The following is a 125204-nucleotide window of genomic DNA, read 5'->3' as shown; positions in this document are numbered from 1 at the left end:
TTTGCTTAGCCCTCCCACTCCCAAACCAAAAAATTGTATTTTGGTTAAATTCCCTGCAATTAATGACAAAGCGTAAATAAATAAGAAATTAATATTTTTTTTTAGAATATTGTTTTTGTAATTTTGTGATAAAATAAATTTGTCCTTAACTCCCCAATTCCCAAATCGAAGGTTTTGCTTAGTTTGTATATGCACTTTTGATGGCACAATTTAAATAAATACAATAATAAAATCGAAAGTTGTAATTTTTTTTTGTTTTTTAATTTTGTTATAAAATAAATTTATGCTTAGGTCTGCAATTCCCAAGTCAAAAGTTTTTTATTTCAGTGGAATTCTTTATATATACATAATATATATGCATATTTGGTAGCAAAATTGAAATAAGTAAGAAATTTAAAAAGTGTTCTAAAAATACTTTTTTTACGAATTTTTTTTTTTTTTAAATAAATCCATGCCTACCTTTTCAAAGCTACACGTTTTCTTACTTCAATTAAATAAATTTTATATATGCATTTGATGGCAAAAATAATATAAATAAAAATTTTTTAAGAATAAAAAAAAATTTGATATTTTTTTATAAAACAAATTTATGCTTGACTCTGCAATTCCAAAGCGAAAAGTTCTTTAATTAATAAAATTAATTAAATAAAAATAATATATATTAAGTTAAAAATTTTTAAGAATTAAAAAACTTTTTTTTTTAATTTTTTCTAAAATAAGTTTATGCTTAACTCTGCAATTCTGAAGCCAAAAGTTTTTAATTCAGTTGAATTTCTTGTATATGTGCATTAAATGGCAAAAATGCAATAAATAAAAAAAATGTCCCTTTGGCAAGAAAACCAAATCCGCCCAAAGTCGAAGTATTCAGATGTGGTCGAAAGGAAAGTCAAGCATACGCCGACTAAGTTTTAGCGTACTACAAATGAGCCGCATTTAATTGACGAATGGCTGTCTAAGTAAATGTTTACCTCCCTGGGAGTAGTTATACAAGCAGGAAATATGTAATCAACTATTTACTTACCTACGGTCACCTCCGCTTGAAGAACACTACAGTGTGCCCTCTAAATTGTCAAACTTTGCATACTATTTACTTTGTTGTTGTTCAGAGAATTCAAGCAACAACAAAATACATTTCAAATTTGGCATTATAGAGAATTCTAGCAAAAACAAAACGTCAATGAAAATCCTTAGCCGGATATAAATCCGAGTCATTCCGGTAACGTAAGACGATCTGTCATGGAAACGCTTGTCGGTTACGCTTCTACAGGTATGCCGATCTGTCTTGTTATCAGCCACTTTTATTAATACAAAACATGCTTTTCATTAAAGACATTTTTATCCAAGGTAATTTTTTCGAAATTTTTTGTTGAAACTTTTTTATAATCTTTATAATAAATTTTTATTTACACGTAATAAATATTTTGTAAATTATAATAAAAAAACAAGCATTGCCTTCCTTCGTCTTTAGTGAAAATTCTTTTTGAAAGAATTTTTGGCATAATATTCCTTGATTGAAATTAGAAGGTAAGATTAATGGATACCCCTGTATTTAAAAAATGCATACAAGGAAGGAACATACAAGGAATAGTCAACGCTCCCATTAGTCTAGAACCCTCGAGGATGAAATAATAATACAATAATTTTTAAGTTCTGGGAACTGATGGCTTAAATACTATTCACTCTTGATTTTTGTATGATCTGGCAATGTTAAAACGCCAATCAAGGCTTACCACTTATCATATTGAAGGAGTAACCTTTGGAATTCAATCAGAATGCTTACGAAATTAGTAGCCGGTTTTCGCAAATAATAATAATATATAATAATATATTATTATATTATTATTATTTCTTCTAATAATATATTATTATATTATTATTAATCACCTTACTAGCCATACTGTGCGTGCTATGGTGGATAAATCTGGGTCAACATATTCACTGTTGAATGACGCTGTGCCAGAGAGTTAACGCATTGATCGATATGCCGGTGATTCAATTAAAAATTGGCAAAATCAGTCGATTCCACACCATTCACCTGGGTCGCTGTACGTATTTGTATACAACTCGAAAAGTTATGAGAAGCCTGGGGATTATGGGACTATGAGACTTGCAGGGATTACTGAGAACAGTATCAGCTGTTAATGAAAAAAGTATGAAAAAAACAACAAAAGAAAAATTGTTCCCAAAAATTTTTGAAAAAAATATTTTTTTTTTTTGAAAAAACTGAAACTTTTTTTTTAAACTTTTTTTTTGAAACTCTTTTTCAAACCTTGCTTTTTTTAAGCTTATTTTTTATATTTTTATAAAAAAACATTTTTTGGTTTTTAAAAGTATATTTTATTCTATATTAAGATGTTAAGAAATTATTTTGAAAAATTTAAAAAAGAACCGAAGCTATTTTACTTTAAAAACTCTATACAAAAATTTACAACATTGGTTGGATACATTTCGAAATTAAAAAAGTCATATGAATCCCATTTTGCTGTTTCCACTATGCCCACCTTCGGCTTCGGTGCTTGAGATGGTTGTCTTTTTGTAAAATCAAAGGTTGGTTAGTTCTTCAAAACATCTTCATAACTGACGGTATACCATCTCACATACAATTTCATAATTCTCTGCTCTATTATCAGTGGATCATAATTAATGCATATTGGTATCGAAAACAAAATTCGTCTGAAAATTAAACAAGGAGCCTAAAATACATACTAGAAACATTTCTTAGATAGGAGATCTGCGCTGGGGTGGATTTTTTCTCTTTTTTTACGACATATGTACCTGTTTTCAAAATAATAATATATGATCGCGACGGGTTACCAAGTTTTAATTTTTTTGATTGAATTTTTTTAATGTTTTTATAAAAGTATTATTATTGTAATTAATATTATGAGAGGACTCAGCACTGTGAGTATAGTATTTCTCTGACCCCATCTTCCCCAATAAATTTTAGTATTTGACCTATTTCATTGAGCTTTGCTTCTTCCTCTGGCAAAATATGTTTACCCAGGTGTTTGTGGCGATTTGTTGGCACGATGGCATGACAGGCTTGGCGGTTTAATCTTCCTCCCTACTAGAATAGAAGATCCAATGCGGTTTTGACCGTCTTCCAACTTAGATTTTCTAAAAATTCTGAATAAAAAGTTGGGAATTTCATAAATCTTTTTTTTTTTAATTTGTTATTAGGTGCGCAACTAAGTTCCCGCTGTTTGTCAATAGATGCCGCCAGCAGTGTGTGCTAGTCGATTCTAATATAACATAACCTAAACGTCACAAACCAAGCTTAGACATATGGTAAACAAACTGCTTCGACATATTAGTGATTTTTTTTTGGTATCATATACTTTTGGTTTTGTGAAAATGTGTGATTTTTTGCGGGGAGTGTTGATTTTCCTCTTTTATCCGTAAAAACGGCGGCTCAAGCGCATCGAGAGCTACAAAAAGTTTATGGAGATGCTGCTTTCAGTGAAACAACGTGCCGAGATTGGTTCCATTGCTTCAAAGACGGTGATTTTAATGTTGACGACAGTCGGCGTGAAGTAAGGCCAAATACCTTCGAAGACGCTGAATTGGAGGCATTGCTCAATGAGGATCCGTGTCAAACGCAAGAAGAGCTTGCTTCAGTATTAGGACTTACCCGTCAATCCATTTCCAAGGGATTGCATGCTTTGGGAATGATTCAGAAACAGAGGACTTGGGTTCCTTATAAGTTAAAACCAAGGGATGTTGAACGTCGTTTTTTCGCATGTGAACAACTGCTCTAGCGGCAAAAAAGGAAGGGGTTTCTTCATCGCATCATGACGGGTGGTGAAAAATGGATTCATTACAGCAATCTAAAGAAAAGAAAGTCATGGTGACTGCACGGTCATGTTTCTACGTCATCGCCTCGGTCGAATACTCACGCTGCGAAGGTTATGCTATGTATCATTTTGGTGAGACCAAGTTGGTGTTATTTATTATGAACTGTTAAAGCCAAGCGATACGATTGAGCCGAGTACAGCGCGAGAAGCTACCGCAATTCGCGGAGAGGCATGAAAAAGTGGTTCTACAGCATGACAACGCTCGGCCTCACGTTTCCAAACCCGTTAATCCTGCCTGGAAACACTGAAATGGAAAATAATACTCCACCCGCCATATTCTCCAGATATTGCGCCGTCCGATTATCACCTGTTCCGATCGATGGCACATGGTCTAGCTGACCAGCAGTTCCATTCATATGAAGACATCAAAAAATGCCATTTGGCTTGATCCGTGGATAGCCTCAAAAGATGAACAGTTCTACCGCGACCATATCCGAGATCTACCATAAAGATGGGAAAAAGTAGTAGCCAGCGATGGGCAATACTTTCAATGATTCACTTGTAACCATTTTTTCAGAATAAAGTTGTATTTTCATCAAAAAAACAGCGAGAACTTAGTTGCGCGCCTAATAAATTTTTGTGAATTTTTCGGGTTATTTGTATTTAATTTTTTTAATATTTTTTTGAGTTTTAAACCCAAATAAATAAAGAATAAAGTTAGAACTTGGCAATTCGACGCGCTTCTATTATTTCGAACACAGGTGTATGCATGCGCAGTATAAAGCCTTCGCATAATTTCAATAATAACCCAAACCATATAATTAGACTAATAATTTTGTTGAGATTTATTTATTTTTTTATTGTAAAATTCACACTTATTTAATGCCTCTCAACTCAGTTTGCCTTCCCTTTCGCATACAATTCCGTCGATTTTGGTATGTCTTCAACGAAGAAATTAGCCGGTATTAAATGGAAGATCTTTTGCAATATATCCAATAAAGTAGTCTCCACAGTTTCTGTTATTAGCGGTCGCAACGCTTCAAAGAATTCTCGCCAATTTTCATTGAAAAACAGATTTGTGCTGCGCTCCACCTCTTTGCTATTGCCATTGAAAATATTCTCGAAATTCGTTTTCACACCACCTGGAGTCAGATCCATGCGTATCTTGGTGACATTGTAGAAAGTGAAATCGCCTTTTTCGTAGAGACGAGTTTTGGTGCGCATGAGAATGTTCAGTTTTTCTAAGGATGAGAAATTTGAAATTGGTATTGAAAAAAGTAGGTACTGAAGGATAAACAGAGGAGAAAATTTAATTTGCTCCCAGCTCATACCTATTTCGATAAACATATGCCCGGCTCCGTTTAGTGGTATTAGCAGTATTTTTCCTGCCATTTTATACTGGCCTTCCAAACGCAGCTTTGGTATGTAAATTTTCGTCTCCCAGCTATAGTCCTTTTTGCTCACTCTTAATTGGGTTAAAAGAAGAACAGAAGTCCATGTATTTTCATGTATTTTTTCCATGTACAGATGTACAATTTTACACCACAGAACAATGCGTTAAAATCCCACTTACTTGCTTTCCTTTATGACTAATTTTGATAGCCCAATAGCCACCATTTCGGTTAAGTTGGCGTGCAATGTCACTGCGCCTTGATTATCCTGTGCAAATTGTATTTCCTTAACTTTCAATGGATCAAATGGGCCGATTACTGCATTGACCTCAGGAATGCCTTAAAAATTATCAATTTTTATAAGAACTAGAATTAGTTTAAAGCTTATTTAAAAAAATGTACCTTTGCCTAACTGATCCATTAACTTTTGTATACTGGTAGTCGAGCACTTGACGAATTCCGGATCATTTATGCGGCATGTCTGCATATAAGAAGCTGGGAATATTAAGAAAAAATGTATGCAGATTAATGAATATGTTTAAATTTAAGTTTTTCACTTATTAACATTTTTTTTATTTATTTATTTATTGAAGTAAAATTAGTCAATTAAAACAATTGTCTTAACAAATAATAATCCGTAAGGAAAAAATTTAACAAAACATAAAAGATAAATTAATAATTGGCGCGTATACTTTTGTGAGGTGTTTCGGGGGTTCGCCATTATCTGCCAAGGAGCGACCGGTAGTAAAAAAACTTTTTCTATTATTTGATGTTCGTACACGGAGACGCACTCCAGAATGGCAGTCACTCACCAACCCTTTCGGTTACGGCGATCGCAAAAAAAAAATGATAACTCAAATTATTTATAGCCATAATTAAAGAGTGTTTGGAAAAAACAAAGTCAAAAACAAAAGATTTCTAAATAGTATTGAATGCGATCAGAGCTTTCATGACGGGTACATTTCCTTGCATACAGACTTCTTATAAAGGCAATATTGAAAACATCTAAATTACGAAGCACTCTAGATGGGTTATTGATATAGATTCGCTCCGGAAGGGAAGGGCGATTCACAACCCCTTGAATAATATCAAGCACGAAGATAAATACTAAATAGATCGGCGAGATTGCAGTGAAAAAACAATAGGAGATTCGTGAGCAGCAGATTTGAAAATAACTCCACAAAGTCAGTACATATTTCATAAATAAAATTAATTTTTAAAAATATGTTTCCTTTCAAAAAATTCATTCAGAGGTTAGTAGAGTTTAAGATAAAAAAGCCAGCAAACATTTTTTTTGTAATTGCATCAACCCTTTGGTAAATCTTCCCGTGGCAGCCAGCTGCTTTGCAAAATATTGTCGCACGACTGAAACTTAAGCGTGCTATGCCCAATCCTCAAGAAGGATGTTCCTACAAATTGCGCAAGTAATCGTGGGATTAGTCTTAGTAACGTCGCGTACAAGGTCATATCCAGCGTATTATGTATGAGACTGAAGCCTATCGTCTCAGAAGAACTGATTGGACCTCATCAGTTCGGCTTCAGACCTGGTAGCTCTACTATTGACCAGATCTTCATGATACGCCAAATCCCGGAGAAAATCCACAAATGACAAAAACTACACACATCACCTTTTTGGTGATTTCAAAGCTGCTTTCGATAACACAAACAGAGACTGCCCCTATGCCGCTACGTCTGACTTTGGTATCCTCGCAAAACGGATGCGTTCTATAGCAAGCGAGGTTTCAGACAAGGCGATTCCTTTCGTGTCACTTCTTTACTCTCCTATTGGAAAAAATAATCAGGTGAACTGCGTTGGCAGTATCTACCACACAAGTGTCATGCAAATACTAACGTATGCTGACTATATTGATATTGTCGGCCTGAACAACCGCGCCTTATGCTTAGCGTACTCCATCTGGAGAAGAAACCAAACGAGAGTAAAACAAATTTCGTGCTGCCAACATACAAAGAGTGTGTGTGTTTTGGACAACAGGGCACTGTTGGCAACCGCGAATTTGAAGTGGTGAAGGACTTTGTTTATCTAGGAGCCAGTGCTACCATCCAGAACGACGTCAGCCTAGAGATTAAACGAAAGCTAGCTCTTGTCAACAGGTGTTACTTTGGCATCAGTAGGCAATTGAGAAGTAGAGCCTTCTCTTGATAAACGAAAACAACGCTGTACAAAAGCCTAATCATCCTCGTCCGTAAAAACTTGGCCGATAGCGACAACTGATTAGAGAGCACTGGGAGCGTTCGAGAGTTCCTGTAGAAGCCATACCGAGATGTGGACATAGTGCAGCTATTAAAATACAGTGGTTGCGCTGGCTTCTCCATGTCTCGAGGATGCATGAAAGTGCTCTGGTACCGCAGTTCTTCGAGAGGAAATACACTAATGGACGGCGAGGAAGAAGAAGCCCAGTCTACGTTGGGTGGACCAAGTGAGGCATAACTTGGCAGCACTCGGTGTCACGAACTAACGTCAGCAAGCAGCGAACCAAGGTATAGGTATAACGGAATGTCTTAGATTAGGCCCAAACCAACATAGGGTTGAAGTGCCATATAAGGAAGTAAGTAGTATTTCAGGCAAAAAAAAAAGTTATTTTCATGTAAATCCGTTGGCGTTTAAAGGCGGAAGAAACATGTGGGTCACAAAACTTTTAGAACAATACCAGAACGCGCATCATAAATTGGAAGATAGGCTCGACCAAAATGCCTAACGTAGAAGTGGGATGATATATTTAGTTTCATTACCATTATTGTGGAATATCCCTTCCTGCCTCTGCCTATCGTTACACTTAAAATTTGCTTGCTTACTAAATAATTTTTTTTCTTATATTAGAAAGTTAAGTTAAAGCTCGCGCCCAATACTTTTTTTGCTGACAGCATGACACCGAGTTGGATATCTGGTTGTAATCCTGGGAGACGGAGTAGTACACTCTCATATAAAAGACCACACGAAAGATATTTCTCGTTAAATGGAGGCCGCCTTAACCTCTTTACCATCAAAATGTTACAGTTTGGCGCAGTTATACCCATCGGCATGTAAAGGGTGATCAGACTGAAGATACTTTGTCCAATAGTGATTTTTTTTTTGATAGATCACGCGTGACTACAGTCAAACTAAATACATAATTTTCTCAGTATTCATTGACATTTCATCGTAGAAAGTGTTATGCCTCAACAAGGCTGACAAATCGTACAACTGTATCGCGCGCTCAGGCCAACTTATGGGAGCCGGATTTTGTTCAGCGATGAGGCCCATTTTTGGCTTTATGCCTACATCAATTAGTAAAATTGCCGTATTTGGGCTGAGGGGTAACCCGAAGCCATTCAAGCCAATATATAAATTGACAACAACCGTTTGGTGCGGTCCATGGGCTGCAGGGATCATCTTCCCGTATTTCTTCATAGACGAGGCTGTCGTCAATGTAACAGTGAATGGCGAACGCTATAGCGTCTTGATAAGCGATTTTTTGATGCCGGAAATTAAAGCCCGTGATCTCCAAAACATTGGTTCCAACAAGATGGCGCCACTTGACATACATCCCGTGAAATAATGGATTTATTGCGTCACTTACTGTCGTGTCGGGGGGCAATTTATCACTCGTCTCGGACCAGTGGATTGACCACCAAGAATGTGTAGTATCATACCTTTGGACTTTTATTTGTGAGGGTATGTAAAGTCTAAATGCTTTGTAAATAAACCCGCTACGATTGAGGAATTGGAAGCCAACATTACTAAAGTTATTCACGAAATACCGACCGAAGTCCTCCAGCTAATCATTCAAAATTGGTATTTACGGATGACCGTATCTTTAAAAAATAAATACCAAGAATGGTTCTACACAAAAATGATAGAAATTATTTCAATTTAAAATCCGATACCTCCAAATTAATCATCTTTTATTATTTTAAAGTCAATGTTGGAGGTACCACACGCGTCAATTACTAGTGCTAACGAGCTATTATCATAGATATTGTGATGCTCATTGACCGGTTAATATGTATAATTCGGCGTGATACGCCACACAGCTCGACCAACCAATTGCGTGACTTGTATTTGACTTGGCTTGGATTTGGGGAGTAATTTAAACTCCAAGATATAAACTAACAATTCAAGCACTTCAGATCAATTTAAAGCAAATTTTTTTATATGCGGAAAAATTCAAGAATGAAGGCGAAAAGCAGCATCTAAATGAAAAGAAGTTTTTTATAAGAAATGTTTGTTGCTTAATTTTGTGTCTTCACGTCGGCAGTGAGTTTTAAGCACTGAATCATCCGATGCTTAGTAAAACAGCAGCAAAATACAGAAAATAAATATTTAGCATACAACTATGTGACAACAGACTACTTGCAGTCTTAAAATAATCTACCTTTATATGTGTGTGTAAGTGCAATATTTAGGTTCTTTTGACATATTTAGCTTCGTCTTTATTTAAACAAAAGTAAATATGCACATAGTTTCCGGTCATTTGGCGCCATACCCATAATTTGAGGTGAGTTTTATGAAACAAGTTTACATTTTAAAGTTGAGTAACGGCATTAATCAATAAACATACCATCAATAGTAAATATGTACTTAATTGCAATTGAGTTTGATTACTATTGACCACCTATTGACGGGCAAGGCAATGACTAAGGCAGGTATGTGCATATGTAATAACAATTTTTGCTGCCTGTCTCTGCATTTGAAAAGTAAATTTGGTGTCAAATGCTAAATTCTGTGATCAAGCGGCATTTGTAATTACATCTGTATAAATGTATCTATATCCGGGTACGTATGTATATATATATTTAATGGGCGTTTACAACCTTCGTTGTTGGGCGCTTGACCCAGATCTCTTCCTATTTTTCCACAAATGGATCTACCTCCTATATTTCCACACTCTTATGCCATCTTCGAACGGCTGATGGCGTTTTATGAGGAATTTCTTCATGACAGAAATGCATTCAGACGTTTGCCATTGCCTGCCGCGAGGCGACCGCTATTAGAAAGACCTTTTCTATCATTAAATGTTTCAATGTTTGTTTCGAAACCGGACTACATCGGGTGTTAGTCACGCACAAGCCGGCCGCTAATTAATATAATTGTAAAACCTCAAAAGTAAATGTAACTAAATACTTTGATTCTTAATTTGAGATGGAAATAAAACCTGTTTAATAACTGTAAAATAGTAATTTCGATTTGTAGTAGAAAGTGTGTTTGGGTTACTTGCCTTCAACTTGCCAGCGGATAAAACATCCGTTTGATTAACTTAAGGTGCAATTAGTGGTGCCGTAGCAAAAACACCATAGCCGTAACTATAATTGTATCCATAAAATTACCGCATTTGTCGATTGGTCATGTCATAGCCGTAAACAGCGGACGTTCAAGTAGAATTAATGACACCATTTGATTTTGTCATAAAAACACGGACAATTTTCCACCAAATCAATTAATTTTTCGTCGTTTATTTCTAAAAATCAATTTCAATATTCCTCAGCGAAGCACACGGAATCATGATTTTTTTTGTTTAGGGATGGTAAGAACTATTTACGCGTACAATGCTCATATTTCAAGAGCTTTGGGAGAATTTAATTCGCTTCAAATCATACTGACCTAGATTTTTCTTCAGCAAAGAAATACTTCTTTCTCTGTAAGTTATAAGAAATGTTATTTGTTTCTTTCATTCATTTCAATTGAAACTAAAGGGTGATTTTTTAAGAGCTATAGGAAAGTTTTTCAAACAAACACACGTAAAATTCAGAAAAATGCATGACATTTTTATTTAAATCGATAGTAGAGTCCATATAATTTAATGTTTGAAGATTATTTCATGCAAATGTTGACCGCGACTGCGCTTCAAATGGTCCATCCGCTTGGTGCAATTTTGGCATACTCTTTCCAATGTTTCGGCCGGTATCTCACATATAAATGCTTTAATGTTGTCTTCCAATGCGTTAATTCAAGCAGGCTTGTCTGAATAGACATGTCACACGATCTGGATGGCCAATTGACAGGTCTCGAACGTGAAATAAAATGTTCACCGAACTCGCCTCTCAACAATGTCACACATGTCATGCAAGTCAAGCTCTTGCATTTTGGGCAAAAAAAAGTTGAATATCATTTCACGGTAGCGCTCACCATTCACAGTTACGTTAGGATTCGCAGCATCTTGGAAGAAGTACGGTCCAATGATACCTCCAGCCCATAAACCGCACCAAGCTGTGACCTTTTATGGATACATTGGTAGCTCTTGCAATTCTTCTGGCTGATCTTCACCCCAAAATCGACAATTCTGCTTATTTACGTAAGCATTGATCCAAAATGAGCTTCGTCGCTGAACACAATTTTTCGATAAAAAAGTGGATTTTCGGCCAACTTTCCAAGAGCCAATTCACCAAAAATTCTGCGTTTCGGTAGGTCGTTCGGCTTCAATTCTTGCACCAGCTATATTTTGAAAGGCTTCACACCTAAATCCTTTCGCAAAATTTTCCACGTTGTTGAGTAACAGCGGCCCAATTGTTGCGAACGGCGACGAATCGATATTTGATGATCGTCATTAACACTGGCCGATGCAGCTGCGATATTTTCTTCAGTTCGCACTCTACGTAAGCGTGTTAGTGGTTTGATGTCCAATAATGTAAATTTGGTTCTAAATTTAGTCACAATAGCTCGAATAGTCGCTTTAGTGGGCCGATTAAACTGACCATAAAATGGAAGAAGTGCGCGATAAACTTTCTTAACAGATCACACATTTTTATAATAAAATTCAATGATTTGCAAGCGTTGTTCGTTTGTAAGACAATTCATGGTTAAGTTATAGAGCAAACTGAAGATGTTTGACAGTTAAACAAAATACGAAACGTGCGTCAGCTGTTTAAACCAACTGTTTAAAAAGATAATAGCTAAAAAATTTGTCGTAGGTTGTGATTCAGAAGAAGAAACTAATGAAGAAATAAGTGAGCCCACAACATCGTACGATAACTTGTTGCCCATTTGAAACAATTAGCAAAAAGTAACTTTGTAGCTTTTCAACATATAACAATATTAATAATATTAATATTCATTAATTCGTAAGCATAGTAAATAAGTAACAATTTCTGGTATTTTTTTCACCCCTCATAAGCGGAAATCTTTTTTAACCAAACAAAACTACTGCGTTGATGAGTGGAAAATTTCACTGAGGAATTTTTGCTCGAATTATCGCGGCAAAAACGGACAGACGTGACTAAATCGACTTCCCTCATTATTCTTAGCAGCTTGCTATATATTATATATACAGTCATGTGAAAAATAATAAGAAGACTTGCTTTGGATATTTCAAAACCTAACTCTGCTTGAATTCTCATTTACTTTTCTAACTTAACTACTATATTTAATTTCTGGCTGGTATGCCATTGAAACAAAAAATTGCTATCAAAGGACTTTGGCGAAAAATAAATCCATTAATTTTGCCCAAATTTCAAAGCTTTCTTTAAAATGTTTCGGATTGTCCTATTTGAGTCAAATATGCCCCGTTATGTTGCATAATTTGTTGCCATTTTAAAGATAGCTACATAATACCTCTCTCGTAGAAGTCATGGTTTTAATTGGCGAAAAACTCTGGTAATTGATTTTCACACCTTCTCGTGATACCAATTTCTTATCACTCGGGAGGTTTTGTAATGAGAGTGAAAGGTGGTAATCGCTTGGTGCCGGGTCCGGACTATATAGTGAATGCATTAAAACTTTGACCACGATCGTTTTCGCACAGTATTGCCGTATGTGTCCCATTTCTCATCCCCAGTCACCATACGTTTAAGAAATGGGTCGATTTCATTCCGCTTGGCCAAGGCTTCGCAGATGGAAATTCGATCCATCATTGTCCTTGGTGTCAATTGGTGAGGCCACCAAACATCGAGCTTTTTTTGAATCCAGCCATGCGCAAATGGTTTAAAACTATTTTAGGGTCAATTTTTAGCTTCTGAGCGATGCTACATCTACTAATAAGCCGGTAAATTTCGAAGTTTATTTTATCGATATTATCGACATTTTTCTGTAATATTAAAAATGCCAATGAGGTCTACTCATCGAAGGCATTGGTCTGAGTTGGACTTCTGCAGAGTGGCCAAGTGCTTTGCGAAAGAACCAAATAGCGAATTAGCGATCTTTCTCTAAAAAACTTAATAAGAAGAACCTGAGAGTACTGGTGGGTGTAATGACAGGGCACAATGCCTGTGGTCAGCAAATGGCTACCATTGGAATCATTGACTACCCAATATGCCTATCCTGTCTTGAGAATGAGGTTACTGCAGAGCAATTTCTCTGTAGCTGTCAGGCTCTCTCTAGAATCAGACTTAGACTGTTGTGTTGCGTTGAAGGGTTCATACTCTTCCTCTTCCGAATCCGAAAAATTGGCGGAAGAGTGACCTCAAAACAATTTTTTCCGTCTTATCATAGATATAATGTCGATCCTGTCAATATAGAGTCTTGTCGCCTTTGCTTATTGTTGACCTAAAACAACACAACGCGCCGTGTCACAAGTCAATCGAAATAATGGCGAAACTACATGCATTGAACTTCGAGTTGCTCCTACATCCACTTCATTCGCAAGATTTGGCTCCCAGCGACTGGCTGTTCGCCGACCTAAAAAAAACGGTCGTCAGTAAGACTTTTGTTGGAATGAAGAGGTTACCGCTGAAAAAGATAAATCGTTCTACAAAAGTGGCACTGGAATGTTAGAGCGGCACTGGAATGCTTACGTTGTTCTTGATGGAAATTACGTTGATGAATAAAGCTAATTTTGAACAAAACAAAAAAACGTGCTTTTTTCATTAGGCCTCGGACTTTTAAGCCTAGGTGTTAAATGCCTAACCCACCACACTCGCCCGACATTGCGCCATCGGATTTCCATTTGTTCCGTTCACTATAACACTCGGTAACAAACAAAAAATTCCAAAATTTGGTTGACATGAGAAAAGGCCATGTCGAGGTATTTTACTGCAAAACCAATTGATTTTTCGCGATTCGGCATTGACAATTTGCCCGCTATATGACAAAAGGTTGTTGTTGTCAACGAGGCTTATTAAAAAGCATTGATTAAAAAGAAAAACTTGTAAGAAATTTATTTATTCGAATTTACTATAAAAACGACAGTATCTTCTCGTCTCCCGAATACCTTAATAATTTATTTTAATTGACATATTAATAATTAATTTTTATAAGTGCCAACAATTTTTTCCTAGACTGACTTTTGATTTTACTTTGAATAAAATTTGAATATTTTTTGTAATATGACTTATTTCTTTTTTTTGTTTTTGTTTCTTTTTTGCATAAAGCGTGAAAATTTTCTGTTATTTCTTTTAGTTTGTAACATTAGCCAATTTCAAAATAAAACACCACTCTGAAGTAAATTTCACTTTTTTGTATGTTCTTATGAAATATTGCTATGCGTACCTATTACTTTTCACGCAATGTCTATTTCGTTATTTGAAACAAAAAAAAAAAAATTGCGCCAGTATAAAAATGGAAAACAGATATACATAATAAAAAAATATTTCAAAGTATTTCATTGAGAAAAATGCATTAAGATTTCCAGGCAGAAGAGTGTCGACTAACTATAAAATAAACTGATGCCAAATATTATCAAAACGAATACTCCTAATACTACACCGAAAGAGGTGAATGTTCTAATTCCGATGTTTTTATTCCCAGAGCTCTTGTGACCTTCACAAGCATGTACTTTGAGTCACGTTTCACTTTCTGTCTAATTTTTTTTGTGAGAATAGATAAAAAAAGCCTGTAGATGAAAATTCTAAAGGTCGTTTTTTGCCTACTCAGATACTTAAATGCTTGGCGAGATTGGCGCGTTTGTTTATTTTGCACGGGTTGGTGACCCAAAAAAAAAAGCGTATCTCAAAGTGGTAGGAAAAATTACGTAATACAACAAATTAACTTTGGCTTAGCGGCGCGAGAAAACAGGCAGGATTTTTGCTACTGCATTATGAATTATTTCTACACTTCACACTTTGAAACATAGTAAATGAATTAGTACTCATATCGAACTAAATTTTCAATTAAATTGAATTCAAATGTCTTGCCAAGTTTTAGATTTTGCACCGAAAATTCACAAAGTCGCTTGACGATTATTGTTTTTAGGCTTCACTCTGCTACTTTAGAATTTTGTTTTCAGTTTAAATTTCACGTTTTAATATTGAAAATATCATTGTTACATACGATTTGCCCATGTTTGCATCCATTTGTGGAACAACAGCAGGGCGCACACCTCAAACAGGAGGAGGAGCTCAGCCAAACACCTAGCAGAAGTGTGCGCCCCAATTATTTATTATTTTATTTTAACTTATGCCTGTTTGTATGCATGTATGTATGTGTTAACTATTCCTTTTTATTTTCCAATCCTTTAACATTTCTTATCCTGCTTCGTACATTCCCACTTACGTTTCTCTGTGTAGTAGTCTAAGCATTGAGCGCCACTCACACACGCAAGAACAACTAAAAGTCCTTTCAGCACAGCTGCTGAACGCGTAAAGCCATTGTTAAACATTGCTGTTAAGTTTTAAATTCCGAGCACCAAAAAAAATAAAACAAAAAAACAACAAATTCGAAACAATCGAAATGCTTTTGCCCTTATCAACTAAATATTAGAATAGTAAGTAAGGCGAAATCTAGCAGCGTTTGAGTAGTAACGAGATATCAGACGCGACTGTGGTAAATCTCGAAACGCTGAGGCTTTTTTATAAACTTAATAATAACGATGAATCTATTTAACTGCCATGCTATTACTCGGACTTATAATATGTGGGTACTTAGTCACTTGCATACTTGTCAAGCTGCTTATTTTAGATAGCCGGCCGGCTGTGCGGGGTTGTGCGCGCGCAAAGGTTAAAAGCAAGTTTTTTTTGTTTTGCAAATGTAGAATTGTATTTTTTAAAGACACATAAATAAATATTTATGTATGTAAGCATGCGCTATTCTATTCTATACCTTAAACATGATTTTTGCTTTTTATTGTAGACTTGTTGCAAGTTGTTAAGTCTATTCTCACTTTAATTTCATTTTCTAATGCTAAATCAATTCTAATAAATTTAATTGATATGAAGTAACTGCTGTTTCAACAAATGCTGTGGAAATGCAATACGTGCATGTGGTGCCATATGCGGTTTGCTTAAATGCGCAAAGTTATAGCCAACGTGATGAGACTAAACATTTCGTAGCGGAAACTTTTAGGAAGGCTAATTATGTAAATTTGTCAAACGTCCCCGGTATTTTGCTGTTTTTTATTTACTTTCTGTGAGTAAGTGGTTTTCGGCTGTTATGGCAGCGAACCTGGAGTGCTTAATGTTTCAATATGCATTTTTTACAGTAATGTTTAAATATGCAATTAATTACAAAAGGGTTTCCAATAGGTGTGCTCGAACTTTAGTAATGTATTACAGTCAACTTAGTAAAGCTGCTCAGTTTGACAGGAATGCTTATTATGAGGTACCGGTGGTCTAGAGCTCGAAAATTTAAGGTATTTTCAGGATTTTTTTTTACAATAAAAAAATGATATTTAAATATTTGCTATATATTGCTTCTTTTACATACAAAAACGATTTTTTTTTAATTTTAATAAATAAAAAAAATGGCGCTGACCCTCCCTAAAAATTGGACCTGGACGGTGTTGCCCATTTTGACTCTTCTATTTATCTGATATGCAAAAACAAAAAATTATTAATCAGTATGACTGTAGCTACGTCCCGTACTAGAATACAAAATTTTGACAAAATGGCGCGGTTTTGAATTTCACACTCTAAAAATCGGGTTTTTTTCAGTTTTTTAATAAAAAAAATAAGAAATAATTGAAATAATAATATGATTCTACAGGGTGGCTGATGAAAGCCGCTACCAAAAAAAAATTGAATAACTGTTTTTCTTTTTAAGTTATCTGTTCCATTTTTGTTTTAATTTGCAGATTGATCTTTAAAATTTATTAAAATGGATAACTGGGATACGCAAACAAGAATTTGGATAGTCCGCCGCTATCACGCACTGGAGTCCGTAGTTTTGGTACAGAGAGAGTACAGGCGGATGTTTGGCGGCGATCCCCCGAGCAGATGGACCATAATGAGACTGGTGAATAATTTTGCTGAGCAAGGAACAGTCGCAAGAAGGCCTTATCATCGAAACCCATCAGTTCGGACGGAGGAAACGATCGCTGCTGTAGCTGCAGCTATACAAAGCAATCCAAGGGTTTCAACAAGAAGCTTATCTGCTCAACTTGGTGTCAGCCGACAGTCTTTGCAAACAATAATGCACAAAGATTTAGACTTATTTCCCTACAAAATTCAAATGGTTAACAAACTGAATGCAGCAGACTTGCCGATTCGCTTGGAATTTTGCCAGAAGATCCTGCAAATGGTGGAAGAAGACCAAAACATGTTAAACTGCCTTTTCATGTCTGATGAGGCCCATTTCGATTTAAACGGCAATGTGAACAAACAAAATTGTCGAATATGGAGTACTTCTAACCCACAGATACTCCACGAGACGGAATTGCATCCTCTTCGCGTGACAGTGTGGTGTGCGGTTTCTTCACGCTGTATTGTCGGGCCTTATTTTTTTGAAGAAAATGGTCACACCGTTACGGTTACTGGAGACCGTTATTTGAAAATGCTGAAAGAATTTTTCTATCCAGAACTACACCGAAAGAGAATTCCTTTCAACTCTGTGTGGTTTCAACAAGATGGGGCAACGTCTCACATAGCCCAGACTGTTATGACAGAGTTGCGACGAAAATTTCCCAATAAACTCATTTCAAGAAACTCCGAATTTCGTTGGCCCCCCAGGTCGCCTGACCTTACTGCACCTGACTTTTTCTTGTGGGGTTTATGTAACCAAGAAGTTTATAAAACAAAGCCAACAAATTTGGATGAACTAAAACAATCCATTCGGGCAACAATTGCGGCTATTCCTGTCGCAACTCTCAAAGCAGCAATTTAATAAAATTTAATGACCTTCAACTTGAAAAAAAATAAATGAATTCCATACACTAAAAAAACAGTTATTTGAGTTTCTTAATGTAGCAAAATTCATCAGCCACCCTGTAGTACGGGCGATAGCCATTGATGTTGTGAACAACATATTAAAATTTCCGACGATTCCGTTGAATAGTTTTTTTGTGTTTTTTCACAACACCAGATCGAAAAAAGTCGTTTCGAGATAAATGAGTTTAAAGTTTGAGGTACAGGAGCGCGCGGACCGCTCTCGCATGAAAATTCCCCGGTATATTCATAAGATCCTATACTTTCGAAGCTCTAAGCTTCAAAACCTCCTTAATGCCTCTTTTCATATCAATTATACATATCTTGCTTCGTCCGCTGTGATAAAAGATTTTCTTCGATACAAAGCTTAATTTTATTATTTAAATTATGCCGTTTCCAATTCACTTGCTATGCTCGCTTTTGTTAGACGTCACCCATCGCACTTCACTGAGCCATATGCTCTTAAGGAATTATACTCTGCGTTTGTTCGGTGCTGCTTTTATTTGGAGACCTTATCATGCAGTCCATATATTATAAATCGAGTGGAGAGGGTTCAAAAAATTGTTATGCGACTACATTCACTCAATTTCTCAGATCAGAATCCATCATACGAATCCCGCTGTCCTATGATTAGTAGCTTTTCATTAAGTGACAGAGGTACTTTTCAGGCAGTATCATTTATCATTTAATCTCATTAATGGCAAAACTGACTGCCCGGTCCTTCTAGAAAGAATACAGTTTAATCTTCCTTGCAGAAATTTTCGCCGATGCAAAATTTTTCGCGTTGGCTTTGGTAGGACTTTTTATAGTGTCAATGCGCCACTCGTTAGATCGTTGCTGACTTTAATTGTCTCTCAACCTTTTTGGATTTGAACCTTTCTACAGACAAACAAGCATTTCAAAAGCCAATTGAAAATTTACTTTCTATGTAAGAAATCAAAATAATACTTTCTGAATATTTGTTATTTTAGTTCCATAACTATTAATTTCGTTAAAATTTAATTGCAACTTGTATATAGTTTTAGCAATTTAATGGTTTCTTATGTTCATAATGTAATTGTACTAGACTTTTTAATATTAAATATTGTAAATTTGTATTTTAGTTCTGAATTTATATCTGTCTGTTCTGAACTTTGTTCGAAATTAATGAATAAATAAATAAATAAACAAAAATCGAGAAAATAAAAAAATTAATTTTTTGCATTTTCTAGACCACCGGGTTCCCTTAAGTTTCGACATGTAAGACTGTAGGTAGGTATCTACAGCAAACCAGAGCTGTTGATGTAATGGAGAAGATTGATGACATTTAGGTGCGCCCTGCTCCGAGCTGCCGCCGAAGAATAGTGACCTTAATAGCTTGGCTGCCAAACCTGGACATTTACAGAGAATGCCCTAAACAGTCTCCTTCTGTGAAAGGCCTCGACAGCTTCTGCAATGAGAGTTAAATGGTAAATTTGGCTCTGCAAAAAGTTGGTCTTTAATGATGAGGTTATCGCTGAAATAGACGCGAATTTCGAGGGGTTCCTGAAAGCTTATTTTTTTTACAGGTGATACAAAGCATGGAAAAATGTTGGACTAACTGTAGGTCACTCCATTTGTAGAACAACATCAAGACGCACGTCGCAATTAGGAGGAGGAACTAAGCTAAACACCTAGCAGAAGTGTACGCGCCAATTAATTATTTATTTTATTTTCAAGTGAATTGAACTGAAAGAAGACAACGTTGAAAAGTAAAATGCATTTGGCACAAATACATTTTTCTCTCTCTTCAAGGTCAGACAGCTGAGAGAATTTAAATATTACGTTGGGGAATAAGTTCGTAGCGTTTTTACCGCAGACTTTTATTTAAATAAGAACCCATAATTATATTAATGAGTTAATCAATTACATATTCGCCGTTGCTGCTTACAACCTTTTCCCATCTCTCGACCAATTTTTTGCTGTCGTTTTGCCAAAAACCGTCTGGTCTGGTGTCAAAGAAGTTCGAAGTCCGTTTTTAAGGACCTCTTTGTTATCGAAGGTAGCGCCCTTCATATGGATTGACAAGAAGCGGATAAAATGGTAATCGGTTGGTGCAAGGTCTGGAGAATACGGCGGATGCTGAACAACCTCCCATTCGAGCTCTTGGAGTGCGGCTTTGACGACTTGTGCAACATGGGGACTGGCGTTGTCGTGAAGAAGTATGGTTTGACCATGTCGTTCAGGTCTTTTCAGTCGAATAGTCTTATTTACGCGCTGTAGCTGGGCAATCTAGAGCTCCTTGTTGCACCAATTGTACTCCAGTGCACCATGCCGTTCCAGTCCCACCAAACACATGCCATTATCTTCTTTGGATGGAGATCCGGCGTGACTCTCGGCTTTGGCGTATCTCCTGAAGCCACCCACTCCTTTTCTGTGCCTCGTATTGATGTATAGGCACCATTTCTCATCTCTCGTGACTGTTTACAACCGCGTGTTGCTCGACGGTGGGCGAGATTCTCAGAAGCAATTTGAGGGCGACTTTCTTTGTTTTTCTCTTTGAGCTCATTAGACACCCAGGCTATCAATTTTTCGGTTAACCCATTTGAATGAAGGTGATTGAGAATCGTTTTATGTTTGCAGTTTTTTCCGCCAATTCTCGACTGGCTTGGCGAACGTTTGAGACGTTCTTCATCGAAGTCAGAATGCCCTCCGCTGCGGGGCGTGTCATCGACATCAAAGTCGCTATTTTTGAACCATTTGCGTGCTGTAGACTCGCCTATGATACCGTCTCCATACACGTCGCAAATGTCAATAAGGGCTGCTCGGCAGCTTTTTGACCTCGATGAAAAGTAAAGAGGAGCAGGTGTCAAAAACGTTGATTTTTGCCGCCGGAGTATTCCATTTCTAAACCTCAAAACCAATAAAAAAAATAAATAGCTCAAAAATACAATTAACATAGTTTTGTAAAGCAGAAATGCTTCTATCGAATGAATACTTACCCTTTGTCAAACAGCAAACAAATCGTTGTAAAATAAAAGAAACTATAAACACGCTATGAACTTATTCCCCTACCAATACAAAATGTGAAGCTTTTTGTAGTAGAATATACACTGTTTTTATAAAAAAATTATTTGAATTAATTAAGAAAAGATAATTTATCAAACTTGCCAATAAGTCCCTTATTCCCCAACCTAATATAACCTATTTATTTTTTAATAAAAAAAATCGATATAAAATGTTTAATATTTCAAACAAATTTTTAGTAGAAAGTTGTTACTTCCTTACTTACTTACTTACTTTTTTTCTTACTTTTGACATTGAATGCGTATGAAAGTAATAATTTTGCTTAAACCTAATTTCTAAGTGGGATCACTCTTAATGCAAACCCCTATACAGAGTTTTGTTTTCCAATGTTGCAGGTTTTATAGATAACATCAGGGAAACTTGATTTTAAATACTTGTTTATAACCAAACAATTATATGATTAAAAAAACGGATTTGTGTAAATCGAGCTTAATTAATGTACTGAACACTCATAAATACAGATCAAAGTGAAGTCTTAGGGCAGATTTGTATGGTGGAGACCACGTGCTAGCGGGATGCACCACACTGGCAAACTCTATGTACCTGAAGCGACATAATGACATCGCGAAAATAATCCATCTAAAACTGACGCAGATGTACAACTTCAATCCAAGCAAAATGCCGTACTTCAGATACACCCCAGAACCTGTTCAAGAAGAGTCCAACTACCTTCTATATTATGACCGAACAATTTTAACAAATGCCACAAGAGATCACAATAGGGCAGATATTTTCCTTATTGATAAATCCCAAGCGACTGGTTATATAGTTGATATTGCTGTTCCTCTAAACAGAAACATGCAAAAAACATATGCAGAAAAAATATCCAAATATTCTGACTTAGGCATTGATGTCAATCGCCAGTGGAAGCTAAGGAAGGTGCACATACTACCAATTATCATTTCAGCCCACGGACTAGTGCATAAAAACTTAGTAGACAACGTGAAAACTCTTCAACTCCCGAATATTTAATTTTCGACAATGCAGAAAGCAGCTTTACTCAATTCTTGTCATACAGTCCGAAACTTTTTACAGTAAACGTTTTTTTGTTTGTAAAATTGTTAACTATTTTATATAATATTTATAGGCATTAATTTAATTGTAATCTTTGTACCTGTTATACATTATTGGCTAGCAGCAAAGCTGTCGCCAACAAATCACTCCTTTATTGGGATGCAATAAAAAAAATAAAATAAAATAAAATAAAATTATAATAATTAAAAATAAAATGAAATAAAATAAAAGTCATATTTTTTTTGCTTTATTTAACACTTTCGCTTGATAAACAATTTTAAAATTATTGCATTTAAGGCACGCGCGTTGAACAAACTTTGTTAGCATAGCCAAATAAGAAGCGATTCTTTACTCATTTCCCCTCATTCAATCCTGAAGCCAAGCTAAAAAAACAAAATCGAGTGAGTGCATAACATTTGAATGGAATTACTTTATGCATTTCGTTTATGTTTCGTTTATTGAAGAATCTTTAGAGAATATATTATAATTGCATGTTGGTACACTCATATCAGTGCACACAGCGCAGAGTGAATGAAGTCAGGGTAAGCATGTATGCACACACACATATGTATACTATATGCATGTATGTTTGAGTGATACAACATCAAATGGGATGGGACATTTATGCGACTACTTGTTATTGACAAGATTTATTCATAGAAGGTCAGGCAGTGCGCCATAAAAAAGTGGCTCTACCTGCGCGTGACGTCACGGGCCACAATACCCCATTCACTTTACAATTCCATTTAATGTTATTTGCTGTAGACTTTATTTGATCAATTTTGGGTTCAAAGAGCACTTACAGCGACCGTCGTCTACAGGGTCGAGTGGAGTGGCCACTAAAACAATCCCTCATTTTCTTCTAGGGAGACACCCTCCCCGGGACTACTTTCTGCATTGCCTCCGAAGGGCTTAGAGCGGCATCCTTACAGAACCAATTATTTTCATCTAAGTCTGGGTCCACGGTATTTGTAGTCAGCTTTCATGTTATAGGCTCGTATTCTTTTGTGTCTATCTGTACCGCTTTGCTTTGTTGCACTGTGCCGAGGCTTATCTTTTTTCTCCGTAGCACGTTCTCGATGTATATCTTTACCGCGTTCCAGCTGTCTTCGCTTTCGAGCATTTTGCTGATTATGTTGCTCTACGCGATGTCGCCAATCTACTTCCTCATAGCATATCTTTCCGTGAGCCATCTGTCACAACTAACAACGTGTGTTCAGCGTCATCGCTGTGCGGTTCGCAGTATATGCACTTGGGATCGCTTACCTTTCCCACGCGGTAGTATCCGGAAGTATCCGTGGTCCGAGTGGAACTGAGTTAAGAAGTAGTTCACTTCACCGAAGTTACTTTGTATCCATTTGCTATTGATAAAATAAATTTCGCCGTCCATCTGCCACTCGGTTCAGTGCCCCATCGGTTTTGCTACCGTGGCATGGTTTGGAATCCGTTCCGCGACGATAGAGATGACGTATTTCTGCTTGGAGTCCAACGCATCCATTCGTTTCCGGACCATGAGGTTGACGGGTATTTCCCGCTTATCACCAAGCCTCTGGCGCAGGCAGTGCGGTAGGCTGAGACAACTCTGAGTGCCGCTGTTCGTTGCATAGATTCCAGTGCTTGGCGCTTAGTTTTGCAGTTTAGCACATTTCCCCATACTTCGCTGCCGTACAACGCTACGAATTGAGTTTTTGGCAGCCATTATTAGTATTATTGGCAATTGGACAACTAGTAGTGAAGAAACACCAGAATTGCTAATGCAGGCTGTTTCTGCAACGAAGACAGTAGAACTCATCCTATAGCTCACAACGAGAGCTCTTCTGCCCCTTTTTTGGCATAAAAGTCTGCCTACTCGTTTCCTTCGTGTCCCTCATGATTATGAGTTACCTATTAGGACTTTTGACTTGAATGTGAAGCTATTCAAGGCTTTGAGAACCGATTGGCCGTCCGAAAGTATTTTAATTTTTACTCTCTCGAACCCTCTTTTGGATATGATTTCCACTGTTTCCATTATGGCGAAGAGCTCCGTATGGAAAATTGTAGTGTCTGTACTTAGTGTTAGAGATTAGGCCCCACTATTCCTGCTCCTACTCCTTGGAGCGTTTTGGACCCATCTATATACCATTTTTGTGAGTGATCATTTATCCATATTGGGTTTGTGTTCCACTTTTTCCTAGACGGGTAGATACCTTGTATCGCTTGGGTTATGCATACTGCATGTTGGACCCTGTTCAAAATATTGAGATGTCCAGTAAGATCTCCAGGTTTAAGTTTTTCTTTCATATGAAAAGAGAGTGCGTGCATAGTAGCTTCCTCTTGTATTGCTTAAAAGCGCTTCCATGCCAGCAGTTGCGGTAGTTCTCATGACCCCTGTTATACTTAGCCACGTCAGCCTTTGTAAGTTTACACAGTTTTGATATAGCTGTAGTTTGATTTGTTTTAACCCACCATACCAAAGCCTCATATAGTACAATAGGTCTTACCATTTGGGTGTAGATCCAGAAGGCTGGGCCCCAGGATTTACCCAAGAGTTGTTTTGTTTTCCAAAGGGTTTTCGTTCCCTTTTTTATTACTGAGTTGAGGCGGGCCTTCCAAGTGAGTTTTTTATCCAAGATAATTCCTAGATATTTTCTTCCTTTAGAGGTACGTCTATTCCATTTATTCTCAAGGTGGGTATAGGTTTAAAACTTTGTGGAAACATTTGTTATTTTTTTTTAATTCCATCAAAGCTTTCAACATTTTAACCAGAACTTTTACTATTTCTCTGAATATGCAGTTTTATAGCTCATTGAATTTTAGTAAATAAACAAGAAAAGTACAAAGGAATTGCTTAGTCTCTCAAGAGCCAATATCTCGAAGGTCGTGGCTTGTTTTAATCGGTCATTGGCTATTTGGCAGGAATTACTCGAGACTAGGAGTTTTCTCCCATGAATATTGCAGAAGTTGCAGGGATGAGGAAGAGGAAGAAACAGTTGAGCACTTCCTTTGCAATTGTCCAGCCCTAGCTAAAATCAGAGCAGGTTGTTTAGGTAAATACTTTTTTAATTCTCTTACAGAGCTATCTGGCGTGGGGTTGGGATCAATTCTACGTTTCATAAGAGCCAAAAAATGGCCTCGAAGGAAGGTAAATGGGGTTCCCGTAAAGCATAGTGGTATCCCAACGGACCTGTAAGGTCTAAGTGAGTTGGTCGTACAGACCGACTACCACCATAACCTAACCTAACCTACAATAGATACATATTTATTGAACTAATAATGCAGACTTATTAAATGTTAAGCCTTTTATTAAAAAAAATTAATACGCAAAACCCTTCCTTATTTATTATTTGCTTTATTTCCATATTAAATGTTCTAATTTTGTAGCAAAGCAATTGAGTTCCGCGCATTTGCATACCAATTGTATTATATATCTAAGCTGGATTATGCTAACAAATAACTATAAAATATGTACATGGAATTATAATTAATTAGACATTACTGGAATTGCATTATTTGAAAGCAAGACTACTATACTTGCACTTTTGTATTCCTACGCCAATAAATCGACGCTAATTAAGAACAATTTAGAGTTAATAAAAAAACTTGATTATGATCGCAGTTACGAAGCAAAACACACTTGCGCAGGTATCCGTGTCTCACTTCGATCTAACAGTTACTGTTGCGTTAATGACGCACAATGCACCACAGTGACGCGCAGTGCGCCGAAAGTGGACACAAATGCAAAAATCTAGTGTTTTTATAATAAAAAACTTTAATCTTGGGATAAAAACACCTTAAACCTTACAGATCAAATCACCATTTCATTTAGACGGTTGACATGTATGTATGTTATTACATTCTCACAATAAGAAAAAAAAAGATGGTTGACTAAGATGTCATATGACCATGGAGAATTAGCATCAGAAGAATTGAAAAAGCAAAACGAAGAAAAACTCTCTGAACGCTCTCAACGCGATGAGAGAGACCTATTTGGTACGGTCTCCAAATAACAGAGGCATACTCTAATCTCGATCTATCAAAAAGACAATACAATGTTTTGGGAGTTTGTGGGTTAGTAAATGCAGAACAATATCGGCTTACGAATGCTAGCATCGAATATGACCGGCTTATAACGTGGTTAATGAAGCCCAATTCTTTAACTTCTTCCACAGATTGCAGGGGTGAGCCAGCTATTCTATGCGAAGTATGCAAAGAATTGGTTGATTTAGCAAAATTTAGTCCCTGTTGGACAAATATTGGACTTGATCCATGACAAAAAATGCATTTGCTTTTTAAAATTTCGTGGCAGTACAATTTAGAAATTGTGCTCAAATTGGAATTCAGCAAAAATTTAAAAAATCAGCCTCTGCTTTTGCTTTTATAGAAGAATTCATAAACAATAGAAATATCCAAAACTCAAATAATAGAAAGATAATCACTCAACTATGTCAACTAACTATTTTTAAATTTCAATTGTTTTTTTATAAAACTAAAATTTACACTATAAAATTATAAAACTATAATTTATATAAACCTATAATTTATACTATACTTATAAGTTTCATACTTTGTACAAAGTTTATAAAAATTTGGCGAATTTTCATCTAAATTTCTAACTTTCGAATTCAGGAAAATTTTCGAGTATGCAATTTTATAGTCTATTGATTTTTGTTAGTGCAGACTCAGAATGTTTCAACTGGCTCAAAAAATACGTTGATTTTTGATATTTCTTTTTTCTGTTGACGGTGTTGGGTGTTTTTTTCAATATAACAAAATATTTCGAGAATAATGATGAAAAATCCCCGAATTTTTATAAATTGTGTAGGTATAAAGTTTGAAATTTTCCGTTATGAGCTTTTTGGTGTATATAAACTATAGTTTTATAAAAAATAATTGAAAATAAGAAATAAATAGTTGGCATGGCTGTTTAAGCCATGTTGCAATGTTGCTAGCAACATGTTGCGAGCTTCTTCACAGCGTTAACAGAACACAACTTTGTCGTGAAATTAGTGTTGAATTACGCGCATATTTCACAGACAATAATTTGAGATACATTTTGATAGCTCTTCTACGTGAAATGCGAATAGAATAGTTTTATCCTCAACAACGGATAATTGTAATTTTAGATTAAGATTTATGATGAGCCCAAAAATATTTGATTAAAAAAAAAAAATAAAAATTTTATATAAAACAAGAATTGCTGCAATCCTAAAATCCCTAGGATACCCTACCACTTTGAAGATATTTTATAAAAAATATCACGAAAGTTTTTGAGTATTTTAATATTTTATAAAAATTAAATCAACCCAATTGTTCCCGTGTGAAATAAAAGAAAACATAAAATATACACCATCTCATTCACAAATAAGAAAGGAAAAACCATAGAAAATCTGAAAATTCGCACAGAAAAAGTGTTGATACCCTTGCAATAAAGTATTTATGCATGAAAAGGTTTAATACAATTTGAGAAAAATGACATCGTAACCGAATAACGTCTTTTAGTTGGTCAGGCGTTGAGTAAATCAAGTTTTTTGTACAATCCAAATTTATATTTTGTCACTCGAGTTGGATCACGCTTTTAAGTTGATTTTTGAAAGTTATGTGATGTTTCCTTAATCGATTTTGCAAATTATAACATAAATGCTCTATAGTTTATATCTGGGCTCTGTGGAGGCGTTGATAACAAATGAGCAACTTTATGTGCGCGGTGTGTATGGGATCGTTGTATATACATATATATATATATGATGTATATAATTGGCGCTACACTCTTTTTTGGGTGTTTGGCCGAGCTCCTCCTCCTATTTTGTGGTGTGCGTCTTGATGTTGTTCCACAAATGAAGGGACCTACAGTGAGGAGCTTTTTCATGACAGAAATACACTCTGAAGTTTGCCATTGCCTGCCGAGGGGCGACCGCTATAAGAAAAATGTTTTTTCTTAATTTTTGATATTTCACCGAGATTCTCTCTGTGAATTCCAAATGGTAGTCACGCTCCAACCCATTCGGTTACGGCGGCCACCGTACTGGGTTCGTTGCACTGCTGGAAATAAAATACGCCAGACAATCCCATTTTTTCGGCGCTTTATAACAAGTTTTCTTGAAGGATTTTTAAAATTTACTTCTTTTGTCATTATTTCATCAATAAAAACAAGATTGCCATCACTTGATGTGGGCATGCAGCCCCAAACTATGACGCCTCCACCTCCATGCTTGACCGCTTTAATTGTATTTTTTGGATTTAATTCTTCATTTCGCTTCCTCCACACTTTAAGTCGCCCAACATATCCGAAAATATTACGTTTCAACTCGCCGGAGAAAATTTCTTTGCCCCCGAAGTCAATTTCTTTGAGTTGCGAAGTTTTGGCAAATTCCAGCCTTTTATTTCTGTTAGTATCACTGACAAGGTGTTTTTTCTAGCAATATACGCCTTATATCCATTTCTCTTGATTGACCTTCGCACTGTATCCGATGAAGCAATGGAGTTTAGAGATGTTTGCACTACAGTAGCTATATTCGGAGCACTTTTGAAAGGATTTTTTTCTATTGTTCTTTTGATAAGGCCTTCATCTCTCTCAGTTAACTTCCTAGGGCTGTCAAATCTCTGCTTATTCTCGATCCTTTTCTCCATTTTGAGTCTTTGTATTACCTTTTGCACTGTTGCCTTACTCCTGCTGATGATTTTCTCGATTTCTGAGTATAATTTTCCATATTTATGCATGCGTAGAAAGATTTTTCTGTCCTCTAATGTCAATTCTTTTCTAGACATGATTGGACACGTAAAAAAGTAAACACAGTTGCGAATAAATGAACTTCATCAGTTATACTAAAAATAGTCTGCCAACAAATATTATTTTGAAACATCGCAAATCAAAACTACTGTTATTTTGTGCATTGGCTACATCAAAGTGCGGGCGTATCAACATTTTTGCTGTACGAATTTCTTACCTACAGTTTAATTTTTGCTTGCCGTTGTTGATGCAGCAGATAAAGTTGATGCATTTTTTTTTGATTACGAATGAGTACAAAGTGTATTATGTATATATCAAATAAAGTTTTTCAGAATCAACAATAGTGTGTGGAATTTCTTAAAATTATACTTAGAAATAGTGGGGTATAATGAATTATGCTGTGCACTGTATATTGAGAAAAAACAACTTTCTGATATTAGGGTTTATGGTGATTTCGGTCCTCTTTTCAGAATATGTAATGTATTCTCCTCCTAGTTTTGCGTCGCGGAAATATTTCATTTTGAAAAAGTGTCTACTAGCGCTTTTCTCGTACTGAAAAAGCTCCCTTCTACGGCCATCAAAGCTGCAAGAACACGGGTTATTTCAACCCACAAACGAGCTTGACCGGCTGAGAGAGGCTGCAGATGAACAAAACTAATGTTACCTGTCATGTCCGACCGACTGTCGCAGTTCCTCCTGTCACTAAGCAGAAAGGACTGAGGGCGGCTGTATGGACTGATGACGGGCCACTTTCTATGGGCAAAGCACATGGAAAAGGTGGGCATCTCAGACAGTGCACTCAGTAGATAAATGGAGAGGAGGATGGGACGGCGGACCACTTTCTGTGCATCTGTCCAGCCTTCGCTCGAATCAGGTTTGAGGTCTTTGGCACTGATGTGTTAAGAAGCGACCACTTTGGCTCCTTGGCACCACAAGAGCTACTCAGATTTCCTCGGAGATTTTAAGAAAATTAGGAAGGGAACCCGAGTGCAGTACAATGGACTTAATTCTATCTGAGTGGTGTACAAAAAAAAACTTCACAAGCGTGAAATTTAGCCAACAACATGCATTTGGTCTATCGTGAAATGTTGCTACCAATATTGCTTGTCAAATGAGAAGAAACGTGAAATTTCTGACACAAAAAATATAAAGAAGATTTACTTATACTTTTTGCGAAGATGTTTCGCTCAAAAACGCCATAGTTTCGGCGTATTCGAAGTCACTCTTATTCCACTTGGGAAAATAGGGCTTCAACAAAACATTTATATTTTATTTAAATAAATGTTGGTTTCCCACATTTGGTTAACTGCTTCTGTTGGCTGTTGCTGTTGGCGAGAACCCACGTTTGGTTAACTGCTTCTAAATACTTCTTAGAATGCCTCCAGAGGCGTCTGGTTCCATTCATGTTCTGCATGTGCTTTACTTGTCCTTTCTTGTCCTGCCCCGATCCACCGCCATTTACGACTTCTTATCGGCTTTTGTTCTTGTTCGGTGATCTGCCCCAAGTCCGCATTTAGGATAGTCTTACGCCACGTTTCACTGCCATATAAAAGGGTGCCTTTCACACATGCGTTAAATATTCTTATTTTAGTTTTTTGTGAAATTTGTCTACTTTTCCAAATTGGCTGTAACCGTCCAAAAGCAGACCTAGCTTTGCGCAGACGATTTTTAGCGTCTTCTTCAGCTCCTCCATTAATCGATACTATGCTACCAAGATAGCAGACTCTTTCAACATACTGCACCGCTTCTCCCTCGATTACATTGTTGTTGGGATTTTTGAGTCGCATTGCTGCCGTTTTCTTGCTGTTTCGTGCAGCAATGACTAGAAGATCGAAGATTTTAAATAAGTGTGAAAAAATGTTGCTGGGATTTTGGGTGGTATTTTCACTGAGTGAACTGAGAACTATTGGGTCTGGCACTCGAAGTGTAACCAATTAAAAAGGCCATAAATTTAGTTTGGAAAATTACTTTTATTTAATTCAAAGTAAAAACGAAGAAAATAATACAAAATTAAGAATCAATTTACTTTTGCTCTTTTTGACCTCCTTTTGCCATGACTATGGCCTTGAGATGGCCCAGAAATGATTCCCAAGCTGCCCAAATGTGACTCGCAGGTATTTTAGCCCACTCGAGAACAATGGATTTTTTCAGCGCCTCGAGACTGGTGAATCTTTTAGTTCGGACCTTACTCTCCAAAATGGCCTAAAGAGAATAATCCATCGGATTCGCGTCTGGTGAATTTGAGAGATTTGTACTTTGCCGTATCTCACGTATACACTTGTCCAGGCAAAGTAGCTGTCAATTTCCAACTACCATCAAGATTATAAGATTTTTTCACCAATCAATTTTCCTATAATATAATTAAATAAAACATTGGCAGAAACAATTTGTTTTTGATGACCCGGAAAAGGAATCAGCCCCGAAAAAATTCAACTTTCATAAAATACAACCAATACTTTCCATTTTATTGCAAGTCAAAGTTAGTGTTCGTAATATTTTCTTAACGTTAGCCAATCGCTGGACAAATGCTATTTTTATACTATACATAAAAGTGCATACACTTAATTACATAACTAAACACTTAAATCATAAAAACAATGGTAAAAAATACACGTTTTATTATCTCAATTCCATTTCTATTTCTGCTCAGTGATTAAATGCTTAATTGTGCTATTAGTTGAGCCATACAATTGTGCCGAGGTGGGTATGTCCTCAACAAAGAAATTAGCAGGTATCAAAATGAACACCTTGTGCATGATGTCGTAAAGTATAGTCTCCACTGTTTCGATAATAATCGGTTTGAGTGCTTCATAGAAATCTCGCCAATTCTCATTGAAAAATTCATTTGTGCTACGCTCCACCTCTTTGCTGTGTCCATTGAAAATATTCTCGAAATTAGTGCGCACGCGCGTCATATTCAAGTCCACACGTACTGCAGTGACATTGTCGAAAGTGAAGCCAGCTTTCTCGAAGAGGCGGGTCTTCGTGTAGAGTATAATGTCGAGATTATCTGTGTGAGTAGAAAAATTAGAAATTAGAATTTGAAAAAGATTAAATTTTTAGAATGAACGAACATTGCTTTTGCGGTGAGGAGCCAAGGAGTATATGTAGTAGGTATGTATGTGTGTATGCATGTATATTTAATGGGTGTCTCACTAACGCAAATTACTTTGTATTTAGCGCCATTTTTTGTATCGATAGTTGTTTGCGGGTTCGATCTCAGAGTTATTTTCCAGAAATTTTTCGTATGTTAAAATACATAGAAATGCATAGCTCAAGTTGAAGGTATATTTTGGTTTAAATCGTTTAAGGTTTTATGGTATGTACTATTTGCTTAATAATTAAGCTTCCATGTTGGTTTTGATTCTTCTGCCTATTCGTACGTTTATTTAATAATTAAAAGCAATTGTTCGGTAGAATAAATTTCTAAATTCTTTCCACAAATCGAGGGACCTACAGTTTCAAGCCGACTGCGAACGGCAATGGTTCTTATGAGGAGCTTTTTCATGGCAGAAATTCACTCGAAGGCTTTGCCATTGCCTGCCGAGGGGCGACCGATATTAGCAAAAACTTGTTATGCATTTTGGTCTTTCACTGACCCACGCACCAACCCATTCGGCTACGGCGGTCGCCGTAGAAGTATTGCTAGATCTTATTTTGCTGAACTTGTGCCCATAAACTCCTTCACTATTTGTTTAAGTGATCTCTCTTCTGTGCTGCTGCTACCGTGGGCATAAATAAAATAAATAAATAATTGGCGCGTACACTTCTGTTAGGTGTTTGGCCGAGCTCCTCCTCCTATTTGTGGTGTGCGTCTTGGTGTTGTTCCACATATGGAGGGACCTACAGTTTCAAGCCGACTCCGAACGGCAGATATTTTTATGAGGAGCTTTTTCATGGCAGAAATAGTCTGGGAGGTTTGCCATTGCCTGCCGAGGGGCGACCGCTATTAGAAAAATGTTTTTATTAATTTTGCTTTCACCGAGATTCGAACCAACGACCTCTCAGTGAATTCCGAACGGTGATCACGCACCAACCCATTCGGCTACGGCGGCCGCCGGCATAAAACGTAGCCTCAAAAAATGGTGAATGGTGCGATGAGCAATTCAGAGAAACGATCGCACAAACAAGCATTGCTAGAGAAAAGATGATGTCACGTAACACAAGACAAAACGTGATGGAGTACCACCACCAAAAAAAATTTGCAAAAAAACGTGCCCAAAAGAACAAAGGAGAGTAACTTAAAAACAAATACAGCAAATAGAGATAAGTGGCCCCGGACCGCGAGAATGCTTTACTCTAAAATAAACCACCAAAGATCAGAGTACATACCTGGACTACAGTCATGTAGTGATGCGCAGGGTAACCTTATTTTAGAAGAAGAAAAAGTTCTCACAAGATGGTAAAGCTACTTTCAAGACTTCCTAAATGATAAAAACGATAACATTGAGAGCAACAGCATTTCGTCTGACGCAATTCAATCAGCAGAAATTTTGGTCGAACCACTCACAATTAATGAAATAGCAAAGCAAGTGGGGGATTTGCGATAATTGCCGTGCTCATCAAAAATGAATCAACGGTACTACTAAACGCCTTATTATGTCTTACAAAACATAAATGGGAATCTGAAATTCTACCAAAAGGAATGGCAGACTAGCATAATTGTACCAATCTATAAAAAAGGTGACGGACGCGACTGCAATAATTATCGCGGAATTTCATTGTGAAGTAAAGCGTATAAAATCTTTACGAATGCTCTACACCACAGATTGAATGAGTCCGCCGAACAAATATTAGGCGAGTACCAATGTGATTTTAGGAGTGGAAGGTCGGCGACCGATCAAAGCATTGTAGTTTGCCAGATATTTGAAAAGTTTCATGAGTATAAAATCAACCTCCATGACTCTTTATACATTTTCTGAATTTTTCGGTAGTATTGAAAGAGGCAAAATTGAATTTTTTATAAGAGCGTACAATTGCTGGCGTATGCCGATGATATTGACATCATCGGCCTTAACAACCGCGCTGTTAGTTCTGCCTTCTCCAAACTGGATAAAGAGGCAAAGCGAATGGGTTTGGTGGTGAACGAGGACAAAACGAAGTACCTCCTGTCTTCAAACAAACAGTCGGCGCACTCGCGTATCGGCACCCACGTCACTGTTGACAGTTATAATTTTGAGGTTGTAAAAGACTTCGTGTATTTAGGAACCATCATTAACACCGATAACAATGTCAGCCTTGAAATCCAACGTAGAATCTCTTTTGCCAACAAGTGCTACTTTGGACTAAGTAGGCAATTGAGCAGTAGAGTCCTCTCTCGACGAACAAAATTAACACTCTACAAGACTCTCATCATGCCCGTCCTAACGTATGGCGCAGAAGCTTGGACGATGACAACATCCGATGAAGCGACGCTTGGAGTGTTCGAGAGAAAGATTCTGCGTAAGATTTTTGGACCTTTGCATGTTGGCAACGGCGAATATCGCAGACGATGGAACGATGAGCTGTATGAGCTTTACGACGACATAGGCATAGCGCAGCGAATAAAGATCCAGCGGCTTCGTTGGCTGGGTCATGCCGTCCGAATGGATACAAACGCTCCGGCTTTGAAAGTATTCGATGCGGTACCAGCTGGTGGTAGCAGAGGAAGAGGAAGGCCTCCTCTGCGTTGGAAAGATCAGGTGGAGAAGGACTTGGCTTCACTTGGTGTGTCCAATTGGCGCCGGTTAGCACGAGAAAGAAACGACTGGCGCGCTTTGTTAATCTCGGCCAAAATCGCGTAAGCGGTTATCGCGCCAATTAAGAAGAAGAAGATTGAAAGAGGCAAAATTGAATACGTGCTACGCATGCAAATGGTCCAACCCTCGCCGAGACCTATTCCAAACTGCTTATACAATGCAAAGATGAAACAACGATTGCAGTGGTAACGTATGGATGTGAAGCGTGGACATTGAAAGCGGATGCAATTAAAGAATTAAAGATATTGGAAAGAAGAATACTGAGGTGAATGCTGGGTTCAATACGAGAAGAACATGGGCTCTATCGCATCAGATTTAACAGCGAGCTAGAGTAATTCCTGTAAGGGGAAAGCATTGTGCGGTTTGCCAAATTGCAGCGCATGCTTGGAGAAAAGCGAAAAGGACGGCTGCGAAAACGGTGGTTAGACGACGTTGAGGACAATTTAAGAAGCATAGGAGTGACCAACTATCGTAGTCTGGCTATGGAGCGAGATGCATGGAGAAGAATTGAAGGAAGCTAAGGTTCATAACGAACTGTAGTGCTACTAATGATGATGATGATCGCTCTACGTATGTTATCAATCAATTAGTTTTTTAATCAATTTATTAGTAAACTAAAAATGTAATTGCAATTAAATTTCTAATCGCATATTAACGCAAAATTAAATTATTTGGAATTAGAATTATTGCAATTAACCTTTTTTATTATTATTTTGTGAAAAAATTAATTCTATAAAAATAACCACCAAATTTTATTTATGAAGTTCAACTAAAGTATTACAACATTCAGAATTTTAGAAAATTCATCCTTCATAATGAATGGTTGTCTGCATATTTCTTTTAGACACTAAAACTATTCGGTCGATATTTTTATATCTGGATTCAGTATTTCCTGTTGAGAAAGGAGTGGTTAGACCTATACTTCACTGCTTCACTTTGGCATCATTGTCAGTCCGAATATATGGAGATCAAAATATTATTCCGGAGGACTTGAAAGGTACATTTTCCGACAAAATATAAAAATGTGTTTGAGAAACCTTCAGTTTAGCAAATTGTTACTAATAAGACTACCATCTATCGAAAAAATTGAAACTACAAAATATTAAAATGCAATGAAGTATTACAAAATGGGTACAACATGGAGATTATAATCCGAGATTCCGAAATCCCGGTGGTTTTCAAGTGCCGAAATTTTCGGGATTAGCTTGTACTAATCAGAGAATCCCGTGACTACTTTAAAAATATGCCGGAATGCCGCGATCAAAATTTTACGCTAACCTTGACTTCCGTAGTGTCAAACGAGGGCTTGAGATAGTTCTATCAGACAAATTTTTTTAAAGGTTTACATTCATTTAGAAAGCCAAAACTAAAAACATAAATTAAGGAAACAATTTTCAAAATAGTTATTAAACGAAATGTGCGTAAAATCACTTTTCTCCAGCAATTATTCAAAATGATTAAGGATTTTTGCCCTTGTCATCATTAAAAAAAAATAATAATTAAATGTTAATGGCAGCAATTGATGTAGTGGCAGGCTAGTCACCTACCCTGTCAGAAATCAAAGTGAACAAGGAAAAAAAAAATGACAGCAAGCCACAATTTATAATTGATTTGTTGCTAACTGCTACTATTACAATTAATAATCGATTAATTGTTTATCTTTAAGTGTCCTTACAATTAAAATCTGCCTAGTACCGGATGCTACAATAGACAGTTTAATTTTTATGTGCCCATAATTTTAGTGCAAATCAGCAGTTGATGGTTGTTACAAAGTCGATGAAGTCAAAGACCAAAGATTTGAATAATCCACATATTTTCTTGAGGACAAGAAATATCAAGTCTTTTTCCACAATTCGATCCCTTAGGTTAGATTAGGTAAGCCAGGTTGCTTGTCTAAGACAACACGGTCGATGGACCTAACGCCCAATGTGATACCTGCATTTGAAGTTGATCCCCTAATTAAGTTGCATAAATCACTTAGATCTTTTTAAAAAGGTAATTAGTCCCTCCAGTGAGAAATTTTTATAAATTTCCCAGGCCTTCAAAGGAATAATCGCCAAGATATTTGGCACGGCTTCTTTGAAATGTAGGACATTTACAGAGGAAGTGTTGTACAGACTCAATTTCTGTTTCATCTCCACAAATCTTGCAAAATTCACGGACATCCATTCTACTAGCTAGGTTGCCAATAGTACAGCCACCCGTTATAACACCTATGAGGACGCTGGTCGTTGATCTGTTGAATCCAAGTAGACATTTTGTTCTTTTAAGATTCAGTTATGGCCAGAGCGCTTTGGATACTCTGCGGTTAGTAGTCAGAGGCCTCCTTCTATTGGTTTCAGCAATTAAGCTCAAGTCAAGCGCAGTGTACAGTTCGTTTAGAGGAATGCTTATGTGCTTTACCACTCGCTGAAGTTCAAGGTCATAGCCTTTCCTTCCACACTCATCCACTCTTTAATTTCTTTCCACTCCAGAGTGGCCGGGGGCCTCACAAAGTGTGGTGTTGGGTTGTTGGATGAGCGAGAGCGACCTCTTGCATTCTTCAACTCATCTTGAATTGATGCGCGGGGGCCAATACTTTGATCGCTGTTTGACTATCAACAAAAATAAGTCCATTAGTCTTATCATTTTTGCTGTTTTGTCTGTAGCGTAGATCTCAGCATGGAAGACGCCACATCGTTTTGGGAGTCTAACGGAGTAGTGACATTGCCCATCTTTGAGCAGTCGGTGTAAATATGGTGGCCACTATCATCCGATTTGACCTGCCCGACCATTTACCAGGTGTATAAGCTTAAATCCGCTGTTTTTTAGTAAAAAAAACCCATTTTTTTTTATAGAAAGCAAAAAAATAATTTATTCAAAGTATTTGCCCTCGCTAGCTATACATTTTTCCCATCTCTCGGGCAATTTGTGTATACCACGCAAAATAATTCTTCATCTTTCGAGGCGAACCACTCGTCAAGCCATTTCCGGACGTCTTCGTACGAATCGAAGTGCTGTTCGGCGAGCGCATGACCCATCGATGAAAACAGATGATAGTCCGAAGGGGCCAGGTCTGGTGAATAAGCGGGATGAGGTAGCACCTCCCAATTGATTGTCTCCAAGTAGTTTTGGACCATTCTTCACGTGTGCGATGGGGCGTTGTCGTGGAGGAAAATCAGCTTCTCATGTCTTTGTTCATAACGAGGCCTTTTTTCACGCAAAGCACGGCGCAATTTGATGAGTTGTTGGTGGTAGCGATGAGAATTAACAGTTTCACCAGGTTTCAACAGCTCATAGTAAACGACACCCTGCTGATCCCACCAAACGCACAGCATCGTCTTGCGTCCAAAGCGATTAGGTCTTGATGAAGAAGTTGATGGTTGGCCGGGATCGACCCATGATTTTTTTCGTTTAGGATTCTCAAAGTATATCCACTTTTCATCGCTAGTCACCACAAGATGCAGGAACGACTTTCTTTTATGCCTAGCCAGCAAGATTTCGCATGTGTTTTGGCGTCGCTCCATCTGTCTATCGATCAATTCATGGGGTACCCATTTTCCGACTTTTTGGACCTTTCCCATGGCACGTAAACGCATGAAAATGGCTGGTTGAGTGACACCTAACTGGTCGGCAAGCATTTTTTGCGATTGGGTATCGTCCTCATCCAAAAGAGCCTGCAATTCATGGTCCTCAACTTTTCTGGGCCGATTTTCACGCTTCTTGTCACTCAAGTCAAAATGGCCGTCTTTGAACCGACGAAACCACTCTCTGCAAGTTGTTTCCGATAATGCACTGTCACCATAGGCCTCCACAAGCATTCGATGCGATTCGGCAGCCGATTTCTTCAAATTAAAGCAAAAAAGTAGAGCTTCCCGCATATGCTTTTTTTTGGCACAAAATTAGACATGATTACGCAAGGAAAAAAGTGTGTTGCTGTATGAAATCACTGATGATGTGCAGTGATTGATGTAAACAGGTGTCGAACCCATGCAAAAAAAATATGGCATTTCTATGGTAACTTGATATGCTCACTAACGAAATCTACGAGCAATCAGCGGATTTAAGCTTTTACACCTGGTAGCCTTATTTTTTTCCAGTCCGAAAAGACAAAACTAACTGTGCGGGCATTGTAATCGACAATACAGGATTCGACGATTAGTATGCGATACAATTCATTTTGTTTTCATTTATTTATTTATACACAAATAAGACAAAGTCTTCAATAGTTCCTTTCATTGCTTCTTTAAATGTAGTTGTGGTTTATTTCTTTAATTTAAAGCTTCTCCGCCAATACCAGAACTATGGAATCATACGTTGAGAATCCACTTTTTTGAAAAGTTCTTTGGAAAATTTTTTGAAATATAAATTTCCAGCAAAGCAATACGCAATCATCAATGGCTTCCAACGTCATTTGGTATAGGACTGATTTTTAGAAGATATTTCCATTATGAGCTCTGAAGTAATTGGCTTACATTTACCATGAAACTGTTGTCCGAAAATAAATATGAATTTTCTCTTAACATTCCTTTCTTAATCTTATTGTGATTTCTTCGCGGAAAACTTTCTCATATACAGTTGTTTTGCTATTAATTTTTTTTTCTCTGATCAACCTAACATCATCGAACATCACGCATAAAGTGTTTTGGAAAATTATCCTGACCTTCTTCACTTAATATTCACATCTTGAATATAGTGGGCCGCTAAATGTGCGTACCATTTGACATATGTACATAAATTGAATAAATTAGACTACGCGCGATGTTGCCACTATTCTTTCTGCCAAGCCTCATAAGAGATTTGTGTGGTGTGTATTGAAAGTATTTCTTGGACATTTCCTACTTTAACTCTGAACTTAGTGGGGTAGCATCTTACTATATTAAATGTGCTACCTCGATGAATTTATGAAATATTTGCTATGCGCAATATTATGAGAAGGACGCACAATACCTCTTCCGTTGTAAATAAAAAAATGTCCTACCAATTTCTATGAACATTTTGCCGGCGCCTTTTAAGGGTATCAATAAAATTCGTCCTTCCATTTTATACATGGCATCCAATCGCATTTTGGGTAGAAAAATTTTGGTAACCCAGCTGAAGTCCTTCTTACTAACTCTGTAAAATAAGAAATAATTTTAGTAATGAAATGTTCAAAGTAAGCGTATGTAATGTCATAAACTTCAAAGAAATATATATAAAGGGTGATTTTTTAGCTATTATCTTTTTAAATAGTTGGTTTAAACAGCTGACGCCGTTTCGTGCTTTGTTTCACTGTCAGACATCTTCACTTTGGTCTATAATTTAACCATGAATCGTCTTAAAAACGAACAACGCTTGCAAAACATTGAATTTTATTATAAAAATGCGTGTTCTGTTAAGAAAGTTTAAGATCCACTTTTTTATCGAAAAATTGTGTTCAGCGACGAAGCTCATTTTTGAATCAATGGGTACGTAAATAAGCAGAATTGTGGATTTTGGAGTGAAGATCAGTCAGCAGAATTGCAAGAGCTACCATAGTATCCAGAAAAGGTCACAGTTTGGTGCGGTTTATGGGGTGGAGGTATCATTGGACCGTACTTCTTCAAAGATGCTGCGAATCGTAACGTAACTGTGAATAGTGAGCGCCACCGTGAAATGATATCCAACTTTTTTTGCCCAAAATGCAAGAGCTTGACTTGCATGACATGTGGTTTCAGCAAGACGGTGCCACTTGCCACACAGCACGCGTAACAATGGACTTGTTGAGAGGCGAGTTCGGTGAACATTTTCTTTCACGTTCGGGACCTGTCAATTGGCCACCCAGATCGTGCGATATAACGCCTTTAGATTATTTTTTGTGGGACTATGTTAAAGCTTATGTCTATTCAGACAAGCCTGCTTCAATTAACGCATTGGAAGACAACATTAAAGCATTTATATGTGAGATACCGGCCGAAACATTGGAAAGAGTATGCCAAAATTTGACTAAGCGGATGGACCATTTGAAGCGCAGTCGCGGTCAACATTTGCATGAAATAATCAAACATTACATTATATGGACTCTACTATTGATTTAAATAAAAATTTCATGAATTTTTATGAATTTTACGTGTGTTTTTTTGAAAATTTTTCCTATAGCTCTTAAAAAATCACCCTTTATGTATATTTCTGCCATAGTTTCTAGATGAAGCATAGGACCTCAATAAACTAGTTATAATTTCGTTTAATTTGACTCCAGGAACGGCCTGCTCTGTCCGCCTCTGCTGCTACCTTTCGCCTCCATATGTTGGCTAGTCTCCCGCACCTACGATTTCCTTGGGGATTCCAGTGTAGCGCTTTCGTTGTGATGTCATCCCGTGGCTTGAACGGCAGCCGTCCAAAGATCATCGTTGCTTATAATATCAGACCAGAATATCCGCATTATCTTTCGTAGGAAAGGATTTAGGAGGGATTGCAATGATTGTTTTATGCTTGTTGTTAAGTTCCATGTTTCACATCCATACAGAACTACTGACTTCACGTTGGCATCAAATATTTTCACTTTCGTGGGCCTGAAGATGTGGGTTGATCTCCATACCTTGTCTAGCATGCCAAATGCAACGCGTCCTTTAGATATTCAGTTGTGTATGCGAGTTGTTGATCCGCCGTTTTTTTGAAATTATGCTCCCAAGGTAGCAAACTTCATTTACATCTTCAAGCGGCGTGTCGACAATTTGAAGGGCTTCCGATTCGGTGGGGTTAATTCGCATTACTTTGGTCTTTGCTATGCTAATTTTTAGACCTGTTTGTGCTACTGCATGGCATATTCTATAAACTTCAAAGTATGTATATGTATGTACAAATGTACGTACGAATACACCAGCTTTTGTTCTCATCGTCAACAGCCATTCGAGGTTTTAGGTTCACAGTCGACTTGTTTTAAACTACTTAGGTAATGACTGGATTCGTCTAGGTCACCTGTGACTACTTTTTTGAGTACGGATATGACTAAAAGTATTCAACGTCTGGTATGTTTTGCATTACTACTTGTCCACGTTGACCTTTATGGTATTCAAAGGTATAGGGGATTAAATTAATGTGTTGATCAGACACACTAACTATGTTAATAAGTTTTGAGACCCATTTAAAACCTCTGCTCAGTAGCAATGCTACTCCACACTGAGCTGACACAAGGCCAAATTCAACATGCTTTTGGGTTTTAAATTACTACCAGCACGAAAGTTTTCGAAGCGCAGCTCAAAGGGGGGGGCACAAGTGTTTCTGTTCTCGGCGGAACTCGAATTATAATGTTTGCTCAGACTCAATTCAGCATTCTGTCTAATTGAGGTGAATCCTTCCCTAAAACTGCTTCGCAGTAAAACAGATGGTGCAAAAATTGGTATCTAAGAAGGTGTGAAGGCTACAAACATAGCTTATTTTACCCATGCTAAACTGTTAAAAAGCAGGCTCTTGAGTAGAAGAAAGAAAATCAAAACATATAAAACACTGATTCGACCAGTGGAAACATATGGATGTGAAACCTGGACACTGAAAGCAGATATAATTATATAATTAATCACATCGGAAAGAAGAATACTGGGTCCAGTACGAGAAGAAAATGGGCTCTATCGCATCAGATATAACTGCGAGCTAGAGGAGGGGAGCTACGAGGGGAAAACGTTGTGCGGTTTATTAAATCTCAGCGCATCTGATGGCTAGGACGCGTTTGCAGAACGCCAGCCGAAAGAATACCTCGATAGGCTTGGGTGCACGCATGCTTGGTGAAACTAAGAGGCCGACCGCGGAAAAGACGACGTTGAGGGCGATCTAAGAAGCATAGAAGCGACTTACTTACGTAGTCTGGCTATTGACCGAGATGCATGGAGAAAAATTGTGGGGAGCTGTAGTGCTATGCACGATGATGATGATGAGAGCCATAAGGCTTTACAGTTTCCACTCTCTTCCTTCCGTTCTGGTCCCCTATCAAATCTCACCGTATACCTTGTACATATGCCTCACATTCGCAAGATATAGTTCCAATAAAATTCTAGGAAATTAAATGGCCTATTATGGGTGTTTATGAGAAGCAGCTTCCCTCCGCCTTATTTGAAACAAGGAGGTTTCGGGCGAACAGTCGTTTTCAACACTAGAACCTTAATGGATATTCTATGATAGGAATCGTTGCGGTGAACCTGGACTGCATCACAACCACTTATAAAAACATAAGTATGCACTTTAGTAAGAATATTCTATATTTTATATTCCATATTCCATATCCGACAGGCTCCGGCACTCGAAGTGTAACCAACTTCAGACCGCTCGCGCAGCTAATGCACGGGCATCGGCTGTCTGTTAGTTGGCTAAATGACAGTCCAGACTATTGTTCACAAGCGTGCGGAAGCATTTTGCCGAGAGTAAACGCAAAAAAAGAAAATCAGTAATGGATTTCAAACGTAATAGTGTGATTGCATTTGATTCTGCTGGAAAATCACAACCAGAGATTGTTCGTGAGCTAGAGCTCCTTGAATTAAATACAATTTTTGTTTATCGCACCATTAGTCGTAACAATGATACTGCAATGTCATGTGAAATGATTCAAAGAGTGAAGAAGCGACTTGAGCAAAATCCCCGACGAAGTGCCAATCAAATGGTAAAAGAACTGATCGCAGCTTCCACAGCATACTGAAAAATGATCTCAAAGCCAAGCCTTACAAGACCCAAAATGGGCATAATCTCACACCAAAGCAGCAACAAGTCAGACTTGAGTGAGCGAGGGAGTTGCTTCGCTTGGCCGAAGCGGTCAATTTCTGAACATTGTGTTTTCGGACCAGGAAATTTTTCAAATTGCGGAATTCGTAAACTCCCAAGACGATAGAGTTTATTTGACCGACCATTCATACGAGAATTTGAGTTATCAATTGTCACCCAGGAGGCAGCACCCTCCACAGGTAATGGTTTGGGCCGCTGTAACCGCAGATGGGCACACTCCAAATGTTTTCATCGAGCCCGGCGTCAATGTCAATTCGAAATATTATCGGAAAAGTATTCTGGAGGTGGCTTTGAGGCCGTGGACAGACAAACACTTCGACTCGGCACCACCTCACACAGCTCGAGTGAATCAAGAGGGTCTAAAAAACAACGTTCGGACCGACATAACGTCCACACAATGGCTTTCAAGTTCATCAGACGCGGATCTGATTGATTATTCTCTTTGGGCCATTTTGGAGAGCAAAGTCCGAACCGAAAGATTCACCAGTCTCGAGGTTCTGAAAAAAGGCATTGCCCGCGAGTGGTCCAAAATACCTGCAAGTCAGATTCGGGCAGCTTGCGATTCGTTGCTGGACTGTCTCAAGGCTATAGTCACGGCAAAACGTGGTCATATCGAGCAAAAGTAAATTGATTTTTAATTTTGTATTATTTTCACACATCTTTTGCTTTGAATTGAATAAAAGTAATTTTCCAAACTAAATTGAAGGCCTTTTCAATTGGTTACACCTCGGGTGCCGGACCCTGTAACTAGTACTTAAACCAACCTGCTCTCCTTAATGATTGTCTTCGAGAAACCCTTCACGAAAACTTCGCTTAAGTTGGCGCGTACCGTAGCCACATCATTGTTGTCCTGCTTGAAGAATATGTCGTGTACATGCATTGGATCGAAAGGACCAAATTCTTCCACCACTTCAGGGATACCTTGAAAATTAGTGGTTAAGAAAAATGATTTGCTTTAAAAATATATTAGACTACATTTATAGAAGAAGAGGATGAAATAAGTATTTTTCTTATTAGGATACTACTTATATAATTATGAGGGCACACCTACTTCTAGTATAGCAGACATTTTTTCCGTGCAACATTTTTTGACATTACACTTAAAACATTCATCGGGTATACTCGTATAAAATTTTCTTTCGACCGAATTTATCCGGCTATTTTTAAGGAATCAGCACATTTGCTTGCGTCATGATATTTGTGACGGCAGTATGTTTACGTTAAAATTTAGATTGTGTTAGTGGTATACAAAAATATTCAACGCAACATTTAGCCATAGTGAAAAGTTGTTTAATGGTATGGGCAATATCAGACCGTTAGTCGGCTCCCAGCGAATTTTACAGAATCAGCGGATGGGCTGACGTTGTAGGAGTTGTGAACCGACGAATACTCCCGTGATGTGGCCGAAGCCTAGTAATCCTAAACCTAGTAATCTATCATCCTTGACATTTACCCATATCACTTCGTTGCCGTCCGAACAAAATTCTGCTATCGAATGGCCCGGCAGCCGAAATCACTCTCGTGATAAAATTGTAATCAAAAAGCTCTAAACATTTTCGAAGGGCGAACCATTTTACACCTCATTTTATATAGGAGGATTTGACATCAGTAGAAAAGTTCATTCATTACTTTTTCCAGAAGGAGTGTAAACGAACTAAAATAAAAGAATATTTTTGCACCATTGAAATACTTTCAATGATGTGTTTAAAACAGTAGAGTTTTTTTTAACTGTTTGCTATGAAAATAAAAACAAAAAAGAACAAAAAACTAAAAAAACGAAACTATACTTTTAATGGATTTTTTCAACAAATTTAAATTTGTTGTGTCGAGATTCAGATATTTTATATAATGTATAATGAAAATATATACGTATATACATATACTTGTATATATGTATAATTGGCGCTTACACTCTTTGTAAGTGTTTGGCCAAGCTCCTACTCATATTTATGGTGTGCGCCTTGATGTTGTTCCACAAATGGAGGGACTTACAGTTTTTAAGCCGATGGCAGATATTTTTTATGGGGAGCTTTTTCGTGGTAGAAATAAACTCAGAAAATTGTACTCGTAGATACAACAAAACATTAATCCAACTGCTCACAATGCAAGACTGTCACACATGGACATTCAACCATCTTGAATGAATGAATGAATTTGAAGAGGTCGAGCCAAGGATCACCAGGAGATTTGGTGGCTCCTAAAACACTCAGGCTAAAAAGCCCATTGTATTTAAAGCTCTGGAAAGGGGGTAGATAGTCAAGGAGGGAGGGAGAAAAGTATCAGAGAAAGATATAGGAAAGAATAGAGACAGAGATAGAGATAGTTAGTCCTGTGAGAATTTTCCAGATTCTTTGGCGAATCTGTAAATATCCTCCAGTTTTAGAGAACGAATATCACTCATTCCCATGACATCTGAACCCAATACCCGTAGTCGCGCTCTAGCAAAGGCAGGACACTCACAGAGAAAGTGCTCAGTGCTATCCGCCTCCTCCAAGCAGGACAGGCATACCGGGTCCTCGATGATTCCAATGGTGGTCATATGCTGACCCCATGGGTTGTGTCCCGTAATGATGCCGACCATCAACCGAATGTCTTTCCTTCTAAGTTTTAGTAGAAAGTTTGACAGTTTTCTGTTCGGACTTCTCACAAAACACTTTGCAGTTCTGCAGCGTTCTAGACCGGACCATCGCTCTTTATGTAGATTGCCAACATAATCGTTGATCCAATTCTTGATTCCTGCGGGACTGATTCCGATTATTGGCTCTGGCCCCTGTGGGGGCACCGCTGATCCACGGTTGGCCAATTCGTCGGCAATTTTGTTTCCTTGAACACCGGAGTGTCCTGGAACCCATATAAGTACAAGCCTGTTTTGTCTTGCGACAGAATTAAGCTTCTTCTTACATTCTTGAACAATCTTTGAGGTTTGCTTCGCGTTCTCCAGGGCCTTCAAAGCAGCCTGACTGTCACTGAAGACTCCAATCTGTTTCCCGCTCCACCTCCTCTCGATTATCCATTCGGCTACTTTTAGGATGGCAAAAACTTCTGTTTGAAAAACAGTTGCCATTCCCCCCATAGCATAGTGATACTTATAACTATCGTCTAAGTACCATCCGGCTCCAGACCCTATTTCAGTCTTGGACCCATCGGTAAAGAAAATATCCGTCAAACCTCCCTGCATGCATTCTGGATTGCTCCATTGCTCACGCAACCATCTTAGTCTTCTATACGGATATACCAATTTTATTGTGATTATCATCCTACCATTCTCTGGAATGGCTTGAAGAAGATCCATCACCTAACACACCTTTTAAGATCTACACGGACGGATCTAAAAGGGACACCGGTGTAGGATCAGGGTTATATTGCGAAGAGCTTTTTATCAGTGAATCCTTTAAACTACCGGATCACTGTAGTGTTTTTCAAGCGGAAATAAACGTTATTCATGAAGCCTTGAAATGGTAGAGATAAACAGAATATCATCAACAGATATCTGCATTTTATCAGACAGCCAAGCTGCCGTATAGGCTCTGGATGCATTCCAAATAACATCAAGGAGCGTCTTACGTTGTCGCCATCTTTTAATTAGATGGCCAAACAATACCGTATTATCATATGCTGGTATGCTAAGTACCTGTATGCCAAACATACATAAGTAATTTTATAGCGGTACCTCTTGCAACTTGTAAGCTAATTATTAAGGACGAGCTAATCAGCTCTGTAAATCAAAGATGGATTAGTATAAATACCTGTAAATTGCTAGGCAAACATGGCCAAGGCTAAATCTACGTCTGTGCAAGAATATTATAAAATTGAGTAGACTGCAAATTAGGACCTTAGTAGGGCTCCTGACAGAGCATTGTCTCACAGGAAATCATGCAGAGAGATTAGGCGTTTACATACATGATTTCTGTAGTAGCTGTAGGAATGAGGAGGAGTTGGAAACAATTCAACACCTATTTTGCACATGGCCGGCGCTAGCTAGAAGCAGGAATCGATATTTGATGTCCTACTTCTTAATGAATATAGATAATCTACACACTTCAGGGATCACCAACCTTTTACGCTTTGTCAAAAATCTCAGGATGGTTCAATATGGAAAGCGAAATGTTGCTCAGCCCTTGCGGCTCACAACGGATCCATTTCGTGGTCTCAGTGGCATTGCTGCCTCTATGTGCGATGCGGCTACCAAACCTAACCTAACCTAACCTAGTCCAACTCCTTCAATTTGTTTATATCGAGGATTCACTGTACATATGTAGATATCCAATTTACCGTTTCATTTGAAAGGGTGCATCGTTTTGTGGTGGATTATTGGAATATTCGCTCATATTTGCTAACAAAAAAATTTACTTATGCCATTATTATGAAAATTTTCTACTACTACATTTACGAACGCGATTTAATTGTTTCACAAAACAAAACAAAAAATATATTTCTCAATTATCTGCTTGATCTATGTTTATTCCATCCTCTTATATGATCTGAATTAATTTTTTTATTAAGGAAAGCCACTCACCAATTACCAGCTGATCAATCAGTTTTTGTACGGTATTTGTAGAGCATTTTGTAAAACCCGGTTGATAGATTTTGCATGAAGGCAGGAAGGCAGCTATTAAAAGTGTATATTATAAGTACGCACGTGTAAATTACATGTAAGTGGCAAATTGAATTATTCTAAAATTATCCAAGCCACTAGAACTCACGCTTTTCAGTATAGAACTCGACACTTTTGACCTCATTCACACAACTCACTGCAATTAAGCCGCAAATAAATGCAATTTTGTATAAACTTGAATATTTTTTTACAGCGTGCAACATTTCGAGACGCACCGCTACGAGTTTGTATGTATTTGTATATGAATATTCACCGGCTACACACAGAGAGTCAACCGCGTGCTGGGGCTGTACGTAAACAAATGAGTTCGAAACTCTACTTGAATGTCGTTTAAATGTACTTTGCTTAGTTGTTCTAAACTTAAGATTAAAAACGCAAAAAAAAAAAAAGAAACTACAACGAAGCAGAAGAAAATGATAGTAAATTAACGCTTTTGGTATTTGACGTTCTTAGGGTTGTACAGCACACGGCATACAAGTAAAACGAGTATATGAGCATACAGGGTGGTACAAACTGTAAGTATTTCATTAAACCAATGTATTTGCAAGTAGGTGCAAGTGTGTAAGTTGCATAAGTGTCGTTTTCAGAAAAAGAGTTTACCCTTTCGTAGGATGGTGAAATGCCAAACGAATTTACAACATTCTTACATCGGAGTAATCACTTGTGTGGACAGGTAACATTTCTCTGACATGGGTTCCATGACTTAGGAACATAGAAGGAAATGAAGTTGTTGATGAGCTTGCCATGAAGGGGTCGACTGAATTGGTCTCAGAGGCCTTCTACCCAGGCATCGGCATACCCTTGAATGTGTTTAAAGGATATTTGCACAACTTAAGGATAATTAATTTAGGGATATCAGATTTTAAATTGAAATAAAACAACGAAAATTCATATTGATGGGCAATCTTTATTGGTTTTGTGTAGAACCATTCATGGTATTTAGTTTTCAAAGGTAATCCCTTTCAAATGTTGGCCGCAACTGCGCCGTAATTCGGTCATCCGTAAGCATCAATTTTCAATGACTCGCTGGAGGACTTCGGTCGGTACCTCGTGAATAACTCTAGTAACGTTTGCTTCCAATATCTCACTCGAAGCTGCTTTATCCACAAAACATTTAGATTTTATATACAAGCACAAATAAAAGTACAAAGGTATAATTTTTCACTAACTTGGTGGGTAATCCACTGGTCCGAGACGAGAGATGAATTGCTCACTGAAACGATGACGCAGCAAATCCATTGTTTCACGGGCTGTATGGCAAGTTGCACCGTCTTCGTAGGAATTGTGTGGAGATCACGGCATCAAAAAGTCGTTTAACATGGGAAGATAGCATTCTATGGGCCAATGATTCTTTTAGCCCATAGGCCGCATCGAAAGTTGTTTTCAATAGATTTTATGGCTGTTCTTCTATGGCTTCGGGTTGCTCTTCAGCTCAAATACGGCGATTTTGCTTATTGATAGCCATAAAGCCAAAAATGGACTTCATCGCTGAATAAAATATTGTATTTGGTCCGAGCGCGCGATGAATACTTTTCACAGAGCGTCGATTTTCATAATGGGTAAGACTCCGTCAGAAAATATGAGATTTGCAAGTGGTCTTTCGATTTCTTTGAAACTTTGGGAAATATTATATTAGTTCTAGGTAAGATACATTCGGTTCGCGCTGCGTTATGTGTTCCTGTATGAAGTGACTGGAGCAGACTGCTGCAGGTCTGTGCGCGTTTTTCTACTCCCGCGCTGCGTAACCGCGAACTTCACGGTGCGCGCTTCCACTAAAATCGCAATATCTCGAGAACTATTATAGACACCATAAATTTTTTTTTTTCAAAATAAAGGTTAAATCATAAGGAATCGTTACGTGTATAACAGAAAATCTAAAAAACTGGCCAAATCAACTAAAAATTGATTCAAAAATTTTTTTTGACTTTTTTTTGGTCAAAATTTCGAAATTTTTTTTTTAACATAATACTAATTTAAACTACTTATTTGTTTCTATATTGTCTGTAAATTGCATTGAAATCCATCCAACGGTTCAAGAAATATTGATTTTTGAAAAAAACACGGTCCCGATTTTCAACATGACGTAGATGACTCAATTTTGAAAATTTTTCAAAATCCTTTTAGGCTCGAATGTATCTTATCTAGAACTAATATTTCCCAAAGTTTCAAAGAAATCGAAAGACCACTTGCAAATCTCATATTTTCTGACGGAGTCTTACCCTAATACAATTTTTCGAGTTGTAAACGTTGTTGAGGTGCAAGTCTTTCCATGATGAAATGGAAATGAACACTAAAAAAAATCATCCTTTAATTTCTCAGGAAAGCACAGGACAGATAGAGCTCCATTTCCTCGTGTGCTATTTCGAAACCCCTTTTGGCCCCAGTACAATAGACGCAGTACGTCGAAAATTCTGGGGACTCCACGCCATTCAATTTCCAAACTCATAGCTGTGATTACCGGTCATTGGCCGATCGCCACACACGCACAAAAGCTAGGTTTACCATTAAATCCCCATTGGATAACGAGAGTTCGTAAGTCATCTCTACCCAGGCTTAAGGGCCTGCTTCAAGCTCTTCTGGAGGATAAAATCTTTGTCCTTTTTTTCTATCCACTATCGTATGAGTTCCACGTCTTCGCAGTCGTTGATAATTTTTTTTATGTAAGCTTTCGTAAGCCCTGAATTTAGATGTAGTAAGACGGAGTTCTCTACTCCCAGAGGAGCAACGGTGGACAGTGAGGACGTTGAATCATTTCTAAGCAAGTTAAAATTCTATTAAGTGAGACTGCTTTGCAAATAAGGCCGTCTAACTGACCGAAGCCATTATCTGCCTTCAATTTTTTTCCCATGCAGATAAGCTCAAAAGACTGAGGCATAATCATCTTTCGATATCTAGGTTTTAAGGATAGGTCCAAAACCACGCCTGGTTGAATGTCTGAATTACCAGTCCCTCTGTGAAAGTTCCACTCCTTTGCTCGGAAATATTGTTAAATCTTATTACCTCTATTATGAAATGGAAGACAGTACAGGTGAATACATCTGTATGCTAAGCAAGTCATTACCATGGCCAGTAAGTCATTACCAGTAAGTCATTGTCCTTGTACTCTCGATTCTATCATAGATTAGATTAGATTAGATTATTTCGAGGTTTGCCCTTCGACCTCATGGTCTTTTGGGCCTTCTACTCATTACAGTACTCGATCCAGATCCAGTTCCCTTACTAAACTCAGGATAGAGCTGAGTGGGATTGAGCGTATGTGCCTTTCTTCTGGCTGTAGTTGGCCGAGATGTCTCAACCTTCTTCACGCCATAGCGCTGCATTCAAGGAGAAGGTGCATTGGAGTCACAGAATCACTGGGCCATATACCGATCATAAGCAGATGACTACAAAGACTGCAGTAGCCTGTGAGAATGCCCGAGAGCACTCTCAGTTTATCCTTGTGTAGGGTTATGAGTAGGAGTCCTATAGTTTGGTGCCAGCTAACCGCTCTTAGCCTTAGCTCTTCACTCCTTAGCTTCTCCTTGATGGCGTGTTGTCGCATAGCAAAGTAGAGCTCGGGTCCTATTAATAGCGAAGCCGTAGCTTCCCTGGGTAATGCGTCCGCTACTTCGTTCCCAGTTATACCCCTGTGTTCTGGGACCCAAATTAGCCGCATGCGATTGTGCGTGCCTAGAAGATTCAGTTTCTCGATACACTAAAGAACCAGTGAGGACTTAATCTCACAGAACGACAGAGCCTTTAGTGCCGCATGATTGTCGCTCAGAATGGCAATTCGCTCATTTCAGAAACTTATGTCTAAGTTTATCGCTGCACATATACAGTTGGCATAAATCATAGCTTTTAAGATGCTTGAAGCTGCTATCATAGATGGTTTCCTTCTCTGAGTGAATTATGCAAAGATTGTCTTTTTCGGATTTATAAAAAACTTCTTTGTCACCGCACAACTTCTGGGTGATGTACAGAGCGCATTGCATGAAGTTCGATACTGTTTCCTCTTGTTTCAGTGAGACGCATATTAGCAGCTTAAAGTATAATATTAAAAAAACTGTATGTGGTGTACTGTGAGGATGATTTGTTTAAGGCATGCCCACCCTCTACCTGTTTCTCATGTGGGTAGTTTTTTACAACTGTCTGCCTCTTTGCTCTAACGAATCGAGTATCACTTCTGGAACACTTTATTTTGCACAGAGCGGCGAACTCCATTCAATACAAGTTTGAGTTTTTTCAATCCTTTCTCCAGCAGATTCAGTTTTCACTTTGTTTAGCTCTACAGTCTTTGCAGCACTGCTATTTTCTTTATAGCAAAGCGGTCGCAGCAGCAGTTTTACGTTAATTACCATTCAATTGGGCCACCCTGTATATGCATGTTTAAATATTTATAAGAGTGCTTTTTAAATAATATATTACAGAGAATACTAATTTTCATTTCAGCTTCCCGTATGGCACCTGCATCTAGCAAAACATGTGTGCACTTCTATATAAAGGTATATATGTAATATATATATAGATATATGTATGTACATCGAATTTTTTTTACACGGTACATACGTTCCTTAGAAAAGTGTGAAAAAAAATCGTGTAAAAAACTACATGCGACATATGGTAAATTTGGGGATATGTGCCACAACTTTAAAAAATTGCATAAAATGAAAAGGCTTTAAATATTTTCCCAAAAACCGTGCAAAAGAAGAAATATGAAATCCATTTTACATAAAATAAAAACAATTCATTTTTATTGCAACAAAAATTTAAATTAGTTTGGAGGGAAAATTCAATCCATAAGTACAAAACATAAAAATTCAAATGGAAATCTTTATATATAAAAATGAATGTTTGTCTGTATGTCGTCGACGAACTCAAAAGCTACTGAACCGATTATTATTAAAATTGGTATATATATGAATTTTTCCACGGAGAAGGTTTGTAGAATATGCTCACTGATGCCACTCGCTACCAGGTCGCGCTTCAGAGTAGCAACTTCTGCCCCGTTCAACCGATTGTCATAAAAATTAGTATGACCATGTAATTTTATACAGAGGAAACGAATATGACATGTTCATAGATGGAAACGCTTGAGCGTACACTGCGAGATTTGAGAGGAAACCGACGGATCTTCGGTGACGCACTTATTTTATTGTCTGGCGATTTTCGACAAACACTGCCCATTATCCCACGTTCAACACCCGCTGATGAACTTAATGCATGCCTTATATCATCAGTTCTGTGGCGCCATTTACAGAAATTGACTTTGAAAACTAAAATGCATGTACAACTACAACGGAACTCGCTTGATTTGCCAGGCACGCCGCCGCACGTTCTTACATTGAAAATTGGCGTACCCATCATTCTTCTTCGAAACATAACCTTCCGTTTAAGAAAGTTTTTGTGCGATGAAGCAGAGTGGCTCAAAATATTATGGTCAAGGTGGTCTCGTTTTCGTATAAATCGAATAAATTTATTGAGTTGTTCGTACCATTTTACCATTAAAATCAAAATCATTTATCGATGTGAAAATCTAAATATTTTGTTACCTCTGATAACAAGAAACCGACGTACGGTATGAACATCATGGTACATAAAATTTGTCAGTGGCAATATTTTGAATATTTATTTAAATATTTATAAAGTTTTAAATAAAAATATGTTTTTAATTTCGCCATTTTTTTAATGAGCTAGTGCGTTGGAAGTTACATCCCTGGCTGACTTCCAGTGAAAGCTTGGTGACATTCGGTTCAGTGGAAGCAAAGCTAGTGTGTTTGTGTTATCGGTACAAAAATTAGTTTCGAACAAAGAGCTAATATCAAATTTTGTTTTAAAATGGGTAAAACGTTTACCGAAACATTTGAATTGATGAGAAAAATTTATGGCGATGATTGTATGTTTCATGCCAGAGTTCATGAGTGGTTTGCACGTTTCAGAGATGGAAAGGGCAATGAATATACTGGCCACCCAAAATCAACAATCACCGAAACCTCCATCGAAATTGTTCGTAAATTTATCAAAACTGGACCGAAATCATAGTTAAAATTCATAGAATTGGAGTTGAATATATCCAAAACATTTAACTGACCATTTGGGCTTACGAAAGGTCTGTGCACATTTCATTCTGCACAAGTAAGCTGAGAACCAAAAATTGATCAGAATTCAACATTCGAAAGACCTAGTTAAAGAGGAGAGAAGCGAGGAAGACGAGAACTTCCTTTACAGCATTGTAATGGGGATGAAATGTGTTGCTTTCAACATGAACCTCAAACTAAGCGGCAAAGTGCCTAATGGAAGGCCTCAGACGAGCCACCACCCAAAAAATCACGTTTGAAGAAGTCAAAAATCAAGTCGATGTTCATTTGTTTTTACGATTCCAAGGGAATTGTCTATAAGGGGTTCGTGCCAATGGACCAATGCGTCAATGCAATTTTCTATCTTGTCGTTTTGAAGTGTTTGTTGCATCGCATTCGTCGAATTCGTCCTGAATACCGCGATGGGGGAAGCTGGCGCTTATTGTATGATAATTCACTATCTCATCGATCCACTCTTGTGACTAATTTTTTGACTAGAAATCGCATTTTAACCATCAACCACTCACCGTATTCCCCTGATATGGCTCCATGTGACTTCTACCTATTCGGAAAATTGCATTTGGCTATGAAAGGAAAACATTTTGCTTCCGTAGAGACCATCCAAAAGACCATCAACTACCCTCGATAGGGGGCGCTCCGTTGGTGCTTTCTGCTGAGGTGAAGTACCTGGTCTGATCCTTGACAGTAAGCTAACGTGGAAGGCTGAAACTGAGGGGGGAGTAAGGAAGGAATCACCAGGTGTGGCAAAAGATGTGGCCTTTCGCCTAGAGTTGTATTTTGGATCTACAATGACATAATAAAGCTAATCTTGTTATATAGAGTCGTTGTCTGGTAGAACTCACTGGAGAGGATGAGATCAGTTAAAAAGCTAGAGAGAGTTCAAAGGTCTGCACCCGTTGGAATCAGTGGGGCGCTTCGAACTACTCCTATTCTAGGGCTTAATCTAGTGTTAAATGTGGTACCTATAGACATCGCAGGCAGAATTGCTGCTACACGTACGGCAATCACACTGAGGGCTTTGGGCTATAGGCTCAATCTCACATATGTGTACCCAGTCATCCTCAGAAACTTTGAGTTCATCCCCTCGTCGACGGACCAGTGTGTGCCTTCGTCCCAAGTCCAAGTGGAAGTTTCTCCACCCATATTCCACCAAGGGAGGAGTGGACCGGGGGCAACACCTGGGGACAGGGCCTCGTTAACCTGTTCACGGATGGCTCGAAGTTGGACGGTAGGGTTGGAGGAGGAGTATTCTGCAAAGAGCTCCCCATCAAACTCAAATTCAGGCTACCGGATCACTGCAGTGTGTTCCAAGCAGAGGTGGCCGCAATTAAAGAAGCAGCTGACTGGCTACTTACTTGCGTAACAACTGTTAAGAGGGTAAATATTTACTCCGATAGCCAAGCGGCCATCAGGGCCCTAGGCTCTATTATGGTACATTCGAAGCTGGTCAGGGAATGCCTGGTCTCACTCTCGATTGCATCAGAATTCTTCGACGTAAAGATAATCTGGGTACCTGGTCATAGTGACATTGCTGGAAACTGCGAAGCCGACGAGCTGGCCAGACAAGGGACCCGTGAGGTAGTGTGCCCGCGAAGGAGATGATCGAGATCTCCTTGACAACCTGCGCTCTACTCCTGGCACCAACTCAGCGAGCGTTGGACAAGTACACGAACGTGTAAGGTCGCGAAGGCCTTCTGGCCACGTTAAGATCGGAGGCGTTCGAGGGATATTCTGAGGATGACAAAATCTCAGCTCTCAAATTTTGTGGGTATCCTCACGGGACACTATCCGCGGGATATACTGCCGTGAGACTCGGAATTACTTTGAGTCCTTTTTGGGTCAGCTGTATGGAGGAGGAGGTGGAATTATCTCAGCACCTGCTCCTTAGCTGCCCGGCTCTCGCGGGACTAAGATTTAAGCATCTTGGTTCTCACTTCGTTTCTGCGCCTGCTGATATAGCAGGTCTTGATATCAAAAATCTGATGAACCTCATTAGCAGCATAAAACGGCTAACACAACCGCAAATTAGTCACCGTTCATAGTCCACAAATACTCAACCCCCTCCACCCCTCTCCTTTTCGTCCTATCGTATCGTATTTGTGCCAAGTAGGGAAAGAAATAATTGAGATAAGCAGCATTTAGTCGAGGTTTTTATAGAATTTGCTTCTTGATAATAAGTAAACTTTTCGAGTTTTTCTCTAAAAAGCCTGGGGTCAAATAATCTGTCTGTTGTCACTCATACGCAACGTTGCCCTGCATTTAAGCAGCATTCCCCTCAAACTAATTGTTGTTTTACATTTTGTCATTTACATTACATTTTTCTATAGTATCCAAAATCATCACTCATCTCACTAGCTCTGCTAACTTCGTTTTCTCATTAAATGGAAATAATGCCTCTCGTAACAAATAATGCCATTAACAAATGTTGTTGTAAACGAGCGAGAGAATGCCCTACCCTAGAATCTCACTTCAAGCGGCTTTCGCATTTGCATAGAAAGTCAAAATATTACATACATACATATGTACGTGCAAGGTCGTAGCTTCATATTTTAATAAAGTCTATTTATGCGCCAGCAAAATGAGATTATTCACCTTTTGATGGACGTATAAAATAATGATTAATTGCACATAGTTTGTCGGTCGCAAAGAGCAATGACATGCTAGTTATTTCGTATGTGCTCTATATTTATACATACATATTTATACTTACGAATATAGAATTCTTACAAATTACTCACATTTTGATGCGTACGCTTTATTAATGGTACGCTTATTGAGATGTGAGCTTATGACACTTAGCACAAGCATACTTTTGGGCGGCAGGCTTTTCTTTTAATACTATATTTTTTACATTTTTATAGCATGCGATATTTTAGAGCTTGCATGCACATGTCGCTTCAATTACTTCAATAGTGTCATAAGTCAAAATATCAAAAGGGCCGAGAAAAACGACTTCAAAATTTTTAATTTACTATGCCTGTTTCAGTAAAAGTAAATACATATTTACATAATATATTTTCATCTAAGTGGTAGTGTTAATAGATACTCGTATCGCTATGTATAATATTTTTTACACATCAAAAAAGAAGGGCTTGTGGTTGTTTCGGCGTACTTTTCTATTCTATGCTATTTATTTATTTTTTATTATGACACTACTGAAGTAAATGAGCGATATGTCCATACACCACACGAGAAAATTATAAGACCAACTAAATTTTTTATATTTTTATTATCAGTTTAGTCTTTTTAATATTTAAAGTTTTAAATTATAATAAATAAAATAATAATAATAAAATAATCATAAATATTCAAAAATAAAAGCACATTTCACGGATCTTAAATTAATTATTAAGAAAATTAAAACCTGTTGAACGAACTGAGTCTCAGAACAATGTTATTATATAGGGTTTTCCAATAAGAGGTGTTATTTTGATATTCAAAGAAAGCTACTATTATTTAATATAAATGATCGGATGTTTATTTCATTATAAAGAAGAAGGTATGCCGTTAATAGTGGAAAATAACATCAGGCAAATGACCACCACGACCACGCTTACAGGACAATATCCTTTTCATGAAATTTTCCATAACCGAATTGCAAAGTGGGTGGCCTATGCCCCCGATAGCCTCACGAATTTTACCTTTGAGGTCTTGAATCGACCCTGGACTGTTGGCGTAGACCTTCTCTTTCACGTGGCCTCAAAAAAAAAAAAACAGTCACAAGGTGTTACATCATAAGATCTCGGTGGCCAATTGTGATCACCTCTTCGAGAGATAACACGGTCCGGAAACTTTTCCCGGCATCGATTTGATTAAGTTTTTTTTAAATATTTTGATAAATTTTTGACGATTCGACATGAGTCGTATTTCTAAGGTTTTTAGCGCTCTCTAAGTGTCTTCCATTTTCGAAAACCGATTGAAAAATGATTGCCAATACATTTTCGATTGGGTTAAGGTCGCTTTTCGCTGCCAGAAGCCCTTGTGTTGCTATGGAGGCATGAGTGTCTGCGTTGTTATGCTGGAAAATCTACTCTTCCTCAAAATTATCAACAAAAAAAGAAGTTCTAAATTCTGTGACAAATTTTATAAAGCATACTAAGCTTTTGTTCGTATGCATTGTCTACTCATAAATTATACTCAGTTTCGTGGCAAATTTCGCTTGTTAACAATGGAGTGGAAGCTAAGGAAAATCGCATTTCAGGGACTGCATTACAAAAGTGTGGTGAAAGTGCAAGTGAGATTTACGAATTGCTGGAAAAACTTAATATTTCGGGAATGCCTGTTTACCGCTCGATCAATCGTTTTTCCCAAACGTCTGAAGTGACAAACAGAAAAAGAAGTGGTCGTCTTCGAGTGGTTCGAACCAGTGCAGCCATGAAAGCCGTTCGAGAAAGAATTCGCAGAAATTCCCTTAGACAGCAGAAAATGAATGTATCGACCAGATTCATGTCAAGACTAATTGGAGATGATCCCCACATGAAAGCCTTCCGTTGCTCAACTTGTCATTATTTTGAAAAAAAAAAAACGCTTTTGAAGAAAATTAGATTCGAGAGATGCAAGCAGCTTCTTCAGTGGCATGCAGTCAACGGCCATGAAAATATTCTTTTCACAGATGAGAAAATTTTCACTGTTTTCATAGCAGCTTTTAATAAGAAAAACGACAAAATCTATGCTACAATTTCTAAAGACTCAAAAAATGTGGTTCAAAGCATTCAGCGTATCCTCCAGTAATGGTTTGAAGGTAGGTTGATGAATGGTTTGGTGGGGAATGTCTTGCAAAGGCGTTACATCTCTTCATTTCTGCGAAAAAGCGGTTAAGATTGGGGCAAAAGTATACCAGGGGATATCTGAGAAGGCGCGGCTCTTCTATGGAGAGCATTGGATATTCCAGCGAGATTCTGCCCTTAAGGCGAAAACTGCCCAGCAGTGGCTAAAAACAATATTCCTTGGTTCATAGCCGCAGAAGATTGGTGGTCTGGATGCCCAGATCTGAATCCATTGGACTACAGCTTGTGCTCGGAATTGGAGAGTATGGTCTGTCGAAGACCTCACAGAAATTTGGAGCGTCACAAACAATCTTTGTTGCGAGTAGCGACATCGATGGAAGCCGTGCGTGCTGCAAAGCTGAATGACCTAATCGTTTGTAAGCCTGTGTAAAGGCAAATAAAGGCAATTTGGAATGAAAATCAAATTTTTTTTTAATATTTGCACGATTAAACAAAACTAACTTCATTAAGAAATGTATTATAATTTCATATCTAATAGCGCACTTAACATGTAACAGAACTTATGGCAGAACTAAGCATGCACTTGACACTATTCATTTTTGTGGAGGCGTTTTACCTTTGACACAAATGGCTGCCCGAACTATGAAGAGCCCTCTTCGAAATTACGAGTCATGTTCTCTTCCTTTTTCTTCTTCGGTTATCATGCAAATACATTTGGGAACCATCTGGTCCGCCCAAATTAATTTTTTTAATGAAAAAATTACCGTTTCTCATTCATCTTCTCAAAATTGGAACATTTCTGAAAATGTCAATCTGGCCTGCTTGTGTCGTGTGGTTAACTTAGGTTTATGTACCCGTTTTTCATATTCTAGCATAGAATCCACTCGCAAAATTTGTGGCATACGACGGGTAGTAACTTCCAAATTAAGGGTGTGTTTAATTTTAGCAGGGGCTATTTTATTATATTATATCGGCCGCCGTAGCCGAATGGGTTGGTGCGTGACTACCATTCGGAATTCACAGAGAGAACGTAGGTTCGAATCTCGGTAGGTAGGTAAGTAGGTAGGTAGGGTGGTTGTCATAAATACACACTTAGACCTTTCGCAGGTCCATTGTGATACCACTGGAGCTTATCCTTACCCTACGTGTTCCTTTTCAAACCATACGGTAACTTTAATAAACAAGCAGAACTTCGTTAGTTTTAGATGTGCTATGTCCGCAACATCGGTTAAAAATGTTGTATCAAGAGTGCGTAGCTTTCTCATAGCTAAGCTTTTACACTCACATAAAAGGTGTCTGACTGTTTCCTCTTCTTTTGTATTAAGACAGCTTTTACAGAAATCGAAGTACGGGAGTCCTAACCTTCTAGCGTGGCTGCCTATTAAACAATGACCAGTTAATACCCCTATCATTTTTCTTATAGTTTCTCTGTTAAATCTTAGCAAGATCTTCTATCGACCGCTGTTCCAGTTCGGCCATGTCTGTCTGCTTAGTTCGCATGTTGTGAGGTTTTGCCAGCTTGTATTTACCTTTCTGATAGTTTCCCTGTCTATAAGTAGTTTACAAGTGGCTATAGGCATGGGTATCAGCGCCTTATCCGGTTTGAGATCGAGCGTTGTACCGGTTCGAGCAAGTTCATCCGCCTTGCAGTTTCCTGCTATATACCTGTGGCCTGGCACCCAGATAAGGTGTACTTTGTAGCACTAGCACTCCACCTATTTTGTTGTCCAGTTTTGAGCCATCTGTGTAGATGTTTAACTCATTTTTCTTAACAATAAGCCCGTTATCCCATTCCTCTTTGGAAGGAAATACTGTGACAAAGAATTTATTTAAGTTGATGTCCTTGGTCTTACAGAAATCCGTTGTGCCAGGAATGCATGGGAATTTATCTAAAATTGAAGAGTGTCCTCTTTGGTTCGTTCTGAGTAGGCCGATTTCTCTTAGTCTGAGAGCTGCTTTGGCAGCTGTTTGCTTACCGAATTGCTCTATTGGTAAAAGGTTAAGCATAATATTTAGTGCATCTGTGGGTGTGGTCCTAAGGGCCCCGCAGATGCAAAGACTGGCCATTCTTTGTACATGTACCATGGTTCTTTTAATGTATAACTTATCTAAAGCCGGCCACCATACTAGTATGCCATATGTTGGGATTGGTCTAACAATTGCTGTGTAAAGCCAATATACGATAGATGGGGAGAGACCCCAACTTAGACCTATCAGCTGTTTACAAGAGTATAGTGCTATTGTCGCCTTTTTTATCTTCGACATTTGCCTTCCAAGGCAGAAAACCCTAGTATTAGACCTAAGTAGTTGGCCTCATCACTGGAATTTGGAATTTTATGTTTCCTGGTAAATAGGATGAGTTCAGTTTTATTGGGGTTGACGCTTAGCCCATTTGCTTTTGACTAGTTGTCAACCTTCTTCTTCTTAATTGGCGCTATAACCGCTTACGCGATTTTGGCCGAGTTTAACAAAGCGCGCCAGTCGTTTCTTTCTCGTGCTAACCGGCGCCAGTTGGACACACCAAGTGAAGCCAAGTCCTTCTCCACCTGATCTTTCCAACGCAGAGGAGGCCTTCCTCTTCCTCTGCTACCACCAGCTGGTACCGCATCGAATACTTTCAAAGCCGGAGCGTTTGTATCCATTCGGACGACATGACCCAGCCAACGTAGCCGCTGGATCTTTATTCGCTGCGCTATGTCTATGTCGTCGTAAAGCTCATACAGCTCATCGTTCCATCGTCTGCGATATTCGCCGTTGCCAACGTGCAAAGGTCTAAAAATCTTACGCAGAATCTTTCTCTCGAACACTCCAAGCGTCGCTTCATCGGATGTTGTCATCGTCCAAGCTTCTGCGCCATACGTTAGGACGGGCATGATGAGGGCCTTGTAGAGTGTTAGTTTTGTTCGTCGAGAGAGGACTTTACTGCTCAGTTGCCTACTTAGTCCAAAGTAGCACTTGTTGGCAAGAGAGATTCTACGTTGGATTTCAAGGCTGACATTGTTATCGGTGTTAATGCTGGTTCCTAAATAGACGAAGTCCTTTACGACCTCGAAATTATAACTGTCTACAGTGACGTGGGTTCCGATACGCGAGTGCGCCGACTGTTTGTTTGAAGACAGGAGGTACTTCGTTTTGTCCTCGTTCACCACCAAACCCATTCGCTTTGCCTCTTTATCCAGTTTGGAGAAGGCAGAACTAACAGCGCGGTTGTTAAGGCCGATGATATCGATATCATCGGCATACGCCAACAATTGTACGCTCTTATAAAATATTGTGCCTGAGCGATTAAGTTCTGCGGCTCGTACAATGCTCTCCAACATCAGGTTAAAGAAGTCACACGACAGCGAGTCACCCTGTCTGAAACCTCGTTTGGTATCAAACGGCTCGGAGAGGTCCTTCCCAATTCTGACGGCGCTGCTGGTGTTAAGCAACGTCATCTTACATAGCCGTATTAGTTTTGCGGGGATACCAAATTCAGACATAGCGGCATACAGGTAACTCCTTTCCGTACTGTCGAATGCAGCTTTGAAGTCGACGAAAAGATGGTGTGTGTCGATTCTCCTTTCATGGGTCTTTTCCAAGATTTGGCGTATTGTGAATATTTGGTCGATGGTAGACTTTCCAGGTCTGAAGCCACACTGATAAGGTCCAATCAGTTGGTTGACGGTGGGCTTCAGCCTTTCACACAATACGCTCGCTAGAACCTTATAGGCGATATTTAGAAGACTAATCCCGCGGTAATTGGCACAAATTGCAGGATCACCCTTCTTATGGATTGGGCAGAGCACACTTAAATTCCAATCGGCAGGCATGCTTTCATCCGACCATATTCTGCATAGGAGCTGATGCATGCACCTTACCAGCTCCTCGCCGCCATGTTTGAATAGCTCAGCCGGCAGTCCGTCGGCGCCCGCGGCTTTGTTGTTCTTTAGCCGCGTTATCGCTATTCTCACCTCGTCATGGTCGGGTAACGGAACGACAATTCCGTCGTCAACGATTGGGGTATCGGGATCTTCACTTTCTCTGTGACATGCGCAGCTGTCACTGTTTAATAGGTTCGAGAAGTGTTCCCTCCATAATTTAAGATTGCTCTGTACGTCAGTCACCAGATCGCCGTCTTTGTTCTTACAGGAAAACGCCCCGGTCTTGAAACCTTCTGTAAGCCGCCGAACTTTCTGGTAGAATTTTCGGGCGTTGTTCCTGTTGGCCAGCATCTCAAGCTCTTCGCACTCACGTATTTCGGCCTCTCGTTTCTTCTTTCGGATAATACGTCTCTCTTCCTTTTTCAGCTCTCTGTAGCGATCCCACATGGCTCGCGTTGCGCCCGATCGCAGCGTGGCTCTATAAGCGGCATCTTTTCTTTCTGCGGCAGCATGACATTCCTCGTCGTACCAATTGTTTTTTCGGGCTCGCCGGAATCCGATTTCTTCTTCGGCGGCGGTACGTAGGGAACGAGAAATGTTGCTCCATTGCTCGCGTATGCCGATTTGTTGGGCAGTGCTTTCGGAGAGCAGGAGTGAGAGTCGAGTGGCGAATCTTCTGGCTGTCTGTTGTGATTGCAGCTTTTCGATGTCGAACATTCTTTGCGTAGGTAGATGTACGTTTTTTGCTGCACAGAGGCGGGTGCGCAGCTTAGCTGCAACAAGGTAATGATCCGAGTCGATGTTGGGTCCTCGGATCGTGCGTACATCTAATACACTAGAAGCGTGTCTTCCATCTATCACAACATGATCGATCTGGTTTCGCGTTTTTCGATCAGGAGACAGCCAGGTAGCTTGGTGTATCTTTTTATGCTGGAATCTGGTGCTGCAGACTACCATGTTTCGGGCCCCGGCGAAGTCGATCAGCCTCTGTCCGTTACCGGATGTTTCGTTGTGCAGGCTGAATTTTCCGACTGTGGGACCAAAAATTCCCTCCTTGCTCACCCTGGCGTTGAAGTCGCCAAGCACGACTTTTATGTCGTGGCGGGGGCAGCGCTCATAGGAACGTTCCAGGCGCTCATAGAAGGAATCTTTGGTCGCATCGTCCTTCTCTTCCGTCGGGGCGTGGGCGCAAATTAGCGATATGTTGAAAAAACGGGCTTTGATGCGGATTGTTGCGAGACGCTCGTCCACCGGAGTGAACGACAGTACTTGGCGACGAAGTCTCTCTCCCACAACAAATCCGACACCGAATTTGCGCTCCTTTACATGGCAGCTGTAGTAGACGTCGCAAGGTCCTATGGTTTTCTTACCTTGCCCCGTCCATCGCATCTCTTGGATGGCAGTGATGTCAGCCTTTACTCTCACGAGGACATCAACCAGCCGGGCAGAGGCACCTTCCCCATTAAGGGACCGGACATTCCAGGTGCATGCCCTCAAATCATAATCCTTAGTTCGTTTGCAGGGGTCGTCATCAGTATAGGGAGGTCTCATCCGAGGCTTTTTTACACTTTTCATTGGGGCGATTTTTAAGTGGCGGGTCCCAAACCCAACGCACAACCAGCTATCCTGGAATATTTCGCCTTCTCACGTTAGCTCACTCCCGAACGGATGTTCGGAAGCTACCCAGAGGATACGTGGGCTAATCCCGGCCGTTGTGAGCTGCTTGAACCATATGCAGAAGAATCGTCCTGGCCATTCCCAAGTGAATGGCGATCAGTAACTTTCCCCACTTGCGTGGACTTCTGCACATGGAACCATCCTCCTTGTCAACCATGTTTAGTAAATCTTGCATGACTTCTCTCAGTGTATTGGGAAATTTCCCTCTTACTACCATTGCAACATCGTCCGCATATGCTACGACGTGTTGTCCTCTCTCCTCTAGGCTCTTTAGTAAGGAGTTTAATGCCAGCACCCATAGGAGAGGGGACAGCACACGGCCTTGAGGTGTTCCTCTGCTAACCTTTTCCTTGATCTCTGAGGCCCCTAGGGTTGCGATCACAAATCTGCTCAAGAGCTCGATGAAACACCAAAATTAAGAAACATTTTTTTCTAATAGCGGTCGCCCCTCGGCAGGCAATGGCAAACCTCCCAGTGTATTTCTGCCATGAAAAAGCTCCTCATAAAAATATTTGCCGTTCGGAGTCAGCTTGAAACTGTAGGTCCCTCCATTTGTGGAACAACATCAAGACGCACCCCACAAATAGGAGGAGGAGCTCGGTCAAACTCCCAAAAAGGGTGTAAGAGCCAATTATTTATACACATATATAATATATATATATGCATTGGAATATTTATAATTTCAGCAAACGGCGTCATACATCAATCATATTTGACACTCGTGAACTACTCAGCTGCAATATACAAACAATCATTGTTTTTATTTAGTAAAAAAGTTATTTAAAAAAAATTGCATGATTAGTTTTGTGCTAGAATGGCGAGTACAGTTCTGACAGAATATATATGAGTACATATGTTTTCCCTATAAAGGATTCTCACTAAACAACTTCGATACTACAGTCTATAGAGATGGCAGTAAAATGGATTGTGGTGTTGGAGCAGGTATATATTCTCATAGACCTGAAATTGAAAAATCTGTGCATCTCCCTAATACCAGCAGTGTTTTTCAGGCGGAAGTACTGGCAATTGGGGAAGCCTGTAGGCTGCTAATCGCAGATTTCTCTTTTAAGGGCAATATCGATATTCTTTCGGATAGTCAAGCTGCAATCCAGGCACTGGACTTGGCTATGACAACGTCTAAAGTGGTGGAACAAAGTAGGAATAGCCCTACCACCTTGAATGAAGACCATAAAGTCACCTTAATCGGGGTCCCGGGACACCGGAACAGTGAAGGTAACGAAAAAGCGGATGGACTGGCAAGAAGGGGATCTGCCATGAATAGCCCTCTTGCAGCATCGGTATTCATACCATTAAGCGCAGTCAAGAATGCAATTTCCCTAAAATACCTTCGAATCGCGGATTGTAGATGGAAATGCAAGATTAGCAGGACGTTAAGGCCCACCTACAACCTCAAGCAATCGTCGACATTAATAAGAATGAAACTGCGGGACGCCTGTAGACTTACGGCAATCATAACTGGCTTCTGGTCTATCGGAGAACAAGCAGCCAAAATGGGTATCCTTCACAACACATACTGTCACAGTTGTAAACAACCGGAGAAAAAGAAACAATCTTCCATTTCCTCTGTGAATTTCCCTCTATGGAAGGACAGAATGTTAACCCTGGGAAAACCGCTGTTCGAAAGTCTTAAACAACTGTCTGACTTAGACGTCAAAAGCCTAATAAGGTTCCCAAACCACACAGGCTGGATATAGTTATGCTACAAATAACTATTAAACAATTTGGTAACGAGGATGTGGCAACAAAATGGAGCGGAAGCGCTAGTTGGATTCTGGATGAATCGCCACTCTAACCAACCAACCAACCAAGGGCGTACAAAAATCGATTTTTTATTATTGAAGCAACTTTCGGAAATAGCCTGTTGGAGGAACTGGGCAACACTCCATACACAAGAAGTACAAGTAGATACGCTTGCGCGCTGGACAAATTGGGGTTTGCTTATTTGAAGACTATAACAATGGAAACGCAGTGCCATGCCACTGGCGATCGGCAACGAAGCAAGTAGGGGAACCGACTAGAAAACCGAAACTGGATGAGTTGAAGCACGTATTTTTTCCTAAGAAGACGGTGGCCATTCTCCACATAGCGCACGACAGGCTAGATATTTTTAGCAACAGTTTTTTAGGCCTTGGGTTTCTTGTCTAGGGGACCTTGGCTTACCCCGATCGGAAGCTACAGACTATTTTCTGCTGGGTTACTCGTTTTTAACAAATCACAGGCTCTCTGGGCCCACTAACAAAAAAAAAAAAAAAATTAATAAAATATTTGCTTTGGGAGAAGGCCGAAATTATTTATCAAAATTATGTGAAATGCCATAAAACATATCCACAATTTCTCTCTAATCCGATAAAATTTCCGAAGCATTGACAAATTATTAGTTCCCGCTGTTTGTCAATAGATGCCGCCAGCAGTGTGTGCTAGTCGATTCTAACATAATCTAAACGTCATAAACCAAGCTTAGACATATGGTAAGCAAACTGCTTCGACACATTAGTGATTTTGTTTTGGTATCATATACTTTTGGTTTTGTGAAAATGCCTGATTTTGTGCCCAATAATCGTCATTTGCGGGAAGTGTTGACTTTCCTCTTTCATTCGAAAAAAAACGGCAGCTGAAGCGCACTGAGAGCTACAAAAAGTTTATGGAGATGCTGCTTTAAGTGAAACAACGTGCCGAGATTGGTTCCGTCGCTTAAAATATGGTGACTTTAATGTTGACGACCGTCGGCGTGAAGGAAGGCCAAAAACCTTCGAAGACGCTGAATTGGAGGCATTGCTCAATGAGGATCCGTGTCAAACGCAAGAAGAGCTTGCTTCAGTATTACGAATTACCCGTCAATCCATTTCCAAGCAATTGCATGCTTTGGGTATGATCCAGAAACAGAGGACTTGGGTTCCTTATGAGTTAAAACCAAGGGATGTTGAACGTCGTTTTTTCATCTGTGAACAACTGCTCCAGCGGCAAAAAATGAAGGGATTTCTTAATCACATCGTGACGGGTGGTGAAAAATGGATTAATTATAGCAATCCAAAGAAAAGAAAGTCATGGGGACTGCCCGGTCATGCTTCTACGTTGTCGCCTCGGCCGAATATTCACGCTGCGAAGGTTATGCCATGTATTTGGTGGGACCAAGTTGGTGTTAATTATTATGAACTGTTAAAACCAAACGAAACCATCACTGGGAATCGGTATCCGGTACCGACTTCAATTGACGCGATTGAATCGAGCACTGCGCGAGACGCGGCCGCAATACGCGGAGAGATATGAAAAAGTGATTATACTGCATGACAACGCTCGACCTCACGTTGCCAAACCCATTAAAACCTACCTGGAAACACTGAAATTGGAAATCCTACCCCACCCGCCACATTCTCCAGATATTCCGCCGTCCGATTATCACCTGTTGCGATCGATGGCACATGGTCTAGCTGACCCGCAGTTCCATTCATATGAAAACATCAAAAAATGCCATTTGGCTTGATCCGTGGATAGCCTCAAAAGATTAACAGTTTTCCCGCGACGGTATAGGAGATCTACCATAAAGATGGGAAAAAGTAGTAGCCAGCGATGGGCAATACTTTCAATGATTCACTTGTAACCATTTTTCAGAGTAAAGTTGTATTTTCATCAAAAAAGCAGCGAGAACTTAGATTTATTGCTTGAAATAAACATAAAACTAGAGAAAAAACCCTTTTAAATTATTTTTGTTATCAGAACAAATGAAAAGCGGGGGTTCCCTTTTGCGCACGTTCAAATCATCACAAACTTCGTTACGATATCTCAATTTTTAGCGCAGTTATCGTGTGCTTAAACAGAGAGGCAGACACGCTGACGGAATCGATCTCGTTTGTCATTATGCAAATTTCGGCATTAGAATGCATATATACATAATATACATAACTACTACGAACTGATTAGGCTAATATTACATATTTGTATGTATTATTTGCAGAAAGCATAAATTTTATGAAAAACCAGTTTTGTGAAAACTCGATATTTTTATCTTACTCCTATTAAAATTCTAACAATTTACATATAACTCAAATGCTGACTCAGATTTCAGCATAATCAGTGTTTCTATAATTTCACTAAAACTTATCACAGGCAAACCAGATTTTCAGATTGTGATTGAGAGGCGCTTGTAGGGGAGTGTTTTTTATTAAGAATATTAAAATCCATTCAATTAATGCACAGTCGCTACTGCGGAAATACAATACGGAAAGGAAAGAAAAAAAATCAAAAAACTAATTAAAAAATATCTCCTAGAAACAGATTTTAAATGCAGTAGCGAATCTTGTTTCCTGAAAAAGCGAGAGATGAATAAATCAGCAACAAACGAAATATGTATGAAGATTTCTTTTTATTCTTAGAATGTGACTAAATAATACACTGAATGGAACTGAATTTCATTTTTTTGTTTTTTAATGCGGATAACTCAGCACTCATGATTTTTCCGCTTAGATTCATTTTACAACAAACACAAAGAATTTGTTAATGTGGGTATCGGGTGCTTTTTTAGCAGCTTCAGAACTTAAAATGATGGTAAAAAGAGAAATATTGTTATAATTAAGTTTTTTTTTTCATTCTGGTAAGATAGTTTCATCTGGTAGAAAATTCCATGGTATTTATTTTTAATATAATATCAGGCATTTGTTCGCCGTGACTACGGGTTACATGGCTATCTCGATCAGTCCAATTTTTGACTACTTTTACCAATAAATCTGAATACTAAATCTAAATGAGTCCATTCAGCAAAAATGCGACGCAAAACAAAAAAATTAAAAAAAAAAATATTTTATCAAAAGCAAAAATTAAAAATTAATGAATAAATATTTTTTTTATATTTTTTGTTATTTATTTAAAAAAAAATTTTTTTTTATTGATTTGATTTGAAACACATTTTGCAAACATTTTTTTGCTAAACATAATAAATTTTTGTATACAATGAGCCGCATATGTAAAAAAATAAATACAAATATTTATAAAAAATATAATTGTAATTAATTTTTAATATAATTTTTTGAAAACAATTTCTTTTTTTATTTAAATTTTTAATTTTTTGTTGTACTTTTAATTTTTAAATGTAACACAGTTTGCCATTTGCTGTCGAAAAAAAAATATATATGCATGAAGAAAAATTTTAATTATTTTAATTAATTAATTTGTAATTGCCATTCGCCATTCTCAGTTCTAAAAAAATAATAAAAAAAATTGGTTAAAGAAAAATTTTCAATTATTTTATATATGAAAGTAAAAAAACTATATATATGTAGAGGTAAATTTTTAATTTTTTTAATATTTTTTTCATTTAAAAATTTTTTTATTTCATTCGAATTTTTAATTTTGAATTTTTAAATGTCAAGAGCTTGTCATTCTCAGCTGTCAGAAAAAAAACTAAATATGCAAAAAAAAAATTAATTTTTAAGTTTGTTTTTATACATATTTTTTATTTATTTTAATTTTAAACTATATTTTTCAATACTTTTATTTACATATTTTTTGTTACTTATTTCAATAAATTTTTTTTATTGATTTGATTTAAAACACGCTTTGATGGCATTTTTTTGCTAAGCTTAACTAAAATTTGTACGCAATGAACCGCATGTGTAAAAAAATAAATAAAAATATTTATAAAAAATTATTTTGAATATATTATTTTAATACAATAAAATATTTTTTTTTAATTGTAATTTAAATTTTTTTTTAGTTTTTAAATATTAACACAGTTTGCCGTTCTCAGCTCTAAAAACAAAATAAACAATATATACATATTTAAAGAAAGATTTTTAATTTTTTTTACACAGTTTTTTTTATTTTATTCTAATTTTTAATTCTCAGCTGTCAAAAAAAAATTTGTATATATATACAAAAATATTAATTTTTAAGTTTTTTTATGCATATATTCATTTAATTATTTTAATTTTTAACTACGTTTTTATATATTTTTATTTATTTTTATACATTTATTTATATACCTTTATTATTAATTTTTAATTTGTTTGATACATATGTTTTTATTTATTTTATTTTAATTTTAATTTTTTTGTAATTTTTAATTTTTATCTAAAACTGAAACCATTTATTAGTTCAAGTATTGGAGTAAAACACTTAGTTTATTTTCATATTTCAATACTTTATTTTAACAGACATAAATAGAAAAATAGCTTTTTTTACAAATAAAACATAGATATTGCCTATAAATCACAATAATTGCTTGCTCGTCCTCACACGCGTGACATTTTCCTTAACCATAGAATTCGCTAGCTCTGGGCATATTGGAGATAAAGTAAGTTGCCGGCACATAAGCATAGATTTTCGTGAAGCGATCCTTCAACACCAACTCCAGTGTTTGCTCTAATGTTGGTGACAGAATACCGAATAGTTCGCGCCAATTTTGATTGAATAGATCGTTGGCCGTTGCTTCGAGATCACGCTGACCGCCAAACAAATTCTGCACATCTATGTGGAAATCGCCAATTTCGAGAATCTTCGCTTTGAGACTTACGATGTCGGAGAATGTCAGATCACCTTCGTCACGCAATTTCGTGGCAAGATGAAAATTCAAACGGATTCTGCCTGGAATGTGTGAAATAAGAGAAGGGGAAATGCAGTGCGAATGCAGTCATTAGAAGTGTTATAAGTAGATAATTTTTAATTATTTATTTTTTATTTTTTTATTAAAATATTAAACTAAAACATTTTTCATAAATTGGTAAAAATACATAAAATAAAATTCTTTTCATCCCAATTTTTGTGCCATCACTTTTCACCTGTAACTAATTTCTATGCCTTCGTTCGGTCTTACCTGCTTCTAAATTGCATTTGCCTGCGCCATTGATGTTCAAGCCCAAAACTGTACCTTTAACCTTGTAATCTCCCTCAGCATATAATACTGGCAATTCGAGTGTGGCATCCACCTCGAAGGTGCTTTTATCCAGTCTATAACGCAAAACAGATACAAAAGAAGTAATAATAAGCAAGCCGTTGATACAAATTTCATGCCACAATGAATAACTAATTCCACGAATACCCACATGGCCTTCTTCACAATCGCCTTGCTGGCATTGTACACAAGCATATTCTCCAATTCGGCAACAATGTTGAGCGCCGCACCGCTGTCTTGTTGAATTTTAATACGCTTGATGCTGAGCGGATCCAATGAGCCCAAGGACTTTAGGCCGGGAATACCTTAAGTGTGGACGAATTTGAAAGAATTTTTTACTAAAAAATAAAAATTGTTTTCTTTTTGGTTTTTAATTTCTACGCCTTACCGTCTTGCCAATGACTGAATAATAATTGGAAATTATCCGCAAAGCATTTATCGAAAGTAGCACCGTTGTAGTCACAAGGATTCAAAAAGCTCGCTATGAATATAAAAAAATGTATATTTAGCTCCATAAATTTATTATTGCACTTTTTCACTTTAAGACGCCATGAAAAAAAAATTAAAAAAAAACGTTAAATTGGTGCTTACGTCTTTCCGCCAAATGCTTGCTCGTCGTATATGTGATTTGTAGCGTCAGAGCTAACAAAAATGTTAAACTACACAGATTGGCACGCATTTTAATTACTGTTTTACTGTTTGTAAAATCTTAGCACAGCAACTTTTTGAGAAGTATTTCTTGTATTCAAATCAATTCAATTCGTTATTCGATTTAATTAAAACAATTTTTATGAAAATGCACAAACTCCGCCGATTTTTAAAAGTCTTTCGCGTTTGCCGTCCACAACTGTTCTAAATTCAAATTTGCGTAGACCTTTAACATTTATATTTGATACTAATTTATATGAAAAAAAAGATGATTGTTTACTTTTGTGCTATACGCGAATTCGTTTGATATCAAACTTGTTTTCAATAATTTTAAAATCTGCAGAAATTGTCATCTAATGCAGATACGAATATATGTACACATACAGGGTGACGCACTCGCATCCAAAAAATAATATTTAATACATTTTGAAGTATTTCAATAAAACAATAATTAAACGAAAAAAATTAATAAACACATATACATGCAAACTAATATACTATAATACGGTAATCTTTAGTTTTAGCACAAATGAGCTTCGGTATTAACATACGGAGATGTATTCATTGTGTTAAACAAGTTTCATTACGAGAGTTAAATCCATGATAAGACGTGGAATGTGTGAGAGAGACTGCGGAATCGCTAGTGGAGTACTTTGTAGCATACGATAATATCATACTTTGATGTTTTCATAGTAATAATATTTGGATATCCCAAATAGTTTATTTAGAACTTGGAACAAATTTCTCAATGCTTACGATTTTTTATTTCTAAATCCCAGTCAAGATGAACTAAGGAATGAGAATACCTGGAATAAAAGAGTTCTGGATTCTAGCGCTTTTGTAGATGCTTGACTTTATGAGTAAATGAAGATAGCATTTGTGGATAATACTCTCGATTTTATCGCTGTAAGTCCCTCTTTTATAGCCGTGATTTCCGCGTTTTTTTTTTGTTTGGTGGGTGAGGTAGGGTTCAAAATGCCTTCTCATTTACAGCAACCTACATCAACTACGTCTAATGGTGCAGCCACTACAGCAATCCTTCATCCTCTTCTGGGGACACTACGTTCTCGAAACTATTTTGCATTACTTCGGGAAGGCCCAGAACGGTGTTCATTAAATGGACCAGTACTATTCACCCCTACCTGGGTCCCCCACATTTGTAGCCAGCTTTATGCCATAGGCCCGTCTTCTAATGTCTCTGTGCCGTCATACCAGTGGTATGTGTGGCATGCTCTCAGGTTCCTCTCACATCGGGTATGGGTGTTCTACGCTACCGAGGTTTCTTTTGCATCTACAGTAAAACAGAAACATCGGAAGATGTTGCGATAATATCATACCGTCTTACGCCGTTGTGAGCACATGACTCAAGCGTCTGTGATTTGTCGTCAGTTCGTAGACGGTCAACATCCTATCGAGAGCTGATTTGTTTTTGAGCGTTGAGCAACATTATCCACTTTGTAAAACTTTAAACTGCGTTCCAACAGTCATTTGATGCACACATGTTATTGATTGAGCTGTCTGGGCTCAGCTGTTCACCCAAGACTAACTCAAGCGTTCGGCGTTCTTCGTTGAAACGATCGCAGTAGAAGAACACGTGCCCCGCGCTTTCTATTGCATTGTTGCAGCTTGGACAGAACGGAGTGTCCGCCATGGGAAAATGCGATGGATGTACTTCAAGAATCATCCGTGACCGCTCAATATTTGGGTTAAATAGTAGTCTACGTCTCTGTATCTTCTGGTCACCCATTGGCTAATTTTGGGGATAAGTTTGTAGATCCAACGTCCGTTAACAGACGAGTCCCATCTGCTTTGGCACTTTTCTAACGAATACAGACGTTTTGAAGCTTTCGCTTCAGTTGTCCGCTTTACTCCTTGACTGTCATAAAGTTGTCCCATTTCCTGCACAAGTATAATATATCTATTGGGAGCTTTCCAACGATGACGCAAATCGCGTCCTGTGATACGCTCCTGTATGCGCACGCGACTCTTAGTGCATTTCGTCGGTGCATTTGAGCTACGGGTCTAACATTCGATGGGTTAGCTCCTGCCCATATAGGAGCAGCATATAAGATGACTGAATTCACCACCTTTGCCAGGATTTTGGAGGAATTCTTGTAAGAGCACTGTTGACAGCCACAGCTTTGGAACCCATACTTGCTAAGTGTTGCTTAAAGCAGAGCCGTGCATTAATCATTACGCCTACATACTTTAATGCCTCTTCCGACAGCATTTCATTGCCATCTAGCCGCAATTTCATGAACTCTTTTTTTCTTCACGCAGTCACGAGGACCACTTCTGTTTTTTGTACTGCCAGCCTCAGTCCCGCTGCAGAGAGCTATAGTTGGACTCTAGCTGCTGCATTATTACTCTGACTTCTGCTTGAAATACGCGCAATGACCAAATTTAACAGAGTAAGCACCTCCTCCACCTTTGTTATCTAATTTGGAGCCATCTGTCCAGATGGTTATTTCATTTTCGTTAACTAGCACCCGTGGCAGAGCGGAGGAGGTGAGAGTACACCGCCTTGAGGAGTTCGGACTCCTTCCCTGATCTTCGAGACTCTCAAGGTTGCGAACGCAATTCTTGTCATGAGTATGTTTTTAATGAACTCAACCAGAGCTTCAGAGATTCCTATATCGGTTAGTGCCTTTATTATGGTGTCCGGTAAGATGTTCTTGAACGCCGCCTTGATATCAAGGAAAGCTACCAGTGTGTATTCTTCGCTGATTGATTTTTCAATATCTGTAACATGTGAGTCCGGATTTATCGAGAGCAAGATTACGAGATTTTGGCATTACTTAACAACAGTGATGCAATTTCAGGCTTCTCTTCCTAGACACAACCAAGATGCTAGAAGCAAATAGTACTCTTGGAAATTCATCTACCAAAACAACAGAGGATTGTAGCATTAAAACGGTGCTAGACGCTAATTAAGTATCTTTTGCTCCAGGAAAAACAGCCGCTCAAATAACAGCAGCAACAAAAATACCCAGACCGTAACAAATAAATTTTTTTTTTTTTTTTGTGTTTTGTGTTTGGTGAAACTAGTTACTACACATTTATTTGAATTTAGTATACATACTGTACATACTGAGAAACCTATTACAAAAACAAAAATAAAAACCATTAAATGGTAGGTATGCATGGGCTCCGCGTGAGGTGGCAAACATAAAATATTTACATTTACACGCTTTTTTTTGCGTAGAAATGACGGAAGTCAGGCTGCGTCTGTTAAAGTCTATTATGTCAATATTGCCTACTTACGTCAGCAATTATCAGGTTATTGAATAAGTTTGGCGGTCCGATAAGAAAGATCATTAATATTAGATTAAATTGTTTTTGATATGTTAATGCACTCGTCAAATGAACGTACGTGAAGTTTCATTTCAATCTTTCAATTAATTCTTTGTTCACCAGCCATTTAGTATGGACCTGTCACAGTATTTCTACAAAGGAAAAAATCAACTACCGTGCAGTGATTGAATTTTTATATTTGGAAGGTTTAAAAGCAAAGGAAATTCATGAACGAATGTTGAAAATGTATAAGGACTTTTCACCACCAATTAGTTCAATAGAAAGATGGGTTGCTGAATTTAAATGTGCTCGTAGAAGCCTTGAAGAGGATCCACATCAAGGGCGTACGAAAACAGAAACAAGGAAAAAATAATAAATGGATTGAAATTGAGTGAACTTATGTGGAATAAAAAAACCAACGTCATTTAAATTCTCAAATTCAATAGCTTTCAAGCAACCATTCGTTTTTTGTGTGCCGAAAAAGTAATGAACAGCTCAACTTAACTTAACAGTGTTCAAAGAAACATTCGTTGGCAAGAGAAATTATTCCTCAGATTTTCAGTTTTAATCTTAATGTTGGTTTCCCCAGTAAGCGAAGTTCTCTACTCTACTACAGGACTATAGTACTACTGTTAAGAGTGATGTGGTTGGTTGGTTGGTTAGAGTGGTGATTCTTCCAGAATCCAACTAGCGCTTCCGCACCATTTTGTTGCCACATCCTCGTTACCAAATTGTTTAACAGTTATTTGCAGCAGGACTATATACAGTCTATGCGGTTTAGGAACCTTATTAGGTTGTTGACGTCTACGTCAGACAGTTGCTCGAGACTCTCGAACAGCGGTTTGCCCAGGGTTAACATTCTGTCCTTCCATAGGGCAGGGCATTCACAGAGGAAATGGAAGATTGTTTCTTTTTCCTCCGGTTGTTTACAACTATGACAGTATGTGTTGTGAGGGATGCCCATTTTGGCGGCTTGTTCTCCGATAGACCAGAAGTCAGTTATGACTGCCGTAAGTCTGCAGGTGTCCCGTCGTTTCATGTTTATTAATGTCAACGATTGCTTGAGGTTGTAGGTGGGCCATAACGTTCTGCTGATTTTGCATTTCGTCTGGTCTCTCCATCTACAATCTGCAATTCGAAGGTATTTTAGAGAAATTGCATTCTTGACCGCACCTTGTGGAGTGAATACTGGTACTGCAAGAGCGCTATTCATGGCAGATCCCTCTCTTGCCAGTTCATCAGCTTTTTCGTTACCTTCTATGTTCCGGTGTCCCGGGACCCAAATCAAGGTTACTCTATGGTTTTCACTCAAGTTGGTGAGGCTATTCCTACTTTGCTCCACCACTTTAGAGGTTGTTATAGTCGCGTCCTGCGCCTGGATTGCGGCTTGGCAATCCGAAAGAATAGCGATATTGCCCTTAAAAGAGAAATCTGCGATTAGTAACCTACAGGCTTCCCCAATTGCTAGTACTTCCGCTTGGAAGACGCTGCTGGTATTGGGGAGACGCACAGATTTTTCAATTCCAAGTCTATGAGAATATATACCAGCTCCAACACCACAGTCCATTTTACTGCCGTCTGTATAGACTGTGGTATCGAAGTTGTTTAGAGAGAATCCCTTATTCCATTCTTTTTTAGATGGAAAGAGTGTGGCAAAATTCCTATTGAACGTTACCATCGGGACGATGTAGTCAGTCCTCACCGAGGTTAACTGAGTTTGTCGCAATAATAGACTAGCAAGACCATACGTTTTTCTTTTCCAGCGACCCGCTTCATTTAACCTAAATGCACTCATGGTTGCCGTCTTCTTTATATGTAGGTCTATTGGAATAACGTGTGTCAGTGCATTGAGAGCCTCTCTAGGACATGATCTGATTGCATCGACCGTTATTGCACAGGCTGATCTTTGTATTCTGCCGAGTAATTTGGTATTGTATTCTCTCCCTAGAGCTTTCCACCAAACTACCGAACCATACGATAAAATGGGTCGTATAACCGCCTTATACAGCCATAATGTATGCTTAGGTTGAAGACCCCAACTTCTTCCAAGCATACGTTTGCAGGCATATAAAGCAATTTCTGCTTTCCTTACCCGTTCTTCGACGTTTAACTTCCAGCTAAGTTTGGAGTCCAAAATTACCCCTAAGTACTTTGCACTGGTTGATAAAGCCAGAGTTTGTCCGTTGATATTTGGTAGGGTAAAAGTTGGTACCTTGTATCTGGTGGTAAAAAGCATAAGTTCTGTTTTACGCGGGTTTAAACTTAGCCCACATCCTGTGGCCCAAGAGTTAAGCTCGCCTAACGCCCTTTGGATGATCCCACTGATCGTATTTGGGCACAGTCCTGACACCATTAACACCACATCATCAGCGTACGCCACCACTTTTACCCCACCTCCGTCAAGTTTTGTTAAGATTTTGCTGATCACACATAGCCAAAGAAGTGGAGATAATACTCCCCCTTGTGGAGTGCCCCCGTGGACCTTCTTGGTTATGTTGATATTACCCATATTAGCTTTGATGATCCTCGTTTCTAGCATGGAGATGACCCAGTTACTAATGCAACTGTTCACCTCCAGGTCTATCAACGCCCGTTGGATGGCATCTGTGCTAACATTGTTAAAGGCGCCTTCGATATCCAAGAATGCCGCCATGGTATAATGTTTGCTCTCTAGAGAGCCCTCTATTGTTCCGATAACCTCGTGAAGCGCCGTCTCCGTAGATTTGCCTTTAAGGTATGCGTGTTGTGCAATTGATATACCAGAGCTCTCCAAAGAGCTTCTGAGGTGCGTATCCAAATGTGATGTGGTACTTCGACAGTTCCCCTTCAAACACATTCGTTTCGCTTCTGAAATGGCGGCTGCGGCTGTTAAGCTTGATTTTATCTATATTATCTGTGTACGCTACCAATTATACGCTCTGTAAAAAATAATGCCTGAATAATTTAGTTCTGCTGCTCAAATTAAACTTATTTCCCATTATCTGACTAAAGAATCCACCTTAACTTATTTAGCCTGAAACTTCGTTTGGTATTAATTTGCGATATGCCTTAGTGTATTTTACGTTGTTGCAACAATAACAAACTGTATAAGATTTGCTGAATCATCAACTTAATTGAAGGAATTAATATTAAGAGCCAGGCTACTTCATTAAAATTTAAATGAATGAGTTTTGTACGTAAAAATTTTCCATTTCAAGATAACGGTATGCATTTCTTAAACAATAACTTGCATTCGATGGCAGTTAATTGGCTAATATTTAAATTGTAAAATAATCAAATATTCAAGTAAATATTTAAATATATGTTGCCACCGTAGCCAATGGGTTGGTGCGTGACTACCATTCCGAGTTCACAGAGAGGACGTAGGTTCGAATCTCGGTGAAACACCAAAATAAAGAAAAAGTTTTTTTCCTAATAGCGGTCGCCCCTCGGCAGGCAATGGCAAATCTGCGAGTGTAATTCTGCCATGAAAAAGCTCCTCACAAAAAATATCTGCCATTCGGAGTGGGCTTGAAACTGTAGGTCCCTCCATTTGTGGAACAATATCAAGACGCACGCCACAAATAAGAGGAGGAGCTCGGCCAGACACCCAAAAAGGGTGTACGCGCCAATTATATATATACGTATATGTATATATTTAAATATATGCATTTAATTATTTGATTTATTTACATCTACTTTCACTTTGTAATCAAAATCCAGTTTAGGTTACTCTAAGCTAAAAAAAATTTTTTATTAATTCGACAATTTAATATGAAATTTACTGTCACTTTTTCGCCTCATATTGGTAAACATTAACAACGTTTATATGTGTGTCTGTGTGGACGCTAATTTACCAAAATAATACGACTGAATGCGCATTTGACCTTGACTCTATTCTGGTTAGCCAAATAAATGGTATGAGCAGAAATTCTAGTCCAATAATAAATGGATAATCAATGCATTGTTGTTGGGGATTCACTTGAAGAAAGAAAATCAAAAACACAAACAAAATTAAATAGCAAAAAATATTATATTACAAATTCACTTTTTTTTGAGTTAATTGAGAGTAAATGATAGGGGACGAATAATTAATATGCGTTATACAAAAGCAAATGAGATACTCACAAGTCGAAAGCAAATTTCCGTTAAATGTATGCAAATAAAACTGGCTTCGGTTTAAGATTTCAGCGTTAACTGAAACAAAGAACGAGCATATAAAGATATAAAATGAAATAAATTGACAAGACATAAAATGATGGTAGCAAAAATTTAATAGTTTATAACAAGACCCATTCATACAAGGTGATAGCAGTAGGACAAAAACAAACATTTTGTACATCAGATTGACATGTCAAAATAAAGTAAAAAAGCTATCCACTGTGCGCATGAAACATCGAATGAAAGAAAAGTGTTTTCTAATAGCAGTCGGCTTACGGCAGGCAATAGCAATCCCACGAGTGTATTACTGTCATGAAAAAATCCCTCATAAGAAACTAACTGCCCTATGGAGGTGGCGTCATTTGTGGAACAACATACAGATGCTCATCATAATTTCGAGGAGAGGCGCTGCCCAACATCTAACAGAGAATGTGTATGTAGAATATTATTCTTATTATTCGATGGTTGCTGGTAAGGTTTCGGGTAACGGAACAACAGTGTGAATATGTCTAGCATTATCATGAGACAGTTTAGCATTTTAAATGGAGTCCGTACTCGGAATGTTCCGTCACATGAGAATTGTTTCTGTTGCTCACAGTTACTTGAAACATTCATTTGATACAAAAAATGGAACGATATACATAAATCGTGAACATTTTCGTGCGCGCGTTTTATATGCCGTTTGCTATAGATTAAACCAACTTTGATTATAGTGTGCAGATCAATTCGCTTTGGCTATCTAAAACCACTTTGTTTCATTGATTTTTCAAAGTCAATCGTGGTCACACTTCACTACGAAACGAGTTTCGCAAAGGCCCAAATGGTTGGCCATACATTTAACTTTGCATGAACGTTTAGCTGACGCAAAGATTTATTTACTTTGGATACCGCATCATTTGGTACCGCAAAAATTGATTCAATCACTTCACAAATTGATTCAATCGCTTGAACATGGGCAATATTAAAAAAAAAAAACAGCAACTCTCGTATATGCATTCAAATGATCTAAGTATTTTGGATACTGTAGTTAATTTTTCTGAAAATTTGCTTATTCGTATGTTAGGAGTAAACAGAAAAAATCTTGGAAAAACTGTAGTAGTTTTTCCTTTTAATATTTTTATATATTTTTGTTTTAAATTTTTAGGACAAAATAAAATTATATTCCGTTTATTTTAAATTTTTAGGAATTTTTTTGATAACTTTTTAAAATTATCTGAGGTGGATGTCTTGCAAAAATTATAAACAAAAATATTTTTAAAAGCAAAAATACATTTTTTGGGCATAAAATTATATTTCGTTTATTTTAAATTTTTGGGAATTTTTGCAAGAATTATAAAACTAGTTTTCTTTAAGAAACTAAGAACAAAAAAAAAAAAATATTAAAATGTTAGGAGGAAGGTATTGCAATTAAAAAACAATTATTGATAATGAAATAAAACACATCTTTTTAGGTGAATTTTTATACATTTTTGTTCTCAATTTAAATCACATTAAAAGTAAACAATTTTTTTGGGAATAAAATAATATTTTGTCTGTTTTAAATTTTTTTCAAAATGTTTATTTATAATTTTTTATATATATCTTTTCAAAAATTACAAGCAAAAATCTTTTTCTCAAAATGTTTTTGCAAAAATATATACTTTTTTTCAAAAGAAGTTTTATTAGAAATTATTATTTCCCTTAAAACCAAAAAAAAAACAAAAAAGAAAAAAAAATAGAAAAATACTAAAAGGAACTGGAGATATTGTACTAAAATCTCTATAACAAAATTTTCAACATTGAATAAATTTCAAAATTATCAAATTTGTTTCAAAATAATTTTCAGTTTTATTTATAATTTTTTATATATATCTGAGGGGGGTTTTTCAAAAATTAATATACAAGCAAAAATCTTTTTCTCAAAATGTTCTTACAAAAATATATACTTTTTTCGAAAGAAGTTTTATTAGAAATTATTATTTCCCTTAAAACCCAAAAAAAAAACAAAAACGAAAAAAAATAGAAAAATACTAAAAGGAACTGAAGATATTGTAGTAAAAACTCTATAACAAAATTTTCAACATTGAATAAATTTCAAAATTATCAAATTTGTTTCAACATAATTTTCAGTTTTATTTATAATTTTTTATATATATCTGAGGGGGGTTTTTCAAAAATTACAAGCAAAAATCTTTTCCTCAAAATGTTTTTACAAAAATATATACTTTTTTTCGAAATAAGTTTTATTAGGAATTATTATTTCCCTTAAAACCCAAAACAAAAAAAAAAAAAAAAACAAAAAAAATACTAAAAGGAACTGCAGATATTGTACTTAAAAACTCTATAACAAAATTTTCAACATTGAATAAATTTCACAGTTATCAAATTGGTTTCAAAATAGTTTTCAGCTTACTTTTTATTATTCTCAAGCCCATGATACAATTATTAAAGGTTTGCACACTTGTGACACCGCCTCGTTTGTGTCTAGTGCCGAACCTTTTCTTGCTAGCTCATCTGCTATCTCATTACCACCTATATTCCTATGACCGGAAACCTATATCCGAGTAATTTGAAGTCAATGACCAAGCAATTCTACTCCCTCTCTACACTGTAAAACCAGTTTGGAGGAAATGGAATTGGAGTCTAAGGTCGTGATAGCTGCTTGACTGTCTGAAAAGATAGCTACTCCTGCTTTTTACATTGGTCCTCCAGCTTAGTATTTTGCTTATTGGGATAGCGTAAGATTAACTCCATTTCATTTTGGGTTTTTAAAGTCTGGTAACTTGGTTTTCTTAGTGAACATTATTAGTACAGTTTTGCTCGCGTTTACCCTTAAACCGCAGTCTGTGGCCCAATTGCTGAGTAATCCCAAAGCTCCTTCTATAATTGCGCTGATTATTGTTGGAGACATTCCTGGAATTATAATCACTCGAATCGGTCGAACTTGGAAAATATATCGTTGACAACAACCAGTAACAACAGCAGAGGGGACAAAACTCTCCCCTGTGAAGTTCCTCTTCTGACAGAGCGTTTGGCTGTGCTCATCTCTCCGATGGTTATTCTGGTTTCAAGCATGTTGTTTATCCAGTCGTTGAGACCTATATCCGTGCCTAACGTATTAAGAGCCTCAGTAATGGAGCTTGTATTAACATTCTTAAAAGCATCCTCTATTTCGAGAAAGACGACAAGTGGCCACAGCGGTTGTTAAAGATCACAAATTAGTTATAAAATACCTAACATCGCACCACATTCAACAGCTGTATACTACAGGGTGAACGGTATGAAGTGTTACCAACTTCACACTGCTTGTATCTGTAAAACAGCTCATGACATCAACGTCAAAATTGTTCTAATGACAGTTCAATATATTGTTTATAAGACATCAAAGCATTTGCGTCTCAGTTTTGTTGAATTTTTTTTTCTGTGATGACATTTAAACGTAATAGTGCGATTGCGTTATATTTAGCAGGAAATTACAACCAGCCATTGTTCGTGAGCTCAGTCACCTCAAAGTGAATAAAATGTTTGTGTATCGCACTATAAAACGTTACAATGATACTTGCGAAACGCTATGGAGGTGGACCAAAACAAAAACCGCAACCACGCCAGAAATGGCTCGGAAAGTGAAGGCTCGACTTGAACGAAATCCACGTCGAAGTGGAAGAAAAATGGCCAAAGAACTGAAAATATCGCAAGACAGCTGTCGACGCATATTGAAAAATGAGCACAAGGTCAATGCTTACAAGTTCCAAAAAGCACACGATCTTTCATCCCAGCAAAAAAAAAAGTTCGGTGCGCTTGCACGAACGTGGCGAATTTCCTAACATTGTGTTTTCTGATGAAAACAATTTCCCAATTGAGCAGTTCATAAACACTCAAACCGATCGTGTTTACTTGACCGAACGCTCATACGAGAATTTGAGCCTACGTATGTATGGCCACTCGAAGCAAGTAATGGTTTGGGCCGCAGTGACCGCTGATGGACGCTCTCCAATCGTTTTTATCGAGGGTGTCAAAGTGAATGCGACTTATTATCGGGAAAATGTTTTAGAAGCTGCTTTAAAGCCGTGGCTGGCAAACATTTCGGTCGACGACCATGGACGTACCGACAGGACTCGTCACCGTCTCATAAAGCTCGTGTGAACCAAGAATGGTTAAAAAATCATGTTCCACACTTCATTTCGTCCACATAATGGCTTTCGAATTTGCCAGACGCAAATCCGATGGACTATTCCATCTGGTCCATTTTGGAGAGCAAGGTGAGGACCAAAAAATATGCCAGTATGTATGCGCTGAAAGAAGCGATTATACGAGAATGGGCCAAAATGCCTCAATATCATATTCGCGCAGCATGCAACTAATCTTTTGACCGTTTGAAGGCTATAGTCAAGGCAAAAGGTGGTCATATCGAGCTTAAGTAAATGTATGTTAAAATTGTAATCATTTTTGAACAATTTTGTCTTTGAAATCAATAAAAACTAATTTCACACAAAAAAGTTATGGTGTTTTCATATCGTTCGCCCTGTATAGCCTTTCAGCACTATAATTAGTACGCACACCCTTTGTTCGATGTTTGTCCGAGCTTTTGCTTTAATAAGTACACTCGGAGATTTCCTATTAGCAAAAACCTTCTCCGAACCCGGACCCTAACGAATGGTAGTAAGTTGCATATGAGAAAATCGCCAATTTGAACGATTTTTACATACGCGCCGTAGGTTGTCAAGAGTTTCATTCCTGAGTTTTCATCCTGTGTGCCATTGCAAAAAGAAATGGAAGCACGGAAAACTGATAGTTGAAATGGCTGATCAGGGAAAGGTCAAGGGCGATGGGTACTTACGTTTGTGAGAAAACTTTTACCATATTGAAAGGCAAAACTTATTAAATGTAAATCGTTATACTTGCTGTGAGCGTTAAATTGTCGCTGTTGTTGATGGGCAGGCAAAGAAGTGCCCGGTCGCGCGAAAAATGACGTTTATAAGAAAATCGAGCAGCATACGCTTGGGGTGAATATGATAGGTGAAGTTGGTTGCCTCTGCATTGCAGAAGTACTACATACACATTTCTTTATTTACACAGGTGGCAAAAAAGTAAAGTATTCATTTTCAAAGCAATTATGTATATAATTGGGATTCTACTTAAATTATTTGAGTGGTATTTGTTGCCGTACGCTGCTCTGAACATTTGTTTAATATTTAATTTACTGGTTTTCGTCAGCTTGTGTAATTGAAGATGGCATTAAGGGATCTCAGCTTTTAATTAAAAAAATTAAAAAAAAAAAAATAAATAAAATAAAATGAGAAAGGGTGTTCTTCTTGAAGCATAGTACTAAGTTTGCTTGGCCGTCAAATATGCGTGAAATTTCGTAAGTATTTCACGGCAAAGTAGTACACAGTTCACGCCATGAAAATACGCGCAACATGCCAACAATATGACGACAGCAACATTTTTCACACCTTTTTAAAATGCAGCGAAAACTGACAGTTCGTTTGCGAGTGACAGAAAGAAAAGGGAGAGAGTGAAAGACAGTGCGTAATGTCACACCAGCCTAGTTGTGCAGTGTTGCACTTTGCACTTTGCAATAATTTAAATTTAAAATTAGTGAAAAGAAAAACAAATTGATGTATGAAAAAAGTTAAAAAAACATCTGGATAAACATGTAATTTATTTTAAATTTCTAAATTGTCAAAAAATCTAATAATTTATTTCAACCAAAAACCGGCCATAACAATAACAAGAAGTTTATTATTTACATTTCAGTATCCTACATGCCAAGTGTTTTATGAAATAACAAAGGCTGAGTCAGCATTTCGCGTTTAAAAATGTGCAAGTGCACACCCTCGATTGAATAAAAAACCGTACTTTTATGGCACGGCACCATCTATGGAATTTTTTTGAATTCCTCTCAAATTGATGTAGTATGTAAGGGGGCTGCCGTAGCCGAATTGTTTGGTGCGTGACTACTATTTGGGAGTGCTTAGTTTCGAATCTCTGTGCATAAAATAGCAAAATGATAGAAAAAGTCGATCGTCCCTCGACATCATCGGTCATACCAAGCGGGATGTCAAGGAGTCCGCTCAATTGGGTCTAGCGGTAAGGGGGGGCAAAACCTAGTATATGTTGGCGTCATGCAGGGAGTCGCGGCATGTTGAACCACAGATCGAAGTTGGCAACTTTAAATTCGATGCGGTTAAAGACCGGTTCCGCTATTACTAGCAACAACGATGCCAAACTTGAAATCACGTGAAGATTGCTAACAGTTGCTGCTCAAGGCTAAGTGCGTAATTGAATAGTAAAGCCCTCTCTTGACGAACAAGAACAACACTCTTCAGGACGCTCATCATCCCGGTGCTTCTCTATGGTGGTGTAGCTTGCTCAGTCAAACAATCAGATGCAGCCGCTCGAGAGGAAAGTAATTCGCAAGATTTTTGGCCCTGTTTGCGTAGATAGCGGTTACCGCAGTTGTATGAACCACGAGCTTTAGGAGATTTACGGAGATATTCACATAGTCAAACGAGTCACCCTGCAGCGAATAAAGTGGCTGGTGAAGAAGGTGTTTGACACGGTAATTCACGATCGACGGCAAAGAGGATGTCCTCGTGTCCGGTGGAAGGATGAAATTGAGGATGACTCTTGCTTCTCTCGGCTTCAGAAACAGTAAGATGTGTGCGGAAAGCAGAGCAATCTGGCGAGACATTATTCGGCAGGCTGTAACTCGATAATGGGTTGTTAAGGCCAATTAGTGTATTTCTGTCATGAAAAAACTCCTCATAAAACACATTGCATATTTCATATATATAAATATGCAAAAACATATTGACTAATAAAAAATATAATTGTCACAAAATTCGAACTGGTTGTTTCTATTTATGAAAAGAATGTGTTTTTTTTGGAAAAGAGTGTACGCCTGTAAGTACAGGTACACAAAATTTAGTTCTAGAAAAAAACTTCACTATACAGACCATTTTAAAAATTCAGACGAATTTAAATGACTTAATTAGTTTAATGAGTCAAATGATTAATGAATTTAAGTAAAATAAAAAAGTACGAATCTTTACTTGTGCATTTTTCTAATTTATTGACAATGCGATGGCAATATTTTATGTAGAGTATAATTTGTGTTTTTGTTCTGATATAAAAAATGGCTCCCAAGAAATAGAAAAATAAAATGGAAAGTTTTAAATAATATAATAATAATTAACTAAAAAAAAGTCTTTTGTTAAATTTTGGAGCTTTAATAAATATGAAATATTATTATATGAAGTATAAATGTGTACGCTTTTTTATAATTATTTAATTCAGTTACGACGCCGTCCTTAAAAATGGCAAAAAATCTTAATCTTTGCGCCGAAAAAAAGTCTCATGTAAAGTTAATATTATATTTGCGCATTATCAATTTCATCGCCGAAAAATGTCATAACAGGTTTCACGTTAAATTGATATGAAACTGTTAAATTAATTACGATACAGTACAAAAAATTGCGAAAAAGTGATAATCTCCGTCTCCGCCAAAAGAAAAGTTTCATGTAAAATTGGCATTTCTGCGTTATAAATTTTTCTATATCGCCAAAAAATTTTATAAGAAGCTGCATGTTAAATTCACTGTTAAATTAATATTCTGATGCATAACATCACCATATAAACCCCTTATTTACAAATTACTTGCAGTTTAACAGCAGTCGACGCTCATGTTCGTGCGTGCAAAGAATTTTCACTAAAAAATATTAGCTATGTTACAAATCGCATTAAAAATGTTTTACTGAGTTTTGATACAGTGAAGGTTTTTAATAAAAACAGTCCAGGAAGTCAAAAACCTCATTATGTAGTACGAACAAACTCTCTTCATGAACGGCACTCCCGTCACGAATTCGTGGAAAATGCTATTAGTAATGCCAACGTTTTCCTAACGAAGTCGGCAATCGATATGTCTAAATCCTCTGCAACTTCTCTAACGGTGATTCGACGATTGGACAATACCATTTTCTTCACTTCATCAATTTTTGCATCTGTTGTTGAAGTGCTGGCGCGTCCGGCACGCTTTTCGTCGTTCACATGTTTTCGGCCTTCTGAGAACATTTTGTTCCACCGATAAACGTTGCTTTGGTCCAAAGTAGCTTCTCCGTATGACACAGTCAACATTCGGAATACATCCACGCACTTAATTTCGTTTTTCACACAAAATTTGATGCAGGTTCTCTGATAAAAATAGGTAAAATCGAAGACGAGCCGAAACACGTGCAAGCAAAGCAGCTGTCAACAATTAACTGAACATTCAAAATGACCGAACTCGTCGGCATGAGTGAGAGACATGAGTACCAACATATCGCCACAAAAAAATCGAAAGTCGAATATATGTAACCTGCGAAAATTCAAAATTCGCGATAATTTTTGGAAAACACCTCGTATGTAGGAACTAAGCGGGTAAGTTTTGTCATTTATCTGCGGCGTTGTTGCCTGCGAAGGTAATATGGGCTGATGTAGAAGGTGGTGCAAAATTCGTCACTCTATCGAAAGGTTCATCTATTCAAGGATCAAAACTTTTCTGTTTATTTGGTGAAAGAGTTATTCAAAAATGAAATTGGATGGTTATACAATTTTTAATATTTTTTTAGTCGAATAAGAGTCTGTTTAATTCTATGTATGTATGTGGTGATCTTCTAATTTTCTATTTTCCCCGATTTCGGTATATAAATTGGATAATCTTTTATCTGAGTATATGAGATTTTTAGGTTTGAGCTTTGCTGCTTTCTCGATAGTTGATATTTCCGAGGTGAAGGTTTAGGTAGTAACCCATTTTTAATTAAACTTTCTGCATTCCGAAGTAATCGCGAATCACAATACCATACCAACTAATATTTCTGTCTCCAGGTTTGTGCATCCTACAAAAGTAGCTCAAGAAGACACGTATTTTAGCAAATATTGCTATAAGTACTTTTTTTTATGCGCCCCTAAAATGTACAAGTTCTCATCTCATATAACATTTGAAGATATTATGTTGCTCATGTATTTATCTTTAATTTGAGCTATGTAACTTGAAAATTCCCCAGACCGAGTCTTATGACCGAGTGTCCAACACCTCACGACATTGATTTGTCGCGTCAAGCCGAGCAACAGTGTTCCCTGTATTCTGTTTACCAACCAAGTCTAGGAAAGGTAAAAGGATTAAAAAAGTATTCAAAGCATCAGAGGGCATGGTTTTAAGCGCGCCGCTGATAGATATAAGTTGAATTGAAGCCTGTTTCCAATCGTAGCCTTGTCTACAGCCGTCCAGCAGACTTGAAAAGAGGAAAGATCATACCTGCGCTCTAGTGCTTTTTTGTATGAAAATAGAGCTAAAATAGCTTTCCTCTACATTAATGTTTTAATTTAGTTTCTTTTCGAGAATTACACTTGAATATTTGGCGCTATTTCCTACTTTTAGCCTTATACTATTTATTGATGGCTTCACAAATTGTGGAATTTTATATTTCCTTAAGAGCACCACTAATTCTGTTTTCTGGGAGTTAACACCTATTGAGAAAGCATTTAGAATGCGTATTAAGTAGCGGTTTGCATTAGATTGCTTAATGTTGAAATATATTTGCCACATGTGGCAACAACAAAAGCAATTGCTTAATAGCCCCGACCATCGAGCATCAAAAGTATGTATATCGTTGACAGGTTAAACAGTAGAGAGAAAGAACACCTGCTCGAGTAGTTCCTCTGAAGCCTGTGCGGGTGGTGCAAAAGCACCTAATTTCTAAATTATTTTCCGACTAGATTAGATAAAATTAGATTTGTGGAGGGTTGGATAAGTCCAAGCACTCAGTCAGGAGATCATTGTATTGTACTACAACCAGATAGATTTCTGAGACAGAATAGATATAGGAAATATAAAATGTGGGTGGTAAGACGGATAAATTTGTTTGAGGTCACATTTCCACAAATCTCTTGGATTCATTGAGGAGTCTTAAGAGATCCAGAATAGGAAAAGTATGAACTTTATCCATACTCAGTACATCGCAACTTAATATCGGACAGCTACAGAGAAAATGCTTTGCAGTGTCGTCATCCTCATGACAGGATAGACATATCAGGCTGTCTACGACCCCCGTGGCTGCCGTATGCTGATCACAGGCGTTGTGCCCTGTAATTACACCCACAAGTACTCTCAGGACCTTTCTGCGGATTTTTGGGAGAAAGATCGCTTTTTTCCTGTTTGATTCTTTCACAAAGCTACTCTGCAAGAGTTTAACCCAGACCAACGTCCTCTGTGAGAAGACCTCATGAAGTCGTCAATCCATAGTTGAATCGATGTGGAATTGTCACCTGAAAAGGGTTCATGGCCTAGTGGCATACTTGCAGAGTTTTCATGAGCCAATTTATCAGCTAACTCGTTCCCTGTAATACCATAATGTCCAGGCATCCAAATAAGACTGACTTTGTTATCTTTTGCAACACTGTTCAGTTTTGTCTTACATTCACGGATTAACTTCGAAGAGCAGCGTGGGTTAGCAAGGGCTTTCAGTGCAGCTTGACTATCACTGCAAATTGCAATACTGTTGTCCCGCCACTTTTTCTCAATTAGCCAGTGCGCCACATTCAAGATGGCATAGACTTCCGTAAGGAATACCATGGCCATCTGTTCTGTAGCATAGGAGTATTTATTGCCTTCGTCTAAGTACCATCCAGATCCGCTACCATCACTGGTTTTGGATCCGTCTGTGTAGAAAACGTGCTGATATCCCATTAATACGTTCTCTGAACTTAAATATTGATCTCTATCTGGGATCAAAACATCATACTTCCCACCGAAGCTAACGAAATGCACCCGATTGTTTACTGGCATCGAGAACAGTGTGCACCGCTCCGACAACTGGTGGTATATCTGACAGTGGCCAGTGCTTTCTTCATTTCCCCAGACTCCGTTTAACTTGAGCCTGTACACCGCCTTCCACGCTTCCTTTCGAACTTGAAGATCTAGAGGTTGAAAGTTCAGAATGGCATTAAGGGCATCACCAGCTGTCGTACTCCTAGTACCTGTGATACCCAAGCACACACTTCACTGTACCCTATTTAGGGGTTTTACTCTGGAATTAACCATTGGGAATTTCCACCATACTACAGAGGCGTATGTAATAATGGGTCTAATCAGGGTGATGTACAACCAACGTACTATCGCCGGTCTTAGACACCATGTCTTCCCAAAGGTTCTATTACACTGTCAGAAGACTTTTAGACTTCGAGAGACCTTGTTTCCGACTTACTAGCAGATTAGGTATTAGTTGTCTAATTGACACGTCAACTCCAACTTGCAAATGATAGAGTGTGTTTTCATTGTAGAGATATTATTAAACGCACCTTCAATATCTAGGAAGGCCGCTAGAGTAGTTCTTTAACCGAGAAAGATTTCTCAATAATATCCACAAGTGAGTGCAGGGCAATATCGGCTGACCTACCCTTAGTGTATGCATGTTGAGTTGCCGAGAAGTTAACGCTGTTTAAGCAACCTTTTGAAGGTTTGATCAAACGCTTTCAGATTGTGAAAATCGATCAAACGTTTCAGAGGTTTTGGGAGAAACGATGATAATCTAAAAAAATGTATATGAGGTTTCAAACAAAAACACAAAAAAAAAAAATAATAATAACAATCTGAGATTGAAAATTATATTAAACAATTTGTACAAAAAGTAGTTTTTTATACAAACATTTACTTTGGCAAAGGGAAAAAATTCCGATTCTCCACTGCGTTTGAAAGAATTCGTAAGAAATTCGAATTTGATAGTTTATGAACTAAGAACTAGTTAACGTTAAATAATATGTAATTGCCAGTGACGTAGAATCTTATCACTTTCGAAGGGGTATCAAAACAAAATTTGTATATTTTTTAATTTGTATTTCGTGTGCGTTGGTCAGGTCAAACCAAGTTACCAGAAAATATTCGTGACTCGTACAAAGCCAGTGGATCTATAACTAATTTCGAAAGATAAGGCTTTACGCTTCACAGATAGTAATTGCTGGAGTTCGGCTTATGCGAACTTCTTTAACTATGAAATTAAATTAAAGCAAAAATGAAAAAAGAATTAATTAAATTTTTGAAGTGAAACTTCTTTTGTCTCGAAGGATGAAACGCTGTGAGGAGTAAAACCATAGCGTTTCATCTACATGTGACGCTACGCCAGCGCCATCTGTTAAAAGCGTGGCGTGGATGAAACGCTGTGAGGAGTAAAACTACGCTAAACTACGTAAAACTCACGCTATGCCAGCGCCATCTGTTAAAAGACTGGCGTGGCGTGTCGTCGTGAATGTAATGCGGTCGTTTATTATTGCATTCTTATCGAATGTAATTTGTAAATATGACATTTGATTGACGGCCGCCGTAGCCGAGTGGGTTGGTGCGTGATCACCATTCGGAATTCACAGAGAGGTCGTTGGTTCGAATCTCGGTGAAAGCAAAATTAATGAAAACATTTTTCTAATAGCGGTCGCCCCTCGGCAGGCAATGGCAAACCTCCGAGTGTATTTCTGCCATGAAAAAAATCTGCTCATAAACATATCATAAAACAAAATGAAATAAATGTATAAAAAAAAAAAAAAAAAATTTTCTTGTGATTCGAACCAAGGATTTCGGATCGGAAGCCCACATTGCTAGCCGCTGGGCTATCGCGCTGTGCTGTCGCCGCAAAATAATGTATCATAAATCTGTTTACCATACCAAAGACCATACACTTTGCGAACGCATTTCGGTGGAAACAGTTGACAGTTATCCCAAACACAATATTATATTAGTAACGCGAGACGCGTCATAGAGTGTGTGTGTAGTTTTGAGCAAATCTTACAAACATATTTTGTTTTGTTGATTGATTTCTGTTAAATATGGCATCAAATCAACAAAAACGGAAACCGAAAACAGGTGCTGAACGGCAACGTGAGTATTTGGAGCGTAAAAAATTAAGAGCTACTGTTGAACACCGTGACAGTGAATCCTCCGGTTGTACGATAAGTGATAATTTGTAGTACCAACAACAAGATGCGGAACTACCATTGATGCAGTATTTCATCGATACCTTGATAGATTAGAATGTAGATCATTTTTTACGTATTTCAGTTACCATAAAGCCCTTGTTTCATTTTTGGAAAACGAATCCAATAATGATAATGACAATGCCGAGAACTAAATGTAATTGAGTACAATAAATTCATTTCTTTTTATATTAAAATAAATAAATAATTCTGTTTAATAAAATTCCATTCCATGCTTTCCATGACTTCTGCATGCATTATATTGAAATAATAGTTAAATTATTGATTTGTTGATAAAAGAAGTTTCACTTCAATCGTGCGGGTTCCGTGAACTACCACACACTTTCTTTTTTTTTATTTCCAAATTTTAGTGGAACAAATTTTCTTTTATCGGTTTCTAAAAACACCTTGAATCTTCTTACAAATGCAGGTACGTAAAGACGGCCACCGGTGCCGAATGGGTTGCGTGAATACCATTCGGAATTCAGAGAGAACGTAAGTTCGAATCTCAGTGAAAGACCAAAATGAAGAAAAATTTTTTTCTGATAGCGGTCGCCCCTCGGTAGGCAATGGTAAACCTCCGAGTGTATATCTGCCATGAAAAAGATCTTCACAAAAAAATATCTGCCGTTCGGAGTCGGCTTGAAACTATAGGTCCCTGCATTTTTGGACCAACATCAAGACGCACATTACAAATAGGAGGACGAGCTCGGCCAAACACCCAAAAAGGGTGTCTATCGACTTGCAAACTGACGTAATATACGAGTGCGGGAACCTCAGTATAAGACTTTTAGGGATTACAAAGCATAGTTTCAGCTTAAAAAAAAAAATTAAGTGGGAGTGTTTTCCAAAAGTGTTTAAAAAATCAAAATAAATTTTTTTTCTCAAAGATTTTAAATAAAAAAAAAAACTTTTTTACAAAAAAATTTTATTCTTGAATAAAATATTTAATGAATAAGAATAAAAAGAAATTTTCTTATTTTATAGAAAGTACCAACTAATTTTTATACTTCGAAAAACTTGACCACCAGTTAGGCTTAATAATTATCCCTCAGACTAACGTCACCAAATATCTCGGCATGCAAACTTACATGGAAAACCCATATGCTCAACAAACGGAAGGCTCTAGGAAGAAAAGTCATGTTTCTCTCGAAAGTAAGCTCTCATTTACGCCTTCGCTCGAATCAGGCTTGAGGTGTTTGGCACTGATGTGTTAAGAAACGACCCCCTTGGCTCCTTGGCACCAAAAGTTAGTTGTCCCGACAAAAACCAAAAAAAAAATCTCTTTTTACTCAGCGATGTTGAAACCGATATGGACATATGGCGTACAACTTTGGCCAACAGCAGCTCACTTCAGCAGCGAAATAATATACTTCAAAGATTCCAGTCGAAAACCCTAATTCTTTTATATTAGCAGGAATGTAACATTGTCGATTCAAAATCTTGACACAATATATTCGTTTTGATAACGGTCGAGCACGTGAATTTCACCAAAGAACCGCTAAAGAATGAAAACCTAAAGGATGCTTATGTTCAGCATGAAAATACTATTATTGACGAACAACTATTACCATATCGAGGCCGAACTAAATGCATATAAAATATTCCATCAAAACCGGCAAAAATACGGCATACACATCTAGTGGCCATGTGACTCCCAAACAAAGGAAAACCATAATTGGGTCGATCGGAAGATGAAGATCGTGAATTTGATTAAGGGGAAAACTAATGGTACAATTATCCAACCAATATGCGAACAGTGGCCATACAACAATAGCGGATAACTTTTTCGCCGCCTTGAATGGAGCTGAGCGCCTCGCTGCTATAGGACTTCCATTAGTTGGCACCTATACGATCCAACAAACGCTGCAGCATTCCACCAGAAATTAAAAAGAACAATTTTCGCCCAATGCAGCAATTTTTGCAATCAACATCTATGTACCAAAAAAGAAAATACTGGTTAATTTACTTTCCCCACTTCATCACACCAAAAATTGTGAAAACGAAGCACGAAAACCATCGCCCATTATTTATCATAATGCACAGAATGCTGGCATCGAATCTATGGATCAAATGGCCACACATTTCATATCAAAACGGCCACCAAGTCGATGGACCTTTGCTTTCTTTTAAAACATGTTGGATGTGATGACAGTGGCAACATGGTGTATTTGCGAGGTGGTTGGTGGGCTCAGAAAAAATGATTCGAAACCAAATTTTTGTCTGAACATCGATAATCGTATGAATAATCCAGCTGTTATTTCTCAACTCACTAATTTTTTGACTATGGAATCATTTTTCAACAAACAACAATTACTATCCCTGGGACTATTGTAGTCAACCAAACAACTGGAGCCGATACACTCACAGCGAAGAGATATTGTCGTCTTGTCCTCTTTGTCTACAAGGAGACGGAAAGCTTCGTCGGAAAACTCGTTTCTATTGTATTGTACGCAAGAATCCGGTATGTCAACAGCACTCAAAAATCTCTTATGCATGTCTTGCTCGCCCTCCAACGAATCCATAAATAAATATTTCATATGTATTTACCATAAATTTCATGACCTTCTTTGAAATTAGTCGAAATAAAGAACAAATCAAGAAAGATCCTTATTTTCACAATACAAAATATTTTCAGCGATATAATAATTAATTAATAATAACAATTTTGAATGAATAACAATAATAATTTTGCTTTTGTAAGTAGCTCAATGCAGGCTAAAACCAATGAAAAAGGTAAGAAATTAAAAATATATAACTGCGATATGTAAAAATTAATTATAAATGTGACGCATTTGCCACATATTCCCATACAAATACATGTAAATACTCGCCCAATCGAAGGTTTTAAAAAAGGTGTCCAAGGGAGGGTAATGAATAATTATGCTACTGAAATGTTTTTTCAAAATAATTTCTTAAAGAATCGATTGATGGTTTTCATCATCAAATATGGTGAACTTTTTGTCACAGTAAGTTGCTGAACCCGAATTGTCGCAATTCACACGAAAATAGTCTCTAACAAACTCAACTTTAAGGGGTTAGGGGTAGACAGAATTTAGGAAAAACTTGATTTTTTTTGTACTTTCTTAAAGTATAATGTCTTAAAAATATTGTGTGAAAATTTGAAATGAATCCGATAAATACTTTTCGCGTTATTAAACAATTAACAAAAGGCGCTCGGGCACTCCGGAGCAGATAGCAAAACTTTAAATGCATTTTTCTCAAAACTGTGTTTTTTGAACTGGTGATCACTGTAACTTAAAACCCGCTTGGTAGATTTCAATAAAATTTATACTGCTTTTGGAAAACATAAAAAACTCGTGCCTGATGGAGGGATTTTTTTTTTTTAATTTCAATTTTTTTAAACAATGAATTGTCGGTTTTTTTTCGAGATTCTGAAAAATATTTTCTGAGGCTTCCATATTGTTAATTGTGAAAACAAAAGCTTCGATCAGGCACAAGATTATCTATTAATAAAACTAATTTCTCTTGTCCGATTGATTTTAGATGAATCTCCAAAGACTTGTGATGATCACCACAAGGGACTTCTGGAGAAACGGGCTCCACACAAACAGCGATCACTTTTAGAATTATTATTTTGCTTTTTTAATTTACTAGAGTCAAGTCGAAAGATGGTGTATTAATGTTGTTTTATTTTTGTCATAATAAAGTAATTGACTGAAAATCATTAGTTTTTCGGGCCTTTAACTACCCTTAACTCCTTATCAATCTTAAATTAAGTGACTTTGGTCTGACAAAAATTACTGAATACCAGCACAAGACAAACAGGTATGAACAATTCATGTACCATTATAATAGTTTTTTGTTTCAAAATATGGAAGTTTATTCTAACTTTTACAGCCATAAGTGCGAAAATGTTAAAAAAAAACACACACACACAAACAAATTTAAAAAGATTTGCGAACATGATGAAGCATGAAATCGAACTAGTTAAGTTGTGCTGCAGTGACATTAGTAAAAAAATATCGTACTTCAGAACTTCTTCAGCTCCAGCTCGCATGAATCTACTACAAAAAACGTAGCTACACAAAAATTAATTGTGTATGGAAAATTACGCTTGCTATGTTTTATGTGTGCACGTATGTGCGAGTATATGCGAAATGGTTTGAGGGTGTTTTTGTGTTTTGGGTTTTGTAGTTTTGTTGTCTTGTTCATTGTGTCTGATGTTTAAGTAGTTGATTTGCGACTTCGTTAGTATTCAAAACAATAATTTTCGACCGCGAACAAATTATATAAATATTTATAATTTAATTCATGACTTTTATATTTTCATGCTCAGTTGGTGAACAGACGTTTAAGATTGCAGTGCAACTATGCAGCAGCAGCTCAGTAGATTCGCTTCAAGCGCACACTTTGCGTTCTTCGCCATAATCAATTGCCAACTAGCAGCACTTGTCAGTGGCCATGAATATTTGAGAGAGAAACGTAAATAACTGCTGACTAAACAGAAACTTGCGTAGATACTTGAAAAATGCAAAATTTCATGCTTATCTAGGAACTTTGTTTTCATTTTGCAGCAACATTTTTACAGCCATGCCATTTGCATGATGCCGGCAATGGTAAATGTCTGGCGAATGCTTTTGAAAACTTGTTTACCAACTGGCGGAATGGTAAGTGGACGCACCATGGAAATGCTAGTGGAAACCATTCAAAATGCATACAGATTTTTTACGTCGTGTTTATCTTTAGGCGTGCCTGGCCTGAAAGGACTCAGTCCCATAGATCCATTTCATGTGAAGCGCGTGCGGCTCTCGCAACAAACGGAAAACTTGGCAGACATAAAGGCCGAACTGAAAGATGTGGTGGCGCATGGCATGAGTGGCACAAAAGTGCTGAAAACATCGTAAGTAAGAGCTTAACTCAAACTAAGTAGAATAAATTAATTACGAATAAAGCAGAAATAAATGCAATTCTTGTTGTACAGCGTCAATGCCAAGGACTACACGATCGAGTTCAAATTGCGTACGCCATCTGTGCATGTCGAAGGCGATTACAAAGTCAAAGGACGCATACTGATATTGAATTTGGACAGCGCTGGCAAGATTTCATCCACTGTCGGTATGTATTGTGTGCAGATGGGTTTTGAAAATTGTTTATTGCACATTTAATAAAAGTATATAATAGTAAACTATTAAAAACAAATATTTCCACAAAAAAAAATGCTCTGCGCGCTGATTACTAATACCTTCTGCGCTCTCCAGCCCTTCTTTAAGTATTTTCGCACATTACTTTTCTGAAATTTATAGTCGCTTATTTAATCTAAACTTTTTCCACTAGAAAATCTCGAATATCGCATTGCCTGCAAGGCGGATCTCAAGCAAATCGATGGAGAATATTTTTTTGACATTACTTCAGCCGCGGCGCGTATTGACAATGTGGGCAACTTTAAGATACATTTTTCGAATCTCTTTGGTGGCAATAAAGAGCTGGAGGAGAGTGCGCACGATCTTTTCAATAACAACTGGCGTGAAATTTTCGAAATTATGCGCCCGGCCTTCGGGCAAACAATCAATACCATTGTACTCGACCGGTATAAAAAGATTTTGAAATATGTACCGGCTAGCTACTTTTTGGATGATTTGCCATAGGCTGAGTTTTTGCGTAAATGTATGCAAAGTTTTATATTGACATTAAAGTTGACATTTATGTAAATTATGTAATATTTTTGGAAGTTATGACAGCTAGAATATGTTGAAATGTTTAACGTTTTACAAAAGTTTTTGAGAAATAAAGTATTTCTTTGAAAATGTACATCCTAATGCATCAAAAGTTTTGAATTTGAGCTACACATTTTTTGACTTTGAGAGCTAAAATATAATCCGTGGTGTGAGAGAAATGTAGTTAAGAGTGGGACTTTACACCGTAGATGGGACGCTTTTGGTTTGAAAAAAAAGTTGGGAAGCATAAAAAAAGTTGAAAAGCATAAGAAAAAAACTTCAAAATGGCGAGCCGAAAAACTTTCTTTTGAAAAGATGGCGTATTAATCACCCTATCGAAATGTTTACATTAAGTGACCAACTAAGTTCTCGCTGTTTTTTTGATGAAAATATCAGGTCAGTCCATAAGTTCGTGCGTATTTTACCCATAATTTAACTTTTGTACAATTTTTGCATACAAAAAATTATTCGCGGAATATAACGGAACTATTGATATATATTTTCTTTGATATATTGTGCATTCAACAAGTGATTTTAATCGCGGATAGAAGCACGTGCTGTTAAAAAATAAAATATAATCTTCGAACGCGTATAAGAGGCATATTTTGTGTTTTTTTATAAAAGTGGTAAAAATGCAACAACTGCTGCTGCAGAAATGAACACTGTTCACGGAGAGGATACCGTGAGTGTAAGGACTGCGCAAAAGTGGTTTTCAAAATTCCGAACTGCTAACTGCGACGCGCTGGTCGTCCTGAAGTATTCAGGCCTTGCTCGAACTCGGGGAAGCTGAACCAAATTTGACAGTCGATATGATAGCTCAGGGGTTCAATTCATCGCATGGAACAGTTCCCAGGCACCTGGTTCAGTTGGGAAAAGTTACAAAGCTGGGAAAATGGGTTCCGTATAGACTTTCCGTCGCCAACCTTCAGCAGAGACTGAATGTGTGTTCTCAGTTGCTGCAACGGCTTCAAAATGAAAGCTTTTTGAACCGCATCATTACTGGTGATGAAAAATTGGTCCTTTACAATAATCTTGTTCGCAAACGCCAATGGTTAGATAAAGATGAAACACCAGAACCGACCCCTAGAGATGGCCTTCACCCCAAGAATATTATCCTGTCTATTTGATGGGATATGGCCGGTATTGTTTATTAGGAACTTCTGGAACCAAACCAGACGATAACTGCTGATTATTATCCCCATCAGCTATCAAACCTGAATTAGGCACTTAACAAAAATCGACCGTCTTTGGTGTATAGATGCAAAGTTTTGTTTCACCACGACAACGCAAGACCTCATACCGCAAGGCAAACATTAGGTAAGTTGAACGAGCTCGGATGGGAGCTAATTCCGCATCCACCATACTCTCCGATATTGCACTTTGAGATTATCAGTTTTTGCGTGGACTTCAATCCCATATGAGTAACAAGAACTACTCCTCAAAAGAATCTATAAAAAGGGATATCGAAGCATATTTTGGCTCCAAAGACAAACAATTTTTGAGCAGGGAATTAAAAATTTGCCTTAACTTTGGGAAGGCATCGTAAATAATAAAGGAAAATATATTATTGATTAATAAATACTTTAAACATATTTTTTGTTAATTTTAAAACCACCTTTAAAAAACGCACGAACTATGGACTGACCTGATACAACTTTATTCTGGAAAAATGGTTACAAGTGAATCATTGAAAGTATTGCCTATCGCTGGCTCCTATTTTTTTCCATCCTTCTGGTAGATCTCCTATACCGTCGCGGTAAAACTGTTCATCTTTTGAGGCTATCCACGGATCAAGCCAAATGGCATTTTTTAATGTCTTCATATGAATGGAACTGCTGGTCAGCTCATGGTATAGCCATCGATCGGAACAGGCGATAACGGACGGCGCAATATATGGAGAATATGGCGAGTGGAGTAGGATTTTCCCATTGCAGTGTTTCCAGGTAGGTTTTAACGGGTTTGGAAACGTGAGGCCGAGTGTTGTCATGCTGTAGAATCACTTTTTCATGCCTCTCCGCGAATTGCGGCCGCTTCTCGCGCAGTGCTCGGCTCAATCGCATCGCTTGGTTTTAATAGTTCATAATAAATAACACCAACTTGGTTCCACCATATTCATAGCATAATCTTTGCAGCGTGAATTCGGCCGAGGCGATGACGTAGAAGCATGACCGGGCAGTCCCAATGACTTTATCTTCTTTTGATTGCTTTAGTGAATCCATTTTTTACCTCCCGTCACGATGTGATAAAGAAAACTCTTCCTTTTTTGCCGCTGGAGCAGTTGTTCACAGGCGAAAAAACGATGTTCAACATCCCTTGGTTTTAACTCAACCAAGTCCCCTGTTTCTGAATCATTCCCAAAGCATGTAATCGCTTGGAAATGGATTGGCGGATAACTCCTAATACTGAAGCAAGCTCTTCTTGCGTTTGATACGGATCCTCATTGAGCAATGCCTCTAATTCAGCGTCTTAGAAGATTTTTGGCCTTCCTTCACGCGGACGGTCGTCAACATTAAAATCACCGTTTTCTCGAAGGAAAGAGGAAAATCAACAGTTCCCGCAAATGACGATTATTCAGCACAAAATCAGACATTTTCATAAAACCAAAAGTATATGATACCAAAACAAAATCACTAATATGTCAAAGCAGTAATTTATGCAAAATTACCGCATATGTCAATCATAATTGACCCTTTCGAACTAGACAGCTGCCGCATACAAACAGACAAGCAAGGGAGCGCCTAAATGTCAAAATAAAGATTTCCATCATTCAAAATCATTTTTTTATGAAAAAAGTTATTCAAAAACAGGCAGGAAAATTGTGCCCGCTCATTTCACATGCATTCACGCACTCGTCCAGTCAGTCGTTGTTCAGATGACAACGAAGCTACTTTAATAATGACTGCATTGATTATTTTCATATATCACCAACAAAATCTCAGTTTCTTCGTAAAAAACCGTTGCCATAAGCCCGGTTGCGTCAGCAAATCAGCTGATTCGTTCAAATCGGTGTGAGCCGGTTAACGGTCTTATGTTGGCTCACCTCTGCATTCTGTTGTATGTATATAGGCAAATTTAACGCGTTCAAAGTCCTGCGACTCAAAATAAAAATTTGCTCAATTTTCTTCTGGATATATAACGAATGATGGGCAGGGCAACAGCAAACAATTTTGGAAAATATTTTAATATTATGTACATATATTTAAATAATTAAAAAATTCATGTGAAATGAAAGTTTATTTTAGAAAATATTTTTGTAGATAGTTGCCTCCTGTTTGAAAGGGGTTTAAATGCAACTTAATAAATAAGTTAACCGGCTTACTACCACATGGCTGCCACACGAAGGTGATATGAAAAATCCTTGCTTCGACTATACTTTTAAATATCCAAACTAGTATTACAGTGTAAATAGGAGCTGGAAATGCTTAGCCACTCTGATATGGGTTCCGGGTCACAGGAACATACGGGGTAATGAGATAGCGGATGAGCTAGCAAGGAAAGGTTCGACACTAGAAATAGCAGAGGCGGTGGCAGTCTCCACCCCACCCAACATATTAAGAGCATTCATTGCTTCACACTATCATGCTTTAGCCGAAAGAAGATGAAAGCAACTAACTACATGTATTACAACAAAAAACACATGGCCGTCATACAAAACCCAAAGGACGAATGATCTGTTGCGGCCAAACATCTCACGCATCGCTGCAACCCTTACAGGCCATTGGAAAGTAGGGGATCATGCAGCTAGACTCAATCTACCCTCCAATCCTATCTGCAGAAGCTGTCAAGCGGAAGGAGCGAAGGAAAGTATTTTCCACTTCTTATGTGGATGTCCAGGGCTAGCAGGGCATGACTTCGCTCCTTTGGTAAGCCTTTCTTCCAGCAAATTAATGAGATCTCAAACATCGAGATAAAGAATTTGCTGCTATACTTGGACCTCCCTAAATGGATTTGACTTAGAACAAAAAAAAAACACATCATTATACTAGGACGGTTTATTTCAGTGGAAACACTCAACCACTTCAACAACAACAACATACTTTTAAATAGTGTTGCAATTTGTTTGAAAAATTATGTTGTAGTTAAAATAATGAAACGGATAAAATCGAACAGTATTGGTGCCAAAAAAAAGCGGTTTCAAAAATCGTAATTTCGACTAAATTTTTGAACAGAGTTACCACCTCTTTAAAAAATGAAATAAAACTAATTAAATAATTAATACTAAATAATTAAAATACTACAGTATGAGTGGTTGGTTGGTTGGTAGGTTAAAGTGGTGATTCTTCCAGAATCCAACTAGCGCTTCCGCTCCATTTTGTTGCCACATCCTCGTTGCCAACTTGTTTAACGGTTTTTTACAGCATAACTATATCCAGTCTGTGCGGTTAAGGAACCTTATTTGGTTGTTAACGTCTAAGCCAGATAGTTGTTCGAGATTCTCGAACAGCGGTTGGCCCAGGGTTAACATTCTGTCCTTCCATAGGGCAGGGTTGTTTACAACTGTGACAGTATGTATTGTGAGGGATACCCATTTTGGCGGCTTGTTCTCCGATAGACCAAAAGCCAGTTATGACTGCCGTTAGTCTCCAGGAGTCCCGTCGTTTCATTCTTATTAATGCCGACGATTGCTTGAGGTTGTAGGTGGGCCATAACGTTCTGCTAATTTTGCATTTCGTCTGGACTTTCCACCTACAGTCAGCGATTCGTAGGTATTTTTGGGAAATTGTACTCTTGACTGCACCTAATGGTGTGAGTACCGATTCTGCAAGAGCGTTATTCATGGCAGATCCCCTTCTTGCCAGTTCATCTGCTTTTTCGTTACCTTCAATGTTCCGATATCTCGGGACCCAGACTTTATGGTTTTCACTCAAGATGGTGAGGTTATTCGTACTTTGTTCCACCACTTTGGAGGTTGTTGTGGCCGAACCCAGTGCCTGGATTGCAGCTTGGCTATCCGAGAGAATAGCGATATTACCCTTAAAAGAGAAATCTGCGATTAGTAGCCTACAAGCTTCCCCAATTGCCAGTACTTCCGCCTGGAAGACACTGCTGGTATTAGGGAGACGCACAGATTTCTCAATTTTAAGTGTGTGAGAATATATACCAGCTCCAACACCGCAGCCCATTTTACTTCCATCTGTATAGACTGTAGTGTCGAAGTTGTTTAGAGAGAATCCCTTATTCCATTCTTCCTTAGTTAGAAAGAAAGTGGCAAAATTCCTATTGAAAGTTACCGTCGGGACAGTATGAGTGACAAATAAAAGAATTTTGAGGTAGTTGCCACCTGTTTCAGAGGGTTAACTTGATTTAATAAATAAGTTAACTGGAATGCTACTATTACTACCCGCATCAGCCTAATAATGCCTTGGCGTGATTCTTACGCAGCTCTCAACCTACAGGTTAAGGTTGGGTACTCGAGGGCAAAAAATATGTTATTCCAATTTTTGTGCTTTCAATCTTTGCATTGCTCGTTGTTCACACACACGTTTTTTTCGGGAGCTAATGAAATTTAATAAGAACAAAAAATCCGCTAATATGATTTTTTCACTGCCTCAATATTCGTACCCATGCATGTATCATATTTATCTAGCGCCGAAAAGACTGACGAAAGTGCAATGCTGCCATGGCGGTTGCTGTACGCTGAAAAATTCTATTAGGATAGTAATTTTTATATATATCGACATTAAAACAGTCAATCACTGAATGAATAATGCAAAAAATATTACATATAAATACAACTCTTTTTTTAAATCAAATCAAATTCATTTTAAATTTGCCTTGAGTAAAAAAGTTTTTTCTATCGTAAACAAATTTTGCTTGTGAATTGAGCTCAGTGTCACTTTATTGAGAGTAGAAAAAAAATTAACAAAAATCATATTGAATTTTTCATTTCTTGAATTTATTGTCGAAAATGGAAAAAGAGGTTACAAAACACAGACAAACTGCGCTATCGAAAGCTACAAAGAAATCGCACCGGCTCAAATATGAAAACGAAGCTGCCGCACGCTCGGCACTGATCGAGTTCTGCATCTACATGTGCTTTCTGGCGGTGACGATTATAGGTGAGCAGAATTCTAAAATTATGTTAGGACTATTTGAAAATAATAAAAAATACAAATTAATTCGGTTTCGGTTAACAGTGGCCTCATCTTCGCGTAATTTGTCAATGTATTTTTTTAATGACAGCATCGACAATCTATTCGTAAACCGCGATCTCAATGCGCCAGTATATGAAGTTGATCTTGAATTTGAAAATTTGGCTACAGTAGCTGATTTGTGGGGGTTTTTGCAAGGTAAATGTATACCCGATTTACATGGCGAGGAAGATGGTGATGATGCCGTTGAGAGCGAACAAACAAACCAACGTAGGCGACGCGCACCTGAAGAGGAGCTTATTTTTCTAACCCAAAATCTAGTATTGGGACCACCACGCCTGCGTCAGATACGTGTGAAAGCGGACACTTGCGAGGTGCACGAGGTGTTTGGCAGATATTTCAACAAGTGCTATGCCGACTATTCGAAAGCCCATGAGGATACGTCCGCTGAATTTATGGGGTAAACCAAAAATAGTAATTGCTAAATAAAGGTGCTTGTGTGAACTAACAACTTTGCAGTGCTAAATATAAGACGCTGAGTGAATTGAAAGCTCGATCGTATTGGGGTAAGATCACCACTTATGACAGTGGTGGTTTTGTGAAGGACTTAACCTATGATTATGAAGAGAATCAGCGAATTGTGGCAGATTTGAAGAAGAGAAAGTGGCTGGATCGCGCCTCCCGTTTGTTTATGATTGAGTTTACACTCTTCAATGCGAATAAAAATTTAATGAATAATATTAAGTGAGTGGCCGTTGTATGTTTATGTATGTATGTAAGTTTCAATGCTTCATCTACCGTTATTTTCTTCCTAACAGATTTGTTGCCGAATTACCACCGACCGGTGGTGTTGTCCCTTCCTATAGCATACAATCAGTCAAAACAAGTTCGGTGTTTTGGAAGGACGGTATAGTGGTATTTGTGGCAGGCATTCTTTTTTATCTCTTCATTATATATTACACAATTGTTGAAATCCTCGAACTACATCATATGGGTTTGGCGAATTATGTGCGCGTAATGTGGAACTTTGTAGACTTTTGGATAATTGCGGTAAGTAAAAGGCTCGAAAGCTTTTCTATTTACATATCTGTCCGCAATACTAGCAGCACTCTCGTTGTCCGTGCGTTGTCCGGTGAACACATATGTACATACAAGCGTAAACCTTAAGCGTGATTAGCATTCTGTAGGGCTGGGTTCGATTCCCGCATCAAATGATAGGCTAAATATTTAAGGGCATTATTATTTACGTACTTTCTGATTAATGCTGTTGAAATGAGGCAGCTTCTAAGAACAAAAATTTAAAGAAAATATTGAGTATTCGTATCAGGAGTAGAGGCGGGCATGCCGAGCACAAATTGTACTCGTTATGAATAGAAAAATGTTAAGTTTTTCATTTAAGTCACATACAACAGCACGGCGAATCTATTAAAGATGGTATCGAAAAATCAGCTGATTTGTTTTTGTTTTCCTTTTGCCGTGTCCAAGTTGCTGTCAGCCCTGAATGAAACAAAGCAAATTAATTTTTTGTTTTCTACTTTGCCAATACTTTGTTTGACAATCAAACGTGCAAAAAATTGTTACTGGTCTAGTGCCACCACCATCAATGAATGCCCTTTGTACAGCAGCATATTTTCTTATTTCCCAGAAGTTTTTTTTCGGAATTCATATTTATTCATAAATTTACAAAAATTGAATTATTTCACTGGCTTTATAACAAAAACATTAACAAAACAACAAAAAGGCGGTATGACAAAAGTCTACATCCATCTGCTTTGGTTCACTCAATCTTAGCAAACAATGAAAAAGTAGCTGTAAAGTACCACTATTCAAAAATTTCAGTTGACAAGTCATCATTGCTTATACATACCCTATGATGAAAAAGTACCGGGAATGTTTAATTTAAACGAACCGCGCACGTGGGAACCGGTCCATATATTTTTCTTATGTTGGGAGGATTGTAAGACACACATCTGCCACTTTTTAGCGCCATCGGATCGTTTGAGAGATGGTGTACGTCGCAAACGGCCGGAAATGTGGGCAAACAATTCCAGGATTTTGCATGATGATAACCCGGCATCGCATCGAGCCCAAATTGGGCTGGCTTATTTGACCACACACCAAGTAAATACTATCGTGCAAGTACCGTATTCACCTGATATGGCTCCGTGCGACTTCTTTTTGTCTTCCAAGTTGAAGTTAACACTTCGTGGAAGTAGATTTCAGTCGATAAAGGAGATCAGAGAGAAACCGACGAAGGAGCTGGAGGCCAGCGCTTCGTCGGCCTACCAGGGATGCATGGAGGACTGAATTTTGAGCGAAATCAACCAAAATCCGCGAATTAGTGTTCGGAAATTGGTCCAACGTATCGTCGTGACATGCGGAAAAAGTATTCATCCAGGAACTATAAAAATATATCTTAACATTAGCGGATATTTTCGCAGGATACCACGTAAAAGGCGCCTTCGGCTTGAGTTTGCACGGGCACAGGGATTTCTGGTCTAAATTTTTATTTACTCACGCATCGCAGTTCAATATATTTGGAAGTGATGGCCGGCTTAAATTGTGGAAGAGAAGAAATGCGTATATGGAAATGAAGAATTTGTTACCAACTGGCAAGTATGGCGTAATGGTTTCGGAAGCTACAGCTATAACTGCATCTGGCGTTTAAAAGTATGTGAGACAACATTTGAAGCCATCAGTAGAATGCTTTGGGCTGCGGCAAGATTGGGTTTTCTGTCAAGACAATGACCCTAAGCATACTGCATGAAGTTTCAAAGAATGACTCTTCTATTACGCACCTAGACAACTAAATATTTACAAAACATCGCCGCGTGCGTCGTCATTAAAACGATAGGTGCCAGGACATTTGTGTGATAAGCAAAATGAAACGTCCTCAAAGTCAGGTGATTTTGGAATGCTTTTTATGAGCGGCTCTTTGGTTTTGAATGGAATAATGGTTGCAAAAATATATATCCAACTTGAAGACGACAGGTTGAGGAATAAGTTCGCTTTTACCGAAGACATTTATTTATTTTATTTATTTATTCGCCGTCGCTTTTTAACACACTTTTATTAGGTCGGGTTGTATGTATGTATGTATGTATGTATGTATGTATGTATGTATCTATGTATGTAACGCAATCTTTGAGCTTAATTTTCACTGGCTTCTAAAAGTCTGATCGACTTGAAATTTTGCACACCTATCAAGGACCGATGACAATGCAATAATTTGATAAAAGTTTTCCATTCTCCTTATTAGGATTGCCAGGATTAATATTTTCTTTTTTTACCTGAGTAAGGTGAATTTGGTTGTAAAATGAAAAATCTTTATTTATTCTTGTAAATCAGTTTCATCCCCTTCAAAATAATCCCCTTCCGATGAAATACACTTATGCCAACGATTTTTCCAATCCCCGAAACATGCCAAATAGTCCATTTCCGGTATAGCCATCAACACCTTCTTCGATTCAGCTTTTATCTCCTCAATCGACTCGAAACGCGTTCCCCGGAGTGGTCTCCTGAGTTTTGGGAATAGCCAGAAGTCACACGGAGCCAAATCAGGTGAATACGGTGGTTGCGGAACGATATGCGTGGAATTTTTTGGCGAAATGGTCGCGAAGAACGAGTGCAGTGTGAGACGGTGCATTATAGTGATGCAAAAACCAAGAGAATTATAACAAAAATTAAGATACAAATAGAATAATGCATTTTGCTTCACTTTCATAACCTTCTGTACATAGATAGTTGCCAATAGAATTATTGTAATATTTACTATATCAAGCATCCCACACTTTTAACTCTAATTTGAATTATTCTATTTGTATCTTAATTTTTGTTATAATTCTGTTCTGAGGTAGTTGACTATGACTGATCGTTCGATTTGCTATTACTTCATTATAGGTCTCTTTGTCAATAAAATTTATTTTCTACTTTTTAGTTCGATTGGCAATAAAAGCGTGTTTTTTAGTTTTTTTAAACTATTTTTTATTACAACTTTTTCCCACCTCCCGACCAATTTGCTGATACCGTTCCGCCAAAAATCGCTTGAGCTGGTGTCAAAGCAGTTGTTGATCCAATTTTTAAGGACCTCTTTGTTACCGAAAGTAACGATCTTCAAGTGGTTGGACAGGGTACAGAAAAGGTGATAATCGTTCGGTGCAAAGTCCGGAGAATTCGGCGGGTGCGGAAGGAACTCCCATTCGAGCTCGTGGTTTTGTACATACTTTTACCCTATGATCAGAAAGTATCGGGAATGTTTAAATAAAACAAAACAGAGTTAAGTTTTAGGCAAACTTATTTTATCTCCTTCAAAATATGGCCCGTATGAAGTAACACACATTTAACCCAGTCCTCCATGCATCCCTGGTAGGCCGACGAAGCGCTGGCCTACAGCTCCTTCGTCGGTTTCTCTCTGATCTCCTTTATCGACTGAAATCTATTTCCACGAAGTGTTAACTTCAACTTGGAAGACAAAAAGAAGTCGCACGGAGCCATATCAGGTGAATACGGTACTTGCACGATAGTATTTACTTGGTGTTTGGTCAAATAATCCAGCACAATTTGGGCTCGATGCGATGCCGCGTTATCATCATGCAAAATCCAGGAATTGTTTGCCCACATTTCCGGCCGTTTGCGACGTACAGCATCTCTCAAAGGCTTCAAAACGGATAAATAATATTCTTTGTTGACTGTCTGGCCCGATGCAGGGTACTCATGGTGCACTACGCCTTGACAGTCAACATCACCTTCCCCATACTTTTTGATCATAGGGTATGTAAACAAAATTTTTATTATATATGTTTTATACTTCATGAATAACCGCGGTTCCTTTTTTCTGATACAGACTGTACATACAGATGTATAGCAGATTTGTTTGCCAATGCCAGACATATTGACTTGCATTTAAATTACTTTTCCCACCTTTTTTACAGTTAGCATATCTCGCGCTAATCTACGATATCTGGCATCCATTCTATGTGAATCTATTATACAAAAGGTTAGAAGAAAATCCAAATGAGTTTCTGGCGTTGGATACGTTTTGCTTTTGGAATTTAATGTATCGCGATATTATGGCCATTTGTGCCTTTTTGGTTTGCATTAAAACATTTAAATTCATTAGTTTCCATTCATCAGTGAGACATTTTTATGTGACCATAAGTTCCGTAAGTAGAGGCTTCAGTGCATGAGTATTATAAGTATTAGGAAGTGGCAGCAGCTCTAATCTTAAACTTTCTCCTTCAGTGTTTTCGTGATCTCTTGGGCTTCAGCACCATGTTCATCATTGTCTTTCTGGCCTATGCTGAATTGGGTCTGTTATTATTCGGCAATGAACAGAATGATTTTCGCAACTTTTATGAATCATTACTAACAATGGTACGCATGATTTTGGGTGATTTTGATTATAGGACTATGGAAAGGGCAAATCGCATACTCGGTCCAATCTACTTCCTCACTTATATACTCCTGGTTTTCTTCATTTTACTGGTACAGTATTTCATTGCTAAATTAAAAAAAAAATCTTATAAACATAAATGCCTCCTTTTGCAATCCCACTTGTGAATTTCAGAATATGTTCTTGGCCATTATTAATGATACCTATGGTACTGTGAAGAGTGAGGTTAAGGGAGGCCGCAATTATTTATTACTTTATATAAGGAAATTGCTACATAGATGGTGCCCCAAATGTTTCCGCGCGCGGCCGCAGGACGAAGCACAACCAGAAGATCAGGCAAAACCTTCGCATCGCAAAGATGATGCACCAGAGTAAGTGTGCCCTTGTATTATTGTGGAATATAGATTTTAAGGATTACTCAAATATTCTTCCAGTAATTTTGAACCCATCGGACAACAAGAACAACAAATGCAAGATGCGAACTCTGCGGCGATTAGTCGGTAATATTTGGAAATTAATCTATGAGTTGAATAAATTCGTGATTGAATGAGCGCTAAAACCGAGTACTACTACGCGTTGCGAATGGCATGAAATAAATAATTGGATTAGCAATATTTTCAAATTTTGTTCCATTTAATCACGAGTTTCATGACTCTGTTCAAGATTGTGTTGATTTCAACTCAATTGATTTCGATTCGATTTGAAGTTTAACAGCGCGTCAAGCCGCTTTGGAGGACGTCATCGCACAGATGGTTACCGATGTTGATCGAACAATGCGAAAGGTTTTGCCACGTCGACGTAAAAGACTAACTGTTAGACAAGAAACTTCGTCGGAACCTGAGACCCGTGAAGGCTAATTTGTGTAAAAATAGTTCGAGTTCCTTTTTACTTAACAGGATTAATGCATTCGTTAGACTGGTAGATGCCTCATTTTTTAAAAGTTTACATTTACCTCTAGTAGTTGTCTAAAACGAGTTCAATTTCTTAAATATTACGAGCAAACCGGTCCAAAAATAAAGAAAACCACTAAAAATAGTTTTTTTTCTAATTTAATTTTTTTTAAACACATTACTTACCGCTAATGTTTGCATAGAAAATTGCTCTCTGGTGTCGGGCGAAATTCAAAAGATTAAAAAACGATTTTCGTGGGAACGGGTACGTGGAGGTGGCGATAGGAACAAAAAATCACATGGGAGCGGAAGTGTGAAATGCTTCGTTTCGGAGGTAGTGAATTTTGTAGTTTAATGTATTTGTCGTAACACCCTATAATTTTCTTGGTGTAGATTCTATGCAGGGATCGCTACCGGGAGCTGAAACGAGAAGAGGGGCGTACTATTGGAAGGAAGAAACTAGACGAGAGTCCAAAATACGTGAATGCGAGAAGCTTGAGATGCTGGCCAATAGGGAAAACGCCCGAAAATTCTACCAGAAAGTTCGGTGGCTTACAGAAGGTGGCGTTTTGAGGCGTTTCAAGTAAGAACAAAGACGACGATCTGGTGACTGATATTCAGATCGTCCTTAAATTATGGAGGGAATCCTTCTCGAACTTGTTAATTGGTGACAACTACGCCTATCACTGAGAATGTGATGATCCCGATAGCTCAATCGTTGACTATCTTTCTGCTACAGCCACGTAATTGGTGTAACTTCTTATGCTGGAATTTGGTGCGCAGACTACCATGTTTGCAGCCCCGGCGAAATCGAATCAGATGTTTCGTTGTGCAGGCTGATTTTTCCGACTGTGAGACCAAAAATTCCCTCATTGCCCACCCTGGCGTTGAAGACGCCAGCACGATTTTTATATCATGGCGGAAGCAGCGCTCATGGAAACGTTGGAGGCGCTCATAAAAGCAATCTTTGGTCGCATGGTCCTTCTCTTCTGTCGGGCCGTGGATGCAAATGAGCGAGGTGTTGAAAAAACGGGCTTTGATGCGGATTATTGCCAGACGCTCGTCCACCGGAGTGAACAACAGTATTTGGCGACGAAGTCTCTCTGCCACAACAAATCCAACACCACATTTTCGCTTCTTTATTTTACGTGCGGGTCCCAAACCAAGCGCAAAACTATCTATCTTGAAATGCTTCGCCTTCTCACATTAGCTCGCTCTTGAATGGGTGTTCGGAAGTTACCCAGAGGATAATGGGGCTAAGTCCATATGTTGTGAGCTGCTTGGAGCATATGTAAAAAATCACCCTCTCCCAAGTGAATGGCAATCAGTGACTTTCGCCACTTGCGTGCACTTCTACATATGAAACCATCCTCCAATGAACGCATGCCTGCCAATTGGAATTTAGGTATGCTCTGACCAATGCTCAAGAAGGAACTAGTATTATAAATATCGCGTATAAGGTTCTAGCGACCGTACTGTGTGAATGGCTGAAGCTCACCATCAACTAACTGATTGGACTTTGTCAGCGTGGCTCTAGACCCAGAATATCTACAATGGATCAGATATTTACAATACGCCAAGTCTTGGAAAATACCCATGCAAAGTGACGTGACTCAATACCAGCAGCACCGTCAGAATTGGGAAGGACCAAATAAGGTTTCAGACAGGGTAACTCGCTGTCGTGTGACTTTTTTAATCTGGTACTGGAAAAGATTGTGCGAGTCGCAGAATTTAATCGCTCAGGCATAATTTTTTATAAGAACATACTATTGTTGGCGTATGCCAATGATATTGATATAATCGGCCTTAACAATCTTGCCAACAAGTGTTACTTTGAACTAAGTAGGAAATTTAGTAGTAAAGTCGTCTCTCAACGTACAAAACTAACACTCTATAAGGCTCTCATCATGCCTGTTTTATCGTATGGCGCAGAAGCTTGGAGAATGACAACACCCCATGAGGCGCCCGTTGGAATATTTGAGAAAAAGATTTTGCGAAAGATTTTTGGACCTTTGCACGTTGGTGATGGCGAGTGTCGTCTGAGCTTTACGACGTGTTGCAACTCAGTTCCGCGAATTTCTCACTGCAAACCGATTAAATTACAAACCAAATACGTTAAAATTCGCTCTTTAACTCTATACAGGTTTCGTAATCCTCCAAATTTAACCCACCTAGCACGGCGGTTATAGCTTCCTTGACTTCTGGGCGAATAAGGAAAATGCATATAGGGTGAAACATATATTCATGGAAGTATTTTCGAAAGGTACTAAGTAAATATTCTTATTTACCACAAATTCAATCTCCTATCAGTTTCCACAAATACATACATACATGTATAGGTATATGAGGAAGGCGAGCCAAGAAGCACCGAGAGAATGGTAACTCCTAAAGGTAAAATGATAGTCAGTCAAGGAGGAAAGAAGAGAAGTGACAGAGAGAGAGAGATAGGATAGAATAGAAACAGAGACAGATATAAACACAGAGGCAGAGATAGAGACAGAGACAGAGATAGCTAGTCCTGTGAAAATTTCTTTGGCAAATCTGAGAACGAAATTTGGTACCCAAAGTTCGTAGCCTTGCTCTTTCAAAGGGAGGGCACTCAAAGTGCCAAGTAAAACAGGCAAATCGGGTCATCAATGATTTCAGTGGTGGTCATATGCCGATCCCATGGGTCGCGTCCTATAATAATACCGACCATCAACCGAACGTCTTTTACCTTCTTCTCTTTTGAATTGAATTCCGAATTCGGCGAAACAGTTCACTTCTTGGTATTGACGACGAAAGGAAATATTCTAACCGATTTAGGTATAGCTTTGATAAGCTGTTTCGTTCTTGCGTCAGTCGGAACAACCCGGATTCATATAATTTATGAGGAATTTTTATGCTTACGGTTTCTTCTGCAACTATCTGTAAAGAGGCAATGAATACGTACAGAATTTTCGCATAAAACTAAAAGGGCAAGGTGTTTGCCCAAATGGTTATGAGCAATGAGTGCAACGCAGGGAATATAAAGATTAAAGTACTACCTACCTAGAAACTCCAGTGGAAGCTACACATTAAAAATCGGGTAAAGAAGGCCAGTATAGCTTTTAATAGACTCAAGCCACAGGTTTCTGGAGACTCAAGCCACAGGTCGTGCTGTGGATGTACAACTTAGTGGTTCTGTTCAACGTATGGATGCTTGGTTTAGTGGGAAGCCCTTCGGAAGGGCTATAATATCACTAAACTGGGGACGGTGTAAAGGACTGCATGTATTGGCATTACCGGAGCGTGCAGAACTTGTCCCAGTGCTGCTCAGAATGTCGTTTTGAAATTACTTTCCATCGACTTTTACGCTATTTCCATCGCTGTTCAAAATGCAATCAGGTTAAAGGAGGTTGGCCTCTGGAGGTAAACTCTCAAGGGAAATTATACCATTTTTGAGCAGTTAACATCGTATTTATCTGAACTTCTTACAGATCTCTCTACCTGCAAATTGTAATTTGAGGATCCTGCTAGGACAATCTTTTCAAGTTGGCTGGATTGGAATGAAGGAAAAATCTGCACCGAAGATGGCACCTCTATCGTCACTGACGGTTCCAAGATATAATCGGGAATTGGGGCAGGGGTTTTTTCTAAATCAGCCAATTTCCTTAAAATTGCCGAATACTGTTGATGTGTTTTTCAGGCAGAACTCTTTGCGCTCCTATATACATGCAAAATGCTCAGGGAACGCGGGAGTGAGGGAGATATTAACATTTTTGTCTGATAGTTAAGCCGCGATCAAGGTATTAACGATGCCATGGTGCAGATCAAAATTAGTCAACTCCTGTAAGGAGGAGACCAAAAATCTTGGGTTCGTAGGTAATATTTCTCTCATTCGGGTTCCAGTGCATAGGAACTTAGAGGAAAATGAAATTACTGGTGAGCTAGGTAGGAAGGGGCCAACTGAATTGGTCTCAGAGACCTCCTACACGATCGCCGGAATCCCCCTGACTGTTGTTAAAGGAGAATTACACTACTTATTTTAATGAGAAAAGTGCAGAAAAGATAGAGCTTCATTTCTTCATGTGCTATTTTGAAAATCCTTTGGCCCCACTTCAATAGACGCAGGACTCAGAAAGTCCAGGCGGCACCACGCCCAACTGCTAGCTGTGTTTACAGGTGATTGGACGATCGGCTCATTCCTCAAATCCAAAAACTTATCCTTTCCATCCTTACTACGGCACAATAGCGCATTATTTGCATTATGACTGCTAAGACAAGCAAAAACACACAGTTACACATGGTATCAGTGGCGCCAGCAAGAGGAATCGAGCAGCCACGGTAATAGCGCGGACACACCACTTTAGCGAAGTCCTCAACCATCTGTGCGATACTTCTGCTAGAAAAATGTGAAACACAGATGGCACTCCAAGCAATTAGAAGGCGTTATTCCTAAGCAACGACAGATGGGCCTTCGCACTATTTAGGACTGGTAGTGGCAGACTAATCACCTACCCTGTCAGAAATCAAATAGATTAACGAAACCAACGCAAGACAAGTTTTGTTGAGGCCCTATGCTCCCGAGAGGAGTGAACAAGGATGATGTCCTTCTTTAGTTTGTCGGCCGATCTTATCCTCGGTCTTCCTCTTAGTCTAGTGCTGAACGCTTTGGTTTCTACAATTTTTTTCTGCGCCCTCGTTTTTCTGAATATTTTTCGTTCGAATGTTTGCAGTTTGGCTTTATCTGCTTCAATTAGCGTCTATAGCATAAGACTGGTTCTGTGATGATTTTGCACAGAATCAATTTGCATTGTCTGTTTAGTAGTTTCGATTTAAAGAGTTTCGTTAGTGACGCGTACGATCTGTGAGCTACTTGGATTCTATCATCGATGGTGAGGCGCGTTGAATTGACCCTGCCCAGTTTGAAAAGTCGCCAATTTTCAGTTTGTCTGATGTTGGCTTATTTTGTCTGGCCAGTTCTACCAGTTGCAATTTCAATATCCGCGAGAGTATTGGATAGGGCGTGGATGTTTTTGCTGACAATTGCTATGCAATCCGCGCATGTGAATAATTGGGAAGTTCAGTTTAATATACTTACTATATTTATGTCCTTTCCTTTTTGTGTCACTTACTTTATCGATGGCACAGCATAGCAGAAGGCTAAAGATTGTTGATGAGAGCGGATCCCTTTGTCTTTCTCCAGTTTTAATTCTGAAGTATGCAGATTTATTGTCTTGTGTCATCACTTTTGATACAGTTTCTTTGAAAGTCATCATAACTATTCTATTTAATATAGTTTGTTTGGAATTTCATATTTATGAAATATTGCTGTGATAGCCATCCTGTTGATGCTATCGAAGCTTGCTTAAAATCAATAAAAATATGTGCAGCGTAATGTTCAGAGAAAGTTGTTAAATTAGAATTAAAATTGCACTAAGCCAATATTCAATCAGACCTATCATAGGAATCTACTTCAGCTAAATATTAAGGGGTTATATACAGTTAGAAGGCCGAAAAAAACGGGTTTTTTCTGAAAAAACATTTAAATTTATTAATCTAAATATGGGTTACCTTTTAACTGTATTTTTTGAGACTTAGTATAAGTAAAAATATTTATTTGGAAAGGAGCTACAGCTGATCTCCGGTAGCTCCTCTCAGAAAAGACGTTTTGCGGTGACCACTATATTTCTGAACTGCATCCTCTGAAATTCAAAAACCAAACAGATTTCGTTAAAGTAATGTTAAATCTAGTAATTAATCGAAGGAATAAGCAAAATAAATTTTTTTGACAAAATGGCGGTTTCTCAAAAAAAAACCAAAATAAATAGATTTTTGACAAAATTTCGGCCTTAAAATGTTTAAAAAAAAATATTTATCGGTAAGAAAAAATCTTTCCATTTTCGAATAATGTTGGTCACCGACTTTGAAAACACCATTTTGACAAAAAAAAAAGAGGTTGTCTGTAAAGTCGGTTTACTGACGATAGTTTAACCTGACAACGTCATAAGAAAGTATTGATGGAATGGTTGCAATTTTCAAAACAAAATTTTAATTTTATTTGTTTGATAGATATTTTGTATGGATATAGGGGAGGAGGTAAATGGAATTGCAATGGAATAGTTCAAGTTACATTTACACAAACGTGGAAAATAACGAAACATTTATCAAATTCATGAAAGATATGTTCAATTTCGATTGTGCATCAGACGTTAATAAGTCAACAACACTAAGAGGCACCATCATCGATTTGCCTTTTTCAAGACACTTTACACTCGAAACACTCCCTTTCATTTCCTACTTTTTCTATCATCGTCCTATTCTCAATAGAGAAATGGTTCATTACCATGCACACAGCAAGAAGGCATATGCAAATACAAGTATGTGAATTTATATACAAATGCGCATATACATACATATATATGCTCGCTCAAGTAGGACAGAGCCAGATGTCGAACGTTGCCGAATGCGGGGGCCGATTGTGCTCTTTGTCGTTCGTTCTGCGCTCTCGCTTGCAGTTCAAGCACATTAGCTTACATTTGCTTGCGTACGGAATAATAAATAAATAAATAATTGGCGCGTACACTTCTGTTAGGTGTTTGGCCGAGCTCTTCCTCCTATTTGTGGTGTGCGTGTTGATGTTGTTTCACAAATGGAGGGACCTACAGTTTCAAGCCGACTCCGAACGGCAGATATTTTTATGAGGAGCTTTTTCATGGCAGAAATACACTCGGAGGTTTGCCATTGCCTGCCGAGGGGCGACCGCTTTAGAAAAATTTTTTATTAATTTTTGCTTTCACCGAGATTCGAACTAACGACCTCTCTGTGAATTCCGAATGGTAATCACGCACCAACCCATTCGGCTACGGCGGCCGCCCTTGCGTACGGAATAGATTCGTATATTTGATATGTCCATATGACTTGTATGCATCTTTACATATAGATTTGTTCTTTTTGAAAATTGCGCGAAATTGTATATGTATATGCATGTTTATGTACATATATTAGTATACAACATATCTTATAAGGTATATGGTAAATATTAAAATACATTTTTTCCTTCATATATAATAAAAAAATTAATAATAATAACATTAAAACTACAGGTATTATTAACAAACTTGGTTTTATTTTAAATTCTTCAAGTGAATCAAATTAATAATAATCAATAAGAAGGCATATGCAAATACAAATACGTGAATTTATATATGTACATTTGCGCATATACATACATATATACGCTCACTTAAATAGGAGAGAGCAAGATGTCGAACGTTGCCTTTCGTTTGCTTTGTTTGCTTTGTCGTTCGTTCGGCAATAAGCAAAGTAACGACAAATGAGCAAGGTAACGGCAATGAGCAAGGTAACGACACATTTTTTCGTGCGTGCAGCCTGTTAAATCGAATTATAAGACGTTATCACGTCAAAAGCGTTTAAAGTTTGAAAAGCATTTTACATAAAATAAAAACTTTTGTGTTTTAACTTACATGAAGTTGCCTATTCCAGGATCATATAATACACCCTCCGCCCCTTCGGCAGCTTCTAATAATTTGAACTGATGTTGTCTGCGGGTCATTCTTCCATCTCGGGTGCCCTCACGCGCTGCTCATCTTCTTTTTCGACTTATGAATGCGCATTGCGCCCAAATGTAATTCCTATTGTCTTCATATAATACAATGGAATCATTCCTTCATTAAAAATGGAAGGAATGGCATCACTTCCTTCATTTAGAAATATTCTCACGCGTAATTTTCTAAGTCTAAGCATTTAATTTCTACATAAAAATTTTATAAAGAACTCACATCTAAATACTCTTAATGAAATCACTGGTTTGGGAGTAATCTTTGCTTCCACTCTTCAGTTTCTTAGTCATGTCAATTTTATTATCCCCAAATCGTATTCTACACTTGCCTTCATTCGGATTTTACAGATCCATATACTTGAAAGTCACAATTTATCTCACTCGAACGGCTGAAGCTGGAGTATGCCGTCTTTATTTAGAGGCCATATGGTCAGGGCCACATCCATAGACTTGAACGTATTCAAAAGAAATTTTTTTTGTCCTCAGATCCTTAAACTTCTTTGATTCGATTCTTTCATACAATGCAAAGTGCGCATTACAAAATTTAAAATCGTTAAAAAGTGGAAGAAGTATACTTTCATTCTGCTTTTTTTTCGATATTTTCACATACCTCTAAATACATTTCGGAGTAATGACTTATTCTTCCTAGAGTGGCTTAGAACTGCTCATGCCTCGTAAGCACCTTTGACTAGAACATTGAATGAGTTTAACCAGATTTCAAGTTCTTCAGCTTTTGATTTATCGTTATCAAAAATATAATGTTAAATTATGACTCAATGAATTTTTTAAACTACAATTTTTGGATTTTTTAGTTCTATGCTGTCTGTAACAAACCTTGTATTCCTAGATTTACTAAATGAATAATTGAATGAGTGAATGAATGAATATACAAAATGTATGTATGCCTTTATATCGAAGCTTACTATTCTAGTCTTAGCTTCCTAGTTTTTAATAAAATGCTTATTACCATGAGCAAGAAAACGATCAAGTTAGTTACTTATGCGGACGATGTACTCATCTTGACGACAGGGATGCTTTTCTCAACCATGAGCGGGCTCTTGCGATCAGCGTTAAGGGAACTCTCTAAGTGGGCGACCTCAAAAGGTCTAAAAGTTAACTCATCCAAGACCGAGCTAGATCTGTTCACTAGAAAATATAAGATACCGATTCAGTTCCCGTCTATGGATGGAGTAACACTAACCTTATCGAACGATAATTCGGGACTCAAAGCTTTCTTGGAAAAGGAATAACGAGGAAAAGAATGAACAAAGCTTGTAATGCCCTCTTTATCTGTAAAAAAAACATTTAACATTCAACATAGACTGAAGCAATGGGGTGTGAAACCGTATATAAACCACTGGGCGACCAGGCCTATTTTGACTTATGGAGCTTTCATGGGGTGCGAAGGTGCCTGTCTGAAGAATCTCATTAGAGTCCAACGATTAGCTTGTGTAAAAATAACTGGTAACAGCAGGTATGCTAAAAGAAAACACGCACGGTTATGCATAAGTTCCATTTTCTGTGGAACACTTGCAAGACACACCGATAACAGACTGTTCAGATCATTCTTCTGCATCACTAGTTTACTCGGATCGCGCCTACCCACCATACTTTGTTAAGTCAGCGGCTACTCTGGAGTGGAGGAAAATGAAAGCGCGGAAAGATGCCCACAAGGCTCTGAGCTTGATCTTCAGCAAGTGATTCATTCCTATAAATGAACTGCATACTGCGATTGACTTGGGCGTAATTGCGGAAACCCATAGAAGGAGGTCTCTGACTCCAAAGCGCTATTGCCATTACCCAATCTCAAAAGGACAAAATGTCTGCTTGGATTCAACAAATCAACGACCAGTGTCCTCACTGCACTATTGGCACTTTAGCCAGTAGAATGGGCATATCTCACAATGACTTCTGCAGGAGTTGTGTCGATGAAGAAGAATTTGAGGTCGTACAACACCTCCTCTGTGAATATCCTTCACTTCAAAGAAGCCCTGCCAAATTTGTTGGCGATTATTTCTATGAAGACCTGGGAAATTTGTAAAATGTCTCCATGGAGGGAATAGTTACCTGCTTAAGTAGATCTAAGTAGTTTAAACAACTTAGTTAGGGGATGAAAATCAAGTGCAGATAACAAAATAGGCCTTAGATACACCGAGTGTCTCTTAAAAAAAAAAACTTTTTTTCAACCACAAAATACCTACATTCTTTTACTTTTTCAGTTCTTTTGCATCGAACTTTTTTCGACAAGCCTTAGATACTTTATCAGATATGTACACATTGAAGTATTATTAAATGCGTATAAATTTAATTGTTGGTTTTTATTTTGTTACTAATGAAATAATTTTCCCTCTAAATAAAAAAGTACGCCTCCGTTTCCGTAGCTGTTATTCACTAAACATAACAAAGCAAAGTTTCTCAAATCTTGATGCAATTTTTTCGAATAAAGGTGTTGCAAAATAATGAATATCTAATGTCGGGATACCGTAATTGTAATTCTCAAAAATCTTGGGATCGTGAAAATCGAAAAAATTGTATCCCTAATGCCAGGATTTGGTAATTATAATACAGTCGAACTTCGATAACTCGAACTATGACATGCCACAAAAAAAAAATCGAGCTATCAAGATTTCGAGTTATCAAATATACATAATATACATATGTACATACATACATAAAAATCCATAAACAAAATAAAACCTTATGGAAAAATAAAACAATCCATAAAACTCAAGAGTTAGCAAACAATTTTATTGATAAAACAGTACATGCTGAAAATTGTGTATAGTTGCTATATAATATTGCACGTGTATATTTTAAAATTACATATACATAATTAAGAACATTGTATGAATAGATGTATAGCTTTCATTCGTTTAAAGTAAAAAAGTCAGTTATTTGGGATTGACGAGAGGATTTTTTATTATGATCTTCAAAAAAAGCTTGAATATTATTTAAACCATTGTACAGAGAATCGGTTGTATGCTCATTGGTTTTTAAATATGACCGCAAAATCTTGAACGAATTTGCAACTAGCTCGTTTGAAACTGGTTGCAGCATATCATCTTGCAAATCATCTTCTATATCACTTTCGCTATCATGCTCAAATTCGCATTTAGATCCCAATAGCTCCACAATATCTTCATCTGTGGGAAACTCTGAAGTAACAATATCGACATCCATAAAATCATGAAAGGTGACACCTTCTCTACCTTTAATATTATGCCAAGCTTTATATTCATTCTGCAGTTGAATTTCTTCCTTACTCCTTTCTTTTATGCGTTCGCTTATGAAAACCAAAGGAATGTCATCTTCTTCCTCCCATTCAGAATCTTGACTGAAGCCGGCTTTTCTAAAACAATTCCAGATGATTTCAGACTTAACATCGATATTCCATGCATTAGTTATTTCATCAACACAGTCCATTAATGTAATGTTAAGATTTTTGTTTACTTCAAAGCATTTTATAGTATTTTTTAAAATTCTGCGACGATAATGACATTTTAAATTTTGTATGACACCTTGATCGAGTGGTTGTAATTTTTATGTCATATTCAGGGGAAAAAATGCAAGTTTGATAAACTTTAATCTCTGTTGGATGTCTTTAGGATGGGCTGGGCAGTTGTCAATAAAAAGTAGAATATTTCTTCCGGCTTTTCCAAATTGTTTGTCTAAGTTAAGAAGCCATTCTTCAAAAAAGACTCCCGTCATCCACGCCTTTGAATTTGCTTTATAGTAGAGAGGTAACCATTTAACACCTCTAAAACAGCGGGGTTGATTACTTTTACCTATCAAGAGTAATTTCAATTTTTCTGATCCATCCATTTTTGCGGCAATCATCAACGTAAATCTCTGTTTACTGTGCTTTCCTCCATGGCATTTCTGGTTTTTAAAAGTCAAGGTGTTATCTGGAAGACATTTAAAGAATAAGCCCGTCTCGTCTGCATTGAATACGTCCCGTGCTTGATAACCTTCTAATAAATGAGGTAAAACATCACGTTGCCATTTCATATAGTCTTCTTCGCTTACATCATTACTCTCACCATACGCCTTTTTATGACATGTACCAGATCTTAGAAAAAAAATAACTTTAGGCGCCAGCTTGCACATTTATTTTATGAATGTACATACCTTCGTTTCCAATTATCGAGCCAACCAGTGCTTGCCTTGAAATTCGGTTGTTCTAATTTTTGACTAAATTCCAATGCTTTTTCTTTAAGTAATCCTCCGGATATAGGCAAATTCCGTGTTCTTGCCGATTTAAACCATTCTAAAACTGCTTTGTCCACATTTATGTATTTTGGCTTTTTTAGGCTCTTCGAACTCCCACTTGCACCACCACTTTCGATTGCAGTAATAACCGTTTGTTTATTTTTTAAAATAGTTGACACTGTATTTGCCGGAATAGCATACTTTACAGCTACATCTTTTTTTCGCGCACCCATTTCTACTTCCTTTATTAGTTTAAATTTGTCATCAATAGATAAAGTTTTTAAACAACGTTTTGATGACATGTCAACAGAGTTTATTTTCGCGTAAGAACTACTAATAAAATACCTGTGGACTTAAACAGTGCAGCGATCCAACTGCTGACATCTGTTTGCTATAAAATAAGCAACACGTGATAAGGGGTTTCCCCCGGAAATTCGACTTATCAAATCTGGCGCCAAATATTCTGTTCGAGTTATCAAGATATTCGAGTAATAGAAGTTCGAGTTATCAAGTAAAAATTACACACAATTCTCACTTTAAACGCCATTGCCAAGCAATTTCGAGATATCAAATATTCGAGACATCGAAGTTCGACTTATTGAGGTTCGACTGTATCTATAACTCGAAAATCCTGGTACTGTAAACATCGAACAAATTTAGATCCCTAATGCCGGGATCCCGAAATTGTAATATCGGGAACTCGAAAATCCTGGTACAGTAAAAATGGAAAAAAATTTAGATCCCTAATGCTGGGATCTCGAAATTGTAATATCGGGAACTCGGAAGTCCTGGTACTGTAAAAATCGAAAAAATTTTATCCTTAATGCTGGGACTCCGAAGTTGCAATATCGAGATCCCAAAAATCCTGGTACCGTAGAAATCAAAAAAATTTAGATTCTTAATGCCGGAATCCCGAAATTGTGATATAATATCTCGAGGATCCAGGGACCCTTAAAACTCGAAAAAATTTACATCCTCAATGCGGGATGGCGAAATTGTAATATCGAGAACTCGAAAATCCTGGTACTGTAAAAGCGAAAAAAATTGCATCCCTAATGCCGGGACTCGGTAATTCTAATATCCAGACACGAAAATTCTGGGTCCGTAAAAATCGAATAAATTTAGATCCTAAAGCCGTGATTCCGCAATTGTAAAATGGAGGGACCGTAAAAATTCAAAAAATTTAGATCCCTAACACGGGGAACTTAATATTACAATATCGGGATCCCGAAAATTTTGGTACCGTAAAAATCGAAATACACCCTAATGCAAACATACATCCATACATAACTTTTTCCACTTTTCTTACAGTTAGCATATTTCACGCTGATCTACAATATCTGGCATCCATTCTACGTGAATCTATTGGGCAAAAGGTTTGAAGAAAATCCAAATGAATTTCTCGAGGTGGATACGTTTTGCTTTTGGAATTTAATGTATCGCGATATGATGGCCATTTGTGCGTTTCTGGTTACAATTAAAATATTTAAATTCATTAGTTTCAATAAAACAATGAAACAGTTTATTGTGACCATAAACAGGGTAAGTGGCAGATTTAGCGCATTAAGCGACTCTAATCTTAAACTTTCTCCTTCAGTGTTTTCGTGATCTCTTGGGCTTCAGCACCATGTTCGGCATTGTCTTTCTGGCCTATGCTCAATTAGGTCTGTTATTATTTGGCAGTAAGCACCACGATTTTCGCAACTTTTACGAATCATTCCTAACAATGATACGCATGATATTGGGTGACTTCGATTACGAGGGCATCGAGGCGGCAAATCATGTATTGGGTCCAATATTTTTTCTCTCTTATATATTCTTGGTTTTCTTCATTTTACTGGTACAGTATTTCACAGTTAATTTATACAATTTTCTTATAAACATAAATGTTTCTTTTTGCATTCGCAGAATATGTTCTTGGCCATTATTAATGATACCTATAGTAGTGTGAAAAGTGAGGTTAGGGGAGGCCGCAATTATTTATTACTTTATATACGTAAATTATTACATAAATGGTGTCCGAGAGGTTTCCGTGCGCAGCCGGAGGCGGAGGATGAAACAGAACCAGAAGATAATCAGCCAAAACTTTCCGTACGCAAACATGCGGTAGCAGAGTAAGTGTGTCGTGGTGTGCCCTTTAATGCTGCATTATTGCTCCAATATTCTTACAGTTATTTCGAACCCGTCACTCAACAAGGATCACGAATGCAAGATACAGACTCCTCGACGATTAGTCGGTAATATTTTGAAATTAATCTTTGAGTCGAATAAATTCGTGATTGAATGAGCGCTAAAACCGAGTAAAATGCGTATTCTCAAGGTAAAATTTAAAATTAGGTTTCATTCAATCACGAATGACAGGACTCCGCAAGAATGATAGAATACAAGATTGCGCCTTCCGAATTCGCTGTGTCGTAAGAGCCCATGAATAAACTAATAAAAAAAGGAAGGGGAATTATTTGTTTGTGAAGAGGAAGATTAGGCGTAAGCAATGGAAACAACCAAACACAAGAAATTATACGCATACACACACACTTTCTTGCCACGTCGTCTTTCGCATAAAAACGCAAACAAACTGCATTTGGAGGCTTTCTAATAATCTATGCTTTCACAATTTAACCCGCGGCACTTCGTCTTCAACAGGAGTAAGGTAGAAGAGCGTGTTATATCCGCTTCTATTCAACCTAGTGCTGGGCCCAATAATACAGCTAGCTCCAGCGGCTAAAAGTGTTATTTCGTAGGGTTTTAACGACAACCAAGAAGACTTAGACTACGCTGATGACATCGTCTGTTGTTACACAAATCCATACATATGTATACAGTCAAAGATGGAGGCAGTAAGCGATTGCTCAGCTAAAGCAGGCCTGATGATTAACACAAAGCAAAGAAAACAGTGAAGTGCCTCAGCACTACTGGACGGCGAAACTTCCAGATACGCGATATTAACATCGAAGAAGCGGACGTATTCTGCTATCTCGGATGCATCATAAACAGAACTGGCAGGTCAGTAGCTGACATATCCAATACAATAGCAAAAAGTCGTGCTGTATTTGACGACTGAGACAAAATTTTGAGATC

General features: G+C 37.8%; 5 protein-coding genes across 6 annotated transcripts; 2 read left to right on the top strand and 3 right to left on the bottom strand.

Annotated features, from left to right (window-relative positions):
* Positions 1-4621: 4621 nt before the first annotated feature.
* On the bottom strand, positions 4622-15886 carry LOC129236131 (uncharacterized). The gene is made up of 5 exons (XM_054870351.1): positions 15606-15886; positions 5588-5680; positions 5368-5524; positions 5126-5259; positions 4622-5035 (listed from the first exon to the last, which is right to left on the bottom strand). Exons 1-5 carry the CDS (start codon positions 15709-15711, stop codon positions 4689-4691), a joined length of 837 nt encoding a protein of 278 aa, XP_054726326.1. The 5' UTR covers positions 15712-15886; the 3' UTR covers positions 4622-4688.
* Positions 9477-98020, top strand: LOC129236132 (protein takeout-like). The gene is made up of 6 exons (XM_054870352.1): positions 9477-9570; positions 96623-96768; positions 96861-96953; positions 97033-97186; positions 97268-97401; positions 97621-98020. The coding sequence occupies exons 2-6, from the start codon at positions 96657-96659 to the stop codon at positions 97929-97931; spliced, it is 804 nt and encodes a 267-aa protein (XP_054726327.1). The 5' UTR covers positions 9477-9570; positions 96623-96656; the 3' UTR covers positions 97932-98020.
* Positions 31384-48308, bottom strand: LOC129236130 (protein takeout-like). Its single transcript, XM_054870350.1, has 5 exons — positions 48103-48308; positions 47916-48008; positions 44164-44320; positions 39654-39787; positions 31384-31965 (listed from the first exon to the last, which is right to left on the bottom strand). Exons 1-5 carry the CDS (start codon positions 48215-48217, stop codon positions 31592-31594), a joined length of 873 nt encoding a protein of 290 aa, XP_054726325.1. The 5' UTR covers positions 48218-48308; the 3' UTR covers positions 31384-31591.
* On the bottom strand, positions 70581-71941 carry LOC129236134 (circadian clock-controlled protein daywake). Its single transcript, XM_054870353.1, has 5 exons — positions 71854-71941; positions 71651-71743; positions 71414-71567; positions 71185-71318; positions 70581-70955 (listed from the first exon to the last, which is right to left on the bottom strand). Exons 1-5 carry the CDS (start codon positions 71939-71941, stop codon positions 70624-70626), a joined length of 801 nt encoding a protein of 266 aa, XP_054726328.1. The 3' UTR covers positions 70581-70623.
* Positions 98021-103822: 5802 nt separating the features above from the next.
* LOC129236129 (polycystic kidney disease 2-like 1 protein) lies at positions 103823-124319 on the top strand. 2 transcript variants are annotated; one of them, XM_054870349.1, is made up of 9 exons: positions 103823-104059; positions 104138-104552; positions 104612-104836; positions 104911-105142; positions 109024-109254; positions 109334-109576; positions 109659-109855; positions 109919-109984; positions 110191-110402. In XM_054870349.1, the coding sequence occupies exons 1-9, from the start codon at positions 103909-103911 to the stop codon at positions 110339-110341; spliced, it is 1911 nt and encodes a 636-aa protein (XP_054726324.1). In that variant the 5' UTR covers positions 103823-103908; the 3' UTR covers positions 110342-110402. The 2 variants fall into 2 exon arrangements, with proteins under 2 accessions (XP_054726324.1, XP_054726323.1); XM_054870348.1 differs by lacking the exons at positions 109024-109254; positions 109334-109576; positions 109659-109855; positions 109919-109984; positions 110191-110402 and adding exons at positions 123438-123668; positions 123724-123966; positions 124035-124319.
* The last annotated feature ends 885 nt before the right edge of the window (positions 124320-125204 follow it).

The sequence above is a fragment of the Anastrepha obliqua genome, chromosome 1 (assembly GCF_027943255.1).
Source record: "Anastrepha obliqua isolate idAnaObli1 chromosome 1, idAnaObli1_1.0, whole genome shotgun sequence".
Classification (NCBI taxonomy): domain Eukaryota; kingdom Metazoa; phylum Arthropoda; class Insecta; order Diptera; family Tephritidae; genus Anastrepha; species Anastrepha obliqua.
The sequence above is the reverse complement of the archived record's forward strand: the minus strand, read 5'-3'. Positions and strand labels throughout refer to the sequence as shown.

Bases quoted from the DNA above. Each gene is read 5' to 3' on its own strand.
- LOC129236131 (XM_054870351.1), bottom strand. From the start codon at position 15,711: ATGTTTAACAATGGCTTTACGCGTTCAGCAGCTGTGCTGAAAGGACTT. The intron at 5,525-5,587 runs GTACATTTTTTT...ATAATTTTTAAG, and splicing joins AATGGATCAGTTAGGCAAAG to GCATTCCTGAGGTCAATGCA. The intron at 5,260-5,367 runs GTAAGTGGGATT...AACCCAATTAAG, and splicing joins TTAGTCATAAAGGAAAGCAA to AGTGAGCAAAAAGGACTATA.
- LOC129236130 (XM_054870350.1), bottom strand. From the start codon at position 48,217: ATGTTGCACGCTGTAAAAAAATATTCAAGTTTATACAAAATTGCATTT. The intron at 44,321-47,915 runs GTGAGTGGCTTT...CTAATTTTCAAG, and splicing joins GATTGATCAGCTGGTAATTG to GTATCCCTGAAGTGGTGGAA. The intron at 31,966-39,653 runs GTAGGACATTTT...CTACTCACACAG, and splicing joins CAAAATGTTCATAGAAATTG to ATAATCTCGACATTATACTC.
- LOC129236134 (XM_054870353.1), bottom strand. From the start codon at position 71,941: ATGCGTGCCAATCTGTGTAGTTTAACATTTTTGTTAGCTCTGACGCTA. The intron at 71,319-71,413 runs GTGGGTATTCGT...TTTGCGTTATAG, and splicing joins GCGATTGTGAAGAAGGCCAT to ACTGGATAAAAGCACCTTCG. The intron at 70,956-71,184 runs GTAAGACCGAAC...CACACATTCCAG, and splicing joins CAAATGCAATTTAGAAGCAG to GCAGAATCCGTTTGAATTTT.
- LOC129236132 (XM_054870352.1), top strand. From the start codon at position 96,657: ATGCAGCAGCAGCTCAGTAGATTCGCTTCAAGCGCACACTTTGCGTTC. The intron at 97,187-97,267 runs GTAAGTAAGAGC...CTTGTTGTACAG, and splicing joins ACAAAAGTGCTGAAAACATC to CGTCAATGCCAAGGACTACA. The intron at 97,402-97,620 runs GTATGTATTGTG...TTTTTCCACTAG, and splicing joins CAAGATTTCATCCACTGTCG to AAAATCTCGAATATCGCATT.
- LOC129236129 (XM_054870349.1), top strand. From the start codon at position 103,909: ATGGAAAAAGAGGTTACAAAACACAGACAAACTGCGCTATCGAAAGCT. The intron at 104,553-104,611 runs GTAAACCAAAAA...ACAACTTTGCAG, and splicing joins ACGTCCGCTGAATTTATGGG to TGCTAAATATAAGACGCTGA. The intron at 105,143-109,023 runs GTAAGTAAAAGG...CCTTTTTTACAG, and splicing joins TAGACTTTTGGATAATTGCG to TTAGCATATCTCGCGCTAAT.